Below are 144179 nucleotides of genomic sequence, written 5' to 3' on the forward strand. Positions count from 1 at the left end.
CCTCCCCCCCACTACTGTTTGAATAGCGAATAAGGGGCGTGGGAGAGAAATCGCATGTTGTCTGCTCCATAGCTATGGAGCGTTATTTAACGCCGCCACTGACGTCTACAGCCCCACCCCCCATACCCATATGCCTTCGTACTCTGTAGTGCAGTGTTTTCCGTGAGTGTTCAGTGTTGTGCGTCCCCTTTTTTAAGTGCTGCGAACAGAAACCAGACTATCACCGTGATTTTTAATTGTGCCTGTTTATTTCCTAAGTGTTTTTAATCAGCATCACTGACCTCTTAGTTTTTTCATGTTTTCTTCACAACTTTTTTCGCCATGTACCAGTTTTAAAACAGTCACCATTTTATCACTTCTTCTTATTGTTACGTCTCCTCATTATGTTTTATTATGTTTTTTAACTTTATCTGTAGACTGCAGAGCGGCGTAGTACGCTCTGCGGGAGGGGGGGGGGGAATCAAAAAACAATAAAGAAAAAAAAAGATATCTACAGGACATTTATCATAGTGCAGTGCTTTACACCAGAAATCTGACGTTGCATACTGCGTTGCACTGTTTCGTCTCTTGGACTGGTGTACCAGCTTCTCGATGTTGACTTGGCTGAACTCTGGACTTTGTCTGCCTTACTGGACCTTGGACTTCAATGTTCCTTAGGCTTAGTATGTCAACGAACTTGTCCTTTTCACTGGAATTCCACATTCCACTTGCACTTCCTCGACGTTGGTATAACCACCATCAATTTACATTATTTCCGTAAAGTGGTCACCTACCACTTGACGTTTGGTGACATTTACACTACTGGCCATTGAAATTGCTACACTACGAAGATGACGTGCTACAGACGCGAAATTTAATGGACAGGAAGAAGATGCTGTGATATGCAAATGATTAGCTTTGCAGAGCATTCACACAAGGTTGGCGCCGGTGGCAACACCTACAACGTGCTGACATGAGGAACGTTCCCAACCGATTTCTCATACACAAACCGCCGTTTCCTCGTGAAACGTGATGCCTCGTGTAAGGAGAAGAAATGCGTACCATCACGTTTCCGACTTTCCGGATTGTAGCCTATTGCGATTGCGGTTTATCGTATCGCGACATTGCTGCTCGGGTTGGTCGAGATCCAATGACTATTGGCAGGATATGGAATCGGTGGGTTCACGAGGGTAATATGGAATGCCGTGCTGGATCCCAACGGCCTCGTATCACTAGCAGTCTTATCCGCATGGCTGTAACGGATCGTGCAGCCACGTCTCGATCCCTGACTCAACAGATGGGGACGTTTGCAAGACAACAACCATCTGTACGAACAGTTCGACGACGTTTGCAGCAGCAATGACTATCAGCTCGGAGACCAGGGCTGCGGTTACCCTTGACGCTGCATCACAGACAGGAGCGCCTGCGATGGTGTACTCAACGACGAACCTGGGTGCACGAATGGCAAAACGTCATTTTTTCGGATGAATCCAGGTTCTGTTTACAGCATCATGATGGTTGCATCCGTGTCTGGCGACATTGCGGTGAACGCACATTGGAAGCGTGTTCGTCATCGCTATACTGGCGTATCACCCGGCGTGCTGGTATGGGGAGCCATGGGTTACACGTCTCGGTTACCTCTTGTTCACATTGACGGCACTTTGAACAGTGGACATTACATTTCAGATGTGTTACGACCCGTGGCTCTACCCGTCATTCGATTCCTGCGAAACCCTACATTTCAGCAGGATAATGCACGACTGCATGTTGCAGGTCCTGTACGGGTCTTTCTGGATACAGAAAATGTTCAACTGCTGCCCTGGCTAGCACATTCTCCAGATCTCTCACCAACTGAAAACGTCTAGTCAATGCTGGCCGAGCAACTGGCTCGTCACAATAAGCCAGTCACTACTCTTGATGAACTGTGGTATCGTGTTGAAGCTGCATGGGCAGCTGTACCTGTACACGCCATCCAAGCTCCGTTTGACACAATGCCCAGGCGTATCAAGGCCGTTATTACGGCCAGAGGCGGTTGTTGTGGGTACTGATTTCTCAGGATCTATACACCCAAATTGCGTGAAAATGTAATCACATGTCAATTCTTGTATAATATATTTGTCCAATGAATACCCGTTCATCATCTGCATTTCTTCTCGGTGTAGCAGTTTTAATGGCCAGTAGTGTACATACTGAATTATATCGTACTAGACTTCTTTGCAGGGCTGAATTTACAGACGGCGGCACCCTAGGCTTGAAACTTTTCAGCCACTGCCAGCACCGCCCACTCCCCTCCTTGTCGTTTGGTTTTGACTTTCGACGACTTTCATTTTTAAACACTTTTGTTGTCTGTTTATTCCAGAAAATTAAAGTTCCAAGTTACTAATAATGTTATCAATGGAAGTACCTCAAAGAAATATCATATGGATTCCGTATTTCGTCTTATCTTGACGGTCACAGTAGTCTCCTTGTTGTGAAAAAGTAAACTACGTCAGCGCGAGGGAAAGAAACAGCTCAGTTTATGTGGTGTTGCGTATTGCACGGGAAAGGGTGTACAGGAGGAAACCGCGACAGCCATTTTCACCTCAGAATTACAAATCAGACTGATGCAATGTATTTATTAAAAAAGTAAATGTCTTTTAATTTACCCCATATTTTAAGTTAAATTCATAAATATAAACATGCCTATAGTGGAAATATAAAGCAGTAACACTCCTGTAGTAACAAAATAAGATAAGCTGCAGTATTTGTAACTTAAGTATAATTTAGGACCCACTAATGTATTAGGTGGTGGGTTAAACATTTATCATGTAGATAAAAAAAAATTTTTAAACTATATATATAAGCCCAGAAAATTATGAGAGTTGAAGGATATAAAAGAGAAGCACCAGTTGCGAAGAGAGCGAGGTGGGGTTGTAGTCTGTCAAATGGTTCAAATGGCTCTGAGCACTATGGGAGTTAACTTCTGAGGTCATCAGTCCGCTAGAACTTAGAACTACTTCAACCTAACTAACCGGACACCACACACATCCATGCCCGAGGCAGGATTCGAACCTGCGACCGTGGCGGTCGCGCGGTTCCAGACTGAAGCGCCTAGAACCGCTCGGCCACACCGGCCGGCTGTATTCTGTCCCTGACGTTATTGAATTTATACTTTGAAGAAGTACTGAGAGAAACCAAAGAGAAATTTGGAAAGACAATGTTCAGAGAGAAAAATTAAATTCTTGAAGTGCGCCGATAACGTCGTAATTCTATCGAATTCGGAAAAGACTTCGATCAATCGTATGGAATGGATAGTGTGTTGAGGCTATAAGATGAACATAAAAATAGTAAAATAAATGTAGTCGGATTAAGTCGAGTGATACTGAGAGTATTGAAGATTGAGTCACTAAAGGTAATGGAGGAGTCTTGCTTTCTGGTGAGCAAACTAAGTGCAAGTGGAATAAACAAAGCCGTCAGAAATACAAATGTCGAGAAAATTTTTCTAAAAACTGGAAATATGTTAATAGCTGATACACATTTAAGCGTTAGGAAGTCTTTCCTGGAGGTATTTGTCTGGATTATGGCCTTGTACGAACGTGAGACGGTGAATACAAACAGCACAGAGGAGAGAGCCTTGCACTAGGTACACCGACCGATGACCACAACAATAACACTGCAGTTTTCCCACATATACTTTGTATTGCAGCTCATGAAAATCTTGGCTTAAAAAAAAGAAAAAAAATAACAGGTTTCCTAATGTATTACGTACAACAGATTATCTGCAACATATTCTGGTTATGGGTACAGAGTTTTATTGTTTAGTTTTGTTTCACTTTGTGAGTATACTGTTCTTGCTAAAAATTCTCTCTGTTTGTAGAGATATGGAAGGATGAGAGCACATAAAACTGTGAACCAAATATTAGGTGTACAAATTAGCACTGTTGCCTCTGCCTATGGCCAAGCGTTGGTAGCAGTCTATGCAAGGCCGGTTACAAAAAAAAGCAACAGACAAATTAAACGACAGAATAAAGCCAGACTGCGGAAATGGGTCCCCCGTGCCGAAACAAGACAGACGCCGGGGCAGCGGAGAAAAGGAAATACGAATTGTTTACGTCACAGAGAGGGAACGCGGCGGATGGAGCCTGACCTCGTAGTCGACGAATGCCCGGAGGACAAAGAAGATCCGCCGTCGTCCTGGTGAATGTGAGACAATGCACCAAAGAGAAGAGTACTTTTTTACTGGTTAAAGCTTATAACAACACTGGGACATTATTCCAGGAATCAAAAAGACGTCTAGAGCAGGCATTGGCAACCTACGGTGATCCGCGAGCCTGAATCACATACCGTACTTACTCAAAGTCAGTTGCTAGTGAATCCGCTTCAGAAATTCGATTTTTTGTTTCCGTCTTAAATCAATGGTGAGAGCTTATTGAACAAATTAGTGGTAAAAAGAACTGAATTGCACATTGGGAATTAGAATAAAAATCAAAAATATCTCGGTGTGTTTCCGCATTTATGTTACCACAGCTTTCAGCCATCAGTGTTGTCTTTAGACTCTTGTACAAGAAACAATACTTGCAACTATTTTTCAGTTGGCAGCCCTGTTAGAAGATACGCTTTACGATATTCTTATGTTTCACTTGCATATATTTCGTTTCCGAGCGTTGTTTTCGTTATAAACTCTTTTGTAATATGAGCTGTGGCTGTTTATCATTTTCGAAAGTTATTATACAGATAACTTCGATTTAATGATACGGCAGTTAGCGTTCTTGAGTTTTAAGGAATGTATACTGGATTTAGTACGCGACAGTCACTGTTGTCAGTTGATTCCATGAGGGTGGCCGCAGCTGAAACGTGGGTCCTCCAGGCAAATTGAAGAGACTTAAATAAAAGGGAGAAACAAGGAAAGGAAGAGAGACGATTATGCAACTGAAGAGTGTTGGGAACAACGGAGATGAGTCATAGATCAAATGTAACTGAACTGAATAACCCAAGAGCTGAATTTTCTGACATGTTCATTTTCTACACAAATAATTTATTTGAGCTGGGGGGCTGACATTTTTTGGGACGTTTCAGGAAAACAGATGGAGAAAATTAGACTACAGACACTAACCTGTTATCAACAGGAAGAAAAATACATTGTTGTTGTTGTGGTCTTCAGTCCTGGGACTGGTTTGATGCAGCTCTCCATGCTACTCTATCCTGTGCAAGCTTCTTTATCTCCCAGTACCTACTGCAACCTACATCCTTCTGAATCTGTTTAGTGTATTCCTCTCTTGGTCTTCCTCTACGATTTTTACCCTCCACGGTGCCCTCCAATACTGAATTGGTGATCCCTTGATGCCTCAGAATATGCCCTACCAACCGATCCCTTCTTCTAGTCAAGTTGTGCCACAAATTCTCTCCAATTCTATTCAATACCTCCTCATTAGTTATGTGATCTACCCATCTAATCTTCAGCATTCTTCTGTAGCAACACATTTCGAAAGCTTCTATTCTCTTCTTGTCTAAACTATTTATCGTACACGTTTCACTTCCATACATGGCTACACTCCATACAAATACTTTCGGAAAAGACTTCCTGACACTTAAATCAATACTGGATCTTAACAAATTTCTCTTCTTCAGACCGCTTTCCTTGCCATTGCCAGTCTACATTTTATATGCTCTCTACTTCGACCATCATCAGTTATTTTGCTCCCAAAATAGCAAAACTCCTTTACTACTTTAAGCGTCTCATTTCCTAATCTAATTCCCGCGGCATCACCCGATTTTATTCGACTACATTCCATTATTCTCATTTTGCTTTTGTTGATGTTCATGTTATATCCTCCTTTCAAGACATTGTCCATTCCGTTCAGCTGCTCTTCTAGTTCCTTTTCTGTCTCTGAGAGAATTACAATGTCATCGGCGAACCTCAAAGTTTTTATTTCCTCTCCATGGATTTTAATTCCCACTCCGAATTTTTCTTTTGTTTCCTTTACTGCTTGTTCAATATACAGATTGAGTAACATCGGGGATAGGCTACAACCCTGTCTCACTCCCTTCTCAACCACTGCTTCTCTTTCATGCCCCTCGACTCTTATAACTGACATCTGGTTTCTGTACAAATTGTAAATAGCCTTTCGCTCCCTGTATTTTACCCCTTCCACCTTCAGAATTTGAAAGAGCGTATTCCAGTCAACATTGTCAAAAGCTTTCTCTAAGTCTACAAATTCTAGAAACGTAGGTTTGCCTTTCTTAATCTATTTTCTAAGTCGTAGGGTCAATATAGAATAAACACATGTGGGTTTCGTATTATTGCAGTTTGCCTTTTAGACAGACATGTTGTTAACGAGTACTTAAAGTTTCAACCATCTAAGATGGTTAGTCAGTGCATAGATTCCAGTATGGAACATCCACAAAAACTGTAATAAGGTCAATGTGAGAATTTATGTTATGAATTGTACATTAAAATGTTCAGCTAGAAACACTCCTATTGTCCTACAATTTTCATCCTACTAAGAGACCAAGTCCTTCAGTTAGAGCCGTGTAGGTTCAAATGGCTCTGAGCACTATGGGAGTTAACTTCTGAGGTCATCAGTCTGCTAGAACTTAGAACTACTTAAACCTAATTAACCTAAGGACATCACACACATCCATACCCAAGGCAGGATTCGAATCTGGTACCATAACAGCAGCGCGGTTCCGGACTGAAACGCCTAGAACCGCTCGGCCACTGCGGCCGACTGAGCCGTGTAAACTTTATAAAAATTGTTAATATTTTCGCAGGTGTTTACAGGCAAGTTACCTTAAGCTCGCCGGCCGCCTCGTCACGTGACCCGAGAGCAAAGCTCAAAGCAAATAAAGCCAAAACTATAGCATGCGTGATGCTTAAGTTTACGTATGTGGTAACATACCGATATGAGTACCAACACTTTCCCGACACGTCACGCCAGCAACGTATGCATCTAAATGCGCGTTTTTGAGAATACATTCATTTTATGTTCACCCGGAATTTCTTCCACGGGCCGGAGTGATACTAATCGGCGACCATATGCAGCCGGCGAGCCGCCGCTTGTCCACCTTAGGGTTCTATAAGTCAGAGCAACAAGAAAGCAAACCTTTGTTGAAACCATCGACTGCAACTTCTTTTTATAACTTCATACATGGTGGTAATGAACTATAATACTAGCGTCAATGGTGGTGTTTAACAGTTGAGTGTCGTTAACTAACAACATGGTGAAGGTATAAATAAAATGGATCAAAATGGCCCAGATAATAACAACTCCTTCACTGCCAATTTAATATATAACGGCACCTACGAAAAGAGGCATAAACAAGGGTAGTTTTGCCCTTTGTCGGTGAAAAAACATTTATGTCTGATACCTATAATGAAAGCACAATAGATTAGCCGCGTATTTGGCTCCATCCTTTTCGAGATACGCAACCTGTATTTTGATATGAAGTCATTTTCGTCATTCTTCGATCGCAATGTTTACCGTGAAAAATGTCGAACTGGGTCCATATGGCCGAGGCGAGTGAGCAGTTAAACGCGTACGTCTTCGTACCTCATTGTGGCTGACAGCAACTGAAGTAATGTATGGCTGGCCTACATTTTGGCTTAAACTTCGAGAACAGGGCAATGTAGTTTTTCTTTTTCGCATTCGGAAATTTGGAAGTTTGTGGTAGGATCTTGTGGGACCAAACTGCTGAGGTCATCGGTCCCTAGGCTTACACACTACTTAATCTAACTTAAACTAACTTACGATAAGGACAACACAAACACATCCATGCCCGAGGGAGGACTCGAACCTCCGACGGGGGGAGCCGCGCGAACCGTGACAAGGCACCTCAGACCGCACGGCTACACCACGTGGCTTTCACATTCATAAGGGACGTTCATCGTTCGGTCAGTGTGTGTTTCTTGAAAAGCTGTAGAAGTCTTGGAGGGTACATCAAACATTATCGCACCTTGAACAAATTTAACAATTGTTAACTCTGGTTATTGATCACCTAATTCGGTATTAACTTTGGTTATTAATCAAGTAACTCAGTTACTAGATGATACTGAAAATTGCGTGAGCCTACATATTTCTGTTTTTTTTTTTTTCTGTATCTGTGAATCTCTCTCTTTTCCCCTCTTTCCTTTTCATCGTGACAATTGTCATGAAAAAAGTTCCTGACTTGATGAGACGTTAGGCTTAGTATCAAAATAGTAAAAATCAGTGACATCTCGACTAGAGGCAAATAATACAACGTCATCAGAAAAATGGAGTTGGATCACGTAATTTAACATTAACACTTACTGCTTTTTCTTCTTTGCAGTTCAGAGATTTCGATACTTGCTCTAAGGCTGTAGAGAACGTTTTTGGTGTGAAAAAAAGAAAAAAGAAAAATAAATACACACACACACACACACATGAATTGATGTTTGACAATAACTAAATAATTCTGTCGAAGAATACTAGAAATAAGTGTTAGGAAATCTTTTCTGAAGGCAAACAATCCTGTCAGAGGAACATCCGAAACTGAGCATTATAGCAGGGGTTGAAAATACTGCTTCAGTTGTAAGGTTCTCTGTATGTTTCAGTTTAGAGTCTTACATGCCTTTCATAAGGTGTTGAAACTCTGTGCTGTAACCCCGAGCGCCACAGTGGACGAGTACGGTAAACGGTGTATCACGTGCGAGCGCAGAGCACTGAAGGGGTATTTTCAACATCCGCTTTTCTGAAGGTATTTGTCTGTAGTGTACCTGTTTATGCCTAACAGCACCCGAATCATGAGCACTGGTAAATCCTGCTTTTATGAACAGCGTTTTGGAACACATTACGTAAGCATGCTGTCGAATGGCAGGCTGGGAACAGGACCGTGTTCAGCTTACTGTTGAAACGTCCCCTTAGAACAATTTATACAAGACTGTGCTTAAACTGACACACAATATTTTTAGCGCAACGCAATCTGACTATTAAAGATCCCTGCAAAAGGATGGCCCTGAGTAACATTAAACTATACCTTTCTGAAATCACTTACCTCACAAAAATCTTCGTTACTCGAACTACTGCAATACAGCGAGCGCCACTACTGCCAGCTAAATAAAAGATTCAAACTACGGAATGCATTAACTACTGATAGGGATAGTTAGCAAATGAAAGATATTAATAGAGAACAAACAATGTATTTACCTTAATAGTCATACTTTACACTCCTGGAAATGGAAAAAAGAACACATTGACACCGGTGTGTCAGACCCACCATACTTGCTCCGGACACTGCGAGAGGGCTGTACAAGCAATGATCACACGCACAGCACAGCGGACACACCAGGAACCGCGGTGTTGGCCGTCGAATGGCGCTAGCTGCGCAGCATTTGTGCACCGCCGCCGTCAGTGTCAGCCAGTTTGCCGTGGCATACGGAGCTCCATCGCAGTCTTTAACACTGGTAGCATGCCGCGACAGCGTGGACGTGAACCGTATGTGCAGTTGACGGACTTTGAGCGAGGGCGTATAGTGGGCATGCGGGAGGCCGGGTGGACGTACCGCCGAATTGCTCAACACGTGGGGCGTGAGGTCTCCACAGTACATCGATGTTGTCGCCAGTGGTCGGCGGAAGGTGCACGTGCCCGTCGACCTGGGACCGGACCGCAGCGACGCACGGATGCACGCCAAGACCGTAGGATCCTACGCAGTGCCGTAGGGGACCGCACCGCCACTTCCCAGCAAATTAGGGACACTGTTGCTCCTGGGGTATCGGCGAGGACCATTCGCAACCGTCTCCATGAAGCTGGGCTACGGTCCCGCACACCGTTAGGCCGTCTTCCGCTCACGCCCCAACATCGTGCAGCCCGCCTCCAGTGGTGTCGCGACAGGCGTGAATGGAGGGACGAATGGAGACGTGTCGTCTTCAGCGATGAGAGTCGCTTCTGCCTTGGTGCCAATGATGGTCGTATGCGTGTTTGGCGCCGTGCAGGTGAGCGCCACAATCAGGACTGCATACGACCGAGGCACACAGGGCCAACACCCGGCATCATGGTGTGGGGAGCGATCTCCTACACTGGCCGTACACCACTGGTGATCGTCGAGGGGACACTGAATAGTGCACGGTACATCCAAACCGTCATCGAACCCATCGTTCTACCATTCCTAGACCGGCAAGGGAACTTGCTGTTCCAACAGGACAATGCACGTCCGCATGTATCCCGTGCCACCCAGCGTGCTCTAGAAGGTGTAAGTCAACTACCCTGGCCAGCAAGATCTCCGGATCTGTCCCCCATTGAGCATGTTTGGGACTGGAAGAAGTGTCGTCTCACGCGGTCTGCACGTCCAGCACGAACGCTGGTCCAACTGAGGCGCCAGGTGGAAATGGCATGGCAAGCCGTTCCACAGGACTACATCCAGCATCTCTACGATCGTCTCCATGGGAGAATAGCAGCCTGCATTGCTGCGAAAGGTGGATATACACTGTACTAGTGCCGACATTGTGCATGCTCTGTTGCCTGTGTCTATGTGCCTGTGGTTCTGTCAGTGTGATCATGTGATGTATCTGACCCCAGGAATGTGTCAATAAAGTTTCCCCTTCCTGGGACAATGAATTTACGGTGTTCTTATTTCAATTTCCAGGAGTGTATATAGCAGTTCATGACAAATTACAAAACTCCGCCATCTCTCTCCCCACATCCACCACTGCTGGCGGCTCACCTCCAACTGCGCAACGCTACGCGCTGTTCACATCCAGCTGCCGCTGCCCAACACTACAATGGCAGACAACAATGCAAACTAACCACAGACTGCACACAGCACAGCCAGTGGTTTTCATACCGAGCGCTACGTAACGTTGCCGATAATAAAACATACACAGCCTACTTACATAAAGAAAACATAAACAGCCTACTTACACTGTTCCAGCAAGACGTCCAACTACCGGTGAGTATTTAAACGCATCTATCCTGTATGGAGTGCGCCGAAATTTGACTCCTGGTGGGATAGTCTTTTGAGTGGAAAAATTAAGATAATTAATTAAATGATAATGACGTTATACATAGTTGACTCATTGCGTGGAGTACCAACACTGTTGAAGTTAAGGGAAATAAAATGGAAGTACCAGCTGCAATATCATGTGGAACTGTGGAGTCTTAAGTAGCTGTAGTGGCAGAGTAAGTATATGCCACAACAAAGTGAACAAGCGTGTGGATTACAACATGACCGCTTCAAGGACAGTAGTATCTACCCTGTTGGGTGATAATGGATTTTGTTTGTAGGCTATGGAGCTGGGTGAAAATGCACAGAGGAGTACATGTACTGCTGATTTTTCTGTTGTGATGAGTTAAACTGCAGATGACGATGTTATTGTAGGTACTATAAGGAAAACACAGGAAATGTTGATGTCGATTGTTTATGTAGATGTTGTGGAAGAACCATAACCGATGCTTGTACTTCCACAGAAGCAGTGCAAGTAGAAGAGGGAAGAGATGAGTTCGTAAAGTTAATGATAAGGCGAAGAAGGCTGATTCTTTTGAGAAGAGTATGACTGAGGTTCAGAGTGTAACAGTAGTGAGAGCACTAGGTTGCAGACTTTCATAGCAAGCTGCAGACATGCTCTGTGAGCCACAGTCTGAACTGTGTGATGGGTGTAATGTGGGTGAAGGATATGAAGCAAGCCTGAGAGGAAGCTTTCTGTCCAAATACCATGCCAAAATTGACCTTTGATGATACATGGAGGAACCTGAAAGAACAAAATTCCAGCTAGGGGAATTTGACACCAGTTAAATACTCTCACAAGGCTCATCTGTTATAAGAGACAATCCAGCTAAACTGTGAATAAACTGCTAAGGATTAATTTGTATGATACAGTGCCACTGGGCACCAGGAAATTGCTCCAAATGGGCAGGGGTACCAGAAGCAGCATTTCGAGCGGAATTCAGTCTGTGATCAACGCTACAGTGAGAGAGATAAGTGAAACGATCTGTCAGTGTATTGTGAATGGTGGTACCATACGTGGTTCTTGTGGAAGGATATATTTGTGAGTGTGTCTTCTGGGAAGACACAAACGGGATTGTTGTCACAGGATCAAAGTTCCAAACTGTGGTTTCAAAACAATCACCAGTTAGACAAAATAGATAACGAGTGTAAGATTTTAATGGAGCCAGACCATATATCGTTAAAGAAGAGTGGCTAAGTATAATTTATTAAGAAGGAGTTCTGTGGTATCATACTTACTTTGCAAGTGAAGTGAGAAATCTGTTATACATACAAAGCAGTGTATGTATGTATGTCCAGGATCTCCTTCCAAACCCCTGGATTGATTTCAACTTAATTTGACACAAAACAGCAGGTCTAACAAATATCAGCACTGTTGGGCTTTATAATCTCCTATACGCAATAGAAACAGAGATATAAGCCAAAATGTTTTTTTTTCCTGCTCCTCGAGTATAGGCTGCTCTGTAAAATGGTAATGTTGTATGGAGAACTGTATCAACTGCCAACTAAACCTGATTTGCAGGGCAGCCTACATGTCAGGTACAAGAAACAGTTTTCCACACCATGGCATGTACGCTGCCCTTCATGCTAGGTGTGTTGTAGTAATATCAGCCCATTTCATTGACACCTTTACATGGTAACCGGTATGTCAGCAGCAAATACAAGATTTTCAAGCCTCTGATGTGTAGCCTGCCCTGCATGACAGGCATGTCATGGGATTAGTATCAGCCTGCTTTATTGGAATGTACTGCAGGGGCTATATGTGCCGAAGAGTATGGTGGGGGGACAGGTTACAATGGATATGTGAGGGGATGGACAGGGCAAGGTGGATGAGGGAACAGATAGGGGAGGAGTTGGACATGCATGAAGCTGGTGAAAGTGGGGGTGGTGACCAGGTGAAAAAGGAAGAAGGGATGGAGATTGAAACAGAGAAGAGGATGATATGGGCAGAGCAAGAGAAAAGGAAGATGTTGTGAGGGAGAGTAGTGGAGGAAATTAACAAAGAGAGAGGAAGCAGGAAATCAAAAGACAGATAGAGTGAGGAGAATGAGATAGGTTGGAGAATGATATGGACAGATAGAGGGACGAAGAGGTGTATACACATAGGGGAAGTGAGAGGCGATGTGTTCAACATAAGTGTCGAACGAATACGTCGGTGAAACCACACGGAAACGGAAAAGGGTATAAAAGATAACCATTATGTGCATGAATAATGCAATATGATTCCTAGCATTTAATATACTGTAAAACACTTGTACAAGGCCTGAGGCTCTTGAAAGACCCTTTGAGAGATGTGAGATGTGTCATGTGTCACATGAGAGAATGGCATGATGGCATAAGTAAGTGATGGTGGTGATAGCAGTTGTTAATTGTCCTATATGGCTTTATGAGGAATGGTCTGGCTGTAAAGTGTGTGGCGGAGGGTACTTTTTGTTTCACTAACTGAACCCTCCAACGCAGTTCCACTTGCGAATAGCACGTGGGAAGAATGATTGCCGGTAAGCGTCTGTATTGGCTCTAATTTCTCGAATTTTCCTCTCATCGTCATCACGCGAGACGTATATGGGGGAAGCAATATGATGTCCAACTCCTACCGGAAAGTGCTCTCTCGAAATTTCAGTAGTAAATGTCTGTGATGCACAACGCCTCTCTTGTAACGTCCGCCAATAGAGTTTGTTGAGTATCTCCATAATGCTCTCGTGGCGGCTAAACGGTCCCATGACGGAAAGCGCCGTTCTTCGTTGTATGTTCTCTATCTTTTCTGTCAGTCCTATCTAGTAGGGATCCAAGACAGATGAACATTACTCAAGAATCGGTCGAAGAAGCAACTTATACGCCACTTCCTTCGTGTATAAGTTACATTCTTTCTATGAATCTGAGTTTGGCAGCTGCTTTTCCCACTATTTGTTTTATGTAATCATTCCACTTACGACCGCTCTGGATAGTTACTTCTAGATATTTTACAGCAGGTACTGTTTACAATGGCTTGTCTTAAATAGTGTAGCTAAATAGTAGTGGATTTCTTTTCCTGTGTATGCGCAGTATGTTATATTTATTTACGTTCAGGGTCAACTACCAAAGCCTGTACCATTCATCAATTCTCTGGAGCTCACTCTGCAAATCGTTTCTGTCTTCTGGCGTTTCTACTTTGTTATAGACAACCACATCATCTGCGAACAGCCTTTGAAAGCATCCGACGCTTTCTACTACATCATTTACAGATACTGTAAACAGTACGAGCCTATCGAGCTTCCTTGGGGTACTCCGGATATTACCTTTTCATCTGTCGATTTCGTTCCATCAAGAGCGATGTGTTGAGTTCTGTTTGCAAAGAACTCTTGAATCCATTCACAAATGTGCTCCAATAGTCGATAAGCTCGGACGTTCTTCATTAAACGACAGTATGGGACGGTGTAAAATGCATTCCTGGATGAAGGAACACGGCATCAACCTGAGCGCCATACTCTACGCCACTGTGAACCTCATGGAGGAAAAGATGACCTGCGCTTCGCAGGAATCTGTTGATTTTTATAGAGGACATTTTCCTTCTCCATGAACGTCATAATTCTTGAGCAGAAAACATGTTCCATAATTCTAGAACACACTGACATCAACGATACAGGTCTGCAATTGTGCACATCTGTCCTACGACCCTTTTTGAAAACGGGAATGATGTGCGCTCTCTTCCAGTCGCTAGGCACCCTTCGTTGCTCCATCGATCTACGATAAATTACTGCTAGAAGGGGTGCAAGTTCTTTCCAATAATCTTTGTAGAATCTTGCAGATATCTCATCTGATCCTGACGCCTTTCCACTACTAAGCGATTGTTTTTGTTTTTCTATTCCGCGATCGGTTATCTCAATATCTGCCATCCGAAGTTCGTACGACAATTGGAAGGACGAAGCGTGTTACGATCTTCCACGGTGAAACAATTTCGGAAGACAGAATACACTATTTCTGCCTTCTCTCTATCTTCCGCTTCCGTGCCAGTATGGTCACTGAGTGAATGAATAGAAGATTTTTACCCACTTACTGTTTTTGACTTACGACAAAAACTTGTTAGGGCTTTTACCCAGATCTGTCGGCAAAGTTTTGAGTTCAAAGTCATTAAACGCTTCTCTCATTGTTCTCCTTACGCTCATTTTTTCTTCGTTCAGCTTTTTTTGTCAACTATGTTTTTACTTCTCTTGAATCTGTGATGAAATTCTCTTTGTTTACACAGCAGTTTTCTAAGACGGCTATTAAACCTAGACGAGTCTTTCCCATCACTTAAGATCTTACTCGGAACATACTTGTCTAGGGCATATTGCACGATTCCTTTGCATTTTTTCCATTTGTTTTTCACATCTTCGTTCTTATCGCCAATATTTGATGCTGAGTGTTTAGATAATCTGAAATTTGTATCCTGTCACTCTTGATAAGCAAATATGTCTTCCTATCTTTCTTAATATTCTTTGTTAAACCCGTTGACGTAGATGCTACTCGTATTACAGCCTTATGATCACTGATACCTTCCTCTGTGTTAGCCGATTCAATAAGTTCAGATATGTTTATTGCGAGGAGGTCAAAGACGTTACCCTCCCGAATTGGTTCTCTAACTACCTGCTCAAAGCAATTTTCGAATAAGACATTCAGAACAATTGAACACGAATGCCTGTCACTGGAATCAGTTTTCATAGCATGACACTCCCAATATTTACGTGGCAAGTCGAAGTCACCCGCTATTACAGCGGCATGATCAGGAAAATTATTAATGACATTCTACAAGTTCTGTCTTAAGCCCCCTACCATTAGAGCTCCTTATAAATGTCGTCCATTGTTGTTCACAAATACGGAGGTTTGTCACACGCTGGTCTAGGTTAGAGACCTTGGGGCTGGGCTTTCCAGGAGAGGAACATTTTGCAGCAGCACCGATATTTTTGGGCATTACTGAGGAAACTAGCAGTTCAGCTGCAGCATCTGATGGCAGCCTATGGCGCTCAAGTGTTGACATGCCATTTGCAGCAGTAGTGCTGTTTATATACCACAAGGTAGCCCAGGCCAGTCACCAAAATCCTGCCAGTAGTTCGGTGAGGCGCTTGCAGGTTGAGCCAAGCAGTTTTTATACTGGCAGGTGACAGCTTTGAAGTCCCGCATGTTGCTGGAAGCAGCACATCAGCAGAAAGGTCGTTAAGTTTAGAAGAGGCATCAGCAGTTTGGCAGTGCCTACTGCGACGAGAGGGCTACGCCAGGTGACTGAGCGTTATGGAACAGCAGACAGCTGCCAGGAGTCCGGGTCCACACTGCCACACCATCTTCTAGTACCAAGTTCTCCTTCTTGGACGTGGTGCTTCTCCACTGGCAGGCTCATTCCAGCACTGGGCAGGCTCCTATTCTGGAGGGCAGAAGAAGGAGACTGGGTGGTATAGCTGCTCACCCTGCCTTGCTGTTGCGGCGGTGTAGGTGCCATGCGCCGCCACTTGTAGGGTCGATTTCCACTACTGGAGGCTGGCATCACCTGCAAGCATCCCAGCAGACTTCCATACCCCTTTCACAGTCCACCCGCGGCCATGGTGTGCTAACTGGGCCGCACGCCGCTGAGTAAGCTTCTGGAGCCAGCATTCCTGGATGCCAACGTCACGGCAGGCTTAGTACCTCCCGGAGGCATTAGTTGCCATCAGCTTGCATCCTCGCCACGACGTAGTACCACAACCCATCGCTACACGGAAGTGAGCCTACACCCCAGGTCCACTTCAAGAGGATACTGCATGCTGATGAAAACTGTATGCTCAAGATAATAGAAAATGTGATCATCCATTTTCCTGGGCACAATGGGGAGATGTTAGTGTAGGTTTTTGGACAGACAAATGAGTACATGTAAAAATCTAAGCGAGTGGCAAGGGTTTCGTAAAACACCTGACGGTAAACAAATACACTACTGGCCATTAGAATTGCTGCACCACGAAGATGACGTGCTACAGACGCGAAATTTAACCGACAGGAAGAAGATGCTGTGATACGCAAATAATTAGATTTCCAAATGGTTGAAATGGAGCTGAGCACTATGGGACTTAACTTCTGAGGTCATCAGTCCCCTAGAACTTAGAACTACTTAAACCTAACTAACCTAAGGACATCACACACATCCATGCCTGAGACATGATTCGAACCTGCGACTGTAGTGGTCACGCAGTTTCAGACTGTAGCGCATAGAACCGGTCGGCTGCCGCGGCTGGCGATTAGCTTTTCAGAGCATTCACACAAGGTTGGCGACACCTACAATGTGCTGACATGAGGAAAGTTTCCAACCGATTTCTCATACACAAACAGCAGTTGACCAGCGTTACCTGGTGAAACGTTGTTGTGATGCCTCGTGTAAGGAGGAGAGAGAATCACGTTTCCGTATCGCGACATTGCTGCTCGCGTTGCTCGAGATCCAATAACTGTTAGCAGAATATGGAATCGGTGGGTTAAGGAGGGTAATACGGAATGTCGTGCTGGATCCCAATGGCCTCGTATCACTAGCAGTCAAGATGACAGGCATCTTATCCGCATGGGTGTAACGGATCGTGCAGCCAGGTCTCGATCCCTGAGTCAACACATGGGGACGTTTGCAAGTCAACAACCATGTGCACGAACAGTTCGACGACGTTTGTAGCAGCATGGATATCAGTCGGACACCATGGCTGCAGTTACCCTTGACGCTGCATCACAGACAATAGCGCCTGTGATGGCGTACTCAACGACGAACCTGTGTGCACAAATGGCAAAACGTCATTTTTTCGCATGAATCCAGGTTCTTTGTACAGCTTCATGATGGTCGCATCCGTGTTTGGTGACATCGCGGTGAACACACATTGGAAGCGTGTATTCGTCATTTCCATACCAGCGTATCACCCGGCGTGATGGTATGGGGTGTCATTACACGTCTCGGTCACCTCTTGTTCGCCTTGATAGAACTCTGAACAATGGACGTTACATTTCAGACGTATTACGACCCGTGGCTCTACCTTTCATTCGATCCCTGCGAAACCATACATTTCAGCAGGATAATGCACGACCGCGTGTTCCAGGTCCTGTACGGGCCTTTCTGGATACAGAAAATGTTCGACTGCTGCCCTGGCCAGCACATTCTCCAGATCTCTCACCAACTGAAAACGTCTGGTCAATGGTGGCCGAGCAACTGGCTTGTCACAATACGCCAGTCACTACTCTTGATAACCTGTGATATCGTGTTGAAGCTGCATGGGCAGCTGTACCTGTACACGCCATCCAAGCTCCGTTTGACTCAATGCCCAGGCGTATCAAGGCCGTTATTACGGGCAGAGGTGGTTGTTCTGCGTACTGATTTCTCAGGATCTATGCACCCAAATTGCGTGAAAATGTAATCACATGTCAGTTCTAGTATAATATATTTGTCCAATGACTACCCGCTTATCATCTGCATTTCTTCTTGGTGTAGCAAATTTAATGGCCAGTAGTGTAACTGTTGTGCGTACAGTGAATGCAGTGAGCTCTGAGAGTGGTGACAAGATGTGAATAAACAGAGAAACTTTAACAAGTGAATTAATTTCTCAATGAAATGATAACCTCTCTGAAACAAAAAAGAAAGCATATATACACACATACACTCGTACAGGAACAGAGAAATCCAAAGAGAGAATATAAACGAACAGACCTTAGGTTTTCATCGCTTATTTCGTTTGGCTGATAACACTTACTGAAACAAGTACGAAAAGAGGCACCAGATGAACGCACAGTTACGACGTTAATCACTCACAGTTCTCGTAAGAATAATCTGCAGATAGTGCTAGACTTGTACTGGTGTTCCACAGAAGTTAGCTGACGATATTTGAAAACTACGAAAGAAAAATGTCAAGACGTAAGTAAGTGTCGATGTTTCTTATGTTTCAAAGCTGAAATGACCTGTGGGGTTACCCCTATGAGGGACAGTGTGTCCTCTAACCTATGACTAGTTGAGAGGAAACGTAGATTTCGTTGTAAATACCAGTAATCAGCAATTTATTAATGTAAAAGTTATGGCATGAACTCTTTTCTAACGTATTTTATTAGTAATAGGTGGAAAAGCGGAACAGCGTTACCCAGATTAAATCCACAGACGTATCACAACGTAAAAGGCAAAAGAAAAGTGCTGAAAAGTATTGTCTCCGAATTTTTAATGTGAAAAGTCTTAAAGCTTTTTAAGTAAAACAAACTTAATTACCATTCTACACCTTTATTCTTTATCTCTGCATATCTGCAGCACTCTGGCGCTAGAGCGCTGCGATTGTAGCGTGTAACATGTTTGTTGTTGTTGTACTCTGCAGTCCTGAGACTGGTTTGAAGCAGCTCTCCATTCTACTCTATCCTGTGCAAGCTTCTTCATTTCCCAGTACCTACTGCAACCTACATCCTTCTGAATCTGTTTAGTGTATTCATCTCTTGGTCTCCCTCTACCATTTTTACCATCCACGCTGCCCTTCAATACTAAATTGGTGATCCCTTGATGCCTCAGAACATATCCTACTAACCGATCCCTTCTTCTAGTCAAGTTGTGCCACAAATTCTCTCCAATTCTATTCAATACCTCCTCATTAGTTATGTGATCTACCCATCTAATCTTCAGCATTCTTCTGTAGCACCACATATCGAAAGCTTCTATTCTCTTCTTGTCGAAACTAGTTATCGTCCATGTTTCACTTCCATACAAGGCTACACTCAATGCAAATACACTCCTGGAAATGGAAAAAAGAACACATTGACACCGGTGTGTCAGACCCACCATACTTGCTCCGGACACTGCGAGAGGGCTGTACAAGCAATGATCACACGCACGGCACAGCGGACACACCAGGAACCGCGGTGTTGGCCGTCGAATGGCGCTAGCTGCGCAGCATTTGTGCACCGCCGCCGTCAGTGTCAGCCAGTTTGCCGTGGCATACGGAGCTCCATCGCAGTCTTTAACACTGGTAGCATGCCGCGACAGCGTAGACGTGAACCGTATGTGCAGTTGACGGACTTTGAGCGAGGGCGTATAGTGGGCATGCGGGAGGCCGGGTGGACGTACCGCCGAATTGCTCAACATGTGGGGCGTGAGGTCTCCACAGTACATCGATGTTGTCGCCAGTGGTCGGCGGAAGGTGCACGTGCCCGTCGATCTGGGACCGGACCGCAGCGACGCACGGATGCACGCCAAGACCGTAGGATCCTACGCAGTGCCGTAGGGGACCGCACCGCCACTTCCCAGCAAATTAGGGACACTGTTGCTCCTGGGGTATCGGCGAGGACCATTCGCAACCGTCTCCATGAAGCTGGGCTACGGTCCCGCACACCGTTAGGTCGTCTTCCGCTCACGCCCCAACATCGTGCAGCCCGCCTCCAGTGGTGTCGCGACAGGCGTGAATGGAGGGACGAATGGAGACGTGTCGTCTTCAGCGATGAGAGTCGCTTCTGCCTTGGTGCCAATGATGGTCGTATGCGTGTTTGGCGCCGTGCAGGTGAGCGCCACAATCAGGACTGCATGCGACCGAGGCACACAGGGCCAACACCCGGCATCATGGTGTGGGGAGCGATCTCCTACACTGGCCGTACACCACTGGTGATCGTCGAGGGGACACTGAATAGTGCACGGTACATCCAAACCGTCATCGAACCCATCGTTCTACCATTCCTAGACCGGCAAGGTAACTTGCTGTTCCAACAGGACAATGCACGTCCGCATGTATCCCGTGCCACCCAACGTGCTCTAGAAGGTGTAAGTCAACTACCCTGGCCAGCAAGATCTCCGGATCTGTCCCCCATTGAGCATGTTTGGGACTGGATGAAGCGTCGTCTCACGCGGTCTGCACGTCCAGCACGAACGCTGGTCCAACTGAGGTGCCAGGTGGAAATGGCATGGCAAGCCGTTCCACAGGACTACATCCAGCATCTCTACGATCGTCTCCATGGGAGAATAGCAGCCTGCATTGCTGCGAAAGGTGGATATACACTGTACTAGTGCCGACATTGTGCATGCTCTGTTGCCTGTGTCTATGTGCCTGTGGTTCTGTCAGTGTGATCATGTGATGTATCTGACCCCAGGAATGTGTCAATAAAGATTCCCCTTCCTGGGACAATGAATTCACGGTGTTCTTATTTCAATTTCCAGGAGTGTACCTTCAGAAACGACTTCCTGACACTTAAATCTAAACTCGATGTTAACAAATTTTTCTTCTTCAGAAACGCTTTCCTTGCCATTGCCAATCTACATTTTATATGCTCTCTACTTCGACCATCATCAGTTATTTTGCTCCCAAAATAGCAAAACTCCTTTACTACTTTAAGTGTCTCATTTCCTAATCTAATTCCCTCAGCATCACCCAACTTAATTCGACTACATTCCATTATCCTCGTTTTGCTTTTGTTGATGTTCATCTTATATCCTCTTTTCAAGACAATATCCATTCCGTTCAACTGCTCTTCGAAGTCCTTTGCTGTCTCTGACAGAATTACAATGTCATCGGCGAACATCAAAGTTTTTGATGACTAACTGAAAACCTCAGTTGCCGACAGGTGTTGTTGATATACCTTGATGTGGACAGCTGAAAATGTGTGCCCCGACCGGAACTCGAACCCGGGATCTCCTACTTACATGGCAGACGCTCTATCCATCTGAGCCACCGAGGACACATATGAATAGCGCGACTGCAGGGACTTATCCCTTGCACGCTTCACGTGAGACTCACATTCCCAAGTCCCTGCAGTCGCGCTATTCATCTGTGTCCTCGGTGGCTCAGATGGATAGAGCGTCTGCCATGTAAGCAGGAGATCCCAGGTTCGAGTCCCGGTCGGGGCACCCATTTTCAGCTGTCCACATCGAGATATATCAACAACACCTGTCGGCAGCTGAGGTTTTCAGTTAGTCATCATTTATTCCAGGGAAAAGCTGCACGGTCATGAACAGTAACTGTTCTTTCGAGAACAAGTTACTGTCTTCGTATATATCAAAGTTTTTATTTCTTCTCCATGGATTTTCATACCTACTCCGAATTTTTCTTTTGTTTCCTTTACTGCTTGCTCAACATACAGATTGAATAACACCGGGAGAGGCTACAACACTGTCTCACTCCCTTCCCAACCACTGCTTCCTTTTCGTGCCCCTCGACTCTTATAACTGCCATCTGGTTTCTGTATCAATTGTAAATAGCCTTTCGCTCCCTGTATTTTACCCCCACCACCTTCAGAATTTGAAAGAGAGTATTCCAGTCAACATTGTCAAAAGCTTTCTTTAAGTCTACAAATGCTAGAAACGTAGGTTTGCCTTTCCTTAGTCTAGCTTCTAAGATAAGTCGAAGGGTCAGTATTGCCTCATGTGTTCCAATATTTCTATGGAATCCAAACTGATCTTCCCCGAGGTCGGCTTCTACCAGTTTTTTCCATTCGTCTGTAAAGAATTCACGTTAGTATTTTGCATCCGTGACTTATTAAACTGATAGTTCTGTAATTTTCACATCTGTCAGTACCTGCTTTCTTTGGAATTGGAATTATTATATTCGTCTTGAAATCTGAGGGTATTTCGCCTGTCTCATACATTTTGCTCACCAGATGGTAGAGTTTTGTGAGGAATGGCTCTCCCAAGGCCGTCAGTAGTTCTAATGGAATATTGTCTAGTTCTGGGGCCTTGTTTCGACTCAGGTCTTTCAGTGCTCTGTCAAACTGCTCACGCAGTATCGTATCTCCCATTTCATCTTCATCTACATCCTCTTCCGTTTCCATAATGTTGTCCTCAAGTACATCGCCCTTGTATAAACCATTTATATACTCTGTATACTCCTTCCACCTTTCTGCTTTCCCTTCTTTGCTTAGAACTGGGTTTCCATCTGAGCTCTTGATATTCATACAAGTGGTTCTCTTTTCTCCAAAGGTCTCTCTAATTTTCCTGTAGGCAGTATCTATCTTACCCCTAGTGAGATAAGCCTCTACATCCTCACATTTGTTCTCTAACCATCCCTGCTTAGCCAATTTGCACTTCCTGTCGATTTCATTTTTGAGACGTTTGTATTCCTTTTTGCCTGCATCATTTACTGCATTTTTATATTTTCTCCTTTCATCAGTTAAATTCAATATTTCTTCTATTGTGTAACAATGCGGTGTATAATGTAACGATGTCGATGCACGAGGAAAAGAATGCTGAAATCGAGTTTCGAATTCGAAAAGTTCATCCACACATGAAACACCCCCTCCGTCAGCATGACAACGCCGTATCAGACACGAGCACTGCGACATCTACAACAATCTGACACCTCGGGTTGACTGTTATCCGTCATCCTCCGGACAGTCCCGACTTGGCCCCATCAGATTTTCCTCTGTTTGCAAAACTTAAAGGACACTTTCAATGATCTCACTTTGATAAGATGAATGGATGCAAGCAGAGGTGAGGTTAATGATCCGTCAACAAAATCAATAATTCCACAGTGTACAGTGACTGTATCATTAAACACGTCTCTCGATGGGAGAGTCCGCCTCCGTAGTGTAGCAGTACTGTTACCGCCTACCACGCAAGGGGCCCGGGTTCGATTCCCGGCAGGGGACTGGGTGTTGTGTGTCCTTCATCATCATTGACTCGCAAGTCGCCGATGTGGCGTCACCACGAATGGGGCCTCCCACCCAACGATGCCTTACGATAATTTCAAAAAAAAATTTCGCTGGTAGAAATGTATTCGTCTCCAGGATGACTACGTTGAGAAATAAATGTGTAGACATGAAGAATAGAGATGCAGAATGTTAATAAAATTTGTTTTATTTGACAAGTAATAAACAGTATTTCCCTAACAAATTCGAAGTGATTACATTTCAGCATGGCCTCGTATATATAGTTTGTAGCAAGGTAAATGCACTTCGGCTTACAAAAAAAAAAAGAGTAGCATTTGTTTTGGGATTATCTAAAGCTGTATATAATTGTACAAGTGTATATTCCTTAAATTTTAATTATGTTTCAATGTTGTATGAAGCTGACATGCCTAATATCGCTGTAAAACTATCTAAGTAAAAGTTTCGCTATATTGGAAATGTCTGTTTTTCTAATCCCCTGTAAAAACATATAATCCAGTTGAAATCTGGGCTCCAAGGGAGACGAACATTCAGCTACGGCGAGGTTTGTGTCAATGCCAGCGAGCGAGTGACGGAGGGGGGACAAAGACCCCCGCACTCTGTCACTAATTGCGCTGGGATTTCCGAGCCAGCCCCGGTCTTCAGCTTCAACTAAATTACCTGGCAGTATGAGTTCTTATTTGTATTAATAACCGTGCACCTGGGGAAGTTTCAAGTGGAGTCATAACTCATTAATTTTAAATAACGACGCAATTTATTCTGATTAGACGAAGCCAGCGCAGAAGCTGCTTGGGGTTACAAAAGTGAAATTCCTAAAGCCTTCTCGTTCCGCTCTTGTTAGACTTCCTTGCTGAATATCTGCGAGCAACATTGTGGACTGAAGGGAAAGCTCTTCTCCTCTGAGAAAACCCATAAATGAATGTCAACGTTAGCTGCATTTGCCGGAAAAGTTTGTGTTTCTTTGTCTTGAAAATGTCTGCAAATCCGTGCCCGACATCGGATAACGCTACAGGAATTCCAAGCTGTATAGTAATACTGCTGTTCTAGAAAGTTGCAATTTATAAGCAGCAGATAGCAGATACATACATATTACGGTATAAATCAGAACCGTAAACGGTGAGAAAATACACAATTGTTTCTTGTTCTGATCAAGAATCATTTGGTGCTGCCAGTCACTCATCTTATTTAATGTTCCGTACGGAGAACTCATTCCAGGAAATACTTTTCATTCTCAAATGTATATTTTTTTATTTACCTTATGACATCTCAGACGTGAGGTTTATTTCGATTAAGTTACTGTTTCGAGCCACATCGACACACACTACAAAACCTTCGGTGTGTACCATGTCTGGAAAGTATATTCGAAGCACTGAATCTGATTTTTCAAGATTTCAGAAACATCACGGACTTGACGGAACGTCTAAGTATGTATTGTAGTTCCGTGTTTTCCAAAAAAACATTGTACATCTCCATCTATATCCTTACTCCGCAAGACATACCGTGCGTGGTGGAGGGTATCCTGTACCACTACTAGCTATTATCTTCCCTGTTCTACTAGCAAATAGAGAGAGGGAAAAATGACTATCTACATGCCTCCCTATGAGACCTAATTTCTCCTATCTTATCTCCGCGGTCCTTACGCGAAATGTATCTTGGTGGTAGTAAGGTCGTTCTGCAGTCAGCTTCAAATGCCGGTTTTCTAAATTTTCTGTCTACTTTTCCTCAAAAAGAACGTTGCCTTCCCTCCGGAGATTTCCTGTGTGAGTTCCCAAAGCATCTCCTTAACACTTGTGAGTTGTTCAAACCCACCGTCGACAAATCTAGCAGCCCGCCTCTGAAACGTCTTCCTTTAATTCAATATGGTGAGGAGCCCAACACCTCAAGCAGGGCTCAACAATACGTAGCACTAGCGTCCTATATGCGATCTCCTTTACACATGAACCACACTTACCCAAAGTCTCGCAATAAACCAAAGTCGATCATTCGCCCCTCATACCACGACCTCGACATACTTGTTCCATTTCATGCTGCTTTGTAACGTTACGCCCAGATAATTAAAGGACATGTCTATGTCAAGCAGGACAATAGTGATGCTGTATCCCCGCATCACGAGTTTGGTTTTCCTACTCATCCGCATCACCTTACATTTTTCTACATTTAGAGCTAGCTGCCTTTACCACACCAACTAGAAATTTTGTCTACGTCATCTTGTATCCTCCTATAGTCACTCAACAACGGACGACACATTCCCGTACACCGTAGCATCATCCGCAAACAACTGCAGACTGCTGTCCACTCTGTCTGCCATATCATTGATAGAACATGATAGCGATCGTGTCACACTTCCCCCGTGTCTCTAATGAACACTCGGCTTCGAGGACAACGCACTGGGTTCTATTATTTGAGAAGGCTTAGAGCCACTCACATATGTAGGAACAAATTCCATATTCTCGTATCTTCGTTAACAACCTGCAGTGTCAAATGCTTTTCGAAAATGTAGAAATACGGAATCTTCCTGTTGCCCTTCAACCATAGTTCACAGTATATTATGTGAGAAAAGGGCAAGCAGAGTTTCACACAAGCGATTATTTTTAAAACCTTTCCGATTCGTGCACAGGAGGTATTCGATGTCAAGGAAATTTATTACATCCGAACTCAGGACATTCTCATGAATTCTGTAAAAAAAACAATGCTAAGGATAAATGTTTGCGATTTAGCGAGTCCGATGTTTTATACCAGGGGCAACAGTCTGGATGATTGACTGATCTGGCCTTGTAATACTAACCAAAACGTCCTTGCTGTGCTGGTACTGCGAACGGCTCAAAGCAAGGGGAAACTACAGCCGTAATTTTTCCCGAGGGCATGCAGCTTTACTGTATGGTTAAATGATGATGGCATTCTCTTGGGTAAAATATTCCGGAGGTAAAATAGTCCCCCATTCGGATCTCCGGGCGGGGACTACTCAAGAGGACGTCGTTATCAGGAGAAAGAAAACTAGCGTTATACGCATCGGAGCGTGGAATGTCAGATCCCTTAATCGGGCAGGTAGGTTAGAAAATTTAAAAAGGGAAATGTATAGGTTAAAATTAGATATAGTGGGAATTAGTGAAGTTCGGTGGAAGGAGGAACAAGGCTTTGGTCAGGTGAATACAGGGTTATAAATTCAAAATCAAATAGGGGTAATACAGGAGTAGATTTGATAATGAATAAAAAAATGGGAGTGCGGGTGAGCTACTACAAAGAGCATAGTGAACGCATTATTGTGGCCAAAATAGACACGAATCCCATGCCTACCACAGTAGTACAAGTTTATATGCCAACTAGCTCTGCGGTTGATGATGAAATTGATGAAATGTATGATGAAATAAAAGAAATTAATCAGGTAGTGAAGGGAGATGAAAATTTAATAGTCATGGGTGACTGGAATTCGATAGTAGGAAAAGGGAGAGTAGGAAACATAGTAGGTGAATATGGATTGAGGGTAAGAAATGAAAGAGGAAGCCTCCTGGTAGAATTTTGCACAGAGCATAACTTAATCATAGCTAACATTAGGTTCAAGTATCATGAAAGAAGGTTGTATACATGGAAGAAACCTGGCGATACTAAAAGGTATCAGACAGATTATATAATGGTAAGACAGAGATTTAGGAACCAGGTTTTAAATTGTAAGACATTTCCAGGGGCAGATGTGGACTCTGACCACAATCTATTAGCTATGAACTGTAGATTGCAACTGCAAAAAGATGGGAATTTAAGGATATGAGACCTGGATAAACTGACTAAACCAGAGGTTGTACAGAGTTTCAGGGAGAGCATTAGGGAAAAATTGACAGGAATGGGGGAAAGAAATACAGTAGAAGAATAATGGATAGCTCTGAGCGATGAAGTAGTGAAGGTAGCAGAGTATCTAGTAGGTAAAAAGACGAGGGCTAGTAGATATCCTTGGGTAACAGAAAAAATATTGAATTTAATTGATGAAAGAAGAAAAATATAAAAATGCAGTAAATGAAGCAGGCAAAAAGAAATATAAACGTCTCAAAAATGAGATCGACAGGAAGTGCAAAACGGCTAAGCAGGGATGGCTAGAGGACAAATGTAAGGATTTAGAGGCTTATGTCACTAGGGGCAAGACAGATACTGCCTACAGGACAATTAAAAAGACCTTTGGAGAAAAGAGAACTACTTGTATGAATATCAAGAGCTCAGATGGAAACCCAGTTCTAAGCAAAGAAGCGAAAGCAGAAAGGTGGAAGGAGTATATAGAGGGTCTATACAAGGGCGATGTACTTGAGGACAACATTATGGAAATGGAAGAGGATGTACACGAAGATGAAATGAGAGATACGATACTGCGTGATGAGTTTGACAGAGCACTGAAAGACCTGAGTCGAAACGAGGACCCGGGAGTAGACAACATTCCATTAGACCTACTGACGGCCTTGGGAGAGCCAGTCCTCACAAAACTCTACCATCTGGTGAGCAAGATGTATGAGACAGGCGAAATACGCTCAGACTTTAAGAATAATATAACAATTCCAATCCCAAAGAAAGCAGGTGTTGACAGATGTGAAAATTACCGAACTATCAGTTTAATAAGCCACAGCTGCAAAATACCAACGTGAATTCTTTACAGACGAATGGAAAAACTGGTAGAAACCGACCTCGGGGAAGATCAGTTTGGTTCCGCAGAAATGTTGGAACACATGAGGCAAGACTGACCTTACGACTTATCTTAGAAAAAAGACAAAGGAAAGGCAAACCTACGTTTCTAGCATTTGTAGACTTAGAGAAAGCTTTTGACAACGTTGACTGAAATACTGTCTTTCAAATTATATGGTTCCAGGGGTGAAATACAGGGAGCGAAAGGCTATTTACAATTTGTACAGAAACCAGATGGCAGTTATAAGAGTCGAGGGGCACGAAAGGGAAGCAGTGGTTGGGATGGGAGTGACACATGATTGTAGCATCTCCCTGATGTTATTCAATCTGTATATTGAGCAAGCAGTAAAGGAAACAAAAGAAAAATTTGGTGTAGGTATTAAAATCCATGGAGAAGAAATAAAAACTTTGAGGTTCGCCGATGACATTGTACGTAATTCTGTCAGAGACAGCAAAGGACTTGGAAGAGCAATAGAACGGAATGGACAGTATCTTGAAAGGAGGATATAAGATGAACTTCAACAAAAGTAAAACGAGGATAATGGAATGTAGTCGAATTAAGTCGGGTGATGCTGAGGGAATTAGATTAGGAAATGAGACACCTAAAGTAGTAAAGGAGTTTTGCTATTTAGGGAGCAATTTAACTGGTGATGGTCGAAGTAGAGAGGATAGAAAATGTAGACTGGCAATGGGAAGGAAAGCGTTTCTGAAGAAGAGAAATTTGTTGACATCGAGTATAGATTTAAGTGTCAGGAAGCCGTTTCTGAAAGTATTCGTATGGAGTGTAGCCATGTATGGAAGTGAAACATGCGTGAACGATAACTAGTTTGGATAAGAAGAGAATAGAAGCTTTCGAAATGTGGTGCTACAGAAGAATGCTGAAGATTAGATGGGTAGAACACATAACTAATGAGGAGGTATTGAATAGAATTGGGGAGAAGAAGAGTTTGTGACACAACTTGACAAGAAGAAAGGACCGGTTGGTAGGACATGTTCTGAGGCATCAGGGGATCACAATTTTAGCATTGGAGAGCAGCATGGAGGGTAAAAATCGTAGAGGGAGACCAAGAGATGAATACACTAAGCAGATTCAGAAGGATGTAGGTTGCAGTATGTACTGGGAGATGAAGAAGCTTGCACAGGATAGAGTAGCATGGACAGCTGCATCAAACCAGTCTCAGGACTGAAGACCACAACAACAACATTATATACTGGAGTCACCTGCGCTTTTCCCAGTCGCTTGGGACTTCGGGCTGGGCGGAAGATTGGCGATAAATCCAAGTTATGTAACGGGACAATGCCGTAGAGTACTCAGTGTAAGACCGAATAGGGGTTCCATGCAGACCTGGTGACTTATTTGTTTTCAGCTCTTTCAGTTGTTTCTCTACTACAGGGATGCCTGATACTATGTCGTCCTCACGGTAGGTGAATGATGGTATGTTTGTACGATTCTCCTACATGAACTATTTCTTAACCGCAAAATTTAAAACTTCGGTTTTTCGTTTTCTGTGCTCTACTGCCGCACCAGGATGGTGTACTTATTGTTGTTTGGTGGGGCACAGCATTTTACGAAACGAAATGGTTCAAATGGCTCTGAGCACTATGCGACTTAACTTCTGAGGTCATCAGTCGCCTAGAACTTAGAACTAATTAAACCTAACCAACCTAAGGACATCACACACATCCATGCCCGAGGCAGGATTCGAACCTGCGACCGTAGCGGTCGCTCGGTTCCAGACTGTAGCGCCTAGAACCTCACGGCCACTCCGACAGGCTTTCTACGAAACCATCGCTTGTTTCAAGAAGTCAGTTTTTGGTGTTACGCTGAAATATCATGTGTGACACAGAATATGAAGGCTTACCTCCACAGTGACTGGGAGGTTTGTTGATCATTTGTAAAAAATTGACGAGACGAGCATTATTTCGAATGAACAACGGAGAGCTGTATTTCCACTTTCTTTTGGAAATTTTGCTGCGTCTGTTCATGAGCGGATAATGGAAAACATTCCCACTTATCTGAGAACTCAGGAGAGTTTCTTACCACCTTGGAACTACGTAAACTCGATACGAAAATAAGAGTTAAGGGGATACAACTGTAGAACCTGGGAGCAAAGGCATTGTGCAATGCAACGAGGTACTTAGTAAAATGATTGCAGCGGAATGCAGTTGAAGCCACAATTTAGGTAGGGTAAGCTAAAGTACGACTTCGTGTCCCGAGATGTCCATGAGTCCAACCGAGTGACCCTTCACATTCAAGCGTTTCAAATTTGCGGGAAAGGTCACCTTTTCTATCACGAGGATCAAGTTGACAGACTGCCACACGGGAGCTCAGTGTTTCAATAGCGGGCAGGTTTACGTGGCTTGTTCCCGTACAACAACGTTTACAGTGGGTAAAAGACATTTTTTAAACAACACTAAAAGCTGCTTATAATTAATTATTATTCTACAGTGTTCGGAAAAAGTGCATCAGAAATCAGACACAGGTTCTATAAAACAAATTAGACAGTTATAACTACAGTCGTAAAGTTATATAATAAAAGACAAAAAAAGTAAAAATATATGACGAATACGCTAATCACACCAAAGGTACTGTCGGCGCTACTTTCGTCAGGCATTAACTGGAACGACTTACACTGACACGAAAAATAATTATTTTTTAACGTTGCGATGGTTAGACGCGTGTTACACGCTAATCGGAAATAAAGTTATCATAAAAAGTATAATCACATGGATACATGCTAACTTGTAGGTAAAACCATCAGTTCATGCAATCTTCCGCTGAAGACCACTTGTACTGAATCCACGTGTGGCGATGCTCATCGATGCACTTTGACACAGCAACGGCGGCCAACGTGCAGTACGCTCGTAACGAAAGTAACGCTGGTTGTTGCTTGTCAATGGACATGATGCCATCTTACATGTGATAAGCGCCAGGTTTCATCGTCCCCTGTGACTGTGATAACAACCATCTAACTTTGTTCATCATTGTTCTGTCTTACTCTAGATGATGCGCTAGCCCCGATCACCGTTTGAATAATAAATAATTTGTACGCAGTATAAATTTGTTCAAAGAAAGGCTTTTATCGTGTTTGTCGAAGCTGCGGAGCGTTATCCATTTGAAACGTTCAACGTTTGTAGCTGCACGGTGCGAGACGCTAAATGCAGAACAAGTTACTTTTTGGCCCATACAGCAAACTGGTATGCGGCCAGTTACGTAACAAGAAAAGTGCTTTAGAACTGCTCAAAATGCTTTTTCAGCAGGCTCGATAGAAAAAATTATAGACGCCAGCGGCATATGTTTCAAAAAGAAAAACAAAAATCATTGTCGTAGGTGTTCGGCATTCATTCTACAGGGTATGCTCCATTGTGTATTTTTTTTTAAGTTGGTATTGCCGCGGTGGTAACACCGGCTCCCGTCAGTTCACCGAAGTTGAGCGCTGTCGAGCTGGGCTAGCACTTGGACTCGTGACCATCCGCTCTGCCGAGCGTTGTTGGCAAGGTCCAAATGGCTCTGAGCACTATGGGACTCAACATCTTAGGTCATAAGTCCCCTAGAACTTAGAACTACTTAAACCTAACTAAGCTAAGGACATCACACACACCCATGCCCGAGGAAGGATTCGAACCTGCGACCGTAGCAGACCCGCGGTTCCGGACTGCAGCGCCAGAACCGCTAGACCACCGCGGCCGGCTGTTGTTGGCAAGCGGGGTGCGCTCAGCCCTTGTGAGGCAAACTGAGGAGCTACTTGATTAAGAACTGGCTGCTGCGGTCTCGTAAACTGACGACTGACATACGGCCAGGAGAGCAGAGTGCTCCATATCCGCATCCAGTGCCGCCTGTGGGTGAGGATGACACGGCGGCCGGTCGGTGCCCTTGGGTCTTCCCAGATATGTTTAGACGGAGTTGAGTTTTCTTTTTCTTTTTTTTTTTTAAGAAACAATTGAATGAATATTTTTACCAGTCTCCGTAATCTCTGGGCGAGGTCATAGCTTCAGAAGTCGTTCGAATCCCGCCTCAACATGTACATTGGTTAATAGTGTATCTATCGTTTCTAGGCACAAAAAGAGCAACAACAAATTGTGCGCATCAATGTGCACAAAAATGGGAGCATGTATGTATGGACATAGGCGTGCTTTTTTTTCTCTCAGCGTAGTTTCGAAATGCCTGCACTAATTGCAGCCCAACATGGTACCCATGTGACCGGCTATCTTAAAATTAATACGCTGAGGTTATGACAACAGTAGCTCCTGACGTCCATGTAACCAGAGTTAATCCGTACACTCTTTATTATCTAGAAAAACAAAATACTCTGAGTGGGACAAACCCGTATAACCCCTCAGTGTGGGTTTGAGGGCAGAAATGTCGCTGACCTCAAAAATAACCACGAATCTGGAGCGCTGCACCTATTTCAACCAAAGCATTGGCATATTAATGAGAAATAATACGGTGAGATGAGACACCCCTATCTCCCGATGTGTGGAAGTGGCTTGGGGTGACTTATTTTAGAATCTCTGGAATACTGTTAATTCTATCAGATATATGTCTGGCGTACTATCTGAAAACAAATACTGTGAAGAGTGCTTTCACACCTACAGGAGTGCAGTTGCAGGTAAAAGCAAGTATAAATCTGGAATGCTTGGACCATTTCAATCAAACCTGACACACATAGAAATACTAACTGGTAAAAATACTGTAAGGAGAAATCACCGCAGAGGTGGAAGTAAGATTTATGGGAAGCATGAAGAAATTTTAAGTAACTTGGTACACGAGAGACTTATTACCTGAAAAAGAATCTGCTGTGGAGATTTGACGCTCACAATCGTGTAGTTGAAATTAAAAAATTATCAAGTCCTGGAACACGAGAAAGAATTTTAACCAAACTTAAGATTTATTACATGTTAAAAATTCTCCCCTAGTCAACATTTGTCACTGGTCTACATTTTACACTGGTTTCCCTACAAAATTCAGCATGTGAACCAAATGAAGCCCTAATATAGGCTACAATACCATGACTTTTCCCTTCGTTTTTTGGCATGCATGTAAATAGATGACACGTGGCTGGGAAATATTCACACATTTTACTCTGCAAGGTGCCGTGAATGCACAGAACTGTCGCATATGGGGTTCTACTGCGCTACATGTTGTGCAGGAACATGCCCTGCGCTCAGCGTTACTATGTGGTGTGGTTACAAAAGCTTCTTCATTCTGTGTCTGTTTTTTTTTTTTTTTCGAAGAGATGACACCTCGCGGGCCTGTTGGGTGTACAGCGACTTCTACATGTTACAAGGACCTCCTTGGGCAACACGTGATTCCAGCAGCTTTGCAAGAACTCAGCTGCGTCCATACCATTATTTTCATGCAAGATTGGAGGACACCTCATGTCGCTTGTCAGGTGAAAGATCTTCTTCGAGAAACCTTCGGTAACGACCGCATCATGTCCAGCCAATTTCGAGATGTGTGGTCTTCCAGATCCGCCGACCTAAATTCATGTGACATCTGACTGATATCTGAAAAATGGTGTCTATCTGGGATGTAGCCGAACTCTTCCTGATCTGACGGATAGCGTATGACGACATATGGCTCCGATTATACCGGATATACTGTAAGCAACTGTCGATCATGCCATGTTATGGATACAGCATGTTGCCGGGTCGGAATACCATAATGGGGCCACATCCTAATAAACGAGCCATAACCACAGTTACCGTGTGTTTTATAGACCCTCCCCTTTTCCTGCACTTGCACCACATTTGAAAATCGTCACATGTTTACCTGTTGGCGGAAGTGGAACTTATCATTTTTCTCAGCCCACTCCGCGAACGCACCAATTAACGAACATACCTACGATGTTTCAATGTCCTGCGAAGTATACAGCCCGAACAGCAGCACTCAGAACTCCGTCTATTTAAAGCACCCAATATGCCGGGTGATCAAAAAGACAGTTTAAATTTGAAAACTGAATAAATCAGGAATAATGTAGATAGAGAGGTACAAATTGACACACTTGGTTGGAATGACATGGGGTTTTATTAAAACCAAAAAAATACAAACGTTCAAAAAATGTCCGACAGATGGAGCTTCATCTGATCAGAATAGCAATAATTAGAATATCAAAGTAAGACAAAGCAAAGATGATTTTCTTTACAGGAAATTCTCAATATGTCCACCATCATTCCTCAACAATAGCTGTAGTCGAGGAATAATGTTGTGAACAGCACTGTAAAGCATGTCCGGAGTTATGGTGAGGCATTGGCGTCGGATGTTGTCTTTCAGCATCCCTAGAGATGTCGGTCGATCACGATACACTTGCGACTTCAGGTAACCCCAAAGCCAATAACCGCACGGACTGAGGTCAGGGGACCTAGGAGGCCAAGCATGACGAAAGTGGCGGCTGAGCACACGATCATCACCAAACGACGCGCGCAAGAGATCTTTCACGCGTCTAGCAATATGGGGTGCTTTTTTTGTTCTAATAAAACCCCATGTCATTACAAGCATGTGTGTCAGTTTTTACCTCTCTATCTAAATTATTCCGTGGTTTGTTAAGTTTTCAAATTTATACTGACTTTTTGATCACCTGGTACACTGAAGAGCCAAAGAACTGTTACATCTGCCTAATATCGTGTAGCGGCCCGCGAGCACACAGAAGTGCCGCAATACGACTAGGCACGGACTCGACTAATGTCTGAAGTAGTGTTGGAGGGAACTGACACCATGAATCCTGCAGGGCTGTCCACAAATCCATAACAGTACGAGTGGGTGGAGATCTCTTCTGAACAGCGCCTTGCAAGGCATCCCAGATATGCTCAAAAATATTCATCTCTGGAGTATTTGGCGGCCAGCTGAAGTGTTTTAACTCAGAAGAATGTTCCTGGAGCCAGTCTGTAGCAATTATGGACGTGTGGGGTGTTTCATTGTCCTGCTTAAATTGCCCAGGTCCGTCGGAATGCACAATGAACATGAATAGATGCATGCTTACGTACATTTCACCTGTCAGAGTCGTATCTAGATGTATCACGGGTCCCAAATCACTCCACTACAACTGAACACACCCCACACCATTACATAGTCTCCACAAGCTTGAACAGTCTCCTGGAAACATGCAGGATCCATGGATTCATAAGGTGGTCTCCGTACTCGTAAACGTCCCTCCACTCGATAGAATTCGACACGAGGCTCGTCCGACAAGGCAACATGCTTCCAGCTATGAAACGTCCCCTTAGAAAAATTTGTGAATTACTGTGCTGGTAACCCTCTTATATTACTTGCTTTTCAAACAGCTGAGCAAAACTGAACGTACTCAAACATTCACTAAAGTGACACACAATACTTTTAGCTCAACGAAATCTGACTTTCAGTAATCGCTACAAAGAATGGCCCTGACTAACATTAACCTATATCTTTCACAAATCACTTACCTCACAAAAATCTTCGTTACTCGAATTACTGCAATACAGCGAGCGCCACTGCTGCCAGTTAAATAAAAGATTCAAACTACTGAAAGCACTAACTACTGAAAGGTATAGTTAGCAAATGAAAGATTTTGATAGAGAACAAACAATGTATTTACCTTAATAGTGCTGAAAAGTCATAATATACATAGCAGTTCATGACATCCAGTCTTACAAGTTTCAAAACTCCGCCATCTCTCTCCCCACATCCACCACTGCTGGCGGCTCACCTCCAACTGCGCAACGCTACGCGCTGTTAACAGCCAACTGCCCAGCACTACAATAGCCAACAACAATGCAAACCAGCCACAGTCTGCACACAGCACAGCCAGTGATTTTCATACAGAGCGCTATGTGGCGTTACCAATAAAAAAACCTATACAGTCTTTTACATAGCCCCCATGCTCCCCACAAAAAATTTTACAAATTGTTTTGGGCACTGGCCAATACATATTTGAAAAAAAATTTCATAATTACAATAAAAAAAGAAATCAAATGCACACACTTATCAATACAATGTTGGTCAAAGGCTAAAATTTTCTCACAGTCCATAAAGACTCTCCTGTTCGTTCATCACAGTAAAATAGCAGCGTTTTTCTCAAAGTCTGAGCAGTAAAAGAAAATGCACACTGGAGTAGTGGATTTCCATGCAGTCTTGAAGAAGTAGTGTTGTCCTTCCAACGGAAAGACATTGCTGACTCTCGACATGCAGACAGGTCATGGGCCACAACAGAGCAAACCCACAGCAGAGTCATTCGAAGTTTTGAAGAATATTGGTAGGTAGGTCATCACAGAGTAGACCCACTGTAGTCCTGGTAGAGATTACGGTATTGGTGGGCCACCAGAGGTGCAGACCCACTGTAGGCCCGGTAGAGGTTGTGGTATTGGTGGGCCACCAGAGGTGCAGACCACTGCAGTCCTTGTAGAAATAATGGTACTGGTGAGTCAGCAAAGGTGTAGACCCACTGTAGTCCTTGTAGATATAACGGTATTGGTGGGTCATCAAAGATGCAGACACACTGTGGTCCTTGTAGAGATAGCCAGCAGCCACCTGTTGTGAATGTGCAGGTGCACAATCACCATTGAAGAGTCTTTCAGATAATATAGCAAGTCCATAACCACCACTTGTGCACTCACAGAGTTTTTGGAATTGTCCTTAGAACCAGCAATGCTGTTATCCAGTCCCTTGCTGAATTATTAACACACGTGCAAACACTAACAGTCCCTACTTCTCACATATTGTCCATATACTATGACCAACAGAAACGTGTATAGTGAAATGGAACTTACAAGTTAATAATATGATGAACTGGTGTCAATTACAATTTTATAACATAAGAATACAATTACAAAGGTACAAAATACATCATTAAAGAACATAACAATACCGATAACATTTACAAAAGAATCGAAATAACATATACATCAGTGTTACAGGAATTATGACGTAAGTACATACATAAAAGATCAGAATAACTTTCGAAACATCAACTTCACACATGAGCATTAAAACAGAACAGAATAAATAATGTCTAAACATCTTTACAAAGAAAATAACATATTATCAGAAAAATTCTACAACATAACTCTTATTAGCTAAACACATTAAGACAGGAAAAACACAAATTCACATAGTGTAATAACACAAAAATACAGGACAGGGTTTGCTTTCAGAGTGACATTTGGTACTGCAGTCCACCCCAAAACTTCTTTCCATGTATCTTTCCTCTTATTTCAACATTTGTTTCCACCAAAAAAATTCTATCCAAGCATGCTTTCTGTATTTATATGTTCACACATTTCTTACCTCATTATTTATTTTCCATTATCTTACCTCATCATTTATTTCCAAGAAAATCCTACCTAAACCTGTTGTCTCTAAACCCTACTTTTTTGTTCATGTCCTCTTTCAAAATACTTTTTTGGCCAAACCATTTTCTTATAGCTTCTCAATGCATTTCTTCCAATTCATCACAACTCGTTCTCTTATATATCCTATTCTTTCTTAAGCTAACTTAAATCTACTGAGCTCAGATGCTAAACTAAGGGATGAGGCAATGCAGCAGCACAAAACAATTAATACAAACAGCAATGACAAAAAAACAGAAATTGGCGAAGCAAGCAGCATTATAGAAATTAGCAAAGCAATTGCAATATTACAACTAATATAAGGCAATGTGCAGCAAACAATAAAAATAAATCAGTAGTAAAACTGGCCTAACAGAGTAATACAAAGTCAAATTCAGTAACATTATGCCTGGCAAAGAGCAGGAGCAAATGCAATAACTTATATCTAAACATGACAAAGCTCAAGCAGAAAAAATATTACAGTAAAGATGGCCATGTCTAATACCTATGTCACATCTTGGTGTCCATGTAATTAAAGTGGTGCACCACAACAACTTATTGTAAAAAAAAATATTACCATGTACTTGAAAAGAAAATTATGTATGCAGTTACTGTTACTAGTCCCTTCTTATTGTTCTTTCCTTTCCAAGTGCTCCTTTTTTGAAGAATGTGGATCACAAAATTATTATTTAATAGATCTGTTGACAGAAAGTGTTCACATTAGCAAATGCATTTTATTTTATTTTATAAAACCAATGCTGCAACACAAATGGAAACTAGATATCAAATGAAATAAGCAACTATGAAAAGCAAAGCATAAAAATATCATTCAATAGTCATGTGACATTTCATAAGTTAGTTGAAATTCTCTCAACTCTCGTAGAAAGACGCTTGTCATAATCAGGTGTGCAGATGTAAGTATCTTTCCAATTAATGAGCGTGTCGTATTTGCGATGCTTTCTCTAAAGGAATTTCAATGGCAAGGATAATGGCCTCTTTCTTTCTCCACCTAATGGCTTTCTTTTGTCCGACGACTACCTCTCAGCTGGGCGCCCAAAACGCATTACGTCAAGATCACTTACCTTTCTTACTGAAATATTTACGACAACAGTTTCTGCTACAGTGGCAGTCTCATAAAAAAAAATTCGACAGGTTGAGAATTTGCGTTACAAATGTGTAGAAACAAAATCCTATTGATATAACAGTGCCCAAAAAATTTTCGTCGCCACTGTAATACATTCACGCATTTACATACATTTCATAACTCTTAAAGTACGATTCTTGGTTTCCAACAACCTTTTTCACAAACCAGAGTCCCTAACCACTACTCATTATTCCTTATCTTATTACACATATACATATTCGTCAACACTTCTTCAATATTTCATCATAACAGATATGTAGCATAATCAAATAACTCATATAGCATCAGCTTATTAATCATAAACATACCTCAGCAGCATAATACACATTACCGTCATAATAATAACATCATAACACCTCAGTCAAATCTCAAAAACGTCGTAGCTTTCTGCAATAATTTCAAAACCTAAAGAAAATTCTCTGCTATTTCAATAGTGTCATCTACCTCAAATATACTTTAAAAATCATGATCTCATACCAAATACATCATTCAAAGCTCTCATAGTATTGCAATGGTTCTGAAAAAATATGAACAGTTCACACAGTACAGACAAAATACAGTTTCATAAGTGTGAAGTTATCCAACTGTGTAATTGTGTAAACATGTGTCACTGATGTAGTAAGAAAATGTTTGTTTCTCTGTTAAATAATCAGATAGCTGTGTAACTTATGTGTTAGAGAAATATGGTACTGATGTGTAATGTTGTATAAGCAAATACCATATTAGCTAGGGCTCCTTGTGCTTGCCAAACACATGGCACACAAAGTAGGCGTGTACACCCTTGAGGATTAATGTAATTATACCCTCAGGTATTACAGATTACAGCAATGGAATGAAATGTATCACGGAAAACCTTCGTATCTTTGTCATTCAAAAATCTTTAAAAATAAATGTTTTAAGTACAAAATTAATCACTCAAATACGTGTACTGTAGCGCTAAACTGTGCGTCTTGTTGTAACATAATCTCTGTCATTACTTAAGGGTAAAAAATGTGCCAAGTGTCGTAATTATCATCGTCCGTAACCAAAGTTCTGTGGAAGTCAATGTACTTACCTCATGATAAACGTATAGATACCTTCCTTATTACGGTTGTTGCCGTGATGAACAAAGTACTGTGCTGTAATGTATTGTTGTGCTACAGAAAAGGCTGTCTCATTGTAGCTATACCACAAAAGTTACTACTAAAACATGTTTTACTTTCCAGAATAATACAGAAAAACAGTGCAGATATAAAACAAATACAGTGCAAAAGCAATAATATAAATTGTGTCACTCATTACTAGCATCATGATAAAATCGTGTAGCTGTCACATAAACTAACCACTGTGTCATCTGGTATCTCACTGAAAGTACTTTAAACCCAGAATGTATTTTCAAGTAAACCAAAATGTTGCATTAAAATCTTATTAGTAGTACTGGTAAATGTCCGAAGTATGTGAGCCTTATAGTTGTTACGTAATCGTGCAACTAACAAGCAAGAATGTACACACACAATAACACTGTGACGTCTGTTCACTATAACAATGCATTCGTAATTTCTGTTTAAATAAGTTCTCTTCATTCTTGACTGGATATTTAACTTCCAACATTGTTGCATGTTAACAGATTCTCAGTGTGACAAATTGTACTAGTAGCGTGAAGTGAAAAGTTTTATGGCAAAGACTAAGTTAAAAAGGCAGATTATCTTTAAATAAACGGTTTTACATGGGAAATGTGGTGTAACCCTTTGCTCTTCCTAGTACGCAGAGTTTCAACTTTAACGCAATTATCATGTGGTATACGTCGGTAAAGAATAATGGAATTTTTCTCAAGGTTAGCGTCTATGTTATTTTTCCCTGAGCCAGCAGGCGCACGTGGCTGCCTGCGGTGCGAGTCTTTGTCTGTTTCTTTGTTGGCGCGCATCGTTACTGAGATTAGGAGACCTAACTTCTACAAATTCACCTTGTCGAGAGTGCCCTGCTCTGTTTGAATCCCGCCAGTTCTGATGGAATTCAGGTCTGTCGTTTTGTCGGTAGTTTACATACTTCCTTGTTTGTCGGTCATGTGGTGGAGAATTTCTCCCAGAATCGTAACTGCACACTGAACTGTTGTGTCTGAAGTTATTCTGTCTCCCTTGATAATGATAGTTCTGGTCGCCATATTGTCTGTTTCTATGGTTGTCTCTGTTACATTCATTACTACGGAAATGCGATCTTTTTCTGTGACTATTATTCTGCCAGTGGTTGTCATACGGGTGGTGTCTGTTTTGGTCACGATTTACGTTGTAAGAATGGCCTTGTCATGTCCAGTTATTATTTCTTTCATCGCGGAATTGCGACGGATGTGACCTGTAAGTGTTGTGCTCTTGTGTGGCTTGAGACCAATATGCTGAGAGGAAGGCATGATAAAATTCTCCTTCACTATGGCAATCGTGAATGACCGATCGCATTCTTACAGCTGGTTCATTCTCTAAATAGCCACACATAAATTCTAATCTGTGCTCTAATAACCAGTTGGGAAGAAAGCAATGAGAGAATTGATGGAGCCACACTTGTGGATGAATGTCGTTGCCAGAATTCTTAAATGTTTTAAATTTACGTGTAGTAATGAACAGCTTATAGTCAAAATCACCATGACGGCGAGTCGCTTATCGGTCATTGTTACGTCGTGTTGGCGGTTCCATCTCAAAATTCGATGCACCTTGCCAATTTATTTCATAGTTTCCGAAATGCCCGGTGTTATTGTTTTGCGGCTTTTCCGTATTTCTAAGTCCCTCTACCAGTGTTGGAGCGCGAGTATCCTCTGAAATACGTAATTCTTGTATTACCTGTGTCAGCTGATCTTGTACTTCCCGGATTTCTCTTTGGTGTTGCGTATTAATTTGATTCTGATTTTGTTTGAATTTCCTAATTTGTTCTCACTCTTCTGTGTCATTAAAGACTACCGGTTTTGTGTCATTAAGATTATCATCTACCTTCGTAGATAAATTATTTAGCTGATCCGAAAGTTCAACTACTTTCTCTGATAATGAAATAATTTCCTCTGTGTGTCTTTCTGAACCAATTTTCAGAGTATCTGCTGTGTCCTTTAAGTTTTCCTGAGTTTTTGCAAGTTGCGTACCGAATCGGTAGATGCAACTGAGTCAATTTTAGCTTGCAACGTCTCATGATTTTCATGAACAATAGTTTGCAGTTCTTTTATGGCTGCTTCGTGATTCTGTCATGCATTTTCATGCCGCGAAAAAATAGGTTGAAAATGCTCACAAATTTGTGTTTTTACGTCATTACAGACTTTTTGACATTTCGATTCAGTGTTATGTAACTCAGTAGTTAAATCTTCACGTGTTTGTTCAAGCTTATGTTCCACTGTGTCTAACTTTTGTAGCCTTTGTCCCATTTATTGCATTAACTGTAATAACAATGCATTGGTGTCTGAAACATGTTCCTCAGTGCTTTTCGGCAGTGAAGTTGCACCGGCAACATTCACATTTTGACATGCAGAAAATGTGTCTTGACTTATTTGAGAAAACTTTGAGGACCCAAAACCTGAATCTATAGTATTTGCAAGATTGTGTCCTGTCATTTCGGATTCCTGGGGCGAGCTGTTGCCGACCGATCCATCGATAATGCTTCCCTGTTCACTAATTGTTTCACTGCCTACACCATTATTTGCAGCCCGCTCCATTTCCCTATGCACAATTACCAAATTACTATGTTGAACATTAGTTAATTCATTACACGGTGGCGCTAACACACTACTTTCGTCTTCACTGTCATTTCTCAGTTTACTTTGGAGCCTAGTATTACGTTTTTCACACGCCATAATTGTCACAGTATTTCACATGATAACACAGAAAAGCACAATTTGAAGAGCAAAAATAAGAAAGCACATTAACATAGCACTGAAAATAATATCTAGTTAATCCCAAATCTACATGCATGCCACAACTGTTTTACTGTACAACAATGAAAGATTGCAACTACAAAGAAGATTCTCTCTACAATTACGCGCTAGCAATAAACAAAAGCTACACTAATTACACAGACTACAAGAAAAAATCAGAAGATTCCAGTGAGGTATCCTCGGCTAAGGGTCGACATTTGAAACGTCCCCTTAGAAAAATTTATGAATTACTGTGCTGATAACCCTCTTACATTATTTGCTTTTCAAACAGCTGAGCAAAACTGAACGTACTCAAACATTCACTAAAGTGACACACAATACTTTTAGCTCAACGAAATCTGACTTTCAGTAATCGCTACAAAGAATGGCCCTGACTAACATTAACCTATACCTTTCACAAATCACTTACCTCACAAAAATCTTCGTTACTCGAATTACTGCAATACAGCGAGCGCCACTACTGCCAGTTAAATAAAAGATTCAAACTACTGAAGGCACTAACTACTGAAAGGCATAGTTAGCAAATGAAAGATTTTGATAGAGAACAAACAATGTATTTACCTTAATAGTGTTGAAGAGTCATAATATACATAGCGGTTCATGACATCCAGTCTTACAAGTTTCAAAACTCCGCCATCTCTCTCCCCACATCCATCACTGCTGGCGGCTCACCTCCAACTGCGCAACGCTACGCGCTGTTAACAGCCAACTGCCCAACACTACAATAGCCAACAACAATGCAAACCAGCCACAGACTGCACACAGCACAGCCAGTGATTTTCATACAGAGCGCTATGTGGCGTTACCAATAAAAAAAAACCTATACAGTCTACTTACACAGCCATCAACAGCCCAATATCGGTGGTGATGGACTCACATGCGGTGTAAAGCTTTGTGTTGTGCAGTCATCAAGAGTACACGAGTGGGCCTTCGGCTCCGAATGCCCATATCGATGACTTTTGATTGAACGGTGTGCACGCTGACACTTGTTGACGGCCCAGCATTGAAATCTGCAGCAATGTTCAGAAGGGTTACATTTCTGCCATGTTGAATGATTCTCTGCAGTCGTCGTTGGTCCCGTTCTTGCAGGAGCTTTTCCAGGCCGCAGCGATGTCGGCGATTTGATGTTTTGCCGGATTCCTGATATTGACGGTACACTCGTGAAATGGTCGTACGGGAAACTCTATCGCTACCTCGGAGACGCTGTGTCGATCATGCGCCGACTATGACACCACATACAGACTCACTTAAACCTTGATAACCTGTCATTGTAGCAACAGCAACCGATTTAACATGTGCGCCAGATACTTGTCTTATATAGGCGTTGCGACCGCAGCGCTGTATTCTGCCTATTTACATATTCCTGCCTTTGAATACGCGTGGCAGGATTTTCAAAGTGTGCTTGCCAATCACTTCCTCGGCTGCTGCGTACTTACGAGGCACCAGTCAATGAGTGTCGAAAGATACAGGAGTATCTAGAGTCTGAATGTGCCATCATTTGTTGTACGCCACAGTGGTAGGAGGCAATGACTGCTCATTAACAGGTCCAGGCTGAGTTGTTTGAGCAGTCAACACAGTCTGGGGTGTAGGAGAATCCTTTATTAAGTCTTATAGTTTCTTTGGTGCTTCAGTTTATTTGTCTATTCTGTGATCTTATACATGCCGCCAGAATTTAATTACGTCGTCTGTAGAGGAGGAGTAGGCCAGAAGAAATAATTTCAAATTAGATTTACATTTGTTTCGCTGTATGACATTTTGTAATACTGGGCACTTGATCAAAACATTCTATTGGATGACCTCTTTTCATAAACCTCTGATGTCTTCAATAATGAGTTCAAAAAATGTTCAAATATGTGAGAAATCTTATGGGACGTAACTGGTAAGGTCATCAGTCCCTAAGCGTACACACTATTTAACCTAAATTATCCTAAGGACAAATACACTTACCAATGCCCGAGGAAGGACTCGAATCTCCGCCGGGTCCAGCCACACAGTCTTCAATAATGAGTAACGAAGGTAAATTTTTCTTGTGTTGTTGTAGATGTGAGGGCTGTTGTTGTTCTGAAACTTAAACGCATCATTTACAAAAAAGTTCAGTAAAGTTTATATACACACATCGAAAAAAGTTTTGCATCACCCCAGTTCCTATAACTCCTGAAGATAGACGTTGACTGTGAATATTGTATCACAGACACAGTCCCTTTGACTGTTCAGAGATGTCACTAAACCCGCCTAAAGATGTAAACAATCATGCATGAGCAACGCCTATTAGACGGAGGGGTCCGACAGCCGATCAGTTCCATTAATTCCAATAGGAAGGAGGTACACGGATCGTGTTGTCTGTAGTTCAACCATGTCTCGACGGTCAGTACCGCCGTTCGATCGCGTCCGCATTGTTACTTCGTGCCAGGAAGGGCTCTCAACAAGAGAAGTGTCCAGGCGTCACAGAGTGAACCAAAGCGATGTTGTTCGGACATGGGGAGATAATAAGAGCTGTCGATGACATGCCTCGCTCAGGCCGTCCAAGGGCTACTACAGCAGTGCATGACCGCTACCTACGGATTATGGCTCGAAGGAACTCTGACAGCAACGCCACCATGTTGAATAAAGCGTTTCGTGCAGCCACAAGACGTCGTGTTAGACTCAAACTGTGCGCAATAGGCTGCATGATGCACAACTTCGCTCCCGACGCCCATGGCGAGGTCCATCTTTGCAACCACAACATGCAACGCGGTACAGATGGGCCCAACAACATGTCGAATGGACCGCTCAGAATTGAAACCCCGTTCTCTTCACCTATGAGTGTCGCATACGCTTTCAACCACAAAATCGACGGAGACGTGTGTGGAGGCAACCCGGTCAGGCTGAACGCCTTAGACACGCTGTCCTGCGAGTGCAGTAATGTGGAGGTTCCCTGATGTTTTGGGGTGGCATTCTGTGGAGCCGACGTACGCCGCTGGTGGGCATGGAAGGCGCCGTAACCTCTGTACAATACGTGTGAATGCCATCCTCTGACCGATAGTGTAACCATATCGACAGCATATTGGTGAGGCATTCGTCTTCATGGACGACAATTCGAGCCCCATCGTGCACATCTTGTGAATTACTTCCTTCAGGATAACGAGATCGGTCGACTAGCGTGGCCAGCATATTCTACAGATATGAACCTTATCGAACATGCCTGTGATATATTGAAAAGGGATTTTTATGAACGATGTGACCCACCAACCACTCTGAGGGATCTACGCCTAATCGCCGTTGAGGAGTGGAACAATCTGGACCCACAGTGCCTTAATGAAATTGTGGATAGTATGCCACGACGAATATAGGCGTGCATCAATGCAAGAGGACGTGCTACTGGGTGTTAGAGGGAAGAAAACCAATGTGCACTCCGTGTGCATACCGGGGGGAGTCATTCCAGATGTGGAAAGGGTCCTTCCGGATGCCATGAAGGGTACAGTGTGCACCCATCTGCAGGTGGTCGCTCATGTTGGCACCAATGATGTGTGTCGCTATGGATCGGAGGAAATCCTCTCTGGCTTCCAGCGGCTATCTGATTTGGTGAAGACTGCCAGTCTCGCTAGCGGGATGAAAGCAGAGCTCACTATCTGCAGCATCGTCGACAGGACTGACTGCGGACCTTTGGTACAGAGCCGAGTGGAGGGTCTGAATCAGAGGCTGAGACGGTTCTGCGACCGTGTGGGCTGCAGATTCCTCGACTTGCGCCATAGGGTGGTGGGGTTTCGGGTTCCGCTGGATAGGTCAGGAGTCCAGTACAAGCGGCTACACGGGTAGCAGGGGTTGTGTGGCGTGGGCTGGGCGGTTTTTTAGGTTAGATGGCCTTGGGCAAGTACAGAAAGGGCAACAGCCTCAACGGGTGCGGGGCAAAGTCAGGACATGCGGGGACCAAGCAGCAGTCAGTATTGTAATTGTAAACTGTCGAAGCTGCGTTGGTAAAGTACCGGAACTTCAAGCGCTGATAGCAAGCACCGAAGCTGAAATCGTTATAGGTACAGAAAGCTGGCTGAAGCCAGAGATAAATTCTGCCGAAATTTTTGCAAAGGTACAGACGGTGTTTAGAAAGGATAGATTGCATGCAACCGGTGGTGGAGTGTTCGTCGCTGTTAGTAGTAGTTTATCCTGTAGTGAAGTAGAAGTGGATAGTTCCTGTGAATTATTATGGGTGGAGGTTACACTCAACAACCGAGCTAGGTTAATAATTGGCTCCTTTAACCGACCTCCCGACTCAGCAGCATTAGTGGCAGAACAACTGAGAGAAAATTTGGAATACATTTCACATAAATTTTCTCAGCATGTTATGGTCTTAGGTGGAGATTTCAATTTACCAGATATAGACTGGGACACTCAGATGTTTAGGACGGGTGGTAGGGACAGAGCATCGAGTGACATTATACTGAGTGCACTATCCGAAAATTACCTCGAGCAATTAAACAAAGAACCGACTCGTGGAGATAACATCTTGGACCTACTGATAACATCAGACCCGAACTTTTCGACTCTATATGTGCAGAACAGGGAATCAGTGATCATAAGGCCGTTGCAGCATCCCTGAATATGGAAGTTAATAGGAATATAAAAAAAGGGAGGAAGGTTTATCTGTTTAGCAAGAGTAATAGAAGGCAGATTTCAGACTACCTAACAGATCAAAACGAAAATTTCTGTTCCGAGACTGGCAATGTTGAGTGCTTATGGAAAAAGTTCAAGGCAATCGTAAAATGCGTTTTAGACAGGTACGTGCCGAGTAAAACTGTGAGGGACGGGAAAAACCCACCGTGGTACAACAACAAAGTTAGGAAACTACTGCGAAAGCAAAGAGAGCTTCACTCCAAGTTTAAACGCAGCCAAAACCTCTCAGACAAACAGAAGCTAAACGATGTCAAAGTTAGCGTAAGGAGGGCTATGCGTGAAGCGTTCAGTGAATTCGAAAGTAAAATTCTATGTACCGACTTGACAGAAAATCCTAGGAAGTTCTGGTCTTACGTTAAATCAGTAAGTGGCTCGAAACAGCATATCCAGACACTCCGGGATGATGAAGGCATTGAAACAGAGAATGACACGCGTAAAGCTGAAATACTAAACACCTTTTTCCAAAGTTGTTTCACAGAGGAAGACAGCACTGCAGTTCCTTCTCTAAATCCTCGCACAGACGAAAAAATGGCTGACATCGAAATAAGTGTCCAAGGAATAGAAAAGCAACTGGAATCACTCAACAGAGGAAACTCCACTGGACCTGACGGGATACCAATTCGATTCTACACAGAGAACGCGAAAGAACTTGCCCCCCTTCTAACAGCCGTGTACCGCAAGTCTCTAGAGGAACGGAAGGTTCCAAATGATTGGAAAAGAGCACAGGTAGTCCCAGTCTTCAAGAAGGGTCGTCGAGCAGATGCGCAAAACTATAGACCTATATCTCTGACGTCGATCTGTTGTAGAATTTTAGAACATGTTTTTTGCTCGAGTGTCATGTCGTTTTTGGAAACCCAGAATCTACTATGTAGGAATCAACATGGATTCCGGAAACAGCGATCGTGTGAGACCCAACTCGCTTTATTTGTTCATGAGACCCAGAAAATATTAGATACAGGCTCCCAGGTAGATGCTATTTTTCTTGACTTCCGGAAGGCGTTCGATACAGTTCCGCACTGTCGCCTGATAAACAAAGTAAGAGCCTACGGAATGTCAGACCAGCTGTGTGGCTGGATTGAAGAGTTTTTAGCAAACAGAACACAGCATGTTGTTATCAATGGAGAGACGTCTACAGACGTTAAAGTAACCTCTGACGTGCCACAGGGGAGTGTTATGGGACCATTGCTTTTCACAATATATATAAATGACCTAGTAGATAGTGTCGGAAGTTCCATGCGGCTTTTCGCGGATGATGCTGTAATATACAGAGAAGTTGCAGCATTAGAAAATTGTAGCGGAATGCAGGAAGATCTGCAGCGGATAGTCACTTGGTTCAGGGAGTGGCAACTGACCCTTAACATAGACAAATGTAATGTATTGCGAATACATAGAAAGAAGGATCCTTTATTGTATGATTATATGATAGCGGAACAAACACTGGTAGCAGTTACTTCTGTAAAATATCTGGGAGTATGTGTGCGGAACGATTTGAAGTGGAATGATCATATAAAATTAATTGTTGGTAAGGCGGGTACCAGGTTGAGATTCATTGGGAGAGTCCTTAGAAGATGTAGTCCATCAACAAAGGAGGTGGCTTACAAAACACTCGTTCGACCTATACTTGAGTATTGCTCATCAGTGTGGGATCCGTACCAGATCGGGTTGACGGAGGAGATAGAGAAGATCCAAAGAAGAGCGGCGCGTTTCGTCACAGGGTTATTTGGTAACCGTGATAGCGTTGCGGAGATGTTTAATAAACTCATATGGCAGACGCTGCAAGAGAGGTGCTCTGCATCGTGGTGTAGTTTGCTCGCCAGGTTTCGAGAGGGTGCGTTTCTGGATGAGGTATCGAATATATTGCTTCCCCCTACTTATACCTCCCGAGGAGATCACGAATGTAAAATTAGAGAGATTAGAGCGCGCACGGAGGCTTTCAGACAGTCGTTCTTCCCGCGAACCATACGCGACTGGAACAGGAAAGGGAGGTAATGACAGTGGCACGTAAAGTGCCCTCCGCCACACACCGTTGGGTGGCTTGCGGAGTATAAATGTAGATGTAGATGTAGATGTACCGGTGTGTACAGCAATCTGGACCACCACCTCTAAAGGTCTCGCTGTATGGTGGTACAGCATGCAATATGTGGTTTTCATGAGCAATAAAAAGGGCAGAAGTGATGTTTATGTCGATCTCTATTCCAATTTTCTGTACAGGTTCCGGAACTCTCGGAACGGAGGCGATGCATAACTGTTTTGATGTGTGTAGATTGTGCAACTTGGTAGAGTGCCTAACTCCTTACAGAGGCAACGATAAGATGACTGGAGACGAAAACGATGTATAAGTCTCACAGTAGCTTTTAAGTAGTAAATACCTTATGCCTAAGTGGAGAGTTGCCACAAAGGTGATCTCTGTTTACGAAACACTAAATCCTGCTCATGCGTTACATTAATTGTTGGTATTATTCTGTGTGTTGTGTAGAAGTGGATATACTAAGTTTTGCATAAAACAGCTTATTAATTCTTTTGAAAAATACAAACAATTTGTTTTGTTACTGTCTCTATAATCTAATTGGAGCACCTGTGTCATCTGGAATTCTGCTTGGAGTATGTAATGTGGAAGGAATTTAAGGGATATAACTGGATTCAAAAACTGAATCCTGTGGGACTCCATTCATGATTCCTCCTATGTCACTAACGTCTTCTCGCATTGCAGCATCGTTAGACGCATTCAGCAAAATCTTTCGCATTTATGTTGTTAAATATGACTCACACCAGTCGTTCACGAACATGTCACGTAACACTCTAGCAGATGGAATACACTTCTGTTGTCACGTAATGCCTTAACTGATTTGTGTGAAACATTTGAATTCTTCAACATTTGCGACTGCTCCTCTCGTTTACGTAAAACAAAAAAGACGAATGTAAATTAAACTCTGGTGTTTTCGTTGTATGGACGCTCTGTTCCGTCCCATAAACCAATCGTAAAGAGAACAAAGCGTTTACGAAAATTAAACTCTGGTGTTTTCGTTGTATGGACGCTCTGTTCCGTCCCATAAACCAATCGTAAAGAGAACAAAGCGTTTACGAAAATTAAACTCTGGTGTTTTCGTTGTATGGACGCTCTGTTCTGTCCCATAAACCAGTCGTAAACAGAACAAAGTGGTTACGCGATTTCCGTCTGCGGAAAAGCCGTCTGGTAACGAAAAGGAATGGATACGGGGGCTCACCGGAGCTTGACAGTCACGCCCTTTCACGTTGGTGAAACATCAGGCAATAGAAAGCACGCTCTTTGGGTCTATATAATCATACTGCTACAATACTTCATTTTCCTTTTAAAAAAGAAACACTAAATACCTCAGTAAGACAGATCTTCATCATTGTTGGTTCGTAGTATGTCTCCCGACATCATTGTTCCCAAGTGCTTCGGGAAATAAAATTGTTTCAGTCGGTCAGTATAGTATAAGTTACTTAAAATCTAGTCAACAGCTGTGTTATAAACAAGCATCCAGCATAAGAGAAACGTGTGAAATTTTAGAACAGTTGTAGGCTAAGAATGTTGCTGATCAGTTCAGAGAAATAGAGTTGACGGCAACCGAGAGCTTTATACCAATCAAATTAATAAGAGATGGAACAGATATACCATGGTACACAAAATAATTCCGACTTCTGTTGCAGAAACAATAAAAAAAAAAGCCGGCCAGATTTCAAGTAAGAGATGCTACAAAATTAGTCCAGACTTCGGTGTGAGATGCCTTTAGTAGTTTCCACGACGAAACTTTGTCTCAAAATGTGCATAAAATCGAAAGAAATTCTGCTCGTATGTAGAGTATGCTAGCTGCAAGACAGAATCAGCACTTCCACTGCGCGATTGCTATGGTAACATTATCGACGACATCGTGCAACGAATATGATGGTAGGTGGTAAAACGTAGTCTCACAGTAACTGCAGATTGGAGCCCCATGAGCTGCACAGTGGGTTACAGTAAATGGAACTTTCCACCTTAAAGATGTGCCGAGGTTAACGACCATGGTGAATCTTAGCAGGAAATGTCTGTGATCACTTTCCTTAGCATAACTGGAGGCACTTGCTCACCTCACGTCACCTAAAGATGTCCCGAAGCCACTGTCCCGCTTGGTTTCTTCTCCGCCGGCCGCGGTGGCCGAGCGGTTCTGGGCGCTTCAGTCCGGAACCGCGCGACTGCTACGGTCGCAGGTTCGAATCCTGCCTCGGGCATGGATGTGTGTGGTGTCCTTGAGTTAGTTAAGCTTAGGTAGTTCTAAGTTCTAGGGGACTGATGATCTCAGATGTTAAGTCCCATAGTGCTCAGAGCCATTTGAACCATTTGTTTCTTCTCCTTCGGTCCCGAGCTCTAACGCCTGTGCCATAAACAGCGCATAATACGAGGGTTGGAACTTTAATAGTGGCAACTATTTATTTACAGCTCGTACAAAGTAGATACGTGTTTCAAAGTTTTACCGACCTTCAAAGTAGTCACCAGCATTGTGTATAACCCACTGCCAGCTATGCGGAAGTCGTAGGATAGTCTTAGCAGTGCCAGTTCTGTTGACAGTTTGAGCGGTCGCAGGTTCGAATCCTGCCTCGGGCATGGATGTGTGTGATGTCCTTAGGATAGTTGCGTTTAAGCAGTTCTAAGTTCTAAGGGACTGATGACCTCAGATGTTAAGTCCCATAGTGCTCAGAGCCATTTGAATCATTTTTTTTAACGACAACTCAAGCGTCATCCACAAACAGCATTAAGTCCCTGTATTGATCGAACACGGGCAACAGACATTGAACTCCATCCCACAAAATGAAGTCCGGAACCTGTACAACACAATGCAAGCACATTTGCACCCTTGCATTCAACGTTGCCGTTTATTAATGCTCCAGCATTTCACATTTGCAATGGCTTATTTCGCGCTTACATTAACGTGTGATGTTTTAATGCTGTCACTTAAGTATGTTACCTAGACAAATGTATTCCCGAAATTTCATTACGCAACATTACTTATTTTTGGGCACTGCGATTTTTTTTCCGTCAGTGTTCTTCACTAAAGAAGATGCAATAAATATTCCAAAATCCAATCAACAAAAGCTGCGAATATGAACAATTTCTTCCTGGCGTCCTACTCTTGCGAGGTACGCAGCCCTTTCGTGGAGTTATTAGGGTGGGATACGAGGTACTGGTGCAAGTAGAGCTGTGAGAAAGTATCGTCTGTCGCGCTTGTGTAGCTCTGTCGGTAGAGCACTCGACCACGAAAGGCAAAGGTCGCGAGTTCAAGTCTCGGTCCAGTATATAGTTTTTATCTGCGAGGAAGTTTCATATCAGCGCACATTCTGCTGCAGTGTGAAAATTTCATTCTGGAAACATCCCCCAGGTGTGACTAAGTCATGCCTCTGCATTATCCTTTCTTCCAGGAGTCCTGGTCTTGCAAGGTACGAAGCAGAACTTCTGTGAAGTTATGAGGGTAGGAGACGAGGTACTGGCGGAAGTAAGGCTGTGAGGACAGGTCGTCAGTCGTGCTTGCGGAAGCTCACTCGATAGAGCGATTTCCCCTGACAGGCAAAGGTTCCGAGTTCGACTCTCGGTCCAGTACACAGTTTTAATCTGCCAGGAAGTTTCAATTTGGAGGTAGATGCTCTCGGTGTAGCGATAATAAATATTAGCATGTACAAAGCACTTTCAGCTGTAACCGTTCTCTCTTTTTCTTTTTCGTGCTGGATCTGATGTCTACTATTATCTTACATTTTATTTCTTTGAGCTGGATGTCAGCTGTCCTTCTCATTTTTGATTTGCTTAAGATCATAATTTTGGTTACTAACTTTAAGTTCAGAAGTTCTCATAATTCGTAAAAGTTTAGGAAGTATATTTTGCATATGTTTTTCAGTATCAGCTGTTAATAGAGCATCGTCTGCAAATCTTCTACAGAGATGGAGACTTCTGTTCACTTTAACTAGCTTTGTTTAAATGTTACCCTCTTTGCCATAGCCATCAGCAGAATCACATCTACGGTAAGGAGTCCAGTGCAGTGCTCCTTATTTGTGGATGACTTTGCTGTTTTCTGTTCCTCCTCCAGTGTTGCAGCGGCGAACCGTCAGTCGCAACTAACAGTGCGGCGGTTAGAGGAGCGGGCTGCAAAGACGGCTTTTCAGTTTTCTGCCGATAAGTGTGTGTGTGTTCATTCTAATCGTTCTCGTCGTTCTTTTAATTTGCCAGCTTTGCATATAGAGGACACTATCCTACATTTTAGAGACACAGTGCGATTTCTGGGCCTCATTTTTTACTCCAGATTGTCATGGTTGCCACACCTGCGAGACCTGAAAGCCAGAACCCTGAAGGCGCTGAACATCCTCAAGTGCCTTGGCCACAGGTCTTGTGGAGCGGACAAGGCGCGTCTTCTCCAGTTTCATCGGGCTTTTGTGCGTTCGCGGCTGGACTACGGGGGCACGGTGTATGGGTCAGCGAGGCCCTCTTATTTGCGGATCCTTGAGGCTGTCCACCATGCGGGGATTCGACTGGCCACGGGTGCTTATCGGACTAGACCCATACCCAGCCTATGTGCTAAGGCGGGAGAACAGCCACTTACTATCCTGCGGCAGCTCCTGTTGGTGCGCCAGGCTTGTAAATTTCTTGCAGCTTCAACCTCATCCGCTCACCATATTGTTGCTCGTCCGCCTCTGAAACGCATTTTTTCCAACCGTCCACGAGCCACGATGCCGTTAGTTCCATGCGGCTTTTCGCGGATGATGCCGTAGTATACAGAGAAGTTGCAGCATTAGAAAATTGTAGCAAAATGCAGGAAGATCTGCAGCGGATAGGCACTTGGTGCAGGGAGTGGCAACTGACCCTTAACATAGACAAATGTAATGTATTGCGAATACATAGAAAGAAGGATCCTTTATTGTATGATTATATGATAGCGGAACAAACACTGGTAGCAGTTACTTCTGTAAAATATCTGGGAGTATGCGTGCGGAATGATTTGAAGTGGAATGATCATATAAAATTAATTGTTGGTAAGGCGGGTACCAGGTTGAGATTCATTGGGAGAGTCCTTAGAAAATGTAGTCCATCAACAAAGGAGGTGGCTTACAAAACACTCGTTCGACCTATACTTGAGTATTGCTCATCAGTGTGGGATCCGTACCAGATCGGGTTGACGGAGAAGATCCAAAGAAGAGCGGCGCGTTTCGTCACAGGGTTATTTGGTAACCGTGATAGCGTTACGGAGATGTTTAACAAACTCAAGTGGCAGACTCTGCAAGAGAGGTGCTCTGCATCGCGGTGTAGTTTGCTCGCCAGGTTTCGAGAGGGTGCGTTTCTGGATGAGGTATCGAATATATTGCTTCCCCCTACTTATACCTCCCGAGGAGATCACGAATGTAAAATTAGAGAGATTCGAGCGCGCACGGAGGCTTTCAGACAGTCGTTCTTCCCGCGAACCATACGCGACTGGAACAGGAAAGGGAGGTAATGACAGTGGCACGTAAAGTGCCCTCCGCCACACACCGTTGGGTGGCTTGCGGAGTATAAATGTAGATGTAGATGTAGATGTAGATGTGTGCTAGAGTCCCTCGATGTGGAGCCCGTACAGCCCCAAATCAGGGGTTTTAACTGCCTGCCACCATGGTTGCTGGAGAGGCCCAGATTGATTTTAGATTTGGTGCGGTACAAGAGAGATTGCACTCCTGCCACCGTTTTTAATGCAACATTTTCTGCCATTTTATCTGAGCACCTTGACTATGTAGCTGTTTTTACGGATGGGTCGGAACAGGGGGAATTCTGTCGGTTGCTCTGTTGTTTTTCCAGATCCTGTCCTCAAGGTCTGACTGCCTCAAGCATTTACTGTCTATGATGCAGAATTGTCTGCGAATTTGCGGACACTGGAGCAGATGATATGCTATCCCCGTCCTAAATTTCTTATCTGTTCCGATTCACTAAGCGCCCTTCACTCATTGCAACTTTTGTATCCAGCAGATAAAATAGTCCAGAAAATCCAGGATACCCTCCTCCAACTACAGCGACTGGGGAAGGAAGTGGTTTTTTGCTGGGTTCCAGGGCAGGTCGGCATTGCTGGGAACGAAAGGGCAGATCTCGCAGCCAAGAAAGCGGGTCTCGACCCGCAAGTATTTCAGTGTGCCATCCCCCTGCACGCACTCACCTCGCTATTGAGCTCACGAGTCATGCGTCGGTGGGAGAATGAGTGGCTGGAAATGACTGACAATAAACTGCGTTTAGTCAAGCCCACAACGCGTGTGTGGTGTAGTACTTCTATCCAACCCCTTAGATAGGACGGCGTTCTCCTCACTCGGCTTCGGATCGGCCAGTCCTATGACGCATGGCTTCCTGCTCCGGCGTGAGGACCCTCCAATGTGTGGTACCTGAGCCGTCCAGGTCACTGTGCGCCACGTTTTATTGGATTGCGTTTTATTTTCTGACCAGCGGCCCGTGGCTGACTTGCCAGCGGATCTGCCATCTGTTTTAGGAAATACTCAAATGAATGCGATAAAAGTTTTAAAGATCTGTGACTTGCTCAATGTTTTTGCCAAGATAGGATCTTAATTTGTTAACAGGACAGTGACAATTTCCTGTGGCATGCTTGACACTACTTTCTAGTTTTACTTACGTTTTATTTTCTTATACAGTTTTTTGCATCTTTTCCGCTTTCTTTGCGTGCATGTTTCCATTTTTCTAAGTTTGTCCACAGTCGTTTCTTTTAATGTATGTCAGGGCGCTGATGACCTCGACGTTGAGCTCCCGTAATTCCCAGCAAACACAAACACACACACACACACACACACACACACACACACAATCTTCAGTGCTTTTTCATCGAAAGGGCTAAATAAACAAAGGAAGGATGGGCCTCCTTAACTCATCACTTTCCTGATTTGGATTTTATAATCACCTCTACCCTTACTCTTCTGCTTTTGTATATGTTCCTTCCTTATAGATGATATTCTGTGTTTACAGTCTAAATGTGTAATTTTGAAAATAGCGAAGTGTTCCTTCCAGCTAATATCGTCAAATGAAACTTTTGTATCAATACAGGCAATGTTAGTATCCTTATTTAATTGTAACTTTCTTTCTAGCGAGCTACTAAGTGCCGTGCTGGCTTCTATGGTTCCTATTTTTTTTTCTAAAACTAAACTGATCTCTTGAAAGTTCTAGCTCTATGTTTTTCATTTTATTCTTTCTTTCTGTAGATGTGAAGAGTTTTGCTTTGTGCGACAGTATGCTTATAGTTCTGTAATTGTACAAGTTTATTGTATCCCCTTGGAAGTGTATTGTGTTAGTTTCTACAAAATCATTTGGGAGACAACAGTAATTGAAACAAGAACGTACAATTCTGAAAAGTTCACCATTCATTTTTTCACCACTATTTCTCCAGAGCTCAGCTGGAAGCTCACATGAACATGGGGCTTTGTTCTCAGTTCTTTCAGTGTTGCTTATGTTGCTTGAAGTTCTGTTTTCATAACTGGAGAATCTATTTCATCTGCTGGCACTACCACATCAACATTAATCAGAATCGGGGACTGTATTTGAAACAGTATACAAAGAACGCCGCAGAATTTAAATAATTTGCCATAGCACTCGACGGCTTGTCAGAGACATAAAATCTGATTTCTTCCCTTCCACCATCAATTCAGTTGAACATAAAGTCGCTTGAAAACTGAGAAATATATAGTGTTAAGCAAATATGATAGAATCAGAACAAGTATTTGTAACTAAATCTCTGGGAGGCAGAACTTAATATGGTTTATAAGTCTGTCCCCTACCTTTAGGTACGCCAAAGTATAGTTAAGCGTCTGGAGAATATTCTACAAGTAATTGTGGCTCTGTTCAGGGCCTCACACCCTTTCGTCACTCCCATGTCACGCTGCCACAGCCTTAACAGCATTCACAAACAATAAATAATCAAAACTGGACTGCATAAACATGAATGAATAAAATATCTGCGATGCTGGTAATCAAATAACTGTAGGCGACTGCATAAAATTGCAGGTTTTGAATGAATTACAATTTATACTTTATTCTCCAAAATATAAACTGAATGCTAGCTATAGAAAGCTCATTTAATACCAGAACTGCACGAGATTGCCAATATCAAAGTTCAGCCCAACCAAATCACCAAACACACGAGAGAGCAGCTGCCTCGGCGTCTTTCCAGCAATGGTCGATAAAATTCTCATATGTCAACACTGTGCTTGAAAACCAAGTAAGTCCGCCTGAAGCACTCCTAACGGTATCGAATCCTAGCAAGTCCCGAAAGCTACGTAAGATGAGTAGGGACACCATTTAACGTTCACTCACTACGTGTATGTGTTGTATTCACCAAAATTTGCCTTAAGTAATTTATTGTATAATCATTGTTCTTACAGTCCGACTATATATCCGACTAATACAGCAAACCAATACATTGCTGGGCATGAGAATACCTTTGACTGTTGCATAGCGTCACGCTGTGTTATTTGGGCTCATGAGTAGTAGTAAGAAATATTCTTTATAAAACTGCATTATTAGAAACTGTGTAGGTTATTGAATTTGTTTCGTAGAGACTGAGATATTTTATTCGTCTCGGTGAAACACTCGTTTGATGTGCTTGCAATTCTCTGAGCTCAGAGAACAATGTAGTGTCATGTAACAGTTTGTTCGCAGGGTTGGTGAAATTCGCCCCCGCAACCATTGGACATTTATAACTCTGGGAAAACTACCCCACTTACAGCTACTCGTAGTGTACTGACTGCTGCTAATCTCAACGTACATTCGTCTCCAGGTTTCATGAAGCTGTCTCCTTACCTGTCATAAGCTGAGCCTTCTGCCTGTTAATGCGTAAACATTAAACTGTGTGCATTTAATCTTCATGTATTCCCCAATGTTCGCATTTAATCCATATGTATTCCTTAATGCGAACGAAATTCTCTGAGACCAAACGAGGATCACGACTCGTACAGAAATAATTGACATACTCGTAAGACGTATATGAACTATAAACTGTTCTAACTCCATGAAACAAGAGATTGACTGTAAGATATCACGAAAGGTAGTATGTGTAAGATGCAAATGGAAGTACAAGGATTGCTGAAACCAATGATAAGATGCACATCCGACATTATCGGTTGTTTGACTTATTTCACCCCAATTTATGGAAGGATTAGGAGCGTTGAATGGAATGGGCAACCGCCTTACTACAGAATTTGCGTTATGGATAAGCAGACTGAAGTTGAATGTGATGAAGGGCAGAAAAAAAGGGGAATAGCAGTAAGGCACACATCAACATTATAAGAAATTCTGCAGGAGAAGTCTACCAGTGAGAAATATCGAAATAAAACTGAAGAACGTGTTTGTGAAACTGTAAATATGAAGCTCAATTCCGTATGAAAGTGACGTGAATTGTGCAAATATCGGATAAAAAAGAAGCGGACTACTTTATATGTATGAGCGAAATTAAAATTGCAGTGAGTGATTTGACAGAAGCTCCTAAGAGTTACATCAGTAAACCGATCAAAGTCGGCTGTCTAGCTCTTTGTGACGACAATAGAATTGAAACGGAGGAAAGGTCATAAATTCTAAATTACATTTTCCAAAATACTTTCGCTTGGAAGAACGGAGGTTCTTCTTTAAAACGCCGTACGAATATCAAAATGATAGACATCGAAATCACACACCGCTGGATACAAAATCAACAGAGAAAAGGCGACAGGAGCCGATGGGACACCTACGTGATTCTACAAAGGATTTGGAAAATAACTTGCTCCTCTTCTAGCAGCGGTGTGCTGCAGGTCGCTGGGGGAGCGAAGAGCTTCCAGGGATGTAAAAAATGCGCAGGTCACTCCCGTTTCAAGAAGGATCGTCATAAGCGCACAGAACTATTGCCCCATAACGGTGGTGTCAGTATGTTGCAGAAAATTTGGAATGTTTAACGCTCGTGCGTTATTACATCTCAGAAGGCCAAAAACCTCCTCTGAAAAATCAAGGTGGGTTCTGAAAAGAATGACGGTGTGAAACCAGCTCGCTCTATTCGTCCGTGAGACCTTGAAAACAGTAATACGGAGCAGTCGACTAAAGAATAAAATACGTGTGTATGGAATATCAGGTCATCTTCGTGAGTGGACTAAAGAGTTCTGGCGAATAGGCCACAGTATGTCAATCTTAACAGGGAGAAAACTTCAAACTTAAAAGTAATTTCGCGTTCGCACTTACCACCAGAAAGTGTTACGGTACCACGACTTTTCACCGTACAAAAGTAACTGCCCTATTGGATAACGACGAGAGTTTCATGTGACTTTTCGCGGATGATGCTGTTATACACAGAGAAATTGCAACGTTAGAAAGTTGTTGCAAAGTATAAGAAGACCTGATGAGCATCTGTGCTTGGCGCATAGATTGACAGGTAACCCTCATCACAAGCAAATATAACATTTTGCACGTAAATAAGCAGGAAGATCTGTTATTATGTGATTGCTAGATTGGAAACAATCACTAGAAGCAATCACATGCGTTAAATATCTCAGAGTACGTGTACGGAACGAATTTAAGTGGAACCACCATATACAAATAATGGAATATGGAAGTTCCAAAGAAGGGCAGCACTTTTCTTTGCAGCCTACACCTTCAATTACTAAGCACGAAAGCGTCACAGAGACGCTCAACCAACTCCATCGCTAGACGTTACAAGAAAGACGTTCTGCATAACGGTATGCTTTCCTGTTAAAATTCTGAGTCAGTACTTTCCTAGAAGAGTCACCCAAGATGTTGTCTTCTGCTGCGTATGTACATCTCGAGAAAATACCATAACGATAAAATTAGGGAGATGCGAATTTACGAGACAGCTTAGCAGGAATCGTTCCCCCGCGACTGGAAGAGAAAAGGGGAAAGTGACAGTGAAACGCGAAGCACCCTCCGCCACGCACAATAAGGTGGTTTGCAAGCATGGATTCAGATATAAGGGTGTTTCCTTTAGAGAGTGCAAACATTTAACAGGGCTTACAGGATGCTCCACTGAAAAATTTGAGGAAGGGAACCTGCAATCGGAGAAGTCAGCTGAAGGAGATAATAGGAATAAAATCACATTACTGTGTACTTTATTATTTATATAAGTCGCACTTAACTGCAAATATCATCACTGTCACAATGAACGTATCATTTCTACTGTGCCTTACAAAATGCGCTGAAACTGACGTCCATCAACCTCAATGTAAGCATGACATCCGCGAACGAGGTTGTGACGCACCATGACAAATATCCCTGGTGTGTTTCGAATGACTGCCAACGAATTCCATCTCCGTGTGCACTGTGGTCTCATAATAAGTGATTTTAATCAAGGTCCGCCCCCGGTAGGTGAGTGGTCAGCGCGACAGACTGTCAATCATAAGGGTCCGGGTTCGATTCCCGGCTGGGTCGGAGATTTTCTCCGCTCAGGGACTGGGTGTTGTGTTGCCCTAATCATCGTCATTTCATCCCCATCGACGCGCAAGTCGCCGAAGTGACGTCGAATCGAAAGACTTGCACCAGGCGAGTGGTCTACCCGACGAGAGGCGCTCGTCACACGCCATTATTATTATTTTAATCAAGGGGATTCAGGTCAGGTGGCCTCGCAGGCCGCAGAATATGACCTCCCCTTCCAATCCAGCGACCAGGAAATACAGCACTGAGATGGTTGAGGACATCCACATTGAATTGAGGTGGTGCACCGTCATCCTCCCACGAAGAGCCAATGGTACGTTCTCCAACAACTCAGGCAGAACTCATTGCACGAACACCTCAAGTACAGGTGACGGCCAGGTAGAAGATATGGCCCAGTGAGATTGTCGTCTACAATACCGGCCCAGTTTTTTTTTTTTTTTCGGTCATCAGTCTACTGACTGGTTTGATGCGGCCCGCCACGAATTCCTTTCCTGTGCTAACCTCTTCATCTCAAAGTAGCACTTGCAACCTACGTCCTCAATTATTTGCTTGACGTATTCCAATCTCTGTCTTCCTCTACAGTTTTTGCCCTCTACAGCTCCGTCTAGTGCCATGGAAGTCATTCCCTCATGTCTTAGCAGATGTCTTATCATCCTGTCCCTCATAGTTGTCAGTGTTTTCCACATATTCCTTTCCTCTCCGATTCTGCGCAGAACCTCCTCATTCCTTACCTTATCAGTCCACCTAATTTTCAACATTCGTCTATAGCACCACATCTCAAATGCTTCGATTCTCTTCTGTTCCAGTTTTCCCACAGTCCATGTTTCACTACCATAGAATGCTGTACTCCAGACGTACATCCTCAGAAATTTCTTCCTCAAATTAGGGCCGGTATTTGATATTAGTAGACTTCTCTTGGCCAGAAATGCCTTTTTTGCCATAGCGAGTCTGCTTTTGATGTCCTCCTTGCTCCGTCCGTCATTGGTTATTTTACTGCCTAGGTAGCAGAATTCCTTAACTTCATTGACTTCGTGAACATCAATCCTGATGTTAAGTTTCTCGCTGTTCTCATTTCTACTACTTCTCATTACCTTCGTCTTTCTCCGATTTATTCCCAAACCATACTGTGTACTTATTAGACTGTTCATTCCGTTCAGGAGATCGTTTAATTCCTCTTCACTTTCACTCAGCATAGCAATGTCATCAGCGAATCGTATCATTGATATCCTTTCACCTTGTGTTTTAATTCCACTCCTGAACCTTTCTTTTATTTCCATCATTGCTTCCTCGACGTACAGATTGAAGAGTAGGGGCGAAAGGCTACAGCCTTGTCTTACACCCTTCTTAATACGAGCACTTCGTTCTTGATCGTCCACTCTTATTATTCCCTCTTGGTTGTTGTACATATTGTATATGACCCCTCTCTCCCTATAGCTTACCCTTACTTTTTTCAGAATCTCGAACAGCTTGCACCATTTTATATTGTCGAACGCTTTTTCCAGGTCGACAAATGCTGTGAAAGTGTCTTGATTTTTCTTTAGCCTTGCTTCCATTATTAGCCGTAACGTCAGAATTGCCTCTCTCGTCCCTTTATTTTTCCTAAAGCCAAACTGATCGTCACCTAGCGCATTCTCAATTTTCTTTTCCATTCTTCTGTATATTATTCTTGTAAGCAGCTTCGACGCATGAGCTGTGAAGCTGATTGTGCGATAATTCTCGCACTTGTCAGCTCTTGCCGTTTTCGGAATTGTGTGGATGATGCTTTTCCGAAAGTCAGATGGTATATCGCCAGACTCATATATTCTACACATCAACGTGAATAGTCGTTTTGTTGCCACTTCCCCAATGATTTTAGAAATTCTGATGGATTGTTATCTATCTCTTCTGCCTTATTTGACCGTAAGTCCTCCAAAGCTCTTTTAAATTCCGATTCTAATACTGGATCCCCTATCTCTTCTAAATCGACTCCTGTTTCTTCTTCTATCACATCAGACAAATCTTCACCCTCATAGAGGCTTTCAATGTATTCTTTCCACCTATCTGCTCTCTCCTCTGCATTTAACAGTGGAATTCCCGTTGCACTCTTAATGTTACCACCGTTGCTTTTAATGTCACCAAAGGTTGTTTCGACTTTCCTGTATGCTGAGTCTGTCCTTCCGACAATCATATCTTTTTCGATGTCTTCACATTTTTCCTGCAGCCATTTCGTCTTAGCTTCCCTGCACTTCCTATTTATCTCATTCCTCAGCGACATGTATTTCTGTATTCCTGATTTTCCCGGAACATGTTTGTACTTCCTCCTTTCATCAATCAACTGAAGTATTTCTTCTGTTACCCATGGTTTCTTCGCAGCTACCTTCTTTGTACCTATGTTTTCCTTCCAAACTTCTGTGATGGCCCTTCTTCAACTGTACTGCCTACTGCGCTATTCCTTATTGCTGTATCTATAGCGTTAGAGAACTTCAAACGTATCTCGTCATTCCTTAGTACTTCCGTATCCCACTTCTTTGCGTATTGATTCTTCCTAAGTAATGTCTTGAACTTCAGCCTACTCTTCATCACTACTATATTGTGATCTGAGTCTATATCTGCTCCTGGGTACGCCTTACAATCCAGTATCTGATTTCGGAATCTCTGTCTGACCATGATGAAATCTAATTGAAATCTTCCCATATCTCCCGGCCTTTCCAAGTATACCTCCTCCTCTTGCGATTCTTGAACAAGGTATTCGCTATTACTAGCTGAAACGTGTTACAGAACTCAATAAGTCTTTCTCCTCTTTCATTCCTCGTCCCAAGTCCATATTCTCCTATAACCTTTTCTTCTACTCCTTCCCCTACAACTGCATTCCAGTCGCCCATGACTATTAGATTTTCGTCCCCCTTTACATACTGCATTACCCTTTCAATATCCTCACACACTTTCTCTATCTGTTCATCTTCAGCTTGCGACGTCGGCATGTATACCTGAACTATCGTTGTCGGTGTTGGTCTGGTGTCGATTCTGATTAGAACAACCCGGTCACTGAACTGTTCACAGTAACACACCCTCTGCCCTACCTTCCTATTCATAACGAACCCTACACCTTTTATACCATACCGGCCCAGGTATTCATAGCAATATCTCAAATGGTGTGACTCTACTAGAGCGTGAGGGTTTTTCTCATCCGGCACATGGCTTTTCCTGCTGTACAAAATACCATCACGATCAAATGAGCCCTCTTCAGTAAACAGCACGATCTGGAGGAAATCTGGCCGACCACTCGATTGTTGGAGCACCACTGACACAATACGACACTTGGTGATAAGTCAGTCACAAGCATTGCATGGATTCGTTGAGGGCGATATGAGTGTAATTATTGTTCGTGGCATGCTTGCCATACGCTAGTATGTATAGCGGCCATTTCACGTGCAATACGACGATTGCTTGTCGTGGGATCCGCTGCAACACGTTCCGGCACCTCCTCTTCAAAAAAGTGTGCGAGCGGTCCTCAATGTTGCCAGGTCCCTCGTTTCCTCTTTCCCCTCAACCAGTCTCCCGCATTCGTCGATCGCAAGAAATAATCTCTCGTCGTGAGGGATGATGCCTGTTAGGAAATCGTTCCCTGTACAGCCGTTCAGCAGCGAGAGCATTGCAACGTACTTCCCCATACACAAGGTGCATGTCTGTAAGTTATGAGAGTCGGCCTCTGTGACCGAGCGGTTCTAGGCGCTTCAGTCCGGAACCGCGCAGCTGCTGCGGTTCCAGGTTCGAATCCTGCCTCGGTCATGGATGAGTTATAGCGTCCCCAGTGCCATATTACGAAAAGACAATATTTATAAAGAAGACATTCATAATTTGTAAGAGATTTTTTTTCATGTAGCCGTAACATAAGAATTTCTCTGTCCAAGTTTCAAATGCAAAGAAATAATTTATGACAAGATACACTCTTTTGTTAATTTTTTAGTCGTCTTCATTACTTCTTCTCTTGTTTTCTTGTGTGTGACGGACATCTTGCGTGTGCTGACAAATGTAAGCATATTTGTATGAGTTAAGCATATAATATACTGATTTAATATTATTGTGCACTTTTAATTTGTAAGAGGTGATCCCGATTTCATGTCCGCCTTCCTTGAATTAACCTGCATTCAAGTAATTTACAGCTCAACAATTGCAGCGGCCGATGCAGCCAACGACGCCATTACGTGGCGATATTAACTTATGAAAAAATTAGCGGAAGCTGAAAACTCGCCCGCTATTAGCATAATATTAATTTTTCTCCACAGCCACCCGACGTTGCAGAAAATACTTAGCTTTAAGATTCTTATTTTCAGTACCATAGCCGAGACCCAGAGCCAGCACTCTGACTACAATACAATGGTTAACGGAGGTAAGAAAGCTCTCGCGCGTGTGTGGGCCGCAATTGTAACTAATAACTAAAGATCTTATGCTTTAAGGGGAACTGACTAGCCGAGGAAATTAATATGAAAAGTTTAATACATTGTACAACTTATATGCTCATGTTTTAAGATTCAACGAGTCTAACATTCATTAACGTAACGAATAATTTGAAATTAATATTGTTAAAAAGGAGAACTTCAGGAAAGCATTTAACCGTAAAAATCAAAATTAAATGGAATATCACTTTTATTAAGGCCCACCACGTAAGTCGGCAACAATCAAAAAATAATAATAGTAACAATAATATATATATTAAATTACGACGGCCGAAGTTACGCGAGATTGGCGCCGCAACTTTGGGGCCCGATTAATATGATTCTATTGTACTGAATGTAATTATGTATGTGTCTAATTGTTGTAAAATATTAATGCTTGTATGAATTCTTTTACATGTACAACAACAAAACCACACCCTGAGGAGATCTGGAGAAGAAAAAGTGTAGAAAAGAAAAAGGATTGAGAGAAAGAAAAATAAGTAAGGTAAGGCCTATTGTGCAAGCATCCTGTGTAGCTCTGTGCGGAATATCGAACCCATGTGCACATGAGATACCTTCGGTGTTTTGTGTATTTATGTGTTTAGTTTTTGGAGGGGATAATTATTCGTGTGTGTATCAGTGTTAAAGATTTGTCGGTGGCTTAAAGTGAATTTAGTATGGGTAAGATAGGACAACCTAAAGCATCCGTACCAGAAGAACAGAATTCTGTTAATATGGAAAGTGAGGATCATTTGCAAAACGTAAACGAATCCCAAACCACCGCCTCCGGTAACATAATTTCCGGAGCGGGGGGCGAGGATCTGTGGACGGTGAATGACGCTCCACAGCAGAATGGGAATAGAGTAACAACTCCACTGCCTGGGCAGGGGGGCCAATCGAGTGCTAGATTAAGCGGGACACCAGTATGCTCACCGATTGCAGACCCATTTGCAGAATTTCTGCGCAGGTTAGAAGAAAGAGATAGGGAAAGAGATCAGAAACTGGCTCAGATGCTCTATGAGCAAGAGCAACAAAGAGAAGAGAAAGAAAGGGAAAAAGAAAGAATGTTAGAACAGAGGGAAAAACAAAGAGACGAAAAACTGGCTCAAATGCTGCATGAGCAGGAGAAAAAATTAACGCAAAAGCTCATTGAGCAAGAGCAGCGCAGTGAAGCCAAACTAGACAGTATCCAAAGCGAACTTGCCGAGATGCGGGACGCGTGCAAAGAAATACCCGACAGCAGGTGACTGAGCCAGCTGCAGTCGTCGCCATTATTACCTCAGAAGCCGATTAAGTCTAATACTACAGCCCACATTACCTGACGCACTATCGAATGAACGACCAGCTGCAGAGCGGTTAGATCCCATACTGCAAGCTAAGAATGAAACTGCTGTCTTTCTATGATTCAGTTGTACGACTGTTTTGTCAGAGAACCTTGAATCTAATTTTTGGCGCCTCAGGTACACTTTGCCAATCCTGCATTCTGCTAGGTGAACCATAGTTCAACGACAGAATTTCAGAGGTTGTTCAGAGATATTTTATGAGTATTTAGACGTAATGGACTCGTTATCCCCGATGACTCGTTAAAGAGTAATTGCACACTGTTTCATTTCTTATCCTGATTTATTTTTGTACTTGTGATGCACTGAAAATAAGTGCACTACAATGCAGATATTGATGGTATGCGGTGTGAGCATTGTTTGGAAACAAAGTTGTTCCATTCACTCACGGTACTTGCTACTGACAACTGTAATGCCCGATCTACTGTCCACTATCAAGCTTTTTTTTATCTACATCCATACTCCGCAAGCCACCTGACGGTGTGTGGCGGAGGGTACCTTGAGTACCTCTATCGCTTCTCCCTTCTATTCCAGTCTCGTATCGTTCGTGGAAAGGATTGTCGGTATGCCACTGTGTGGGCTCTAATCTCTCTGATTTTATCTTCATGGTCTCTTTGCGAGATATACGTAGGAGGGATCAATATACTGCTTGACTCCTCGATGGAACCGGCCGGAGTGGCCGTGCGGTTCTAGGCGCTACAGTCTGGAACCGCGAGACCGCTACGGTCGCAGGTTCGAATCCTGCCTCGGGCATGGATGTGTGTGATGTCCTTAGGTTAGTTAGGTTTAAGTAGTTCTAAGTTCTAGGGGACTGGTAATCTCAGAAGTTGAGTCCCATAGCGCTCAGAGCCATTTGAACCATTTGACTCCTCGGTGAAATGTTCTCGAAACTTCAGCAAAAGCCCGTACCGAGCTACTGAGCGTCTCTTCTGCAAAGTCTTCCACTGGAGTTTATCGATCATCTCCGTAACGCTTTCGCGATTACTAAATGATCCTGTAACGAAGAGCGCTGCTCTCCGTTGGATCTTCTCTATCTCTTCTATCAACCCTATCAGGTACGGATCCCGGACTGGTGAGCAATATTCAAGCAGTGGGCGAACAAGTGTACTGTAACCTACTTCCTTTGTTTTCGGATTGCATTTCCTTAGGATTCTTCCCATGAATCTCAGTCTGGCATCTGCTTTACCGACAATCAAATTTATATGATCATTCCATTTTAAATCACTCCTAATGCCTACTCCCAGATAATTTATGGAATTAACTGCTTCCAGTGCTGACCTGCTATATTGTAGCTAAATGATAAAGGATCTTTCTTTCTGTGTATTCGCAGCACATTACACTTGTCTACATTGAGATTCAATTGCCATTCCCTGCACCATTCGTCAATTCGCTGCAGATCCTCCTGCATTTCAGTACAATTTTCCATTGTTACAACCTCTCGATATACCATAGCATCATCCGCAAAAAGCCTCAGTGAACTTCTGATGTCATCCACAAGGTCATTTATGAATATTGTGAATAGCAACGGTCCTACGACACTCCCCTGCGGCACACCTGAAATCACTCTTACTTCGGAAGACTTCTCTCCATTGAAAATGACATACTGCGTTCTGTTACCTAGGAACTCTTCAATCCAATCATACAATGGGTCTGATAGTCCATATGCTCTTATTTTGTTCATTAAACGACTGTGGGGAACTGTATCGAACGCCTTGCGGAAGTCAGGAAACACGGCATCTACCTGGGAACTCGTGTCTACGGCCCTCTGAGTCTCGTGGACGAATATCGCGAACTGGGTTTCACACGATCGTCTTTATCGAAACCCATGCTGATTCCTACAGACCTGCAGTATTAGTTGTACGATTAAAAGTGATACACAACAGTATGGTCAGGTTTACTGATAAACAATTGGCCGGTGGGTTCATTACAGACAGTGGAAGATCGGTCATGGCGATCTATGATAGAAATGTACGTCATTCTTATAAGGGTTGTGGCCTTCCACTGCTACTTGTGCTGTAGGGTTTTGACGGTTGCTTCTTACAGGCTTTTTCACTTTTTTAACGGCATTTTCACAGAAACAAAAGTAACTCAGGTAACAAATTGAATAAATCATAATTGCACTATTACTTTGTAACGAGTCACCGAAGATAACGGATACTTTATGCTAAATATTCAGAAAAATTTCTGAACAACTTCAGAAATTCTGTCAGTGGATTACCGTTTCACCCTTTATATCCTACATTCAGTTTTCGTACATCATCATCTTCAGTTTCCTCTGCGTTCAAATTCCTTTCCTTACCACACAGTTACTTGGAGCCTACACTGTGCCGCCAAAAAAAAAAAAAAAAAAAAAAAAAAAAAAAAAAACAGAAAGTGTGCACCCCCTGCAACACATCATGCATACTATCACTGTTTTATCATCATAAAATGCATTTTCTGTATTCCTTTCGCATGTAAACCAAAGACTGTAGAGTAGTAACTTGACCGCTGCCTCCCAACCTGCAACAGCGTCATTTTAAATGCATGTATATAAAGAAGAGCGTCCGTTTGTTTGTTTTTAATTCATAAAAATCTAGTTTTATTCCGATCTTCATGAAAGTTTGCACACTTTACCTTCAAGACAAGAGTAAGATCATTCTCTCTCCCTTTCTCTCTCTCTCCCTCTCTCTCTCTCCGTCCGAACAGGCTTTGAAAGGCCCAACGGTACCGACTGGCATCCCTGTCATCCTTAGCCCACAGGCGGATATGGAGGGGCATGTGGATGCGGATATGGAGGGGCATGTGAATGCGGATATGGAGGGGCATGTGGATGCGGATATGGAGGGGCATGTGGTCAGCACACCGCTCCTCCGGCTGTATGTCAGTTTACGCTACTTCTCAATCAGGCAGCTCCTAAGTTTGCCTCACCAGGGCTGAGTGCACCCCGCTTGCCAACAGCTCTCGGCAGACCGGATGGTCACCCATCCAAATGCTAGCCCAGCTGCTGGCCGTTGTGGCCGAGCGGTTCTAGGAGCTTCAGTCTGGAACCGCGCGAGCGCTACGGTCGCAGCTTCGAATCCTGCCTCGGACATGGATGTGTGTGATGAGCCTTAGGTTAATTAGGTTTAAGTAGGTCTAGGGGACTCATGACCTCAGATGTTAAGTCCCATAATGCTCAGAGCCATTTGAACCATTTTTTACCATTTTTAGTCAGCCCAGCTCGTGGGCGCTTAACTTCAGTGATCTGATGGGAACCGGTGTTATCACTGCGGCAAGGCCGTTGGTGAGGAAGATCACTGTCTACATAAAATTTTGTATCTGACTTCAAACGTATATGTATGTAATATACAAAGGAGAAATGTTGTTAACAAACATCTCGAAAAGTTGGGTTGGGGTTGGCTCTGAGCACTATGAGACTTAACATCTATGGGCATCAGTCCCCTAGAACTTAGAACTACTTAAACCTAACTAACCTAAGGACATCACACAACACCCAGTCATCAAATGGTTCAAATGGCTCTGAGCACTATGGGACTTAACAGCTATGGTCATCAGTCCCCTAGAACTTAGAACTACTTAAACCTAACTAACCTAAAGACATCACACAACACCCAGTCATCACGAGGCAGAGAAAATCCCTGACCCCGCCGGAAATCGAACCCGGGAACCCGGGCGCGGGAAGCGAGAACGCTACCACCCAGTCATCACGAGGCAGAGAAAATCCCTGACCCCGCCGGGAATCTCGAAAAGTTCTTGGCCGATTTACTCCAAATTTCTACACTGACTACAACTGCAATAGCCATCTTGGAGATAGTACCATCAGGCGACACTAGAACATGGGGCGAGCAAAAACTCGAGAATTCGACAGAAACGTGATTGAAGACTCTTAGTTATTGATTAGTTGGTGTTGTTACATATGACATATACCTTAGAATATATTCCACAGTTACTTTTTATTAAATTCAACACTGCCATTCAAACGGTAAGGCAGGTCGTGGATATAGTACCAACAAAGGTTACTAGATTGCTGCCCGATCAAAAGATCGAACAGAATCCGAGATTTCCCGAACTCTGATGCAGACTGATCGAACAGTTCGAGTCGTGCTCAAACACAGCCTTACTTAAAACAGTGACAACTGAGCTGCAATTATAGGAGACGAATCCTCCAAAAGCAGTTAGATTTTAGGTACGTTATGCATTACAGATATATTACTTTAATTTGTAATTTAAAAATGTATCAAAGGATGATCTATGATGTAACTGTTATTTCTAAACTTTTCGTTTGAAATTGGTGTATATTTACAAAAGTCGGAATCCGAAGTCTCGAACCTGATTTTTATGAATGTCGGAGTTGAAGACGTATTCATTCGCCTCTTTCCGTTGACACCCAGTAATTCAAATATACTCTTCGATTTGAAGCGACTGCAGTTTCACATGCGGCTTCATTCGCTATGAATAAGAACAAGGCACAGGGCTAGTCACTTTGTATGACATCCAGGGCAGCGCCGGGCACAGCAGCTAGTAACAAATAAATAAAAAAAACGTGAGTAGGCAGCTCGACTACCTGTTTGAAGCTGTTTATCAGATGTCATATCGGCCTGCAGTTTTCAGCTTTTCTGTGTTTTTTGGATTCTGCTTTGGTGTCTCTTGGACTGCTTACACCACGTTCACAGCTCCGGTCCACGTGTCCGGATCTGACGGGCTCGGAACTACAACAGTTAAACTGCTGCTAATTATATCCAGTATCGTCCAAGAATTACACATGACTGTAGCATTTCTGACCAAACAGTGACTTTCACTCTTGTGATTTAGCGTAATATTACATTTTTTGTTATACTGGGCAGGTGATTAGGTTTTAAAAGGACAGCAAAAGATGGAGACCAGTATGAAGCCAACGTATTGACGCAAGGTTCGGTGTTCGAGTCCCTGTACGACACACAGCTTTAATAAATATCAAAACAGCGCACAGTCTTCTGAGTGAAAGATTCATTCTCTCACCCGACAGACTGTTGAAACGCTGCACTGTTTTTCACGAGGTGAAAGTTTATGAACAGCGTCCTGCCATAAACTGATCGAGATAGTCGCCTTCAATATCATGCTGATTCCAAATCTGATTTAACGTCTTGATGCAAGGAATATCTAAAAACATTAAATGAACACATCAAATTTTAAACAGATTTCAAAAATGGCTCTGAGCACTATGGGACTTAACATCTATGGTCATCAGTCCCCTAGAACTTAGAACTACTTAAACCTAACTAACCTAAGGACTTCACACAACACCCAGTCATCACGAGGCAGAGAAAATCCCTGACCCCGCCGGGAATCGAACCCGGGAACCCGGGCGTGGGAAGCAAGAGCGCTACCGCACGACCACGACCTGCGGACAAACAGATTTCGTTGTAGTACGATTTCCATCGATGATTCTAGTATAGAGACCGGCACAGTTTGAAATATGTGAGCACAATATTGACAGATTAGTCCGCCCCCGGTAGCTGAGTGGTCAGCGCGACAGAGTGTCAGTCCTAAGGGCCCGGGTTCGATTCCCGGCTACGTCGGAGATTTTCTCCACTCAGGGACTGGGTGTTGTGTTGTTCTAATCATCATCATTTCATCCCCATCGACGCGCAAGTCGCCGAAGTGGCGTGAAATGGAAAGACTTGCACCAGGCGAACGGTCTACCCGACGGGAGGCCCAAGCCACACGGCATTTCCATTTCCATTGACACATTGTGTGGGATGTGCTGTCACTTCTCAATCAATTTCCGGAGAACTACTATCACCAGTTTGCCAGCATGAAGACTTTTATGGTGTGCTGTTCGTTTGTTGGAGCTCAGCCATTTTTACATCAATCTTTTACTGACACAAATGTGTCATCTTTTGTCGGTAGGAACAATCTGGCGGGAAAAGGTCTAGGTTGCCTTCTTAATTATCAGTATCGGCATCATCATGTTCGTGCATTAAGACCTTCGACCTGTTGAGAGGTTCAAGCTTCATAATTTCTCTTTGAGCTCAGTACTCCGCAAAACCTGTAAACCGGTTGTAGCAAACTTTCGTTGCTCATCTACTCTGTAGGAGAGCTCCACTTTTGATCAGTTCTATACTATATCTCCAGTTTTGACGTTATTGTAAAATTTTGTCTTTTCCACTGTAAATCTCGAATGTCTGTCGTATGTCTTCTTTTATTTCCTGTCTGCCGTTGTCATCTTTGCAACTGATCGAAGATAGAGTATTTTAGTAATTTGGATTCTAATTTCGTCCTTGCTAGTAAGGACCCACATCTCAGCCCCGTATAAAACTGCTGGTATCGCTATAGTTCTCTAAGACTTCAGCGGTGTTTCCTTCCTTACCTTGTTTCTTGGCCTTTTAACTTTTCAGTTTGCTTGCCCATATCAAAGTCTTCAAAAGGTGAGCTTCTAAGATGAGTCGTAGAGTCAGTATTGCCTTACGTGTTCCAACATTTCTACGGAATCCAAACTGATCTTCCCGAGGTCGAATTCTACTAGTTTTTCCATTCTTCTGTAAAGAATTCGCGTTAGTATTTTGCAGCTGTGACTTATTAAATAATAGTTCGGTAATTTTCCCATCTGTCAACACCTGCTTTCTTTGGGATTGGAATTATTATATTCTTCTTGAAGTCTGAGTGTATTTCGCCTGTTTCATACATCTTGCACACCAGATGGTAGAATTTTGTCAGGACTGGCTCTCCCAAGGTCGTCAGTAGTTCCAGTGGAATGTTGTCTACTCTGGGGGCCTTGTTTTCACTCACGTCTTTCAGTGCTCTGTCAAACTCTTCACGCAGTATCGTATCTCCCATTTCATCTTCATCTGCATCCTCTTCCATTTCCATAATATTGTCCTCAAGTACATAGCCTTTGTATAGACCTTCTATATACTCCTTCCACCTTTCTGCTTTCCCTTCTTTGCTTAGAACTGGGTTTCCATCTGAGCTCTTGATGTTCATGCAAGTGGTTCTCTTATCTCCAAAGGTCTCTTTAATTTTCCTGTAGGCAGTATCTATCTTACCCCTAGTAAGATAAGCTTCTACATCCTTAAATTTGTCCTGTAGCCATCGCTGCTTAGCCATTTTGCACTTCCTGTCGATCTCATTTTTCAGACGTTTGTATTCCTTTTTGCCTGCTTCATTTACTGCATTTTTATGTTTTCTCCTTTCATCAATTAAATTCGATATATCTACTGTTACCCAAGGATTTCTACTAGCCCTCGTCTTTTTACCTACGTGATCCTCTGCTGCCTTCACTACTTCGTCCCTCAAAGCTGCCCATTCTTCTTCTACTGTATTTCTTTCCCCCATGCCTGTCAATTGTTCCCTTATGCCCTCCATGACACTCTGTACAATCTCTTGTTCTTTCAGTTTATCCGGGTCCCATCTCCTTAAATTCCCCCTTTTTTCAGTTTCTTCAGTTTTAACCTACAGGTCATAACCAATAGATTGTGGTCAGAGTCCACATCTGCCCCTGGAAGTGTCTTACAATTTAAAACCTGGTTCCTAAATCTCTGTCTTACCATTTTATAATCTATCTGAAACCTGTCAGTATCTCCAGGCTTCTTCCATGTATACAGCCTTCTTTTGTGATTCTTGAACCAAGTGTTAGCTATGATTAAGTTGTGCTCTGTGCAAAATTCTACCAGGCGGCTTCCTCTTTCATTTCTTAGCCCCAATCCATATTCACCTACTACGTATCCTTCTCTCCCTTTTCCTACTACCGAGTTCCAGTCACCCATGACTATTAAATTTTCGTCACCCTTCACTATCTGAATAATTTCTTTTATTTCATCATACATTTCTTCAATTTCCTCGTCATCTGCAGAGCTCGTTGGCATATAAACTTGTACTACTGTAGTAGGCGTGGGCTTCGTATCTATCTTGGCCACAATAATGCATTCACTATGCTGTTTGTAGAAGCTTACCCGCAATCCTATTTTCCTATTCATTATTAAACCTACTCCTGCATTACCCCTATTTGATTTTGTGTTTATAACCCTGTAGTTGCCTGACCAGAAGTCTTGTTCCTCCTGTCACCGAACTTCACTAATTCCTACTATATCTAACTTTAACCTATCCATTTCCCTTTTTAAATTTTCTAACCTACCTGCCCGATTAAGGCATCTGACATTCCACGCTCCGATGCGTGTAACGCCAGTTTTCTATCTCCTGATAACGACATCCTCTTGAGTAGTCCCCGCCCGGAGATCCGAATGGGGGACTATTTTACCTCCGGAATATTTTACCCAAGAAGACGCCATCATCATTTAACCATACAGTAAAGCTGCACGCCCTCGGGAAAAATTACCGCTGTAGTTTCCCCTTGCTTTCAGCCGTTCGCAGTACCAGCACAGCAAGGCCGTTTTGGTTAATGTTACAAGGCCAGGTCAGTCAATCATCCAGACTGTTGCCCTTGCAACTACTGAACAGGCTGCTGGCCCTCTTCAGGAACCACACGTTTGTCTGGCCTCTCAACAGATACCCCTCCGTTGTGGTTGCACCTACGGTACGGCTATCTGTATATAGGACCAGTATATTTTCAGAATTTCACTCTGTTACCTGATCGTCGGCAAAAATGGAATACTGTGCACGTATGGTGAACCAATTATCAATTCTAACAGAATAACACTGAAAGACTCCCCTCGTGTCAATAAAATTAAAACTAAGAACATGAACTATATTAAACTTCCTGGCAGATTAAAACTGTGTGCCCGACCGAGACTCGAACTCGGGACCTTTGCCTTTCACGGGCAAGTGCTCTACCATCTGAGCTACCGAAGCACGACTCACGCCCGGTCCTCACAGCTTTACTTCTGCCAGTATCTCGTCTCCTACCTTCCAAACTTTACAGAAGCTCTCCTGCGAACCTTGCAGAACTAGCACTCCTGAAAGAAAGGATACTGCGGAGACATGGCTTAGCCACAGCCTGGGGAATGTTTCCAGAATGAGATTTTCACTCTGCAGCGGAGTGTGCGCTGATATGAAACTTCCTGGCAGATTAAAACTGTGTGCCCGACCGAGACTCGAACTCGGGACCTTTGCCTTTCGCGGGCAAGTGCTCTACCATCTGAGCTACCGAAGCACGACTCACGCCCGGTCCTCACAGCTTTACTTCTGCCAGTATCTCGTCTCCTACCTTCCAAACTTTACAGAAGCTCTCCTGCGAACCTTGCGGAACTAGCACTCCTGAAAGAAAGGATATTGGGGAGACATGGCTTAGCCACAGCCTGGGGGATGTTTCCAGAATGAGATTTCGACTCTGCAGCGGAGTGTGCGCTGATATGAAACTTCCTGACAGATTAATACTGTGTGCAGGGCCGAGACTCGAACTCGGACCTTTGCCTTTTGCGGTCAATTGCTCTACCCTTTCTTTCAGGAGTGCTGGTTCTGCAAGGTTCGCAGGAGAGCTTCTGTAAAGTTTGGAAGGTAGGAGACGAAGTACTGGCAGAAGTAAAGCTGTGAGGACGGGGCGTGAGTCATGCTTGGGTAGCTCAGTTGGTAGAGCACTTGCCCGCGAAAGGCAAAGGTCCAGAGTTCGAGTCTCGGTCCGGCACACAGTTTTAATCTGTCAGGAAGCTTCATATCAGAGCACACTCCGCTGCAGAGTGAAAATCCCATTCGGTATACTGTCCATGGCAAAATGGCACTATCCAGAACTGGCGCCGAGGCACCTGTGGTGCACCACGGGCCATATATTATGACGGGGTGAACGACGGCTGTGGAAATGTGTACGAGCGAATGGACGCGCAGCTGTTGAGCAGCTGACAGCCGAGATGAGCTAAGGGGCTACCAAACAGCATATCCTCAACGATCGTTCAGTGAACGTTGCTGCACATGATCCTTCGCAGAAGGCGCCTGGTCACGCAACCATTTTGACTGCTGTTCATCAGCGACGAAGGCTGCAATTTGCACGACAATACCTCAACTGGACCTCCGCTGAGAGGTTAGAGGTGACCTTTCCAGATAAATCACGTTTCAGACTACATCGGACATATGGCCATTGTAACATCGACTCAGAGATAACTGAGCTCTAGATCTTAGTGTTAACAGTCGTCCTTGGTCCGCATAGTAATGGATAAACAAATAAAATAAGATCTTTAGTTTCAGCTCGTGTAATTACGCCAAAAGATAAATTCTTCTGGAGCATTTGTACTGTTTAGTGCCTACAATTTGGCAGCTAAACCAGAGCGAACCTATCTAAATAATAATTTTAAGAGAGGCAGAGAGAGAGATGTGCTTAAACGCGATCTCTGTAAAGAGGGTAATGGAACTTACTTTTTCTACGAGCTACGTAAGATACAGTCTGCCAGAAGAGACTTTAAGTTTCTGATCACTAACATACATATAAAGAGATTGGGACGTGACCCACGCTGAGATAGTGACATCTCATTCTGGAAACATCCCCCAGGCTGTGGCTAAGCCATGTCTCCGCAATATCCTTTCTTTCAGGAGTGCTAGTTCTGCAAGGTTCGCAGGAGAGCTTCTGTAAAGTTTGGAAGGTAGGAGACGAGGTACTGGCAGAAGTAAAGCTGTGAGTACCGAGCGTGAGTCGTGCTTCGGTAGCTCAGTGGTATTTATGCGATAGTACAACAACATGTATGTCAGCAAAGGTGGTAAGCCTGACGTTGGATACAAAAAAAAAAAAAAGGTAAAAATAAATCCCGCGTCGGCCATCCTGATTTTGAAAAAACAAAAAACAAAAAAAAAGTGGTAGAGCACTTGCCCGCGAAAGCCAACGGTCCCGAGTTCGAGTCTCGATCGGGCACACAGTTTTAATCTGCCAGGAAGTTTCAACATCTCATTCGTTTGCGTCTTATTTATTGTTAATTTGTTTCAAGTACTGCAGAATCATGTAAATATTATCAGCGTTTCTAATGGTAGAATCGTTCATCATAGTATCTCAAATGGCTCTGAGCACTATGGGACTTAACATCTATGGTCATCAGTCCCCTAGAACTTAGAACTACTTAAACCTAACTAACCTCAGGACAGCACACAACACCCAGCCATCACGAGGCAGAGAAAATCCCTGACCCCGCCGGGAATTGAACCCGGGAACCCGGGCGTGGGAAGCGAGAACGCTACCGCACGACCACGAGATGCGGGCATCATAGTATCTCGATTCAACCCACTAGAAACTGAATTTAATTCACCATAGCAGTTGAATCTAAGGGTTCAGTATCAGTTTCATCCATTACACTTATATTACTGCTCCAATTTCTCGAGTATCAGCATCTCTTTCAACAATTAGGTCACAGTTAAAACATCTGTCAGCCATTTTTGAGACCACAGATTCACATAGGAATACGCAGAAAATTGCAGAAACATGTTTCATGCAATCAAACCTCATAGTTCCCATTTTTCAGCCTATCCAACGTAGCAACAAAAGATATTGTGAGACGCTTCTGTAAACTTTAATTCACACACATCGTTACTTTCTGTCCGTAATCGGACCATGCCTCCGAAAATTACTTGCATAATATGTTTCCTACTATAAGAATCGCGATTTGTACCACTGTGTGCCACGATATTAGCGAAAGTGATACATTTAATTCAGAATAGTTAATGAGGTACTACAAAATATATTTTTATTATTGGAGCCGTTTCTTCTAAGAAAATCATCTCGAGCTACACTATGATTTGCACTGAAGCGCCAAAGAAACCTGTACAGGCACACGTATTCAGAGATATGTAAACAGGCAGAATACGGCGCTGCGGTCGGCAACGCATATATAAGACAACAAGTGTCTGGCGGAGTTGTCAGATCGGTTACTACTGCTACAATGGTAGGTTATCAAGATTTAAGTGAGTTTGAACATGGTGTTATAGTCGGCACACGAGCGATGGGACACAAGATCTCCAAGGTAGCAATGAAGTGCGGATTTTCCCGTACGACCATTTCATGAGTTTACATTGAATATAAGGAATCCGGTAAAACATCAAATCGCCGACATCGCTGCGGCTGAAAGAATATCCTGCAAGAATGGGAACTACGACGACAGAAGTGCAAGCGTTGCACAAATTGCAGCAGATTTCAATTCTGGGCCATCAACAAGTGTCAGCGTGCAAACTATTCAACGAAACATCATCGGTATGGGCTTTCGGAGCCGAAGGCCCACTCCTGTACCCTTGGTGACTGCATGACACAGAGCTTTACAACTCGCCTGGGCCCGTCAACACCGACATTGGACTGTTGATGACTGAAAATACGTTGCCTGGACGGACGAGTCTCGTTTCAAATTATATCGAGCGGACGGACATTTTTATGGGTAAAGGTACAACCTCTTGAATCCATGGACCCTGCGTGTCAGCAGGGGACTGTTCAAGTTGGTGGAGGCTCTGTAATGGTGCGGGGTGCGTGCAGTTGCAGTGACATGGCACCCCTGATACGTCTAGATACGACTCCGACAGGTGACACGTACGTACGCATCCTGTCTGATCACCTGCATCCATTCATGCCCGTTGTGCATTCCGACGGACTATGACAATTCCAGCAGGACAATGCGACACCCTATACGTCCAGAATTGCTACAGAGTGGCTCCAGGAACACTCTTCTGAGTTTAAACAGTTCCGCTTGCCACCAAACTTCCCAGACATAGATATTATTAAGCATATCTTTGATGTCTTGCCACTGCTGTTCAGAAGAGATCTCCACCCACTCGTACTTTTAAGGATTTATGGACAGCGCTCCAGGATTCATGAAGTCAGTTTCGTCCAGCACTACTTCACACATTAGTCGAGTCCATGGCACGTCTTGTTGCGGAACTTCTGCGTGCTCGCGGGGGTCCTACACGACATTAGGCACGTGGAGCAGCTTCTTTGGCTCTTCGGTGTATAAAAGCCTCGTAGCTCACAGCACATAGCGAATCTCTTCATACAGAAATTTCAGGTATCCTACAAGCGCGGGGCGAATAAGAAATCCGAATGTAACTTCGATGTGAGTGCAACTTTATCCGTGTTCTACCGAAATACACACGCCTAAACACGGCTTCATCTTAATAACACTGCCGACCGACCGGGGCTGACTCACATATTCTCAGCGAGGTCTGATTGTTATGCTGTATCTAACGAAATGGCGCAGTGCTTATTGTCTTGTAGTCCATATTTAGTCTTACCGTAGTTTCCCCAAACCACTTAAAGCAAGTGCCAGAATGGTTCTTTTGCAAAATACACGCCTGTGTTCCTTCCCAGTCTTTGCCCAGTCCAAACTTCTGCTCCGCCTCTACGTCATTGACAACCGAAAGTAGAACTCTTAACCCTTCCCGAAAACTGCGAGTCGTTTACGTCATAGCGACCCTCTTTGAATTTGGGAGAATATTTTCTTGTGATTCTTGTAGGCTTTTTAGCAGTTTCATGTTCTTTTAAGATGTCAAATAGCGCAACACTCCAAAAAATGAATGATAAATGAGAAAAGTGAAACAATGTCCTTGTAGCATATTGTTTTGGTGATGAACAAAAGCGCTACGGACTTATGCATCAATCTACTATAATGGAAAATTGTCACGTAAGGTCTCAGTTGACGTTCAGCTATTGTTACATTTTGCCTCAACGTGCTGCGGCTTTGGTTACAAATTTCTGAGTGCTATTAATAATGAATGAAGTTTATAGAGTATTTTTCTATTTTTATTTTCTGTGCTCAAACGTTGCATATGAACAAAATCGTGCATAGCAATTATACTGCTAAACCGCAGAACTGTGTGTTCTGTGGCTCCTGCACAATTCGGGTTGCCCTTAATACTAAATTACGCTCCCCTTTCTTCTATGGCACCACTTTCATTAATTACCTTTGGTAAATTTATTCGACGCTCTAGAGGCCCACTAAAAGCGGTAAGAAGAATGGACGTGCTAAACGCAGTGAAATTACACTGTAAATGAAACCCCCTGGTAATGAGTCTTGTCGGTAACACGTTGGTGGGGATCGTGGTACCTAATTTATACCTTCATTTGACTTACACTGTATATTTAAGCAGACAGATAAGTACCTTGATGATGATCAGTAGTTAATTATTACATATCTTCTCTACTTCACGAGATTTGAATAATTCAACAGTATTATGTGAAGGGCTTATTTCAATTGTGGTAGAAGTCCATTACCTTCACTTTTCTGCCTATAATGCTTCTGAAATTAATGATCCAAGCAAACAGAAAGAAAGATTCATCTCTAGCAGGAAGCCATATGCTTGAATATTTCTGGTATCTCAACTGCAGATTTTTCAGCGCTCATTTAACTTTAGGACTCTGCATTTCAAAATCAACAAAAATGGACTTGTACCACTATTGAAATAAGCCCTTCATGTGAAAACAAGCCTAAACAGAGCGCATGTTCGGAAACCATATGAATTTATTATATTTGATTTGAAAATAGTGTAAATAAAAATGTTCCAACTCCTCCGTGGTCTCTTCTTCCGCTTCTTCTGTAGCCTTCGTTGCAGCAATAACAGAAAGGCTTACTTAAAGAGAATTCTCGATCGTTGGTTAGTAGAACATGACAGAAAGAACATGTAAGTTACACTCTCAGTTTTCTGAATCTGTTTTGCTTGTTCACGGCCTGATTTTAGAACTAATTCGACCATCATCACCGCAACTACTCCTTGTCGCTGTCGCGTTTATAGTAACTGATGAGAGATGTAGTAACTGTGTTTATTCGTACCCAGGTTCTCTCATCTCCCAAAAAATCTAATTACATCATCTATTTTAACTGAAATGATGCTAGACATATTAAATTTTTAGGATAACATGAATTGACATTTAAGTTGGTTTTATTTAATTGCAGTCTGCTGATATAATGTAGACTAAGGAAGAGAACGTCATTGTAATGGAAAAGTATCATTCAACCGATACTTCATCATGTGTTTAGTTTTCAGTAGTTTCGATACATTCGTAATCCGAACATAACTGCGTTAAATGTATGGTGTAATCAATGTTAAGACGTAACGGTCTTCACGGTAGGTGATACGCTTAGAACTGTGAAGTTGGTGTTAAATACAGATTACATGCATGAGAAATTCTTTTATTTTAAAAATTGATTTTCGTTGTACTTATCTGTCTCATATACGTGCGAATAATTTCATCAGAGGAAAAAAGGAGTTGAGCTTATCACTTTCAAAATAAGTTAAGGTTCTGTGACATATGCTGTATACAGTCTGGAACCGCGCGACCACTACGGTCGCAGGTTCGAATCCTGCCTCGGGCATGGATGTATGTGATGTCCTTAGGTTAGTTACGTTTAAGTAGTTCTAAGTTCTAGAGGACTGATGACCTCCGAAATTAAGTCCCATAGTGCTCAGAGCCATTTGAACCAAACCATATGCTGTATAATTTTTCTAACTTTGTTTCTTGTGTGAAAGTATCACGTTGCACACAATACTACTCAGCATACGAAAATTGCGATTTTTCTGTGTGAGATTTTGTGTTACTTGGAGTCTGTCTTTGAGTGAGCGTGCAGTTTCAACAGACGATATCGTATCGTGAGGGACGTTCCGAGTTACGGAAGACTTATATTTATTTTTAAGCATTTCATACTTTTCGGAAAGCGCGGTATCATTATTGGTCTTGCAAATATTTCGAGTTAGCAGTCGAGTTTATCGAAGGACTACAGCTCTGCTAAGGCTCGTAGAACTTTAACATCTATGCGATTGCAACATCGTCATGCCAGTTATTAATGCTCTATTCCGTAGTACTAGAAGTATAGTAGATTTCAGTATTTACTGAACAAGTTAGATTATTTCTGATAATTTTAGATTGTTTATGAGACGGAACAAGTGACGCACCCCCTACAGTCACATAAATTCATTTTTGTGAGACCATCAATAGCAATGAACCCTATAATGAAAACAGCTTAGTCGAACAGTTGCACATCATGTATTCCAAATGAAAATGTCTATAATATTTGAATTTGCAGACAGCACTGGTCTGTATTTCTCTCCGTTTGCAGAAGACGTGAGCTCCCCCTGCTGGCCATCGCTTACACAGGATCACACGTCAGTTCCACCCACAACTGACAAACTCTTTGATGAACTTTCATTCAGGAGACTGCCTATTAGCAGGTTACATCTTCTGGCCTGAAGCCAGTATGGATCTAATGAGTGGTGTACAATCGAAACGTGAAGCTTTAACTTCAAATACTCATGGCATCATTAGAGCCGTCGACTAGTACACAAAGACAAATGTATTGCACTGTCGAGGCTCCTAACGTTATTCATCTAGATACTCAAGTAGAGACACCGGTGAGCCAGAACATTACCACCGCCTGCTTATTAGTGATTTACCCCACCTTTCTAACGTGGTAAAACGGCGATTCTTCTTTTCATGTAGTCCTCGGTAGGTTTCCGGAGGTGTACGGCACCACATGTCCAACGACAAGTGACGTAGTGCCCTTCAACTAACGGCCGGTAGTTTGGGGAGTGGAGCCAGCGCTCGACATGTTCTGAAAGAGTTCCATCGGGTTCATATCAAGAAAATTTTGTGGCCAAGAGGGCTAGTTGTGTTCACTATTATGCTCCTCAAAACCTCTGTAGAACGGTTCTCGCCTTGTGACACGAACAGTTGCTCTGTCAGAAAATAGTAACGCCTTCGGAGGAAACATCAAGGATGAAGAGATGTAGGCCGTCCGCAGTAATGTTCATGTAGTCTACAGCAGTCATGGGGTTCTCGATTACCACCACAGGTCTCGTGCAAGCCCAGGTGAACCTGTCGTCCGCCAGGATGATGTCGACCAGCTATAACAAGAAACGGGATTCATCCGATCAGGCGACACGTTCCCGTTGACCTACAGGCCACTCTCGATGATTCTGTGCCCACTACAGTCGTAATTGACGGAATTGAGCGTTTGGCGTCATTGGCTGGGAGGCCCCTTATGGGGCAAGTCCGGCCGCCTTGGTGCAGGTCTTATTACATTGTACGCCATATTGGGCGACCTGCGCGCCGGATGGGGATGGAATGATGATGAAGACAACACAACACCCAGTCCCTGAGCGGATAAAATCCCTGACCCAGCCGGGAATCGAACCCGGACCCCTTAGGCCGGCAGTCCGTCACGCTGACCATTCAGCTATCGGGGCGGGCGTAACTGTGTGTTTGGGATAACGAGGGAACACGGGGGGTCTTCTTTATCGGAGACTCATGTTCAACAATGTTCGCTGAACAGTGTGCTCCGAAATACTTGTTCCTGAAACAGCATTTTACTCTGTCGTCAAATGTGCCACAGATCATCATCTATCCTGCTTTACAGAGTGGACAAACCTCTGACGTCCACGTTCTGCGATGAGGTTGCCTACTCGTGCATGCACCGTAGTTCAACCGTTTTTCCAAGAATGCTCATATAGCAAGCGAACGGTCAGCATCTCCATTTCAGAGATGCTTATTCCCAGGTGCTGGACCTTAACATTCCGCCCTTATGCCAAAATTGCCTGTATCAGTGGATTTCCCCAGTTGCTTCCCCTATTGTCGCTAGAATGGTTCCCCATTCGTGTCTGCTCCACTTATATACGAGGTGCATTCAAGTTCTAAGGCCTCCGATTTTTTTTCTCCGGACTGGAAAGAGATAGAAACATGCGCATTGTTTTAAAATGAGGCCGCGTTCATTGTCAATACGTCCCAGAGATGGCAGCACCGTACGGCAGATGGAATTTTACAGCCAGCGGCGAGAATGATAAGTGTTTTAAATACTTAAAATAGCGACGTTTTCCTTACTTGAACAGCGTGCAATCATTCGTTTTCTGAATTTGCGTGGTGTGAAACCAATTGAAATTCATCGACAGTTGAAGGAGACGTGGTGATGGAGTTATGGGTGTGTCGAAAGTGCGTTCGTGGGTGCGACAGTTTAATGAAGGCAGAACATCGTGTGACAACAAACCGAAACAACCTCGGGCTCGCACAAGCCGGTCTGACGACATGATCGAGAAAGTGGAGAAAATTGTTTTGGGGGATCGCCGAATGACTGTTGAACAGATCGCCTCCAGAGTTGGCATTTCTGTGGGTTCTGTGCACACAATCCTGCACGACGACCTGAAAATGCGAAAAGTGTCATCCAGGTGGATGCCAGGAATGCTGACGGACGACCACATGGCTGCCCGTGTGGCATGTTGCCAAGCAATGTTGACGCGCAGTGACAGCATGAATGGGACTTTCTTTTCGTCGGTTGTGACAATGGATGAGACGTGGATGCCATTTTTCAATCCAGAAACAAAGCGCCAGTCAGCTCAATGGAAGCACACAGATTCACCACCACCAAAAAAATGAGAAATTTCGGGTAACCGCCAGTGCTGAAAAAATGATGGTGTCCATGTTCTGGGACAGCGAGGGCGTCATCCTTACCCATTGCGTTCCAAAGGGCACTACGGTAACAGGTGCATCCTACGAAAATGTTTTGAAGAACAAATTTCTTCCTGCACTGCAACAAAAACGTCCGGGAAGGGCTGCGCGTGTGCTGTTTCACCAAGACAACGCACCCGCAACAGTTTCTTCATGATAACAACTTTGAAGTGATTCCTCATGCTCCCTACTCACCTGACCTGGCTCCTAGTGACTTTTGGCTTTTTCCAACAATGAAAGACGCTCTCCGTGGCCGCACATTCACCAGCCGTGCTGCTATTGCCTCAGCGATTTTCCAGTGGTCAAAACAGACTCCTAAAAAAGCCTTCGCCTCTGCCATGGAATCATGGTGTCAGAGTTGTGAAAAATGTGTACGTCTGCAGGGCGATTACATCGAGAAGTAACGCCAGTTTCATCGATTTCGGGTGAGTAGTTAATTAGAAAAAAATCGGAGGCCTTAGAACTTGAATGCACCTCGTACATTGCTCTGCAAAACGAGATAGGTGAAGTACCATAAGGTATTGACTATTTTCTGGAAATGAATGAAAATGCCGGAACATGTTGCCGGAGGTCGCCTAGTCGTGCACAGAAAGGTGGCGTGAAGTCAGCGTGACTAAAGCAAAACGGGGCTGGGCCCACAACACGAGGCAGTTGAAGGAACGGGAAAAGGCAGCGTGTGTCGATCACCGAGCAGTTACGGTGCTCTGTGGTGATGTTGTTCATTACAAAGTCATCGGGGGAGGGAACATCACCAAATTGGGAGAAGTACGAAGTGTGGCGAATGTAGTCCAGGAGCTCGGTATCGTTCACGACACTGTTTCAGGTGCATAAGGAGCGTTCGGAACCACAGGAACTGGTGCCCGAAGGAAAGCGGTGCTCGAACACGAACAACTACAGCAGCAGGGGGCCGGTAAGTTGTGCAGCGTGAAAGACGGAAGCCACGTCAAACAGCAGCTGTGGTTGCAACCACATCTAACAGGACTGCGGAATAGAAAATTCTTCCTAGGTGGATGCCGCATCCCAGAGATGTATTCGTCTATTTGTAAGCACATCTACATCTACATCTACATTTATACTCCGCAAGCCACCCAACGGTGTGTGGCGGAGGGCACTTTACGTGCCACTGTCATTACCTCCCTTTCCTGTTCCAGTCGCGTATGGTTCGCGGGAAGAACGACTGTCTGAAAGCCTCTGTGCGCGCTCTAATCTCTCTAATTTTACATTCGTGATCTCCTCGGGAGGTATAAGTAGGGGGAAGCAATATATTCGATACCTCATCCAGAAACGCACCCTCTCGAAACCTGGCGAGCAAGCTACACCGCGAAGCAGAGCGCCTCTCTTGCAGAGTCCGCCACTTGAGTTTGTTAAACATCTCCGTAACGCTATCACGGTTACCAAATAACCCTGTGACGAAACGCGCCGCTCTTCTTTGAATCTTCTCTATCTCCTCCGTCAACCCGATCTGGTACGGATCCCACACTGATGAGCAATACTCAAGTATAGGTCGAACGAGTGTTTTGTAAGCCACCTCCTTTGTTGATGGACTACATTTTCTAAGGACTCTCCCAATGAATCTCAACCTGGTACCCGCCTTACCAACAATTAATTTTATATGATCATTCCACTTCAAATCGTTCCGCACGCATACTCCCAGATATTTTACAGAAGTAACTGCTACCAGTGTTTGTTCCGCTATCATATAATCATACAATAAAGGATCCTTCTTTCTACGTATTCGCAATACATTACATTTGTCTATGTTAAGGGTCAGTTGCCACTCCCTGCACCAAGTGCCTATCCGCTGCAGATCTTCCTGCATTTCGCTACAATTTTCTAATGCTGCAACTTCTCTGTATATTACAGCATCATCCGCGAAAAGCCGCATGGAACTTCCGACACTATCTACTAGGTCATTTATATATATTGTGAAAAGCAATGGTCCCATAACACTCCCCTGTGGCACACCAGAGGTTACTTTAACGTCTGTAGACGTCTCTCCGTTGATAACAACATGCTGCGTTCTGTTTGCTAAAAACTCTTCAATCCAGCCACACAGCTGGTCTGATATTCCGTAGGCTCTTACTTTGTTTATCAGGCGACAGTGCGGAACTGTATCGAACGCCTTCCGGAAGTCAAGAAAAATAGCATCTACCTGGGAGCCTGTATCTAATATTTTCTGGGTCTCATGAACAAATAAAGCGAGTTGGGTCTCACACGAACGCTGTTTCCGGAATCCATGTTGATTCCTACAGAGTAGATTCTGGGTTTCCAAAAACGACATGATACTCGAGCAAAAAACATGTTCTAAAATTCTACAACAGATCGACGTCAGAGATATAGGTCTATAGTTTTGCGCATCTGCTCGACGACCCTTCTTGAAGACTGGGACTACCTGTGCTCTTTTCCAATCATTTGGAACCTTCCGTTCCTCTAGAGACTTGCGGTACACGGCTGTTAGAAGGGGGGCAAGTTCTTTCGCGTACTCTGTGTAGAATCGAATTGGTATCCCGTCAGGTCCAGTGGACTTTCCTCTGTTGAGTGATTCCAGTTGCTTTTCTATTCCTTGGACACTTATTTCGATGTCAGCCATTTTTTCGTTTGTGCGAGGATTTAGAGAAGGAACTGCAGTGCGGTCTTCCTCTGTGAAACAGCTTTGGAAAAAGGTGTTTAGTATTTCAGCTTTACGCGTGTCATCCTCTGTTTCAATGCCATCATCATCCCGGAGTGTCTGGAAATGTGCTCAGAAATGTGCTCAAGCATTACGATAGCTTTCCGGTTAGAAACTTCAGTGCACAATTTCTAAAATTTTAGCAACCGGAACGCACCTTTTCAACCATACAATCAGCCTCCCCCGCCCCCGCCCCAACCCCTAGCCATAAAAATCAAATTTCCAATTCTGCAAAACTTGCGGTAACACTTATAACGAAAAATCATTTTTTTACTAAATACTGTTCTGAAATTCAGGTTTTCGAAACACAGTTTCTTATAACCAAAACAATAAAACCCCAAGATTTAGCGTGAACAACAGCTACTACCGTGTTTCCCTGCAGCAGTGTCACTGTGCTCCCTAGTTCTGATCGATACATACCGGCACAAGTCGGTAGTCTTCGTGATAATGATGTCACGTTTTGAACTACTGCTAGCCGCAGTATTCAAACAGTCACATTGTAGCTGCTCGTCAAAGGGGAAGTTTTAGATGTACCACTTGAATTCCTTTCATAAGCTGCGACATTGTGGCGAATAAAATAGACCCATATATGCAATAAGTTTCCTTTAATTTACGTCCATAGACGTAAATTAAAGGAAACTTACTGAATTCCTTTGCTTTCGGAAAGCTCAGCAAGAAATTTCTGGAAACTCAAATCTCCTGATTGAAATATTTCATTAAGTAACATGTTATTCTAATTACACAGTTCCTAGCCCCCCCTCTCCCCCTCCCCTCCCCTCCCCCGCCATCGCATCACGCCCCTAGTATGACATTGCTCACCAATTATCACGTTCTCTGGTACCGGCACAGCGACAAATGTAAACAGGCAGAATATGGCGCTGTGGTCGGAAACGCCTATGTAATACAACAAGTGTCTGCGCAGTTGTTAGGTCGGTTACTGCTGCTACAATGACAGGTGATCAAGATTTAAGTGAGTTTTTACGCGGTGTTGCAGTCGGCGCACGGACGATGGGACACAAGATCTTCGAGGTAGCGATGAAGTGCGGATTTTCCTGTACGATCATTTCACGAGTGTACCGTGAATAGCAGTAATCAGGTAAAACATTAAATCGCCGACATCGCTGCGGCCGGAAAAAGATCCTGCAAGAACGGGACCAACGACGACTGAAGAGAATAGTTCAACGTGACAGTAGTGCAACCCTCCCGCAAATTGCTGCAAGTTTCAATTCTGGGCCATCAACAATTATCAGCGTGCAAACCATTCAACGAAGCATCATCGATATCGGGTTTCGGAGCCGAAGGCCAACTCGTGTACCCTTGATGACTGCACTACGCAGAGCTTTACGCCCCACCTGGACCCGTCAACACCGACATTGGACTGTAGATGACTGGAAACATGTTGTGTGAGCGGACTAGTCTCGTTTCAAATTGTATCGAGCGGATGGACGGGTATGGAGACAACTTCATGGACCTTATAATGGTGTTGGGCGTGTGCAGTTGGAGTAATATGGGACGCCTGATACGTCTAGACACGACTCTGACAGGTGACACGTACGTAAGCATCCTGTCTGATCACCTGCATCCATTAATGTTCATTGTGCATTCCGACGGACTTGGGCAATTCCAGCAGGACAATGCGACACCCAACACGTCCAGAATTGCTACAGAGTGACTACAGCAACACTCTTCTGAGTTTAAACACTTCCACCTGCCACCAAACTCCCCAGACATGAACATTACTGAGCATATCTGGGATGCCTTGCAACGTGCTGTTCGGAAGAGATCTCCACCCCGACGTACTCTTACGGGTTTAGAGACAGCTCTGTAGGACTCAAGGTGTCATTTCCCTCCAACATTGCTCCAGACATTAGTCGAGTCCATGCCACGTCGTGTTGCGGTACTTCTGCGTGCTCACGGGGGCCCTACACTGTATTAGGCAGGTGTACCATTTTCTTTGGCTCCTCAGTGTATTTTAAACCTCCAGCACCGACTTTCTCCAGTGAATTTTAATTCCTGGGAGGCCGAAACCCCGTGTTCCTGGACGAACCGTCGTATGGCGAGAGGTGGGAACACTTAATGCTCCCAGGAACATTGTCGAACGTTTGGTGGTCGAGGCGTTATGGTGTGGGGAGGCGTAATGTCGCATGGCTGTACCGCCCTCCAAGTCTTTGAACCCAGTACACTCAGCGGTCAACATTTTTGTGGCGCTGTACTCCATTCCAAATCCCGTCTTTTCAGGGGTGCATTCGACCCTGACTTCGTTTTTTGTGAGTGATAATGCGCGACCGCTTCGAACGGCGCAGGTGAAGGAGCTTTTGGAATGAGAGATGAATGCAGTGGCCAGGCGTGGCCCCGACTGAAGCACCATCACATGTGCGATGTGTTGGGGAGTCGTACTGCAGTATGTCCACAACCACCAACGAACATCCAGCATCTGTCAACAGTGCTGGTGAAAGAATGGGACATCCTACTACAAGAAATCCTCATCAAGCTTGTGGCCAGCGTGGGAACACTTTGCACCGTGTGCATTGTCGTCGATGGTGATCATACACCGTATAAATAACCATGGCCTTGCTTTTTGCAGTGTCCTGGGGACCATTACAAATCGCCATAGGTTCAGCGTAATCTACATCTACTCTACATACATACTCGGCAATCCACCATATGGTGTGTGGCGGAGGGTACCTCGTACCACAACTAGCACCTTCTTTCCCTGTTCCACTCCCAAACAGAACGAGGGAAAAATGACTGCCCATATGCCTCTGCACGAGCTCTAATCTCTCTTCTCTTAACTTTGTGGTCTTTCCGCGAAATATAAGTTGGCGGCAGTAAAATTGTACTGCAGTCAGCCTCAAATGCTAGTTCACTAAATTTCCTCAGTAGCGATTCACGAAAAGAACGCCTCCTTTCCTCCACAGACTCCCACCCGAGTTCCTGAAGCATTTCCGAAACACTCGCGTGATGATCAAACCTACCAGTAACAAATCCAGCAGCCCGCCTCTGAATTGATTCTATGTCCTCCCTCAATCCGACCTGATAGGGATCCCAAACGCACGAGCAGTAGTCAAGAACAGGTCGTATTAGTGTTTCATGAGCGGTCTCCTGTACAGATGAACCACATCTTCCCAAAATTCTACCAATGAACCGAAGACGACTATCCGCCTTCCCCACAACTGCCATTACATGCTTGTCCCACTTCATATCGCTCTGCAATGTTACCCCCAAATATTTAATCGACGTGACTGTGTCAAGCGCTACACTACTAATGGAGTATTCAAACATTACGGGATTCTTTTTCCTATTCATCTGCATTAATTTACATTTATCTATATTTAGAGTAATTGCCATTCTTTACATCAATCATAAATCGTGTCCAAGTCATCTTGTATCCTCCTACAGTCACTCAACGACGACAGCTTCCCGTACACCACAGCATCATCAGCAAACAGCCGCACATTGCTATCCACCCTACTCAAAAGATCATTTATGTAGATAGAAAACAACAGGGGACCTACCGCACTTCCCTGGGGCACTCCAGATAATACCCTCACCTCCGATGAACACTCATCATCGAGGACAAAGTACTGGGTTCTATTACTTAAGAAGTAATTTCATTAAGAGTGTTAGTCCTGTTCGTGTTATTGTGTATTTATTCCAGTTACCTTCTGTGCAATACCACGTTAGTTCTTTCTATGTATGGTCCCATCTCATCGAGCTATGTTACTGGGTGATAGTTACTTTCCCCGTCAAGTTCTGCACACCGCTGCTGTTTCACTACCTCGCCGCGCGCCCGGCATACTACCAGGTGGCATTTAATCTTGCGGTGGGCAGTGGTCGTAATGTTCTCTGACTCATCTGTGTATTTCTGTACCTACATATCTATCTACACCTTTATCAGGGGCTATTTTTCTTTCTATCCGCGTATGGACTGCGATAAGAACCACTGCTTAAAAGCCTCTGTGCGCGCGGTAATTAAACTTATCTTTTCCTCACATACCGTGCGGGGGCGATACGTAGAAGGCGGTGGTATGTTCCTAGATTCCGCAATCAATATTGGGTCTAGAAACTTTGTAAGTGGGCTTCCACGTGTCAGTGGCCTTCTGTCTTCAGGTCTCTGCTAGTTGTACTGTATCAGCTTTAACGTGCATCTCTTCTTTGCGTACGTTCAGTATTCCACGTTGCTCCCAAATTGATGTCCAAAATTAAAGCAACAAACGGAAATTTTGCAGGATTACGTTTATTTTGCCACCAACCAGTATAAACAGGCGATAGTAAAGTAGAAACAATGTAAAGAATACAGAACGGAAACGACTGCAACATGCGTAAAGAGGACAAAAATGTTCTTCGTTTTTTCCAACTTAAAAGATTTGCACAAACATTCTGACAACTGGTTGATATGCTCAGTGTGGTGTTTGACCACTTCTGGCAGCAATATAGGCCTGACAACGATAGGGAATGCTATGAATGGTGTCATCAATCTCATATTGAGGTAATAACGTCCATTCTTCCCGGAGAGCTGTTGCAAGTCTTGAAGAGTAGTTGGTGGATGATGAGGTGGTGCAACCCGTCGCACAAGTGCACCCCAGACATGCTCAATAGGATTCAAACTGGGAGAGAGGGTATGTCACGGCCTGTATGCGATATCTTTAATTTCCAAACCCCCTTTTCTATCGTCCGTTAATATGAATTCTGGGCCCACAGCACCTCGCAGTATTGATGTCCCAAGACCTCGTCACTGTAGCTGACCGCAATTAAACCTCGCTGATTCACCCATACAATTTCACGACGATGTGTTCGAATGGTCAACATAATGCCTGCTCACACCATTATCGATCTTCCTCGGTATCGGCCTCTTTACACAGTGGTTGGGTCCCGAAATCGTGTTCCACGTCGCTTCAGATGCGAATCCGTCGAGAATCACTCTCCAGACCAAATCGGTACTCATCTGTGAAGATAGCATTGTCCCATTGTTTGACCGTCCAGGTGGCATGTAAACGACTTAATTCTAGACGTTTCCTTTTGTGAAGACGCGCCAGAGGTACACATACAGCAGGTCTCCAGCAATAAAGACCACTCTGGCGAAGCCCTCTGTACACCGTCTGCCTCGATACAAGTCGTCCAGTGGATGTTGGGAGGTCAGTCACCAGCTGCCGTGCAGTACTAAGGCGGTATCGTTGTACCCTTAAAGCCAAATAACGGTGCCCTCCTTCCGATGTCACACGTGGTCCGCACTGCCAACGGGCCACATCAATTTTCGACTGTCCTGCTTCCATTCTTCCTATGACAACCCACCGCAAAGAGCCTGTGCCATACTGCACTGTCTGTGACTGCGTACACAGCGACTGTGGATGTGGGACTACACGACATACACTACCCCGTTTGATATGTGACCTGACGTCAGCGTTGGTGCTGTTGTCCGTTGTCCGGAATGCCATCTTCCCAGCATAACACGATCGTACCGACATCTAATCACAATTTATATGATTATATCGTGAATCAGACACAGGACAGGGAGACAGCGATTTGTTGCTTTAATTTTATGGAGCACTGTATTTGATAAATTAGAATTAATTTAATACCGTCAGCTGCTGACGGACGTTGATATATATCAACGGGGACAGGTGAAAATGTGTGCCCCGACCGGGACTCGAACCCGGGATCTCCTGCTTACATGGCAGACGCCCTATCCCTCTGAGGACACAGAGGATAGTGCGACTGCAAGGACTATCTCGCGCACGTCTCCCACGAGACCCACATTCTCACCATATATGTCCACGCACTACATTCGTAGTGTCCCTACCCAACACACTCATTACTCGTCAGCAGCTGAAAGTATTAATAAATATAATTCTAATTTCATTCTAGACGGCTGCAGGTCATCGCCTAAAAATCAGAGTTACAAGTTCGTCAAAGATCATAGTGACAAAAGAAACAATACACATAAGAATAATATCATTGTAATATATACATATCGATGTATCGAAGTACCTCTACATTAATGAAAGAACGGACACCATATCCATATAAGCATATAGTTCTGGCAATACCGGCCATGACCTTCTTCTTCTGTGCGGATGCACACGTATTCCCCGAACTCTTACGGGACTTGGTAAGAATGTCTTCCACGAGTTATGAGTGTGCTGGGGTGGGACACTACGAATGTGGTGTGTGGACATACAAGGTGAGAATGTGCGTCTCGCTGGAGACGTGCGAGAGATAGTCCCTGCAGTCGCACCATGCTCCGTGCCCTCGGTCACTCAGACGCTTAGAGCGTCTGCCATGTAAGCAGGAGATCCCGCGGTCGAATCCCGGTCAGGGCACACATTTTCACCTGTCCCCGTTGATATATATCAACGTCCGTCAGCAGCTTCTAACAACCCTACCACAACAAAGGTAAAAAATTAATTATGATTGTAGTGTTGTTCATGCTGCTAAATATTGCATTTTCGGCCAACAACAAAGTTATATTATGTGGCAGGTGTCATTAGAGCACAGTTAATAAAGTCATTTCTTGAAATAATGAATAAACTAGGCACTCATCTCTTCTTGTTTCCCACGCTGGTCTCGATGTGAACTCATGGCTCAATCGTCGAAAATCTAGGTAGTGATGATTCCAAGCTCGGATGCAAAGAGGCCTAGGTGCTATTCTGCGATATTCATAAGTTTTATAGATGTGTTTCATAAACCATTCTTGAAGATTAAACTTTTGCAAGTTAGAACAATGGTGATGTAAAAAAGTAATCAGCACTCGGAATTTAAGTTACACTTCTTTTTCATTACTTTTGTTGCAATATCACGTAACTCGTTACAAAACATCACTTCACAATATAAAACATACTTGAAAATATCTTCCTCACTGTTGAAGCTCACATTTCATAAACTGACTACAATTTGCGTCTTTTTAACATGACGACCAAAGCTTGACTCTCTAATAACCGCTTACGCGCCTAAAAATCAGAGTTACAAGTACGTCAAAGATCATAGTGACAAAGAAACAATACACATAAGAATAATATCATTGCAATATATACATATCGATGTGTCGAAGTACATCTACATTAATGAAATCAAATCTGAATGTTGTCACAGAAATATGTTAACTATTTTACAGAAACACAGTAGAATATTGCTGGTATCGAGAGGTTGAGGTGAGGTGCCGTAATGGTTACGTAAATTAAGTACCATTACAAGCTGAAGGTATTAAATTAATTCTAATTTCATTCTAGACGGCTGCAGGTCATCATCGGCTTCTGTTCTTTCGGACATGTCCGAAAGAACAGACACCATATCCATGTAAGTATTGGATAAAGGTTTCATGCTCTTCAGAAATATTCTAACATGGGTCACCACAGTGTCTTGTCAGCAATATTCTTTGCAGATTGACTGTATTTTTCCTTTATTCTACCAGTCGACCAAAGTCCGCTCCCTGCTAAATGATCATTCCATTTCGTATCCCTACAAATAGTTTCACCCAGGTATTTGTATGAGTTTGCAGATTTCAGTTGTGAATCATTGGTACGGTGGGACATTATGTTCCTTTGTTTTAACAAGTGTATAATTTTATTAGATGTACAACTTTGCTTCTGCCGTTTTTTCTCGTAATTCGAGACTTCAGTGTGAAAAATTAACAAAACATTTATAATTCAAAGTATTGGTTATCACTGGTCACTGACTTCTCCCATCTTTCGGGCAGTATACGAATCCCGCGGCTGAAGAGCGAGGCCTCTTTTGAGAGAGCAATGAATTTCTCCAGTTTTGCACTTTTTCATGTGACCGGAAGTGCAGGTCAGTTAGGCCGTGTGTCACTGTTCGGGACAGGTGGTAGTCAGAAGGAGCAATGTCTAGGACTCTAAGGAATACGGCGGGTGAGGTAGAACTTCTCATTTTTTGGCGGATTTTTACGACATGGGCTAGAGCACTGCCATACTGCAAAGTCACCTTTTCACGCCCTTCGCTGTATTGTGGCCGTTTGTCTTTCAGTGGTAGGCTCAAACGCATCAACTGCTTTCAACAACGATCTCCTGCGGTAGTTTACATCGGTTTCACTGGCTTCCAGACACCTTCTCTCCTTCACCCCCGGTCTTCGACGTCAAATTCAACGTTCTTGAAGCGCTGAATCCATTCTCTGCACGTTCTTTTCCTAATAGACGCCTCCCATACGTCTTACCCAGCTTACCTAGCCGCAGATTCCTCCCGTGTTAAAGCAGAAAATTAATAATTCCCACAAATGATGGGAATTTGGCTCGTGAGTTGACATATTCAGTGGATTATAACGTTATGATGAAGACGAAACTCGAATAATATTTTAACGGTATGATGTCCACATATATCTAAGCTTATTGTATGACACTTACGACCTATCACCTACACTACCACTTGCCCCTACTGCCATCTACTGCAAAACGGTGGAAGAAAAGTTGTAAAACTAACACATTTCCGGACGTTTCAAACTGTTTGTCAGTCTTTGCACCACTTTGAAATATTATCAAGACCTGACAGTATTTGTGATGCAAATAATACTTTGTGATAAATCACTGCAAAATCTGCAGCAACTCTAAGGTCACTATTAATATTGTTGACAGGTAATTAATACACAGCACACAAGGTTACGGTCTAACACAGTACGCTGGAGCACGCCTGAATTTTCTTATACATCTATCGAAGATTCTCTGTCGAAAAAGGCATGCCAGGTCCTTCCTCCCAAGAGAGCTCCATTCCAGTTGAAAATTTCGTTTAACACCTGTACAATCGTACTTTCGTTAATAAGATTCGTGTTGCATTGGATCTTTTATTTATTTATTTATGCATTTATTTTACCTGGCAAGATTAGGGCCTTCAGGCCCTCTCTTACACCTAACCAGGCATACTCAGATTCAACAAATTTCAGTTTCTACAGAACATTAAGGACATATAACACGTTATACAGTATTAATGTTAAAGAAAAAAAGTAGAGATCATAAAAGTAGTACAATGATAATTATAGCAATCAAAAAATAATTATAACAATCAAGAATAATAATAATAATAATAATAATAATAATAATGACTATGTATATGAAAGTAAACATATTTTTCTTTTATGATTGTCAGTCCTATTGCTAGTTGGGAATTTTCTCGTTATATTCTTGCAGCTTGTGAGTTATTCTCATCAAGCAGAGACATAAGACGATAGAATGGAGTGAAAGAGATATAGAAGAGGTAGATAGGTTAGAAGAAGAGAAATAGAATGGTAAAATTCGAAGTTATGATGGAGAGGAGAAAGAAAAAGATGAGAGGGGCACAACAATGGTGGCTATACCGTCCCTAATATGTAAGTCTTGAGTTCCCTCTTGAATGTTGAGTGGTTCTGGATAAGACGCAGATCACAGGGGAGCGCGTTCCATAGTCGTATGGCTGAGATGGAGAATGACACGGTGAAAGATTTTGTGTTATGTAAACGTACAGCCAAGATGCTAGACGTATCCGATCTGGTATTGCGGTTGTGGAATGATGATAGTTGTTTAATGTGAGAAGATAAGTATTGAGAGCACCAGTGGCTAAGAAATCGATGAAGTAAGCACATCGTGTGGAGATCGCGTGCCTTATGTGGGCGTATCCAACCTAGCTGGGAGTATGAAGGACTGATATGATCATACAACCGTATATTGCATACGTATCTAACGCAAGCATTCATCACTAGCTCGAGGCATCTCGAATTTTCACTATTTGTGCCGTGTTGAACTACGTCACAGTAGTAAAGATTAGGCAAGACTAGTGTTTGGACTAATTTTTGTTTAACATGAGTTGGAAATATTTTTCTAAATTTTTGAATTGCATGTAGGGAGGAGAGCGATTTCCGGCAAGCTGTGACTGTTTGTTCTTCCCAGTTTAGGTGTTCATCCAAGATTATTCCAAGGTCTTTTACTGTTTTTTGGTATGGTAGTTGGGTACCATTGAGGAGTATTTGAGGGACTGTTTCGCGAAAGTACCGACTGATTAACTTTGGATGAGATATAAGTATGACCTGGGACTTCTCGGGGTTTAGTTTCAGACCTAGGTTCTGTGCCCATCGAGAAACAGAGCAAAGATCTGCGTTCATACTCGCTACTGCGTCAGCAATGTTCTTGGGGCTTGCACTTATGTACAGTTGGATGTCGTCGGCATATAGATGGTAGTTGCAGGAGTGAATCACTGAAGAAATATCGTTAATGTACAGTGAGAAGAGTAATGGACCAAGGACGGAGCCTTGGGGAACTCCAGAGCGCACGTTTTTCCATGATGACTTTTCCGACCCACAAATGACTTGTTGACTTACGTTTTTGAGGTAGCTGTCGAACCAGCGTTGCACTGTTTGTGAAATTCAGCTGCTTCATTTTAATTAGTAATATATCAAAGTCAACTGTATCACAAGCCTTGCTAAAGTCAAGCAGTGTTAGGATGGTAGCTTCACGTCTGTCCATAACATGTTTAACGTCATCAGTTACTTTGATTAATGCAGTTGCTGTACTATGGTGCTTTCGAAAGCCTGACTGATATTTGTCGTGGATGTTATGAGTTTTGAGGTAATCCGTCAGCTGTTCATGGACGATGTATTCTAGGGCTTTAGATATTGCAGGAAGTATGCTGATCGGCCTGTAGTCAGCTGACGACTTAGGGTTGTCAGTCTTGGGTATAGGTTGAATTAAACTTTGCTTCCACTCAGTAGGATATGTACTACTGACAAGAGACAGGTTGAAGATGTCTGTGATAACTGGAGTAATAGTGTTTACAACGTTCTTAATCATGCCAATGCTCACTCCATCATTTCCTACTGCCTCGGAAGAGATTCTCATAATTGCCTTGTGTACTGTGCCGGTAGTGACATGTTTTAGGAAAAACTTATCTCTCGAGAGATTGATATCTTGGGGCTGGTAATTTGTCGCTGCGTGGCAGTTTACAGCGGTTGAGAAGAAATCGTTTAATTCTTCTGCAGACGCTTGATAAACAGCGTCAGATCTTCGCTTCCCTATACCGAAACTGCGCAGCTTTTTCCACAGTGCAGCAGGTTTTGATATGCCGCATACGACAGAGCGGGCATGTCTGATTTTGGCATTCCTCACGCTTTGCTTGGTTCATGCTTTTCAGAAGTCATGAAGTTTTAAGAACAGTAAATACGTATTATTTCACTGACATTCTCAGTTTTTGCTGTGAGCGAAGCATCTGTAAATAGTATGTTACGTCTTTTAATATACGATACGCAGATACAAAGTGGACACTTTTTGTTAAAGTATTTCACACAGATTTTTATCCACGTAAGTACTTGTCTCGCATGCAGTTGTCTCTTGGTCTTCATGTAAATTCTCTTATCTAATTTTCTTTATTTTCAGTTTTAAATTGCAGGCACACGAACTCGCCCATGTTTACTCTCAGTGTTTTTGTAAGCCGAAAACAACGGAATTGTTAGATTCTTTTATTCGTTTCTGTGTTCCTCTTCACTCAAGCATTTCACTACATAATTACGCGAGTCCACACTGCGTTACGTGTCAAACGCACTCTTTTATGCATGGAGAGCGGTTTGTTTGCTGTGTACGTGTAGGCGCCGTTATGCACAGGAGTATGGTTGGAGCACACGTGTACGCAAACGGCACATCGGTTGAATTCGTTTCGCGGTTGTGTACCAAGCCACAGAGGCTACCTGCTTCTGCGGTGAGACCCGGGATTGTCCTTATCCCAGTACCTGAATGCGTGCATCGATAGTCTGGCCACACGTCCGTATTGGGTCCGCTGTTTTTCACAATAGGGCAAGGTCACCTAAATATGATACAAAATCAAAAAAAATTGCCAGCATTTTTGAAATAAAACAGTAACTTTTAGGAAAAAACTGTAAATGCTAGACAGTAGACACTGCTTTAAAATGATACTGTATTTAATTCTTTCACGTTACGAACGTACGTTAGAAAAAAAAGAGCATCATTTCTTAGACTGAAATTCAGAAATATGATATAGCAGGTCCAAAATAGGACACAGCGTGATATTGTTACGTATACTGAAGATAAAAGGTTATGGTCTGGGATTTGTATGGCATGAAACGTACATCACAGTAAACCTTGTTTCTCCTATCCTTAATATTATTAAGTCCAGCAGAAAATCGTAACCACTGTTTACAATTATATTTAATATGTTGACGCTAATACAAAAATAAGATATACACAAAAGAAAATTACTGCCCTTTTTTATAACATTAACAGGATCGCTAAAAACAAAGCACATTACTCGTTTGGTATTTCCCATTCTATTATCAGTTTGAGGAACTAACAATTTCCCTATCACATCACTCTTATTAATAAGATAAATGTCTCTTTCATTTAGTTTAATAGGTTCTTGTCCTTGTACACAGACTCTACCCTCATAATTTCTAGGTCATTTTTCTGTACTTTTCATATGGTGCAGATATATCCATCACTGTATGACTTCCTCCTTCCTCCCTAAAATTTCGCCGAGATGTAATCTCCTCCAACTGCATGTGGTGGATCATTCGCTAGGATCTGATGTGGATTCTCCAAAGGGATTGATATATCCATGTTGTCGTCACTCTTAAAAAAGATGTCTGAATCCGAATCTATCTTCTCAGTTTCTTTTCTTCTTTGAGTACTTGCCACAGCTTTGGTCATAGGCATAGCTTTTTCACTCTTCTGCTCTAGGCCTATTCATTTTTCTTTAGAAAGCTTTGCTTTTCCAGTAAGAGATGTAGTCTCCTGTGGGTTGCATTGCTGGCTAATGGAAAGGGCAGCAACCAGAGGTACATTACTGTGTGGCTGGTGGCCGCGCCATAGGCTTCATTGTATCACTGTTAGGAATCAACTGCATCATATTTTTGAAAGTAGTACATAATATTTAAGGAGTATATTGTCTGCTTATTAATAAACTCCTCATAATAAATGCGACATTTCAGTAAGCCGTGCACAATTTTCTGTATATAAAACACAAATTTGGTAGGTACATAATCGATATTTGTATAAATGTGACAAACGTTCTAGGACTGTGTGCACATTTGTTGTCCAGTGTGAAAGTGATTTTGTCAAAATTATTTTTTACCTCCAAAGCGAAGTTTCTAATGGAAAAACAAATTATGAGCAACTGTTTCTAAGCAATTGCAACATTTGGCATTTTCATCTTATGAATAGACGGAACGTATCATTTTTTGGAAAGTTTTGGCTGTATCAGTTTTAGGACAGCTTACCTTAACTTTAACTTAGTTGTCGGATGCACTTCGTACGGCCTCAGTTGTCAGTTACCAGCAGGGAGGGAATTCGATTGCGCGAAGCGTCTGTTAATTGTTGTCTGGTTATCGTGTTTCAGCTGTTTTGTATTATGTTTCTGAAACGAATACTGAGGAAATGCCCAGCATTTGCCTAAACGAACCTGGAAAACCGCCTAAAAGCCACACGCAGGAGGCTAGTGAGTAGACGAGCGGTTGTTAACCCTTAAATCGAGACATCGGTCTGAGAGACCTTTAGGTTTTTTTTTAATGTTTCCTGTGGCAACGCTGTTCGGTTTTCCGTTATCCCCTCCACCTTCTCATTGTCAAGTCATATATGTAACAGAAGCTGTGTTATTCAGTTTGCCGCTTCTCCAAAAAAAAAAAAAAAAAAAGAAAAATGGCTCTGATCACTATGGGACTTAACTTATGAGGCCATCAGTCCCCTAGAACTTAGAACTACTTAAACCTAACTAACTTAAGGACATCACACACACCCATGCCCGAGGCAGGATTCGAACCTACGACCGTAGCGGTCGCGCGGTTCCAGACTGAAGTTGCCGCTTCTCGCTGTACGGTGTGTATAAATTTCACAAAACGTACATATCTATCCAACCGGGTGTTTCGAATTATGTATGAAATGACTGCGTCTGTTACCTGGATGTCTCGTATATGTATTTATTTCTGTCACTCCTTTTATTTTATGATGAGTTTTTTGAATGTTTGAGGAGACCCCACGTTGGATGATACTTCAGGGTGAGCTCATAAATCTACAAGAGGCTGAAGAAATGAGAAAATCTGGGGAAGTGATGCCAATTTTGAGAAAAAACTTTGGGAGTCGTTACAGGAGAGCATTGATGAATCCGAGGTGAAAAATGATTACTCAAATGTCGGTTCTGATTTTATAGTTACCGACACGAGAGAAAACGATCAGAGCAGAAAAATGATGACAATAGGGTGGTAGTAAGTGAAAGTAGTGATATGATGATGATGATGATGATGATGACGACTGCAACAATATACTGGAAGATGAACAAGAAATAGTTCTGACAATACACATGGAAAACAAGGCAGCATGCCAAATATTTTTGTTGTAAAAAAGAACAAAAAAGATTTTGAATGGAAAACCCTGGAACCAAAAATAACACCAAGTCATGAGGTAGTGAGACAATTACCTGGACTGAATAGGAATGCTACTATCTTAAGTACTCCGAACATTCCTGCTAATAGGGAGTCTTTGTTGACCAAGCTGTGACTGACAGTATTGTTTTACGTACGAATAGCAGACTTTTGTCAGTGAGAACCAACTCGAATGACACAACAAAAGATCTAATTATTGTAACGCTGATTTTGTAGAAATTCATGTCCTCATTGGTGTTCTAATGTTCGCATCCATTTTCAAATAAGGGAACGTGAACATGTGATTTTTCTGTTTGCCAAAGATATGACCGGAAGACCAATATTTAGAACAACGATGTCTGTCAAACGATCTGAAATACAGATCTTCTTCCTACGGTTTCATGATTTTACCACACTTGAGGCGAGGAAATAAAGTGACTATGCAGCTGCCAGCTCTGAATTCAACAAGTTCATGTACAAATCCCAACAGATGTATTGCCTTAGTGAGAACGTGACAGATGACGAAATGCGTGTTCCTGTCAGACCTAAACAGAACCAAAATTGGAGATGTAGGAGATGGCTATTAGCTCTTTTTTTTTTACAAAATTATACACATTAGCTGTGTAAAGATCTTCATACCCTACTTGTGCTATCGACAAAACCCTATTGTCAAAAGGATGAGGTTCATCAAAACACTGGCACAACATTGGCCCACTCTCTGATAGAACAAAACATCAGACGACGGCTTGCCATTCCCAGATAATAAGGAGCTCATACGGCAAGAAATCCATGAAGAGAAATATGTTGGTAGAGGCTATGGTTGACTTCCATGCGATGAATTTGAGAAGAGGAAGACCTGCTCTAAGTGTCCATCTTTTTGAGACCATAAGACTTCTTACACGCGTATACAATGGAACAAGCCGATACGTAAGGAGTGCAGCAGGAAAGTCTGCACCACATGTGCACTCATAAATGACTAACCGCTGGTTGTCATAAGCAGTTACAATACTAATCTTCAGTAAATGAAGCCTCAGTTAATTTTGAATAAATAAAACTTAAATAATAGTTTACTTCATGTGTCATACGAAAAGAACAAAAATATTGCCCAAACCATATAAATAAATAATTGGAAACGATAAATCTATAAAAAAAATTTGGAGGAGGAACTATCCAATCTCGCAGACCCGATACTTCTAATTATTTAGAATCGTTCTATGTTTCAGATTAAGGGTTAATCCGCCGTAGTGCTTCGTGTTTCGTCTGGATCACCTTCCTGTATCGCAAACTAGAGAGCTGCTGCTTGCAGTGGGGTTCAATGATAATTATATTTCACTTGTGCTACAACAGTAACTAAATGTGTTCCCCAGTTTGTATTTTTTGTGTAATACACTGACGGAAATGTAACGTCAGCTACATAAACGCCTTGAATGAAGGTAACTAAATATACTCGAACATTGGTATGCAATGGGATGTGCCGATTAACATTTCGTAATTTTAAATAACTTTCTCTCTGCTGGGCCTGAGGGTTGGATAATGTCATAATATGACATCTTCTTTAAACTATTACAAAATTAGCTGCACATAGTTAATTTCCTGTTGTCTTTACATAGGTTCACCACTAGCTTGTTTTAGCATTTGTGCATTTTCAAGTGGTCATGTTTATATTACGTTTACAAAGCATTTAATTCTACGTCTGTGTAACAGCGCTATGAGATTTTCGTCTTAAGCTGACGTTTAGGCAGAGTAACGTCTATGAAACATCTTGGACCGTAAATTTCTTTTAAGAGACAAAGGAATTACAGACATCGGTTGCGAGTAAGAATTGACTGAAATAAATGGTGAAAGTTCGAAATTTTTGCCACACCTGGATTCGAACCATGGTCTCCTGCTTACTACGCAAACGCGCTTACCACTAAGCCATCCCGGACAAAGTGGTCTTCGCAACTGCACGGACTAACGTAGAACGCCTCACGACAGATTCAAATTCTCAGATTATCCACACACTAGTAATGGAGTGTCCCTTCCCATTATCCTCATTACTCCTGGCATTTCACCGATTCCCTTAACAGTTCAAAAAAATTGTTCAAAAGGTTCTGAGCACTATGGGACTTAACATCTGTGGTCATCAGTCCCCTAGAACTTAGAACTACTTAAACCTAACTAACCTAAGGGCATCACACACATCCATGCCCGAGGCAGGATTCGAACCTGCGACCGTAGCAGTCGCGCGGTTCCGGACTGAGCGCCTGAACCGCTAGGCCACCGCGGCCGGCCCTTAAGAGTTCGAGCCTGCTGTGCATCTGCACTGAAGAGATCATTGGCTGTCTCGCATTCGTTTCAACTGTATATAGATCTGTGTGTGCGTGCGTGCGTGTGTGTGTGTGTGTGTGTGTGTATGTATGTGTGTGTCTGTATAGTTTTTATTTATTTTTATTTACACGTCAAGTTCAAATGGTTCAAATGGCTCTGAGCACTATGGGACTCAACTGCTGTGGTCATCAGTCCCCTAGAATTTAGAACTACTTAAACCTAACTAACCTAAGGACATCACACACATCCATGCCCGAGGCAGGATTCGAACCTGCGACCGGAGCAGCAGCGCGGCTGCGGACTGGAGCGCCCAGAACCGCACGGCCACCGCGGCCGGCTACACGTCAAGTTCCGTAGGACCAAATTGAGAAGCAAACCTTCAAGGTTATAGAACGTGTCAGTACATGAAATTACAACATGAAAGTAATAACAGATAGTCCGCAGCTCGTGATCGTGCGGTAGCGTTCTCGCTTCCCGCGCCCGGTTTCGATTCCCGGCGGGGTCAGGGATTTTCTCTGCCTCGTGATGACTGTGTGTTGTGTGATGTCCTTAGGTTAGTTAGGTTTAAGTAGTTCTAAGTTCTAGGGGACTGATGACTATAGATGTTAAGTCCCATAGTGCTCAGAGCCATTTGAACCATTTAATAACAGATAAAAATAAAATGTTCATGAATCCGAAAAAAGTCAGTCCATAAGTTTCAGTAAACGTAATCAACAATACAACAAGAAACAGCTTATATATAAACATTCTCGGTATTCTTGCCGCTTCAGTTCTGGATAAAATCTCGAGCTTTCGACGATTACCTCCATCGTCATCGTCAGGAGCTGACTGTCTCCACTGCTTCTGTAGTAACCTCTATATAGCCCGAAGACGGCCTCTGATTGGTCGGCGATTACGTATTGCTGTCGCAGACGGTGTCACTGTGTGCGCCGGTGGCGCCACCGCTTCCATTTGAACGTAAACATTGGAAGGAACGTTTCTCCTGCTTCTCTGCATCAAGCGCTCGTTTCCATGCACAGCGCAGACGGTATCCGCTATCGCGGTTAAAATTCTTTTGGCTCATTCTTATTTCGACAGCCTGCTTAATAACAGAATCCCAGTACGTAGAGGCATGGGACAGAATTTTAGTTTCATCGAACCTTTATTAAGGCCCGAGATGGCTCCTTTGTCCAGGTTCTTGCCCGACAGGTTGACGACAGTGCCTGCTGTTTCGTACGATGACTCTGATCTCGGCCCTTAATGAAGGTTTGAATTTTGCTCCTACACCATGTACTATATCCATCGTGGAACTCATCAGTGCAGCAGAACAGGCTGTGCGGCATCTCGCACAGGACGACGCCGACGAAGTGCGACTTGTTACTAGTCGCTTTTTGGCCTCAGATAAGCCTCCCAGATCTAATATAAGTAGAGAGGAGAGGGACGGGCTCCGTTTACTTAGGGAGGATGAAGCTCTTGTCATATTACCAGCTCCGTTTACTTAGGAAGGATGAAGATCTTGTCATATTACCAGCTGACAAAAGAAATGCCACCGTGGTCCTTAATACTACCGAATATCATAGAAAAAGGACATCACTGTTGAAGGACAGTACGTATAAATGTCTTAAACGGGACACAACTTTGACGTACAGCAGAAAAACCATGAGATTACTGCAGAATTCCGGCTGCCACACGATGTTACAAAACATCTCAAAGTCCGAGCTCCTAGACCGCCCAGGTTGTACGGACTACCGAAGATCCGCAAGGATAATGTTCCCATGAGACCTATTGTCAGTGCAATTGGTTGTCCTACTTATAAGCTGGCCAAATACCTAACAAAGTTGATGACTCCTATAGTCGGCCGGTGTGAACATCACATCAAAAACTCCCAGATGTTCGTTGAGAAAATCAAAGAGATTAGAGTCGGTCCAAATGACATTTTAGTCAGTCTGGATGTGGTATCGCTGTTCACAAAAGCTCCTGTGGAGGACACTTTGAAAATGCTGGCCGATCTTTTTCCTGCTGAAACTATAAAGTTGTTCCGGCACGAGATGACGACCACCTACTTCTTGTATGGTAACAACATTTACGAAATGACAGACGGTATGGCGATGGGCCCTCCGTTGTCTCCATCACTTGCTAACTTTTTTATGGAGAATTTTGAAGAATGTGCATTAAATTCGGCTCCCCTCCGTCCATCTTTATTTTATCGTTACGTTGCTGATACATTTATGATCTGGCCACACGGTGCAGAAGCTCTCGAACAATTCATGGAACACATGAACAGCATACATTCGAACATCCAGTTCACTGTCGAGATAGAGAAAGAAGAAAGACTGCCTTTCTTAGACGTTTTAGTACAACGACAGCCGGACGGGCGTCTTGGGCACTCTGTATACCGTAAGCCGACGCATACCGATTTGTACCTGAATGCACAGAGTTCCCATCATCCTGCTCAGAAGAAAGCCGTTTTGAAAACGTTGGTATACAGAGCCAAAACTGTTTCCGACGAGGACCACTTAAAGTCCGAGATTAACCATCTGAAGAACGTGTTCCGAAATAATGGCTATGGTGCACGTGACATAAAGGCAGCGTTCTCCAAAAGAAGGAAACGTGAAAATGTTGCAACCTCACAGGATGAAACGCCGATTGCGGTTCTTCCTTTTTGTGGCGCGATTTCCAGCAAAATAGGAAGAGTCCTGCGTAGACGAGGTATAAGACCGATTTTTCGTCCTCCTAAGAAAATTAAGGAGATTATGCGCCCTGTTAAGGACGATCTCGGCCTCAGGGTCCCTGGAGTTTATAATATACCCTGTGAGTGTAGAAGCAATTATATAGGTCAGACGATTCGTACCGTTTCCGACCGCTGTGCAGAACACCAACGCCATATTAAAAACAGAGAACTGGAGAAATCGGCAATTGCGGAGCACAGCCTCACGAACAAACATAAAATATTGTTCGATGAAACTAAAATTCTGTCCCATGCCTCCACGTACTGGGATTCTGTTATTAAGGAGGCTGTTGAAAAAAGAATGAGCCAAAAGAACTTTAACCGCGATAGCGGATACCATTTGAGCTGTGCATAGAAACGAGCGCTTGATGCAAAGAAGCAGCAGAGGCGTTCCTTCCAAGGTTTACGTTCAAACGGAAGCGGTGGCGCCACCGGCGCACACAGTGACACCGTCTGCGACAGCAGTACGTAATCGCCGACCAATCATAAGCCGACCAATCAGAAGCCGTCTTCGGGCTATATAGAGGCTGCTACAGCAGCAGTGGAGATCCCTCCAAAACCCAGGCGATCATTGTAGGCAAAACCACCCCTTCCTTCCGCCTCCTTGATTTCTATCTCACCATCTATGGCCGTCCTATCGCCCTCACTCCCACCCTTAAGTACCTCGGCGTCACCCTCGACCGTCGCCTCTCCTGGACTCCCCATCTCCAGACAATCCAAGCCAAGGCACGCTCCCGCCTCAGTCTCCTCACGCTCCTCTCCGGCCGTACGTGGGGTCTGGACCCCTCCACCATCCTCGACATCCTATAAATCCCTCATCCGCCCTATCTTTTGTTATGCCCATCCGGCTTGGATCTCCGCCCCCCTCTCCCCTACCTTTTACAAATCCCTCCAAATCCTTGAACGCCATGCTCTCCGCCTCGCCTATCGCATCCGTCTCCCCTCCCCCACGCGGATCCTCTACGATCTCATCCCCTTCCCCCACCTACTCCTTTTCCTTGAAAGGATACGGATCCTGTACACCTCCTGTAAACTCGATCCTTCTCACCCGCTCGTCTCCCCGATCCTCTCACACCCCCGCCCGCTGCCGCGCCTCTATTCCCATGTCCCACCCGGTCTCCATCTCTCCACCCTCCTTACCCTCTCCCGATGTGGCTTCCGCCAGCTCCCCCTCCCTGATGATGTCCTCCTCCCTTCCATTTACCCCTCCTATCAACTTTGATCCTCCCCCCCACTCCCTGTTTCCTTTCCTTTAGGCACCCTCCCTCACTTCTCTTTCCTTTTTCCCCTGTCCCCCATCCTCCACCCCTCTTCCCCCGGGCTTCCCCTCCCCCTTCCTCCCTCCCCCACTCTCCCCTGCCCATGGCATCTCTGCTCTCCCCTCTCCCTCTCCCACTCCCCTTTCTCCTCCTCCTCTCTTGGCAGGTCCCCGGACTCGCACACGCTCAGTGAACATTCGCGCGCTGGAGGTCATCGCCATTAGTGTCTCGTGTGTGTGCCTTCGTTTGTGTTTAGTGTTTGTTCGCCAAAACGCCGCCACTGTTCACGTGTACCATCGCCATCATCCCTGTTTTGTGCGCCGTCTCCACTAGTGTCAGTGATGTTTTCTCGTCAGGCGTGAACGGCTCCGTGTTTTATTTTTTTTTATTTTTTTTTGGTGTCCACATTGTTTTGCCCACCTTTTTTGATTGTATTCTCTGTGTCCTCTCTATTTATTACTTATTGTGAATCTCAAGGCTGAAGAGCGGCGTACTCAGCTGCTGACAGCCCGCCTTGTGTAAGGTTATAAAAATTACAATAAAGAAAAAAAAATAGCAGTGGAGACAGTCAGCTCCTGACGACGACGATGGAGGTAATCGTCGAAAGCTCGAGAACAGGGGTCGACAAGAGGTTCGTGAATTTACACCAATTATTGCCCGAACCGCCCGTTTCTGAGCCAAAAATGTTCTTTGAGAATGGGAATAGTTACCACAAAACATAATACCATACGACATAAGCGAATGAAAATAAGCAAAGCAGACTAATTTTCGTATCGAACGATCACTCACTTCAGATACCTTTCAAATAGTAAAAATGGCAGCATTGAGTCTCTGAACAAGATTCTGCACGTGTGCTTTCCACGACAGTTTACTATCTATCTGAACACCTAGAAATTTGAACTGTTCAGTTTCACTAATCATATGCCCATTCTGTGAAATTAAAACGTCAGGTTTTGTTGAACTGTGTGTTAGAAACTGAAAAAACTGTGTCTTACTGTGATTTAGCGTTAGTTTATTTTCTACTCGCCATGAACTTAGGTCATGAACTGCACTATTTTAAACCGAGCCAGTGTTGCACACAACATCGGTTACTACCAACATAGTGTCATCAGCAAACAGAAATATTTTAGAGTTACCCGTAATACTAGAAGACATATCATTTATATAAATAGGGAACAGGAGTGGCCCCAACAGTGATCCCTGGGGCACCCTCCACTTGACTGTACCCCACATCACAGCCATTCTCAACATTGTAAATCATGACCTATTGCTGTCTATTCCTAAAGTAAGAGGTGAACCAATTGTGAGCTACTCCCCGTATTCTGTAATAGTCCAACTTCTGGAGCAATATTTTGTGATCAACACAATCAAACGCCTTAGTAAATCAAAAAATATTCTTAGTGTTCGAAACCTTTTGTTTAACCCATCCAGCACCTCACAGAAAAAGGAGAATATAGCATTTTCAGTTGTTAAACTACTTCTAAAGCCGAACATTTGATAGCAAATCGAGCGATATAAAATGATCAATTATCCATACATACACAGCCCTTTCAATAAATTTAGCAAAACACTGATGGCATACAAGCAGATCTAAAATTGACTACATTATCCCTTTCTCACTTTTTATAAATCAGCTTTGCTACTGAGTACTTTAATCATTCAGGAAACTGACTATTCCTGAAGGAAAAATTACAAATGTGCCTAAATACAGGGCTAACATATGCAGCACGGTACTTTAATATTCTGCTAGGCACTCCATCATATCCATGAGAGTCCTTAGTCTTCAGTGACTTAATTATTGACTCCATCTCCCCCTTGTCTGTATCACAGAGGAGTATTTCAGACATCAATCTCGGAAACGCATTTGCCAAAGAAGTTATAAGATTCCCTGTAGAAAGTAAATTTTTGTTTAATTCCCCAACAAAGCTCAGAAAAAGATTGTTAAATACTGTACATATATCTGATTTATCAGTAACAGAAATATTTTTACTATGAACTGAGTTTATGTCGTCGCCCTTGTGCTGCTGACCAGACACTTCCTTCACAACTGACCATATGGTTTTAATTTTATCCTGAGACTTAGCTATTCTATTTGTAGACCACATACTCTTTGCCTTCCTAATAACATGTTTAAGCACCTTACAATACTGTTTGTAATGGGCTACTGCAGCTTCATTGTGACTACTTCTGACATTTTGATACAATTCCCACTTTTTTCCTACATGATATACTTATTCCACTCGTCAGCCACTAGGACTGCCTATTACTGCTAGTACCCCGTTTAGAACGCCCTAATGGGAAGCAACTCTCAAATAGCATGAGAAATGTATTAAGGAAAACATTATATTTATCATCTATATTATCGGTACTATAAACATTCTGCCACTCTTGTTCCTTGACAAGGTTTAAAAAACTCTCTATTGTAGTTGGATTAACTTTCCTACATCGTTTGAAATTATATGTGACAAATGTCACATATAAAAGCCTTTTAGTGTTAAAATTTGTGCATCATGGTCTAAAAGGCCATTCACCCTTTTACTAACAGATGCCCTTTTAGTAATGAAGAATGAATAAAAATATCGTCTATGACTGTGCTACTGTTCCCCTGCACCCTATTTGGAAAAAACACCATCTGCACCAGATCATACGAATTTAGGAGATCTATCAATATCCTTTTTCTTGCACCATCGTGTACAAAATTTGTATTAAAGTTACCACATATAACTAATTTCTGATACTTCCTACAAAGTGAATCAAGAACCCTCTCTAGCTTGAGCAGATATGCTTTTCTCTAGCTTGAGCAGAAATGCTCTGAAGTCAGAGTTAGGGGACCTATAAATCACAACAATTAGAAGTTTAGTTTCACTAAATTCAACTGCCCCCGCACAACATTCAAATATCTGTTCAGTGCAGTGCCGTGATACGTCTATGGACTCAAATGGAATACTATTTTTTACATACATAACCGCTCCGACGCCACTCAAGAAACTCCTTGAAAAACAGCCAGTTAATCTGTATCCTGGTAAACGAAACCTTTGAATTCTCAAGTTATTTAAGTGATGCTCCGATATACCAATAATTCCAGAGTCAACATCTACAAGCAGTTCACTAACTCTATCTTTAATATCTCATATATTATGATGAAATATGCTAATTCCTTCTCTACTTGGAAACATTATGTCCTCTGAAGTTGAGAGACTTCATGTAAGCAGGTATACCTATCAGGTGACTTCAGTCTGAAAAAGGTACAGCTCTAACACCAACAACTACAGGAATTTTTCCATGTATGTGTGTAGTGTCTGTTCTGTTGGACATACCTATGTAATTTCATGGACGTCACTCCACCTACACGTAAGTGTAATATAAGGTAACAATCCCATAGTACTGTTGCATAGACGTAGAATAAAATGCTTTATAAACGTAATTTCAACAGGAACACTTGAAAATGGCCCAAATGTCGATACAAGCTTGTCGTGAACGTATGTAAAAACAACAGGAAATAAATTATTTGCAGCTAATTTGGTAAAAGTATATAGAAGACCTTGTAATTACATCCTTGCGCAGGAAAAAGCCATTTCTAAAATGAACAATGGTGCGAGTATGTGATGGCTATTCGTTGTGTCTGACGTTACTGGAACTTTTGTGGTAGAAATCGTAACACAGCATGCTCAGACGACATGCATGTGTTGCTTATCGCCAACTTTCAGACACTGAGGAAGATCGAAACATCGGCACGAGGAACATGATAGCGTCTTACTGCCGTTCGCACACACAGTCGGCTGTAGCGCATTGATTGCATAACTAGTGGTGACAATGTGGACTGAGGACTACAATAAGAGTGGGTACAGATCACTGGAAACTGAACTGACATCTCGAGAGCTATGTGTCACGTGCCCCTGACACCATATCACTTAGCCGGCCGGGGTGGCCGAGCGGTTCTAGGCGCTACAGTCTGGAACCGCGCGATCGCTGCGGTCGCAGGTTCGAATCCTTCCTCGAGCATGGATGTGTGTGATGTCCTTAGGTTAATTAGGTTTAAGTAGTTCTAAGTTCTAGGGGACTGATGACCTCAAAAGTTAAGTCCCATAGTGCTCAGAGCCGTTTGCACCATTTTGAACCATATCACTTACAATAGGGACTTGCATGATTGATAGCCAGACATACTCTGGATATTGTATAGCTTCCTGCGGCGGTCAGCTACAAGTATCTCTTCACTTTGGGGCGGTCAGGTTGATGCCAAAGAGTCCATAGACGAGTTGCTAAAAGGTCACAAGTCTCAATCCCCTTAACTGTCCAGCTCCTGGAATCATTGTTTGGAAAGGTGATAGATATATGTCAACCAGGCTGCTTTGATAATTGTTGAAGGCAGGCTGAAGCTGAAAGATCGCCAGTATATGGCAAAAATAATAAGCCTTGTTGCTATAGGACAACATTTTTGTTTCTTTTCTTCAATCTCCTGTCGATCTCGAAATTAAAACAGATGAAACTTTGCACATCTGTGTTGTGGAATATCACCAGTATGCCCCTCAATTGCGTCACATTATACTTTCCACACAGTGAGCACGTACAGATACACAGAAGAATAGATTTTCCCGCCAAGTGTGAGGTGCCTGCTGAGTGGTTCAGCCTGAATTCATGCAGCCCACACAACATAACTGTCACCTGTTTTCCCGCGCGGGATTAGCCGAGCGGTCTCAGGCTCTGCAGTAATTTACTGTGCGGCTGATCCCGGCGGAGGTTTGAGTCCTCCCTCGGGCATGGGTATGTGTGTTTGTCCTTAGGATAATTTAGGTTAAGTAGTGTGTAAGCTTAGGGACTGATGACCTTAGCCGTTAAGTCCCATAAGATTTCACACACATTTTTTTTGTCACGTGTTTCCTTCTTCATTATAATGCTCGGCTGCACACGGAAAGTGCAACTATGACACTCCTGCAGCGCTTTCGATGGGAAGTGTTCGATTAGCCACCGTACAACTCAGACTTGGCTCCCTCTGATTTTCATCTCTTCGCTCACATGAACCGCTGCTTATGAGGACAGCATTTTGGCACAGACAGCGAGCAGCGAGCTGCAAACCAACGTAGCGAACTGCCATAAAGCACAAGTGTCTGCCTTCTGTGATAAGGGTATTGGAAAGTTCGTATCGTCTTTACCAAGTTATTACATATATCTAAGTCGAAGTGGCGACAGTGTAGAGAAGTAGCTGGAAGGTGTGGTGGCTAAATGTTGCAAATGAAACAGTACTGATATTCACTGCGGTTTCCATTTTTCGTCGAAAAGCAAGCCTTCATAACCTTCATGACCATGGTACCAAATCATCCATCCTGGAAGGATAATGCAATACTTACACTGCAATTCACACTACAAAAGCCGTTAGGAATATACGGAACCATGACTGACCTTGCTGGTCCACTGACTTATCGCACATAGAGAATGTCTGGGATGCATAGGGAAGATGTGTACTTTCATAGCAGGCTTCTGGCAATAGTCTTCGTGAACTTACTCAGATTGTGTTGCAAGCAAGGTAAGAATTACTCATCATGACATTCGCAGGCTATTTCCTTCAGTACAACAATGGATGAGAGAAGCGTTCAATGACTTTGACAGTAAAACTTTGTCAACGGATCTGAGCAAAAACCGTAAGAGATTTTGGTCAAATGTAAAATCAGTAAGTGAGTCAAAAGCATCTATTCATACACTCAATGACCATACCAACACCGAAAGGTAAGGTAACAGAGGGAAGGCCGAAATACTATATTCGGTCTTCCGAAATTGTTTGACTGCGGAAGATCGTATCGAGGTCCCTCCTTTCATTCGTCGTATGGACGTCAAAATGGCAGATATTGAGATACCTGAAACTTCTTGGTAGATTAAAACTGTGTGCCGGACCGAGACTCGAACTCGGGACCTTTGCCTTTAGCGGGCAAGTGCTCTACCAACTGAGCTACCCAAGCACGACTCACGCCCTGTCCTCACGGCTTTACTTCTGCCAGTACGTCGTCTCTTACCTTCCAAACTTAACAGAAGCTCTCCTGCGAACCTTGCAGGACTAGCACTCCTGAAAGAAAGGATATTGCGGAGACATGGCTTAGCCACAGCCTGGGAGATGTTTCCAGAATGAGATTTTCACTCTGCAGCGGAGTGTGCGCTAATAAGAAACTTCCTGGCAGATTAAAACTGTGTGCCGGATCGAGACTCGAACTCGGGACCTTTGCCTTTCGCGGGCAAGTGCTCTACCAACTGAGCTACCCAAGCACGACTCACGCTCCGTCCTCACAGCTTTACTTCTGCCAGTACGTCGTCTCCTACCTTCCAAACTTAACAGAAGCTCTCCTGCGAACCTTGCAGAACTAGCACTCCTGAAAGAAAGGATATTGCGGAGACACGGCTTAGCGACAGCCTGGGGGATGTTTCCAGAATGAGATTTTCACTCTGAAGCGGAGTGTGCGCTGATATGAAACTTTCTGCCAGATTAAAACTGTGTGCCGGACCGAGACTCGAACTCGGGACCTTTGCCTGTAAGGACGGGGCGTGATTCGTGCTTGGGTATCTCCGTTGGTAGAGCACTTGCCCGCGAAAGGCAAAGGTCCCGAGTTCGAATCTCGGTCCGGCACACAGTTTTAATCTGCCAGTAAGTTTCATATCAGCGCACACTCCGCTGCAGAGTGAAAATCTCATTCTCATTGAGATAACTGATTACGGAATAGAAAAACAATTACAGTTGCTTAGTAGTGGAAAGACGTCATGACCGAATGAGATACCTATAAGACTCTAATAAGACCACGTTAAAGAATTTGCTCCTCTTCTAGTAGCAATTTATCGTACATTGCTTGAGCAACGAAAGGTACTTAAAGACTGCAAGAAAGCGCAGGTCAGCCTGGTTTTTACGAAGGGCCGTACAACAGATGCACACAATTACAGACCTACATCGATAACGTCAGTCTGCTGTAGGATTATGGAACATGTTTATGCTTAAGATTTATGACGTTCTTGGAGAAGGGATATCTCCTCTATAAGAATTAACATGGATTCCGCAAACAGAGACCCTGCGAAAATCGGCTCACTCTGTTCCTCTATGTGATCCACAGCGCCGTAAACAACGAAGCTCAGGTTGATGCCGTGTTTCTCACCTTCAGGCAGAAATCTGACACCGCCCTGCACTGCAATTTACTGAAAAAAATATGAGCTTAACGAGTATCGGAGCACATATGCGACTGGATTCAAGACTTCCTCGCAGACAGAACTCAAACTGTCGCTCTTAACGAAACTAAATCAACAGATATAAAACTAATTTCCTGAGGACCCCAAGGAAGTATGATAGGTCCATTACTGTTAACAATATTGTCGCAAAAGAAACTGAGTAGCACGGTCATCTTGGTGTAGTGGTTATGATACTAGACCTTTGCATTGCGGGTCGTGAGTTCAAAACTCACCTGAACTGTAAAACTTTCATTTCTGTATTCTGTTCACGTACATTCTAGAAATATCCACAAATATCAAGAATCATTGTACTGGAATGTTCTGTAACTGTATATATACCGTATGTGTTCTGGCCGGAGGCTGTTCGCTCCGCGCTCTTGTTTGTGCAAGTGCTGAATAAACCTTCCTTAAGTGAAGTTAGTGTTCGTCATTCATCTAATTACACCTTCTTCTATGTGACATTATTGTGGTGGAGACGCTGGGTATTGGAATTTGTGATAGTGCACATTATCGGCGACACAGTGGCTCCCATCAGGCCACGACAGAGCCGCCGTTTACGTTGCCATAAACCCAAGTTCCGGCCATATTCAACAGATCGCAATCGATCGGAGACAGAAGGAGAAGAGGAAGTTACGATGACAGCAACTGTGTGCCACCACATGAGACATCCTTCCGGGTTCTATGGTGATGATGGCCAAGATCCAAACAAGTGGCTGAAGGTATATGAACTTATAGCCAAATTTAACAAATGGGATGACACCGTGTGTTTGGCTAACGTATTTTTCTACTTCGAGGGCACTAAGTATGAGAACAACGAGGAGAATTTCACAAGCTGGGAAGTATTCCAGGTGGAACTGCGCAAGTATTTCGGCGACACACAACGACAGAAATGCAAGGCTGAAGAGAAATTAAAGTGCAGGGCACAGCGTCAAGGAGAAACTACAGCATCCTACATTCAAGACGTCTTGGAGCTGTGTAAAATAGTGGATCCTAGAATGAAAGAGGAAGATACGGTTGCACATCTCATGAAGGGTGTTGCTGAGGACATGCATCAAGGCCTACTTCTGAAGGAGGTTTCGACAGCAGATGACTTCTCAAAATGGTGCCAGTATATCGAGACAATGCATCAAAAAGGAATAACACGTAAAAAGTTTGCACGGCTTCCAAATGTCGTATCGATGTCTGTGATGGAGGAAGGAACTGATTTCACAAGTGTTCTTCGTCAGATAGTGAGAGAGGAAGTTCAGAAGGCACTTGGATTTCAAGGTGAGCAAAAAACCGAGACGCCGCAAGAGGTCATAAGGGAGAAAGTAGAACAGACATTGAACCCAATCTCTTGTCCTTCATTTCCCTTTAAGACGGTGAAAAAGTCGAGACCCAGGAGAAGGTACGTTCCCACAATGCCGCATGAGGAACCTGTTTGGGCACCAAGGAAGACTGACGTCTGGAGGACCCAGGATAGCCAACCACTATGTTTCCATTGGGGAGCCGGCCGGAGTGGCCGTGCGGTTCTAGGCGCTCCAGTCTGAAACCGTGTGACCGCTACGGTCGCAGGTTTGAATCCTGCCTCGGGCAGGTTAGTTAGGTTTAAGTAGTTCTAAGTTCTAGGGGACTGATGACCACAGCAGTTAAGTCCCATAGCGCTCAGAGCCATTTGAACCATTTTTTCCATTTGGGACGACCGGGACATGTGGTGCGCTATTGTCGAGAAAGGCGGCGGATATTTGATGATGCCCGCGCCAGAAGACAGCAGACTGATCTTACCCGACGCCAACTCCGGGACGACGAAGATGAACAAGAAGATGTGGGTGCAGAACGACGTCGGTCACCATCGCCGCAAGCTAGCCGCTGGAGATGACGCTCTCCAACACGCCGATCAAGGTCTCCATCACTTTTTAGAAGCTCCAGCTGATCATCTAACCGCCGCAACCTGAAAAACTAAAGAGTGCGACCTTCCTGGGACCTGAGGCCACCAAAGAGAAAAATCCTCCGCCGTCGACCACTACAAAAATAACAGGAAACTACGTCGACACCCTCATGGACGGCCGACCAGCCCAAGCTCTTGTGGACTCTGGAACATCATATTCAGTCAATTCGGAGAAGTACCGTCACCATTTGCAGAAAATCGTATTCGTCGGCGACAAAACATGTCTGCTGAAAGTGACTAATGGGAAATATGTCAAACCTACAGGAAGATGTGTCATTCGTGTGGGTATAAGTGGCCATACACAGCCCTTAGAATTCATTGCCTTACATGAGTCTAGTCATGACGACATTCTCGGATGGGACTTTTTGAAAGCTTCTCAGGCGATTAAAGATTGGGGTCGCTTGAAGATTATGCTAGACGAGATGAGGTACTGTGGACAGGAAGATGCGCAACTGAGTGTGTGGAGACTATGTGTGCAGGATGAAGTGATCATTCCTGCAGTCAGCCCTAGAAAGGTAACTGTCACGTGTCATGCCATGCATCAACCCATTGATCTTGTAGTGGAATGTAAGAGAAGCATACCACTGAAGAATAACTTGGTAATCCCAGCCTCTGTCGTCTCGTTTAAGAGCGGATTCGGTGAATTCTGGATAGTTAACTGTCGCCGAGAACCGCAGAACCTTACAAGACGCATGTGCGTAGCAAACGCTGAGCCGTTAATTGAAGAACAGCTGAGCTTCATAGAAACCTCTCACACCGAGTCTGCCACTTGCCATTCTTCAAAAGTTCTCTGAATGCTTCAGTCCATAGCTTAAGGGAAAATTAGACAATTCGACGGTGAAGCACCGGATTAGCACTGGAGAACATCAACCAATAAGCCAGAGAGCATAACGTGTGTCAGAAATGGAACGTCGAATGATTCGCGACGAAGTAGAGAAAATGATGAAGAATGACATCTTTCAGCCTTCGCAGAGCCCATGGTCGTCACCAGTAGTCCTCATCAGGAAGAAGGATGGCAGTTGGCGATTTTCTGTTGACTACAGGATGCTTAATAAGATAACTAAAAACGACGTTTACCCTCTTCCACGAATTTACGATACACTAAATTGTCGGAAGGGGGCTAAGTTTTTCTCAACCATGGACATGAAATCGGGATACTGCCAGATCGAAGTAGATGAGGCTGATCGTGAGAAAACTGCATTCATCACCCCTGAGGGCCTGTATGAGTTGAAGGTAATGCCGTTTGGTTTGTGTAATGCACCAGACACGTTTGAACGAATGATGGATAATCTTCTACGTCACCTGAAATGGACGATGTGTATTTATTATTTATATGACATTATAGTGTTCTCAGAGACATTGATGAACATATAAAAAGTTTGAAGGCCGTTCTTAAGTGTCTCCAACAAAGCGGACTGAAACTTAATCCAAGAAAGTGTCTCTTTGGAGCAAAAGAAATCAAGATACTTGGAAACTTTGTTCAAACGAAGGTGTGTGGCAAGACCCAGAAAAGATGAGATCTATAATGGAATTTTCTACTCCTATAATTATTACATATATGAGAAGCTTCCTCGGACTATGTTATTATTACCGTCGTTTTATCGAAGTCTTTTGCATCAGAGCCAGGCCACTCCAAGGGTTGTTAAAAGCCGATGCTAAATTTATCTGGGGTGGTGCTAAACAAGATTCTTTCGATGTGTTGCGAAAAGCTCTGACGACTGGCCCTGTACTTGGTCTATATATTGAGTGAGCACCTACATAACTACACACAGATGCCAGTGGGTATGTGATCGGTGCTGATCTGGTGCAAATTTGGGATGGAAAAGAGAAGGTTATAGCCTATGCTTCTAGGACACTTAGAAAAGCCGAGAGAAACTACTCAAATACAGAAAGAGATATCTTGCTGTGATCTGGTCCATGTGCGGATTTCAACAGTATCTCTTTGGTAAGCCATTCACAGTTGTTACAGACCATCATTCACTTTGTTGGTTGACAGGTCTTAAGGATCCTACAGGACGACTTGCCAGGTGGGCACTACGTCTGCTTGAGTGTGACATTACAATAGTGTACAAAAGTGGAAGAAAACACCAAGATGCCGACTGTCTCTCAAGAAACCCTGGGCAAGACCATCAAGACTTTGATGAAGATACTGACTGTCTCGCTGCACTCCAGGATCTCTTTGATGAGCGGAAGAAGGACGCCAAGATATCTCAAATTATGCTACCCTTGAATTCGTCAGAGGATGTGAAAGGACAATTTTGGGTAGTTAATGGATACTTTACAAGAAAAACTTTGATCCGTTTGGAATGAGGTGGCCTACCAGTGATACCTAAACACATGTGCTTAGATGTTCTATAGAGATTCCATGACACACTTGAGGCCGGACATTTAGGATTTATTAAGATATACGATAGGATCCGCAAGAGATTTTTCTGGCCAGGTTTATTTAGGAGAGTCTGTTACTACGTGTCACACTGTCGAGATTGCCAGAGGAGAAAGGCAGTTCCTCGGAAACCACCTGGCCGACTCATACCAATTCTACGAGCCGAAACGCCTATCCAGCGTGTTGGGATTGATTTCCTCGGACGATTTCCAACGTCTGCTAGTGGCAATAGATGGATTATTGTTTGCGCTGATTATCTGACACGATATGCCATTACAAAAGCCGTGTAAACAGCCGAAGCATTCGAGGTAGCGAAATTCATCGTAGAAGACATTTTTATAAAAAAACGGTGCCCCAAGGTCGTTAATTACGGATCGAGGGAAAGCTTTTCAATCGAATCTTGTGACAGAGATAAACCGTCGGTGCAACATTACCCATCACATGACGACTGCTTACCATCCGCAAACTAACGGGGTTACTGAACGCCTTAATAAGACCTTGGCCGACATGCTATCAGTGTTTGTCTTTGTTGAGTAGAGCAACTGGGATGAGGTGCTACCTTTCGTGACGTTTGCCTACAACACCGCCAAACAAGACACCACAGGATTTTCGCAGTTTTTCCTGGTTCATGGGCGTCAAGCAACTACGACAAATGGACACTGTGTTTCCGTTACCTCCTGATGACATGGACGACGATTACATCGGCCAGGTGTTCACCAGAGCTGAGGAAGCTCGGCAGTTAGGTCTGCTAAGCAGGCTGCAGGCTCAAGAAAACGATCGCCGAAGGTATGACACGAGCCACCGCCCTGTTGTCTACCAGCAGGGTCACCTCTTCTGGATCTTCACTCCTGTTCGGAAGGTTGGTCGCACTGAGAAGCTCCTCAGGCGTTATTTTGGACCTTATAAGGTTGTAAGACAGTTGTCTGACGTTACTTATGAATTTGAAGATTTCGACCCAGACACAATACGACGAAAGATCAGAGATACGGTCCACGTCCTTCGAAGGAAGCCCCATAAGGATCCAGCAACCCAGGGTAAATTCGAAGCTCCAGCGACAGGCTGTAACCTCCCCCTCACTTATAGACCTTAACGACAGTGAAAAATTAAACCGCGTGTACCTAATGGAAATTTGGGAAAAGCAATCGTCACCGAAGTCAATCTGTCGGTAAAGAGGGAGGAAAGGGTTACATCTAAATGAAAGGAAAAATGCAAATGAAACTAGTGGAAATTAATTTTGAAAAGGGGTAAAGTTAATAAAGAAAGTAAATGTGCGGCCGTTACGTTAACAATTAACTAGCGGTAATTAGATATTTGAGATTTGGGGGAAATTACGGTCGCCGGTCCTATGGACAATTACTATAGTAACTGAAATAGAAAGGTTATTACACATATAATTAGCACTAGAAGCGTGGTAACTGAAGGTTGACACGTGCAGTGTGAAAGCTGAAAGTTTGTCAGAAGTAATAAATTTCGCTACACTCCGGAAAACTGAACGTTAATTTAGTGACTGAAATTAATAGTGAGCTTTGTTTCTGAAGCACATCGAAATTCAGTAAAATACGGTTAGTCTTGGGCTACCCCAGCAATCATTTCAAAAGCTACTTGAATCTACGCAATTTATAAATAAGAGATTTAACTTTGAACTTTAATTAAATGATTCTGAACAATTAACAATAGTAAAATTTAGTATGTACCAAGCTGAGCTGCAATCACAGGTATGCTAAAATACGGTAACAAAACTCGCACTCTTAATTTGTGCTTCTGTAATCTAAATATTGTAGCCAGCTATGAATACCTTAACTGAACTTTGAAATTAAAGCAGTGAAATCGAATGGTATTACTTTAATGCTGGCGTTTGAATTTCAACGACACTCGGGTTCATTCCGGAAAAGGAAGGGACCCTGCTTGGTAATGCAATTGGGACAATGAGCAACAAAGGTTCATGCTAAGTTGCTGTAATTTTGTGATGCAACAATTTTAAAAGCTGAGGTCTGCCATACGGTTCTAAAACTTTACGTGCTTCCAGTCTTCCTTGTAGGTTGATTGAAGGTTTGAAGCCGTCGATCGAGCAGGTGACGACAGTCACTCATTGTCGGCCGTCGCTGTTGCAGAAGCTGGATGTTGGCGCGCCTTCTTCTCGACACGGTCACCAGGCGAAACGGGCTCTTGATGTGCGCCAGCTAATGCTCCCCGTCCGCGACACCGTGTCAGAAACTATCATAGCAATTCGAGCGCAATTACATGCTGCCAAACCCCGAAAGCGCGGCAACTCGCAGGAGCGTCACACAACACACCTGCTGCACTGCATTACTCCAGCCAGACTCCGCTCCGCCCGCGCTCCACGCGGCCAAGTTCACACTACCAAAGACCCTAAACACTTTGATTCTCCACACGACCTATCGATGTATTCGTTCGATAGCATAGTTTTCCCTAGGCAAGACCCAGAGTAAAAATTCAAATAATATTTACAAAACAAACCTATTATACATCGACATAAATGCATATATATACAAATAGTAAAACAATTACAATATACAAAGACACAGAAACGTCATATCTTCAGGTAACAAAATAAGGAAAAAAAATTTATAGTACAATAGATGGAAATAGGAGGATATGCATTTCCGGCGTTACAAGACAACAACCGGAAAGGTGACGAAGAGCGTAGCGGCAAAGGAAGTTCTAAGAAGGTCACTGCCAGGGCGAACATCAGTCATCGGAGTCGGAGTATGTTGGACCGATGACTCTTTTCCGGACTAGGGCGACGTTACACCAAGACGCTGTTCTCTGAAGGAGGGAGCAATGTCGCAGAAGAAGCTGACTAGCACAGTCACCGTGGTGTAGTGGTTATTATACTAGACTATTGCACGGAGTGTCGTGAGTTCAAAACTCACCTAAACTGTGAATTTTTAATTTCTATATTCGGTTCACGTACATTCTAGAAGTTTCCACAAATGTCAAAAATCATTGTACTGGAATGTTCTGTAACTCTATATATACCGTATGTGTTCTGGCCGGAGGCTGTTCGCTCCGCGCTCTTGTCTATACAAGTGCTGAAAAACCTTCTTTAAGGGAAATTAGTGTTCGTCATTCATCTAATTACACCTTCTTCTACGTCACAATATATATAAACGATCTAGTGGAAAGCTTCGATGCTCTCTAAGGCTGCTCGCAGACGATGCGGTTGTCTATAACAAAGTAGCAACGTCTGAAGATGGTGACGATTTGCATAATGAGCTCCAGAGAATTGATGATTGGTGGAGGCTCTGGCAGTTGACCCTGCAGGTAAATAAATGTAACTTACTGTGATACATAGGGAAAGAAATACGCTAACGTGTGACTACTATCCAGAGCGACCTTACGTAGAACGGCCACATCAAACATATAGTAGGAAAAGCAGATGCCAGACTCAGATTCATAGGAAGAAACTTGAGGAAATCTAAGTTATCCACGAAGGAAGTGAGTTATAATGCGCTTGTTCGACCGATTCTTAAGTACTGTTCATATACATGGGATCCCTATGTGGTAGGACTGACAGAAGAGAGAGAGAAGATCCAATGACGAGCGCGCTCTTAGCCGGCGCAAGAGCATTGAGGTAAAGCTCAACGAACTCTATTGGCAGACGTTACAAGAGAGGCGTTGTGAAGCACAGAGAGAGAGCACTTTCCGGGAAGAGTCGGAGAACGATTACTCTCCCCCTCCCCCTCCCTCCCCCTGTACGTCTCGCGTAATGACCATGAGAAGAAAATTCAAGAAATTAGAGCCAATACAGACGCTTACCGACAATCATTCTTCCCGCGCGCTATTCGCTAGTGGAACAGGGTTGGAGAGCTCAGTCAGTGATACAAAAAGTACCCTCCGTCACACACCGTTGGGGGGGGGGTCTACGGTATTTGATGTATATGTAAATTAATAGAATACTTTATTACTGCCCATCTTGGTGACACTTAATACTGATATCGATAACAATCATCAGTCCCGAATGGCATCAAAATTTAGTCTTTTACTACCCATTATGTAATAAACATCTCCACAAAGTTTGATAATCATTAGACTGACGCTTCATGGAGTAATACTTTGCACTTGTATAAGTATAGATTTAATTGGCGTAAATACAGAATTACTGACGATACGGTACACGAGTGAATTATTTCGTCATGAATTAAGCGGAGAGTGGGTGAAGAGCCACATCACAGAATTACTGTTCTAGATGTCATCTGAGCTGAAATAGTTTTGTAGGAAAACACGGGTCAGTCGGACCGGGGATTTATCAGCTTTCTGACTGGTCTGATACAGACTGCTTTCAGCTGAATGTCACATTTTCTGTGGAAACACATAATGTGTCTTAAAAGCACTACTACCCGTTGCCTTCAGTTTTCTCATGCCATTGACTGCCGCTAATTCTTCTGTAATTAGGGGCTGTCCCCTACCCGAATGGCAAAAAATGTTCGAACTACTATCCGTTTCACAGCCTTCTTTCGACAAGGCCGTTGCCTGAGTAAGGATGATTCATTGTACTGGAAATCTTTGGCCGCCGTTGATTGTGAGATATGCTGAATCTCTAAATAGAGACTGGGATCGAAAGACAGAAAACATATAAGTTCGAATTCATTATCTACACTGCTCTCATTAAAACTGCAACGCAAGAAGGAATAGCAAATAACGGCATTTTACGCATGGTGTTTTACAGCATAGTAAAAAGAACACACGATCAAATATATCCAACTCTCATTATACCAGTCCTGAACAACACACTGTGTATTTTTGGAATTTTAGGGATAACGAATTGATTATCAACTATTTATTTATGTCCATAAAAATTTCTAAAACTGTACGTGATTTGCTATGTATTGCATCAGCTGCAAACAAAACAAACTTAGCGCCTGACAATGTTACTGGCGATACATCATTAACATACATAAGAGAGAACAAGGGCCCTAAGATGGAACCTTCGGAGGCACCACATGTAATTCAACTAAATACCTAAGAATTACTATTACGAAAAACTTAAACTGGAAGGAACACATAGAAAATGTTGTGGGGAACGCTAACCAAAGACTGCGTTTTATTGGCAGGACACTTAGAAAATGTAACAGACCCAAGAATTGCTATTACGAAAAACTTAAACTGGAAGGAACACATAGAAAATGTTGTGGGGAAGGCTAACCAAAGACTGCGTTTTATTGGCAGGACATTTAGAAAATGTAACAGACCTACTAAGGAGACTGTCTACACTACGCTTGTCCGTCCTCTTTTAGAATACTGCTGCACGGTGTAGGATCCTTACCAGATAGGAGGACGGAGTACCTCAAAAAAGTTCAGAGAAGGGCAGCACGTTTTGTATTATCGCGAAATAGCGGAGAGAGGGTCGCTGAAGTGATACAGTTTTTGGGTTGAACATCATTAAAAGAAAGGCGTTTTTCGTTGCGGAGGAATGTTCTCACGAAATTGCAATCACCAACTTTCTCTTCCGAAAGCGAAAATATTTTGTTGACGCCGACCTACATAGGGAGAAACGATCACCGTGATACAATAAGGGAAATCAGAGCTCACACGGAAAGATATAGGTGTTCGTTCTTTCCATGGGGTATACGAGATTGGAATAATAGAGAATTGTGAAGGTGGTTCGATGAACCCTCTGCCAGGCACTTAAATGTGATTAGCAGAGTATCCATGTAGATGTAGATGTAGATATGGTTCCCTGTTGAATGATGACTGACAGCCTAATCCAATGTTTTTTCCTACTGATGCTGTTCATAACCTGTCAGAGAGACACAATTTAAGCCAACGATGATGGCTAGGCAGCCAGTTTTTGCACCGTAGTGTTGGTTATCTGCATGTTTCCTGGCTTTGAGAGTGAATGGAAACAAATTCGCGAGTGACGTGCTGCGCCTGGTAGCCTCACATAATCAGCCACTGTGCTGTGAATGGAGCAGCACTCTGCAGACACCGCCGTTGTCCGGCAGTCCGCCGCGGCAATGGGGACTCGTCACCTGGATCTGGAGTGACGCCTGCCCCCACCCCCACCGCCCCCCCCCAAACCCGCCCCCACCAAGCCTTTGTGAGCAGACGGCTCCCAGGAGACTCGTTAACGCCGCGGCTCTCGCGCGCTGCGTCCGCAAAATCCAGCCTCGCTGCCTGCCAGCACAACACGCGACAAAGCTCCCACTGTGCCGACTGAATAATTCCGACAGCCTCGTGTTTCCATACTTGGCGCGCGTCCCCTCTAATTACGGATTAATAGCTCGCCGCGCCGGAGTCCGTCTCAAAGTTTGCAAGCGGCGGGATTTGCCAACTCGCCTCGGCCGTAGCCGCCACGCGTGACACGCCTGCGTCGGGGCGTTAGTCTACCTGCCAGGCGTTAGAAAGAGGCCTGGATAAATGGAGAGGTAAAAACAGAGGAGAGCCGGCGAATAAGAGAAGCGAAACAGAAGACTGTCGAGGGGAATTTTGAGACCACTCGCTCTCTCACGATGTGGCGTCCTTACTGAGTGATTAGAAGGCACACTTAATTAAAGGTTAATAATTTACTAGTGCCAAGTACGTGCTTTCTTGAAGTATGAAACCCACTGCTTATTTCCGATTGAGTTACAGTTGTGCAGTAGTTAGAAACTCTAAATAACTCGTTAAATAACTCTCTGAAAAAAGCAGACAGGTCACTTCAGTTTGAAACAACGTCCCCTTAGAAAAATACATGAATTACTGTGCTGGTAAACCTCTTATGTTATTTGATTTTCAAACAGCTGAGCAGAACTGAACGTACTCAGACATTTCTCTCTTTACTTATTCTGATCAACGCTAAACTGACACACAATATTTTTAGCGCAACGCAATCTCACTTTTAATAATCCCTACAAAAGAATGGCCCTGACTAACAATAACCTATATCTTTCATGAATCACTTACCTCACAAAAATCTTCATTACTCGAACTACTGCAATACAGCGAGCGCCAATAGTGCCAGCTAAATAAAAGATTCTAACTACTGAAGTCACTAACTACTGATAGGCATAATTAGCAAATGAAAGATTTTGATAGAGAACAAACAATGTATTTACCTTAACAGTGTTCAAAAGTCATAACATATATATCAGTTCAAGACATCCAGTCTTACAAATTTACTGTCTCTGATGGACACACGTCCAGATCATCCGCTCTCAAAACTCTGCCATCTCTCTCCCCACATCCACCACTGCTGGCGGCTCACCTCCAACTGCGCAACGCTACGCGCTGTTAACAGCCAACTGCCCAACACTACAATAGCAAATTCCAACAATGCAAACCAGCCACAGACTGCACACTGCACAGCCAGTGATTTTCATGCAGAGTGCTACGTGGCGTTACCAATATAAAAACCTAAACAGATTACTTACAAGTTAACCATCTCAATTTGTATGAAAGCACCTGTAGGGCAGAATCTAGGTAGGAGTGCAGTTTGGCTCACGGTCGAGCAAGCGTGCTTTGATTTATTAACAAGAACTTAACAGTACCAGAGCATATGAATAAAAACACAAGGCAGTCCATTGCAGTCAAATTTTCAAATTATATAACATCTGACAAACAATATAATTTTAAAGATAATAATTATTCGCCTCACAGTAATAAAATCATCAAAACTTCAAAGCTGCACCAAAGAATGTACAATAGAAAACATAACCAAAGACATATGTATACATGCCATTATTAAGAAATATTGCTTCGCCCCAGCGATACTAGGTTTATGAAGAGGGCGCTGAAAAGATTCTGCAACAATAAAACTAGCTCACCAATAACAACTTAATCACACACTGACCAACAACGCATACGAACAGCAGAATCAACATTGATACCACAAACTAACGTATCTACATCTACATCTATAAGCGTACCCCGAAAGCCACCGTATGGAGTGTGGCGGAGAGTGCACCATACCAATACTAGTCATTTACTTCCCCGTTCCACTCGGAAATAGAACGAGGGAAAAACTATTGTCTCTATCCTTCTGTACGAGCCTTAACCATTCTAATATTATCTTCATTGTCCAAATGCGAAATGTACGTTGGCGGCAGTAGAATCGTTCTGCAGTCGGCCTCTAATGCGCGGTTCTCTAAATTTTCTCAATAGTGATCTTTGAAAAGAACGACGCCTTTTCTCCAGTGATTCCCATTTGAGTTACCGAACCATATTCGTAACACATGCCTGTAGTTCGAATCGTCCGGTAACATATCTAGCAGCCCTCCTATGAACTGCTTCGATATCTTCGTTTAGTCCGACCTGGTGAGGATCACAAACATTCGAATAATACTCAACAACGGGTCGAAATAGTGTCCTATATGCAATCTCCCTTACAGATGAACCACAGTTTTATAAAATTCTCCCAATAAATCGAAGCCGACCACTCACCTTCCCTACTCCGAGCCTTACATCCTCATTCTTTATCATATTGCTTTACAACGTTACACCTAGATATTTAATCAACGTGGCTGTGTCAAGCAGCGCACTACCAATGCTGTATTCGAATATTATGGGTTTGTTTTTCCTACTCATCTGCATTAACTTACATTTTTCTAGATACAGAGCTAGCTATCATTGACGCACCAACTAGAAATGTTGTTTAAGTCTTCTTGTATCCTCCTACAGTCACTCACTGACGATACCTTCCCATATAAGACAGCATTAGCAACAAAGAGTCGTAGACTGCTGTTTACCCTGTCTGTCATATCATTTATGTATACAGAAAATAACAGCGGTCCTATCACACTTCCGTAGGGCACTCCTAATGGTACCCTTGTGTCTGCGTTCTGTTACTTAAGAAGTGTTTGAGCCACTCATATGTCTAGGAAACTATACCATATGCTCGTACCTTCATTAACAATCTGCAGTATGGCACCAAGTCCCTTCATTATAGAAATCTAGGAACATGGAATCTGTCTGTTGTCCTTCATCCATAGTTTGCAGTAAATCATGTAAGGAAAGGGCGAGCAGCGCGGGGTAGCCGTGCGGTCTGGGGGCGCCTTGCCACGGTTCGCGCTGCTCTCCCCATCGGAGGTTCGAGTCCTCCCTCGGGTATGGGTGTGTGTGTTTTCGTTAGCATAAGTTAGTTTAAGTTAGATTAAGTAGTGTGTAAGCCTAGGGACCGATGACCTCAGCAGTTTGGTCCCATAGAAACTTACCACATATTTCCAAAAGCGCGAGCTGAGTTTCACGCGAGCTATGCTTTCTAAAACTGAGCTGATTCGTGGACATGACCTTTTCGGTGCCTAGGAAATTTATTATATTCTAACCCAGAATATGTTCTATAATTCTACAGCAAACCGATGTTAAGGATATTGGTCTGTAATTGTGCTGGTCCGTTCTTTTACCCATCTTATATACGGGAGTCTCCTGCACTTTTTTCCAGTTGCTTTGGGACAATCAACTATGAAGGCACAATGACTGGCAAAAGGTTCACTAAAGCTTATAACTGGGATACAATTGCTTTATCAAATCGAGTACAGGTATAATACAATCAGAGGACATGACGGTCTTGCTGTGACTTTTCAATTGAAGTACACTTACTTAAGGCACTGTTCTGTCAATGCAGATACAACAATGGCCCCACGGTTCTTTAGAAAATTCAGCTCTTGGTGATACACTGACACAAGCACAAGTGCAGTTATGACCACCACAAATCACTCTTATACTCTGCTGGCCAATCGTCACAATGGAAACTTCCTTTTGACCGTACAAAGCGATGCCCTGCTTGACAGCCGTCTACACCCAGTGTTGACTGTACACTGCAACCCCCAGGCCGTCTGCGACACCACGGCAAAGTTCGGCTTGTTTAGGGTCCGTACACTTCCGCCAGGCCGGCCGGTGTGGTCGAGCGGTTCTAGGCGCTTCAGTCTGGAACCGCGCGACCGCTACGGTCGCAGGTTCGAATCCTGCCTCGGGCATGGATGTGTGTGATGTCCTCAGGTTAGTTACGTTTAACTAGTTCTAAGTTCTAGGGACTGATGACTTCAGATTTTAAGTCCCATAGTCCTCAGAGCCATTTGAACCATTTTTGAACTTCCGCCGGCGTATCCCAGCTCACTGCTTTCCCAGTCGCGCCTCATGTCTTTATAGCGACAGGCGCGCTTCCTCTGACCACCAGAAGCTACTCTCACACCTGTAGCTCCCTAAGTCATCCATGTCGATGTACAGGGTGTATCAAAAAGAATCATATGATTTTTAAACAATCAAAACTATTATGTTATTAGAAATACGTGCGTGAACAGCGTACTGTTGGAAAGAGTAAACTCTCGAGTTTTACTCTTCAGAATTTAATGTGTTATGTGCAGGTTCATGGGAAAAGGTGCATGATCCATTTATCTTTGCAGAGAACACTGTTACAGGAAGCACATATCTCGACATGCTTGAGAACTTTCCTTTCGCACAGTTGTAGGCTGATTCCAACGGCTTCATTTGCTAACAGGGTGAGGCACCGCCACACTGTAATCTGTAAGTGTGGGAATTTTTAAATCAAAGGATTACTGAACAATGGATCGGTCGCACTGGACCAAATGATTCAGCCTTACATTACTAGTCTCCGAGGTCACCGGACCTGACTGTGTGTGATTATTTCTTGTAGAGACTCTGCTTATGTGCCTGCGTTACCAATATTCTTGCTTTCTGTCCTTTTTGAATTTTTCTGTTAATATATCTGCAGAATTTAGTCGTAGATATTAATCATATATATATATTATTTCTCAAATCAACAACCCTCCTTTTTCTCAACACACACCAATCATACAGGGATAAATGAGGTATCGTTTGAAATGTTTTTAACCGGCTTCTAACACTGTATACCGATTTTGCTCTAAAACTTATTGTTCGTGGAAAATCCTAACATGAAAGAGACGTTTCATTATAATAGACCACAAGGTCATCACGGATGCCAAGATTCACAGGTGTATTTTGAAGAAGCTAACTTATAAATCACGAATAAGAGACTCCCTTTCGTATTATCTTATTAGGAATACCAAGTTATACTTTTTAAACTACTTATTAGAGCTTTGACATAGATAGTAACCGTAACCACTGCGGTAGTCAATTATCTCTGACCGTCGTATACAATTTGACTTTTTAGGTGTATTACGTTCCGGAATGATAAACATATTTGTCACTGTCGCCTTAAATTGTGTTTTACTTATTGCTACACCGACCTCGCGTACTTACATTAACTGAAAATTTTTGTCGAGTTGAAATTATAGGTTGTGTCGTCTTGCCAGTTACGAGCCTCTTAGATATATGTGACCGGTAGCTGGACCGGGCGCGGTGGTCTCGCGGTTCTAGGCGCGCAGTCCGGAACCGCGCGGCTGCTACGGTCGCAGGTTCGAATCCTGCCTCGGGCATGGATGTGTGTGATGTCCTTAGGTTAGTTAGGTTTAAGTAGTTCTAAGTTCTAGGGGACTGATGACCACAGCTGTTAAGTCCCATAGTGCTCAGAGCCATTTGAACCATTTTGAACCGGTAGCTGTTTGACGGGAGCCATCTTGAAAGGTCAATAGTACGTGAGTCACACAAAAACCGACAAAGACGAGTTTCGCACAATTATTACCCGTTTCATCTGAAGACGTGCACAGGTAAAATGAATCTGGCTAAAGTTTATCCGGATTCTTGATTGGTATTAAAGAAAATTTGTCCGGAATCAGAGCGTTCCAAGATAAAACACAGAAGCACATAAGGTGAAGATGATTAATGGAAATCACTAAGCAGAGAAAAAAATTGTTATAAAGTCGGAATATTGTAAAAGACGATTCGTTAGGAGGTAGCTGAGAGTATAGGAATTAGAAGTCAGACGACCTCTCTACTACGTTCTGAACGAAAACTTTAATAATAGTGTGTTCACTCTGCGTCGCCATTGTTGATTTTTCACTCGGACTAAATGATGAAGGTAATTAGTGCAGAATATAGCTATTCAGTCTGTGAACGCAGTATGGTGATCTCGCACACACCATCACAAAGCTCACACCAAGCAATATCTCCAATGACGAAAGTGTAAGACAGAAATCAAAGAACGTGGCGCCGCTTGGAAAGGTCATTGCGACTGAAATGTTCGAAATAGGATATCATTGAAAAAATTTGGTTTGGATAGTAGACATCAATCTTAATGCACACGAGGAAACGGGATTACAAATTAGCAGCTCTCTATCGCAGCAGCAATATGGAAACAAATAATTAATTATCTGTGAGATCATTATTAGCAGGTGTCCGAACGATAATAGGAAAGCTCCATATTTCCTCATCAGGACTGTGCAGGACAGTGGCACGTTAATAGAAAACTTTTTTCCGTTTGAAATCATAGCCAGTAAAGTAATACTCATTCAATTTTAAACCGATGAGCCAGCAATTCTTTAAAGAATCGAACACCCTTTTAATCGCATAAAACAGCTTCAAAGTCCCGATTACTTTACAGATTAGTTAATGTGTTAAATATTTGACTTTAAGCACGTTAAAGTTGAGAAAAGGTTTCAAATTATGTTTAAAATTTGTTGGAAATTGCTAAGTGCTGTAACTATAAATACTGCACGAGCGCAGTCCGAGAAATTTGCAATCCGGTTTAAGCAAAAGCTAGTTTTTCACATCTCAAAGTCTGTAGCAGCGTATCTGCACAACGATATAATTTTGCAGGTACATTCAGTAGTATACACTATGTGATCAAAAGTATCCAGACACCCCCAAAAACATATGTTTTACATATTAGGTGCATTGTGCTGCCATCTACTGCCAAGTACTGCATATCAGCGACCTCAGTAGTCATTAGACATCGTGAGAGAGCAGAATGGGAAACTCCGCGGAACTCACGGACTTCGAACGTGGTTAGGTGACTGGGTGTTACTTGTGTCATACGTCTGTACGCGAGATTCCACACTCCAGAACATCGCTAGTTCCACTGTTTCCGATGTGATACTGAAGTGTAAACGTGAAGGGGCACGTACAGCACGAAAGCGTACAGGCCGACCTCGTCTGTTGACTGACAGAGACTGCCGACTGTTGAAGAGGGTCGTAATGTATAATAGGCAGCCGGCCGGTGTGGCCGTGCGGTTAAAGGCGCTTCAGTCTGGAACCGCGTGACCGCTACGGTCGCAGGTTCGAATCCTGCCTCGGGCATGGATGTGTGTGATTTCCTTAGGTTAGTTAGGTTTAATTAGTTCTAAGTTCTAGGCGACTGATGACCTCAGAAGTTAAGTCGCATAGTGCTCAGAGCCATTTGAACCATTTTGTAATAGGCAGACATGTATCCAGACCATCACACAGGAATTCGAAACTGCATCAGGATCCACTGCAAGTACTATGACAGTTAGGCGGGAGGTGAGAAAACTTGGATTTCCTGGTTCATAAGCCACACATCAAGCCGGTAAATGCCAAACGACGCCTCGCTCGGTGTAAGGAGCGTAAACATTGGACGATTGAATAGAGGAAAAACGTTGTGTGGAGAGACGAATCACGGCACACAATGTGGCGATCCGATGACAGGCTGTGGGTATGCCGAACGCCACGCGAACATCATCTGCCAGAGTGTGTAGAGGCAACAGTAAAATTCGGAGGCGGTAGTGTTATGTTTTAGTCGTGTTTTTCATGGAGGGGGCTTGCATCCCTTGTTGTTTTGAGTGGCACTATCACAGCACAGACCTACTTCGAATGTTTTAAGCACCTTCTTGCTTTCCACTGTTGAAGAGCAATTCGGGGATGGCCATTGCATCATTCAATACGATCGAGCACCTGTTCATAATTCACAGCTTGTGGCGGAGTGGTTAGACGTTAATTACATCCCTGTAATGGACTGGCCTGCACAGAGTCCTGACCTGAATCTATATACAACACCTTTGGGATGTTCTGGAACGCCGAATTCGTGCTAGGCCTCACCGACCGACATCGATACCTCTCCTCAGAACAACACTCCGTGAAGAATGGACTGCCATTCCCTAGCACCTGATTGAACGTACGCCTGCGATTGAATTCCAGCATTACCGATGGAGGGCGCCACGAACTTGTAAGTCTTTTTCAGCCGGTTGTTCGTATACTTTTGATCACGTAGTGTATGTAGAAACAATTGCTACAGTATACTACAGAAGGTTCCCGAAAATACACTGAATGAGATGGTCATAAATGACACTTTTATTCCTAGAAAATAATTAAACTGTAGTCCGCACGATATATGACATTATAAAGGCGGAACATGGTTCTTAACGCCGGCCACGGAGGCCGAGCGTTTCTAGGCGCTACAGTCTGGAACCGCGTGACCGCTACGGCCGCAGGTTCGAATCCTGCTACGGGCATGGATGTGCGTGATGTCCTTAGGTTAATTAGGTTTAAGTAGTTCTAAGTTCTAGGGGACTGATGACCTCAGCAGTTAAGTCACATAGTGCTCAGAGCCAACTGAACAATTTATTTTGCCGGCCGAAGTGGCCGTGCGGTTAAAGGCGCTGCAGTCTGGAACCGCAAGACCGCTACGGTCGCAGGTTCGAATCCTGCCTCGGGCATGGATGTTTGTGATGTCCTTAGGTTAGTTAGGTTTAACTAGTTCTAAGTTCTAGGGGACTAATGACCTCAGCAGTTGAGTCCCATAGTGCTCAGAGCCATTCATTCAATTTATTTTTTTTAACGATTTTTAGCTAGCCCAGCTCCAGAGCGCTTAACTTCAGTGATCTGATGGGAACCTGTCTTACCACTGCGGCAAGGCCGTTAGTGAGGAAGATCACTGTCTACATAAAATTTCGTATCTGACTTGAAACATATATGTATGTAATACACAAACGGGAAATGTTGTTACCAAACATGAGATGAAACTGCACCCATCCCGACATTATGATCAGTTTAATTATTCAGGCCACAGTTGTGCGATACCTGAAATCTCAATGTGGAAAGCCGGTCGTGGTGGCCGAGCGGTTCTTGGAGCTACAGTCTGGAACCGCGTGACCGCTACGGTCGCAGGTTCGAATCCTGCTTCGGGCATGGATGTGCGTGATGTCCTTAGGTTAGTTAGGTTTAAGTAGTTCTAAGTTCTAGGGGACTGGTGACCAAAGCAGTTAAGTCCCATAGTGCTCAGAGCCATTTGAACCATTTGAACCATGGTTCTTAAAAGGGTGTGTGATCAAAAATGGCTCTGAGCACTATGGGACTCAACTGCTGTGGTCATAAGTCCCCTAGAACTTCGAACTACTTAAACCTAACTAACCTAAGGACAGCACACAACACCCAGCCATCACGAGGCAGAGAAAATCCCTGACCCCGCCGGGAATCGAACCCGGGAACCCGGGCGTGGGAAGCGAGAACGCTACCGCACGACCACGAGATGCGGGCGGTGTGTGATCATCACAGGCGACAATGCATGCTTTGCAATGTCATCCAATGCTGGCCACAAGTTTGGTAAGTTCTTGTGGTGGATGGTTCCCTGTTGACAGTTGTTGGATGGTCGTGCTGCAGTACGTTTCCACAAGGCGTCCCACATGTACTCGATGGGATTTAAGTCGCGGGAACGTGCACGTCAGTCATTTGTCGAATATCCCCTCGTTTCAAGGGCCCCTCCATCTGCGCATTTCAATGCTGTCGCGGTCATCCATAAAAATTAGATCATGTCGAATGCGCCCCTGTAATGAGGCAAATGTGTAAGGAGTACAGTGTTACAATAACGCTGATCGATGAGTGTACCGTGATCACCAAAAGGATAATGCTGGGCGTACATTTACTAATTTATGGCGAGAGGTGAAAACACGTAATGTAATGAATTCACAGGAGGAAATTTAAAATGCTGCTCGCAACCATTTAGCAGGATTAGGGAAAGTCCGGACCGTCAGCCCAATCTGAAGAAAACCCTCTGCACTCCTGCTAGTGAATATTGTCCTTGCCGTCCTCAGTAGGATGAACACTATGGTCACCCGGTCACAGTAGAAAGTTGTGTATCTGACAGCTTCCAAGGCAAAAAAAAATAGATTTTCAGTGTTTCATATAATTATTCACCTAATCCAAAAATTTAAAAAGCTGCAATGTATAATCATTGAAAGGTATAGTCTTACGTTAAACGTTTAACACAATAATTCGAGTTGCCGGGCATGGATGTGTGTGATCCCCTTAGGTTGGTTAGGTTTACGTAGTTCTAAGTTCTAGGGGACTGATGGCCACAGATGTTAAGTCCCATAGTGCTCAGAGCCATTTGAACCAGCCAATTCGAGTTGCAACAAGGCGGCTTCTCACCTCTAATAATGAGAACATACGGAAACGTAACAACGTGCTATCCGCGAATCCCTGTAAATGCCATCAGTTAGTACAATACCCGAGTAATAACAAATCTTTGGTACTTTTCCAACTGTGAACGGGCAGCATCGATGGTAAAACGACTTCAGACTTCAGATTAACTTCTCAATAAAAACTAACTGAACTTGCATTCCATTTATACAATCTATATTTCACATTCCTCCAGATACAATGGAAGTACATGGAATACAATTCAACAGCTTTTAGGGAGCAACTAACTTTAATGACATCGGAGAACGAATAATGAACCGGGCCCTCCCGTTGGAGATTCGAGTCCTTCCTCTGGCATGGGTGTGTGTGTTGTTCTTAGCACAAGTTACTTTAAGTTAGTTTAACTAATGTGTAAGTCTAGGAACCGATGACCTCGGCAGTTTGGTCCCTTAGAAATTCACACACATTTGAACATTCGTATAATGAGCTTCACAACATATCAACCACAGAGTATGCAATAATTAACGAGTAACACACGTTCCCCACAGGTGCAAAATCTAACATTTATGTCAGACAGTTTTGTTGGAAATAAATTATTGGAAGTTGGATCCCATTATTAACAAAATAAAAAAAACAAATGCCAATAACCTGTAGAAAGTGGCGCTGCGCCTCAAGGTGTACGTTCCATTCCTCACCCAACTGACTTCCGTGATGGTACAACTAACGACAAAAATTAGTGCCTTCACAGTAGGGTTACTTCTAGCAATAAAATTTGCAATGTAAACCATCGAATATTACTTTATACAACTTTAACTACATTTAAATCACAATTCTGTTCTTGAATTACTGAAAATATTCTCATTTGTCGTTTAGTCTGGTGGCGGTAGTTTGTGGCATCGTCGTTATTGGTTTCTTATCTTGACTGGACATGAACAAATTCTGGCACACTACCGGTAACCGCTCACTGCCCCCAGCACCACCACTGCATCGATCAGGAAACAAACCTAACAGATATTAGTATTAGTTGCAGAAGCTGACCTGTGCTATGAATCGGAGAGATTACAGTGTCTGCTGAAACTCTGCAACAAACAGCTAAAGAACATCGACATCACTCCAAATACTTATTTAATTATAACTAGCATTTCAACATACGGTACCGCCTCGTTGACCAAACCATCGGCTCCACAGTAATGACTCTTCTCATAATAACACATACGTAACCTACATTTTCTTAAAAGGAAGGGAAAACGAGGAAGAAATTGTCTATGGCTCCATTTCGCCTGCTCACAAAAAAAACTCGTTACCAGATTCATCCTACACTTTTATACAAACATACTGTGTACATAAGCATTCCACTACATAATTACACACATAAAAAAAAGTTTTGCATCACTCCGATTCCCAGAATTCCTGATGATAGACGTTGACTGTGGATATTATATCACTGACACAGTCCCTTTGACTATTCAGATACGTCACTAAAACCGTCCAAAGATGTGTACAACAATGCATGACAGCCGATCAGTTCCAGTCATTCCACCAGGAAGGAGGTACACGGCTCGTGTTGTCTGTAGTTCAACAATGCCTAGACGGTCAATAACGCGGTTCTATCGCGTGCGCATTGTTACTTTGCGCCAGGAAGGGCTCTCAACATGGGAGTGTCCAGGCGTCTGGGAGTGAAGCAAAGCGGTGTTGTTCGGACATGGAGGAGATACAGAGAGACAAGAACTGTCGATAACATGCCTCGCTCAGACAGCCCAAGGGCTACTACTGCAGTGGATGACCGCTACCTAAGGATTATAGCTCGGAGGAACACTGACAGCACCGCCATCTTGTTGAATAATGCTTTTCATGCAGCCGCTGGACGGCGTGGTACGACTCAAACTGTGCTCAATAGGCTGCATGGTACGCAACTTCACTCCTGACGTCCATGGCGAGGGCCATCTTTGCAACATGCCGAATGGACCGCTCAGGATTGGCATCACGTTCTCTTCACCGATGAGTGTCGCATATGCCTTCAACCAGACAATCGTCGGAAACGTGTTTGGAGGCAACCCGGTCAGGCTAACGCCTTAGACACACTGTCTAGCGAGTGCAGCAAGGTGGAGGTTCCCTGCTGTGGTGGTTCCCTGCTGTTTGGGGTGGCATTATGTGGGGCCGGCCGCTGGTGGTCAATGAAGGCGCCATAACAGCTGTACGATACATGAATGCCCCCTCAGACCTAAAGTACAAGCATATCGGCAGCATATTGGCGAGGCATTAATCTTCATGGACAATTCGCGTCCTCAACGTGCACATCTTGTGAATGACTTCCTTCAGGATTACGACAACGCTCGACTAGAGTGGCCAGCATGTTCTCCGGACATGAACCTGATCCAACATGCCTGGGATAGATTGAAAAGGTCTGTTTATGGACGACGTGACCCACCAACCACTCTGAGGGATCTACGCCGAATCGCTGTTGAGAAGTGGGACACTTTGGACCAACAGTGCCTTCATGAACTTGTGGATAGTATGCCATTACGATTGCATGCATGCATCAATGCAAGAGGACGTACTACTGGTTATTAGAGGTGCCGGTGTGTGCAGCAATCTGGACCACCACATCTAAAGGTCTCGCTGTATGATGATACAACATGCAATGTGTGGTTTTCATGAGCAATAAAAAGGGCGGAAATGACTTTTATGTTGATCTCCATTCCAATTTTATGTACAGGTTCTGGCACTCTCGGAACCGAGATGATGGTTAACTTTTTTTGATGTGTGTGTAATAAAATGAATGCAGGTGACCGTCTCTGTCAACCACTTCCCGACAATTCATAAATGACTCACAATAAAACAAAACAACAAGCAACGACGAAGATCTAAAAAGTCACTCTCAAATTTAAATCTGACGCAACAGAACACATATCTTTCAGACTCTACCTGTGTAAGAACATTGTAGAAAACTGTCGTTTTCATTCCTTCCTTCAATGTCATTTTTATTGCTTACTAGTCTTTTTCCCTTTATTCCATTCATACTGAAATCATAGTCATTCAAATTTATTCACCTGTCAATTGTTATTGCTATCATATTCGTTTAATTCTCGTAGCTAGACAAATACGTCTGAGTGACACCCCATTCTGATCAACAAAATTTTGAAAAATCTCTATAGTGTGGGCTACAACTATCCCTTTGAAGCTTCAGTAGAAATCTTCACTTCAGGAGCCACGTTCAACGGCAACAGAAATCAACCTTCAGTATCCTAGATGACACTATACAACTCGTTATCACAACTTTTCAGTTCGAAACCATTTGACCGAAATTATCGATTATTACTTAAATCGGCTACACTGCCAATTTCAGCTGTCAGAGGTGGCATCCTTAGCAACATTTTAATCATATCCTCACAACCAAATCCCAAGACAAATAGCAATATTTACTTATTTTTCCACTATTTTATATGCAGTGACGACATGGTAACAGTTGTACAAATACTACTCTTACATAAACACGAATCATGCCACACTCCTTCTTACTTAAATCGCTACACCAAATTCAGAGCTTTTACTGCGTTAGATAATTAATGTTCTAAAATGCAGAATCGATTAATTCAGATGAGGCAAAGTAGCACAAAGACAATGTCTATTATATAAGGTTTCTACAAGAAAGAAAAGAAATGGTAGTTTACCTCAGAGTCGCCTGACAGGTGAAAGCCAACTCGTTAGGCCCACTTTCGGTAACGTATTTACGACGTGATATTACCACCTTCCATACTACACATCAAATATTACTTACACTACGATACTGGCTTAGATCTGAAAGTGCTTGACCTACAATGATATTCCATTTGTAGCTCCCTGTGGTTCATGGTGTGGATTCCTGTTGTTCATGAACCACGGGGAACGTATGAGTGTCCAACTAAGTGGTCCTGACAGTCAGGATACGAGTTACTTTGGAATAAGGCTGGGCATCTCGGACATATTCTGAGTCGTGGTCACGTTTGTGCTCAGACGGAAAAGACTACCAAATCCACCGGTTAGTCCCTCAACCGTTAGGGGTAAAACCCAATGGGACCTGGGGCAAGTAAGGCTAGCAACCTGCTTCCCTGGTACTTTAAATATGATGCTGGCAACAATCAGAGCAAAATGCCTCGGACCTTTGGAGGTGACGGAGTCCCACCTCTAATTGACAAACCAGGGACTCCTAAGATACGACTCGGCAAACGAATGGTAACGAGATGGGGAGCTATTAATATCAATGGGGGCTACTCTGGGAAGAAGGTAGAGTTGGCAGAGGCTGCAAGTAAGATGGGGTTGGATGTTTTAGCTGTTAGTGACATTCAGGTAAGGGGTGAGAACGAAGAGGAAGTGGGAGAATACAAGGTTTACCTGTCAGGAGTCAAAGCAGGAATAGCACAATGGGGTGTAGGGCTATACATCAGGAAAGAAATGTAATCCAGCGTAGTTGCAATAAGGTCCGTAAACGAACGACTGATGTGGATAGATTTGACAGTGTCTAACAAGAAAATTAGGATTGTGTCAGTATATTCGCATTGTGAAAGGACAGATCAAGATAAGATAGATAGTTTTTATGACGCACTCAGTGACGTAGTTGTTGGAGTAAAGGACAAGGACAGTGTTCTGCTCATGGGTGATTTTAATGCCAGGATTGGAAATCGAACAGAAGGGTATGAAAAGGTTATGGGTAAATTTGGAGAGGATATGGAGGCTAACAGGAACGGGAAACAACTCTTGGATTTCTGTGCCAGTATGGGCTTAGTAATCACAAACTCCTTTTTTAAACATAAGAACATTCACCGGTATACTTGGGAAGGCAGGGGAAACAGATCTGTCATTGATTATATAATAACAGATCAGGAAGGCTGTGAGGGATACACGTGTATTCAGTGGATTCTTTGATGACACAGATCATTATTTAATCTGCAGTGAAATTGGGATTGTGAGGCCGAAAGTGCAGCAGGTCAGGTCCATATGTAGGAGGATAAAAGTGGAGAAACTTCAGGATAAGGAAATCAGGCACAAGTACATAACAGTGATCTCAGAAAGATACCAGTTAGTGGATGGCAGTCAATTACAGTCATTGGAAAAGGAATGGACAAGGTACAGGGACAAAGTACTAGAAGTGGCTAAAGAATGTCTTGGAACAGTAGTGTGTAAAGGTAGGATGAAGCAAACAGCTTGGTGGAATGACACAGTCAAAGCAGCCTGTAAAAGGAAAAAGAAGGCGTATCAAAAATGGCTACATACTAGAACTCAAGTAGACAGAGAAAGTTATGTTGAGATAGAAACAAAGCCAAACAGATAATTGCAGCATCCAAGAAGAAATCTTGGGAAGACTTTGGAAACAGGTTGGAGACTTTGGGTCAAGCTGCTGGAAAACCATTTTGGAGTGTAATTAGCAGTCTTCGAAAGGGAGGTAAGAAGGAAATGACAAGTATTTTGGACAGGTCAGGAAAACTGCTGGTGAATCCTGTGGATGCCTTGGGCAGATGGAGGGAATATTTTGAAGAGTTGCTCAATGTAGGTGAAAATACGATCAGTAATGTTTCAGATTTCGATGTACAATGGGACAGGAATGATGATGGAAATAGGATCACATTTGAGGAAGTGGAGAAAATGGTCAATATGTTGCAGTGCAATAAAGCGGCTGGGGTGGATGAAATTAAGTCGGAACTCATCAAATACAGTGGAATGTCAGGTCTTAAATGGCTACACAGGATAATTGAAATGGCGTGGGAGTCGGGACAGGTTCCATCAGACTGGACGAAAGCAGTAATCACACCAATCTTTAAACATGGAAACAGAAAAGATTGTAACAACTACAGAGGTATCTCTTTAATCAGCGTTGTGGGTAAAATCTTCTCAGGTATTGTTGAAAGGAAAGTGCAAGTATTAGTTGAGGACAAACTGGATGAAAATCAGTGTGGGTTTAGGCCTCTTAGAGGTTGTCAGGACCAGATCTTCAGCTTACGGCAAATAATGGAGAAGTGTTATGAGTGGAACAGGGAATTGTATCTATGCTTTATAGATCTAGAAAAGGCATATGACCGTGTTCCGAGAAGGAAATTATTGTCTGTTCTACGAGATTATGGAATAGGAGGCAAACTTTTGCAAGCAATTAAAGGTCTTTACATAGATAGTCAGGCAGCAGTTAGAGTTGACGGTAAATTGAGTTAATGGTTCAGAGAAGTTTCAGGGGTAAGACAAGGCTGCAACCTGTCTCCACTGTTGTTCATATTATTTATGGATCATATGTTAAAAACAATAGACTGGCTGGGTGAGATTAAGACATGTGAACACGAAATAAGCAGTCTTGCATATGCGGATGACTTAGTTGTGATGGCAGATCCGATTGAAAGTTTGCAAAGTAATATTTCAGAGCTAGATCAGAAATGTAAGGACTATGGTATAAAGATTAACATCTTCAAAACGAAAGTAATGGCAGTGGGAAAGAGATATAAACGGATTGATTGCCAAATAGGAGGAACAAAGTTAGAACGGGTAGACAGTTTAAAGTACTTGGGATGCATATTCTCACAGTATTGCAACATAGTGAAAGAACTGGAAGCGAGGTGTAGCAAAGCTAATGCAGTGAGCGCTCAGCTACGATCTACTCTCTTCTGCAAGAAGGAAGTCAGTACCAAGACTAAGTTATCTGTGCACCGTTCAATCTTTCGACCAACTTTGTTGTATGGGAGCGAAAACTGTGTGGATTCAGGTTACCTTATCAATAAGGTTTAGGTTACGGATATGAAAGTAACTAGGATGATTGCAGGTACTAGTAGATGGGAACAATGGCAGGATGGTGTCCACAATGAGGAAATCAAAGAAAAACTGGGAATGAACTCTATAGATGTAGCAGTCAGGGCGAACAGGCTTAGATGGTGGGGGCATGTTACACGCATGGGAGAAGCAAGGTTACCCAAGAGACTCATGGGTTCAGCAGTAGAGGGTAGGAGGAGTCGGGGCAGACCAAGGAGAAGGTACCTGGATTTGGTTAAGAATGATTTTGAAGTAATAGGCTTAACATCAGAAGAGGCGTCAATGTTAGCACTGGATAGGGGATCATGGAGGAATTTTATAAGGGAGACTATGCCATGACTGAACGCTGAAAGGCATAATCAGTCTTAAATGATGATGATGATGATGATGATGATGATGATGATGATGATGATGATGATGAGATCCTTTTCTGCTGTGTCATTTCATCCCACTGCTACTGAGTTACGTCCAACCAACTGAGAATATGTATCCCACGAACTAAAGCAGTAAGAACAAGGCTCCCTAATCGTGTTATCTTAAGCACTCATATCATTCACCATGCATCAATAAATCCTTAAATTAAACACCGTTTTCAGAAACTATCACCATAGTCTACTGGATATCGAAATTATCAATTTATCCTCCTAGTTTTAGTGCAGAAAAAACTAAATACCCTTGCACTCGATACCCTTTAGCATCATTTAAAAAAAACATCCTTGCTTTGCCTCTTATCCAACTGTACATTTGTAAGTACGCTGTTTAGGTTTTATACGGGTAACGCCACGTAGCACTCTGTATGAAAATCACTGGCTGTGCTGTGTGCAGTTTGTGGCTGGTTAGCATTGGTGTAACATTTGCTATTGTAGTGTTGGGCAGTTGGATGTGAATAGTGTCTAGCGTTGCGCAGTTGGAGGTGAGCCGCCAGCAGTGGTGGATGTGGGGAGAGAGATGGCGGAGTTTTGAGAGCGGATGATCTGGACGTGTGTCCATCAGAGACAGTAAATTTGTAAGACTGGATGTCTTGAACTGATAGATATGTTATGGCTTTTGAACACTGTTAAGGTAAATACGTTGTTTGTTCTCTGTCAAAATCTTTCATTTGCTAACTATGCCTATCAGTAGTTAGTGACTTCAGTAGTTTGAATCTTTTATTTAGCTGGCACTATTGGCGCTCGCTGTATTGCAGTAGTTCGAGTAATGAAGATTTTTGTGAGGTAAGTAATTCATGAAAGATATAGGTTATTGTTAGTCAGGGCCATTCTTTTGTAGGGATTATTAAAAGTGAGATTGCGTTGCGCTAAAAATATTGTGTGTCAGTTTAGTGTAGATCAGAATAAGCAAAGAGAGTAATGTCTGAGTACGTTCAGTTTTGCTCAGCTGTTTGAAAAGCAAATAATGTAAGAGGTTTATCAGCGCAGTCATTCATAAATTTTTCTAAGGGGACGTTTCATATGTCGACTCTTAGCAGAGGATACCTCATTGGAATCTTCTGATTTTTTCTTGTAGTTTGTGTAATTAGTGTAGCTTTTGTTTATTGCTAGCGCGTAATTGTAGAGAGAATTTCCTTTTTAGTTGCAGTCTTTCATTGTTGTACAGTAAAACAGTTGTGGCATGCATGTAGATTTGCACCAAGTATTTCGCAGCTGCGCTTGCGATTAACTAGATATTATTTTCAGTGCTATGTTAATGTGTTTTCTTATTTTTGCTCTTCAAATTGTGCTTTTCTGTGTTATCGTGTAAATATTGTGACAATTATGGAGTGTGAAAAACGTAATACTAGGCTCCAAAGTAAACTGAGAAATGACAGTGAAGACGAAAGCAGTGTTCTAGCGCCACCGTGTAATGAATTAACTAATCTTCAACATAGT

This window comes from Schistocerca cancellata, chromosome 3, assembly GCF_023864275.1.
Source record: "Schistocerca cancellata isolate TAMUIC-IGC-003103 chromosome 3, iqSchCanc2.1, whole genome shotgun sequence".
NCBI lineage: Eukaryota > Metazoa > Arthropoda > Insecta > Orthoptera > Acrididae > Schistocerca > Schistocerca cancellata.